The sequence below is a fragment of the Aptenodytes patagonicus genome, unplaced genomic scaffold (genome assembly GCF_965638725.1).
Source record: "Aptenodytes patagonicus unplaced genomic scaffold, bAptPat1.pri.cur scaffold_81, whole genome shotgun sequence".
Classification (NCBI taxonomy): domain Eukaryota; kingdom Metazoa; phylum Chordata; class Aves; order Sphenisciformes; family Spheniscidae; genus Aptenodytes; species Aptenodytes patagonicus.
Genome location: NW_027472029.1, coordinates 310473 through 454651, shown reverse-complemented (window position 1 = coordinate 454651; position 144179 = coordinate 310473). Strand labels below are relative to the sequence as shown.

General features: G+C 43.8%; 3 protein-coding genes across 5 annotated transcripts; 1 reads left to right on the top strand and 2 right to left on the bottom strand.

Moving 5' to 3' along the window:
* Window positions 1-1013: 1013 nt before the first annotated feature.
* LOC143173445 (protein ELYS-like) lies at window positions 1014-54916 on the bottom strand. The gene is made up of 31 exons (XM_076363707.1): window positions 54779-54916; window positions 53272-53525; window positions 50950-51130; window positions 49990-50197; window positions 48628-48744; window positions 47554-47638; window positions 44031-44181; window positions 41010-41142; window positions 40741-40922; window positions 40208-40269; window positions 39143-39271; window positions 36994-37084; window positions 36818-36907; window positions 36514-36654; window positions 35625-35729; window positions 34759-34852; window positions 33439-33562; window positions 33252-33308; window positions 31929-32075; window positions 30977-31164; window positions 30660-30804; window positions 30434-30565; window positions 29305-29452; window positions 29067-29217; window positions 22698-22878; window positions 21205-21402; window positions 8371-8800; window positions 6432-6534; window positions 5411-5517; window positions 4603-4787; window positions 1014-2492 (listed from the first exon to the last, which is right to left on the bottom strand). Exons 1-31 carry the CDS (start codon window positions 54897-54899, stop codon window positions 1014-1016), a joined length of 5919 nt encoding a protein of 1972 aa, XP_076219822.1. The 5' UTR covers window positions 54900-54916.
* On the top strand, window positions 11296-17959 carry LOC143173451 (saccharopine dehydrogenase-like oxidoreductase). Its single transcript, XM_076363714.1, has 8 exons — window positions 11296-11308; window positions 12221-12571; window positions 12827-12939; window positions 13856-13936; window positions 14410-14539; window positions 16067-16116; window positions 17221-17367; window positions 17873-17959. Exons 1-8 carry the CDS (start codon window positions 11296-11298, stop codon window positions 17942-17944), a joined length of 957 nt encoding a protein of 318 aa, XP_076219829.1. The 3' UTR covers window positions 17945-17959.
* Window positions 54917-73658: 18742 nt separating the features above from the next.
* Window positions 73659-121240, bottom strand: LOC143173452 (protein ELYS-like). 3 transcript variants are annotated; one of them, XM_076363716.1, is made up of 36 exons: window positions 121220-121240; window positions 114233-114359; window positions 112758-113011; window positions 110430-110610; window positions 109447-109654; window positions 108087-108203; window positions 107013-107097; window positions 103493-103643; window positions 101432-101564; window positions 101163-101344; window positions 100634-100695; window positions 99569-99697; window positions 97412-97502; window positions 97236-97325; window positions 96932-97072; window positions 96045-96149; window positions 95179-95272; window positions 93858-93981; window positions 93671-93727; window positions 92348-92494; window positions 91396-91583; window positions 91079-91223; window positions 90853-90984; window positions 89724-89871; window positions 89486-89636; window positions 88829-88936; window positions 88142-88322; window positions 86649-86846; window positions 84909-85338; window positions 82973-83075; window positions 81951-82057; window positions 81131-81309; window positions 77181-79020; window positions 76279-76412; window positions 75710-75816; window positions 73659-75041 (listed from the first exon to the last, which is right to left on the bottom strand). In XM_076363716.1, the coding sequence occupies exons 2-36, from the start codon at window positions 114351-114353 to the stop codon at window positions 74858-74860; spliced, it is 6807 nt and encodes a 2268-aa protein (XP_076219831.1). In that variant the 5' UTR covers window positions 114354-114359; window positions 121220-121240; the 3' UTR covers window positions 73659-74857. The 3 variants fall into 3 exon arrangements, with proteins under 3 accessions (XP_076219831.1, XP_076219830.1, XP_076219832.1); XM_076363715.1 differs by lacking the exon at window positions 121220-121240 and adding an exon at window positions 121030-121130; XM_076363717.1 differs by lacking the exons at window positions 81131-81309; window positions 81951-82057; window positions 82973-83075; window positions 84909-85338; window positions 121220-121240 and adding an exon at window positions 121030-121130.
* Between the last annotated feature and the right edge of the window lie 22939 nt (window positions 121241-144179).

Here is a 144179-nt window from a genome sequence, read left to right as displayed (position 1 = left end):
GCTTCTGCCTGCAGCTTGTTTCTTCCCCACCAGACATCAACAACTTAGTTGTTGATTAGTTACACGGGAACCGATGAAATTGCAGCAAATAAATTTGTTGCGCTGACAACCCTGAGAGTAGTCTTCCATGAGAGGAAGTTCTGACGGGGGATTAAACTACTTTGTTATCTGCGGCCTTGTTTGCACACTGGGCATGTTCTTGTAATATCATCTGTTAAAATTTTAAGCAAAGGACTGCCACCAGGTCCTTGGGGGAAGGCCTCCTCCCCGGTGCTCTCCTCAAATATCGATCGTCTCTTTCTGCCCCGACGTCCTGTCCTTACTGTAGTCCCGGCTGTGGCTGATTCCTCGTTTGGCTGCGCAGGTGTTGGCTCATGAGTACCCGTTTTTCCTGGTTTAGCGTGTGGAGCTCTTCTTGTTCTTCTCCCAGCAGTATCAAGGACTTCCACTTTGTCCTGGTTTCAGCAGGGATAGAGTTAATTTCCTTCCTAGTAGCTGGTACAGTGCTGTGTTTTGGATTTAGGGTGAGAACAATGTTGATAACACACCAATGTTTTAGTTGTTGCTAGGTAGTGTTTACACTAGTCAAGGACTTTTCAGCTTCCCATGCTCTACTGACTGAGAAGGCTGGGGGTGCACAAGAAGCTGGGAGGGGGCACAGCCAGGACAGCTGACCGAAACTGGCCAAAGGGATATTCCATACCATGTGACGTCATGCTCAGTATATAAAGCTGGGGGAAGAAGAAGGAAGGGGGGGACATTTGGAGTGATGGCGTTTGTCTTCCCAAGTAACCGTTACGCGTGATGGAGCCCTGCTTTCCTGGAGATGGCTGAACACCTGCCTGCCCATGGGAAGTAGTGAATGAATTCCTTGTTTTGCTTTGCTTGCATGTGTGGCTTTTGCTTTCCCTATTAAACTGCCTTTATCTCAACCCATGAGTTTTCTCACTTTTACCCTTCCGATTCTCTCCCCCATCCCACCGGGGGGGAGTGAGCGAGCGGCTGCGTGGTGCTTAGTTGCCAGCTGAGGTTAAACCACGACACACTTTCCCACCCGAATGTATGTCTTCCTGCGTAGCGACAGATTCTGCGTCTGCCAAGAGATTTTGTGCCCCCTTCCTCGCACTTCTTCTAGGAGTGACAGGAAGTTTAAATCCTGTTGGAGGAAGCGATGGTTTAGACAGATCAAGGCCAGAATTTTCTGAAACTTCTGAGGAACTCATCTTTCTCCTTCTGCCTCTTTTAGTTGGCACAGGTAAGAGGAGTTGGTCACTAGGCTGCACCTCTTGATCCTTGACCATATTTTCAGTAAATTGTAAATTAATGCCTTTCAGTTTTCTTGCACTTCTACTGGGACTGACTGCCGCTTTTACCTTATGATCAGTGCCAGTCTGGCCGGTTTCTCCGTCTCCTGCTGACCTTTTTCCTCCTCTAGTCCTTTTGGAAGTAGCAGAAGCAATAATGCTACCTTCAGCCAGAGGCGTTTCCTCATTAGCCCCTTCCAAGAGTTCAGATGCAGCTTCCTTTGCTCTCCTTAATCCTCTTCTTGGAGTAACGGCTATGGACTGCGCACTGACGGACAACGGTTGTCCATCAGAATGGCTGCTTTCTACTTTCTCTAAATTAGTCTGTTCAGGCTTCCTACCTCTCCTAGGAGTAACAGGCATCACAGGTATTTGCTCATCTTGAGCATTTTCTTCTGCCTGAAGACTAGAAGTCTCAGACGCTTCTTTTCTTCGCCTGGTACTTCTCCTAGGAGACACTCCTAACAAAACTGGTTTGTCTGTCTTCAGTAGTTGCTGATCGCCTGCCGAGGGAATACTTTGACTTCTGCTCAGCCGTCCCCTTGCGCGTGTTCTAGGAGTGATGACATACTCTACTTGATGCATGCTGGTTTCATCTTCCGCTCCTTCTGGCACAGCTGTTACGGGAGCTTTTGCCTTCTGGAATCTAGTTACCTTCTTACCTATGGTTTCATGAATAGATTGCTCTACAGCTTCAGATGTAAATTCTTTACTTCTTGTGCCTTTGATTACATCCAGTGAGTTCTCAGCAATAGCCACCTTAATGGGTTCAGGCACGTATGGGAGCGACTCTGCAGTACTTTGAGATTCCTGATCACTAGTTACAGTGGACACTGAGGTTGTAACATGTTCCTGGCTTTCAGTATTTCCCAAACTGTTCACAGGCTTTTCCTCTCCTGTTGTGCCAGCCAGATTAGAAGCATCGACTAACGGAGGGTCTCCCACTTCCGTTTCACCTTCTTCACCTTCCAAGACTAAAGTAAAATTACTCTGAGATGTAAAAAGCTCTCCATCTCCCTCAGCCGCATCACATTCACCATCTTCATTATCAGGCAAATCACATGCAAACTGTTGCTCGATAGTATCATAGCTGTATTGAAGAGCGCCCGATGGCTGCAGTTCACTATATGGTGATGGTTCAGGTGCCTCCTCTGAGGTTTGTGCCTTAACCGCACTATCTTCAATAACCTGAAGTTAAAAAGTGTCTGTTAATGCACTATTAATTACCAAACAGACTAACTTCAAACTGAGGACAGTGAAATGCTGCTTCTCCTTTCAGATCACCACTGCATGTGAAGTTAGAAACCTGCGATGGACTCTCTACTACAGATGAAAGTTAATGCGTTTAAGGGACAGAGAAGAGAGCATTCAGTGTATGCAATCCCATGCTCCATTTCTGATACTTCTGTTCACGACTAACGATTTGCCACCACCCGTGAGCAAAGGGAGCAGTTTTACAGTACAAGCTGTGTACACAACTGGCAGTAATCACCACACTGCAGTGCTTTCTGGACTGACTGCAGATCCACACAGAGTGACCGGCTCTGCATCTAACAGGCTAAAATACAGTTATGTCCCCAAAGTTTAACGTTTCAGTCACGACAGTTGTGACGGCAACAGGTAGTCAAAGTGGCCACGTATCACACGCGACAACTCAGCGCTGCACTTTAAGGAATCACTTGGATTGCATGAGACAGCACATACACTCTAAATACCTCCATCTCATGTTTTGTAGTTCCCTGTACCGAGCAATTATTCTTGCCTTCTAGATCCACATGAGATACTCAAGCTCTTACGCTGAGCACAAAAGCAGTATCTGTTACGTCTGCCAAGTGACTCAAACGGTCAAGCTAATTTAATCAATGCGTAAAGACCTTCGCCCAGCCCTCTAAGTTCTAGTGCTAGCCAACGATGGCAGAAGGAAGAAGCCACTCAACAGGAGTCTCCGTAGAATCTGCTCATTTTCTTGCCTCCTGCCTTGTCAAAAGTTGCTGAGCATCATAGTATAGCAACGTGTCATGCCTCAAAACTCAGTTCAAGAAATACTAGTCTCCATAAACTTTCCCTTTATGCTTACAAAGCTACGAACAAGAGAGCAGTAAGAAGTTTGTCCCAAATTCAGTGAAGGTAGACAAGCCAAAACCAGATGTTTACATACAAATCCGTAAGAACCAGTTACAACGAAAGCAGAAAAACCTTCACTGTACTGCTACCTGAATGACTGCAGAAGCTTTGTGACCGTCTCCTGTCCCTGCTCCCTTCTTCCCATCACAAATTTTCCACTTACTCCCTCCCATAAGTGATTTATGTATTCCCAAGTCTAGAAGCATCTTCTCTACAGCGTTGTCCTAAATCCCAAAGCTGAGACGAGCTAAAGAAGTGACTGCCTATTTAACTTCACTGGAAATCTGGAACGCTGAAAAGCGTTTTCTCTTCCTTAAGACCAACCAATTTGTGGTACGCCTACCTTTCACTTTGTGTTTCACTCCAACTACTGTTGATTCCTGTGAGTATAAGCCTACAGGAAATTGACAGTATGCTCTATATGGTACTTAGAGGACATCCACAAAGAATCCAGATAACTCACCAGCCCCAGTAGAAGAAAGAACAATGGGGGAAAACCTGGGACACCTGGAGAACCTCTAGTTCCAATTTTCAGTCCATGTCAACAAGCTTTTAACAGTCGTATTTTACAAAGTTTAGATGTTAAAAAAACATGGTCTTAGCAAAAAAAAAAAAAAAAAAAAAGTTTTAAGTACCTGGAAATATCTTGACACTGAAATTAACTCATTATTGGGAATTCTGTTTATGTTAATAAGGAACAAAGAGGAAAGGATCTAAGCACCTAAATCATTCTGAAAACAACTTTGGTTCCCACATCATTTTGTCATTTGGTAAATGGCCCCAGTATCGAAAGCTGCACTCCCCAACTTTTCTTACTGTCTTTAACATTAAAACTATTTCTTTTTTGAGTCAAATAAGAAACGTCTAAGTTCTAGTAAACCAAATGAATGCATGGTTATTTTAAAAAATAGGTTAGGCTTTTTTTTTTTTTTTTTGTGTGCTACTACAGCTCTCAAAGGCCGAAGTCTTGACAGGTTCTATTCTGTGTTATAGGTACAGAAAATGCATAGGAGAAAAACGTATCTGCCCGTACGTAATGAGGTTTTAACTTGTGTTAACCAGCTAAAGAAACCGAGACGTTTATGTGTGCCTTCTAATTGTCAGTAAGACAGGACTGTCCTCAATTTGCAAAGTGGTTTCTATTTTGTAGAACATGAGAAAATAGTTTACTTACATTAATTTCCTCAGTTTTGGGAAGATTGTTAGAAACAGTTATTTCTTCCTGCAGAAAAGGAACATTTTCTTCAACTTCAGCTGCTTCTAGGTTATGTTCTTTAGGTAAATCCACACACTTCCCCTCAAGGGGATTTTCTGAATGAGTATTGACCACATCCTCACTGTCAAGGATACTTATCACAGCTGGAAGAGAATTACACAATTTTAACTACTGTAGCAATGACACGGGCTTAAGCCACAGGAAGTAACAGAGGGAGCAGCAGCCAACAATAGAGTTCTCTATCCTGCCACATACATTGGGCTTTCTCCAAAACCCAGAAGCCAGAACTATCCATCTGGTAAAGGAGGCAGCCCCACAATAAAAAAAAAATTAAAAAAAAAAAAAAAAAAGGAGGAAGGGGAAAATCAGCTGGCAAGTCCATAGAGAAAAAGAACAACAGAGGAAAGGGTGGCTGCAAAGGCACACTGATAGCTAGTTATTCTTCACAGCCTGAATACTGAGAATGCATCATCTTTTAAAATAGTAACTCAAGCAGCAGATCCCATAGCACACAAATTAGTGGTGGTGTGCAACATTAAAATAAATACTCTCCTTCTAATTTCTCAATATCTTTACCAAGAACAGGAACACTCACCATGCATTTTCTACAAGGACTTCCTCTGAGGAGGGTATTCTCTCCACAGTTTAATGAAAGTTAGCAGTGACGTGCTAGTACTACTTTAATCTGAGACACCTGTAGTGGTACGGCAAACTACACATTTTAGTTCAGGAGTTCAGCTACCTTAACTCACATAACATCTCCAACGTTCACTGTCTGCCTCTGGGGATTCGGAAAGCTGTGGATTTGTTGCAGCTGGTATGGCTTTTCCTTCTGATGCAGAGGACGTTTTGGACTCCTGGTGGTTTGTTTCACTTCATGAACAGAAAGAGAGAAATTCATCATAAAGCTTCAAAACAAACCTTGAAGAGCTTTACAAATTACTTTCTCACTGTAAAATCTTCAAGTTTCAAACCAGAAAAAAATTAAGAAAAATTAGAAATTCCTTTACCAACTTACCTACATTCAATTTGTGACACTCATTTTATGCAATGAAACAAGTACGTCACTTCTTCCCAGCTATTTAACACTAGATATTAACATAACAACAGAGTTCTATTAAAGAATAATATACTCTTTGTCTTCTGTAGAAAGAGTGCAACTGCTGTACTGGAGGTTTAGAACAAACCGAACAAAAGTTGCTACCAGTGTATGTTACCACGTGAAATTAAGGGTTATTTCATTGCTAACATTCTGTCTTTATCACTAAGCAGTTGCAGCTTTTAAAGTACCTGGTGAGAAAACTGCTTCCCTTTCCATAAACCAACAGATGCTAGCTGAGCATACACAGAAAATAGAAATTAAGTGTATAAAATACTGCCAGAAAGTATTCAAACCCCAAAATAAACTCCCTGACTTTACAGGAATCTCAGGTGTAATTTTTAGCTACACAATTTTCAGACAAAAGCAGGGCTTATGTTCATAGTATCTGCTTAGTAACCCTCAAACGGTAAAGAGGTTTATATAGCCTGTTGAATGAAGTCTTTATCACCATACCTTGGGGTCTGCAATGATTTGAGGAAAAAAGACTCAAATTGGCAGCTAGTCCATTTGACTTACATTCATGCCAAGTTAGTTCTGTTCACAGACAGAAAGGAATAGAAAAGCCGTTAGATAGAAGAACACAGGAAAGAACGAACACCAGGTCAAAATCATAGTTTCCAAACACAGGAAAGCCAGCAGTTACATGTTGCGTGAACCCCAAGATCTATCTATTCCATAAACTTACCCTTCACTTGCAGTCCCAAACGTAGCAGCCTCAGCAGCTTTAAACACCAATTTACCATCCTTGGGAAGGGTAAGACATTCAGCATTTGATTCTGCCACAAATCCTACAAAAACAGACAGATGGACAACTTCTCTATTGCACTTAACATCGTTTCTTTTAAAACGCTCCTATGATTTTAAAGTGAGCCTTTATGCATTTCATCTAGGATAGCGATCTAACAAAATAATGCTACCAAGGCTTCTAATGCACAGAAGGTCTGAATTCTTCTTTCCAGTAAAACAAGAAGTCTGATGCATAGTTTCAGACCACAAAAGAAAATGGCCATAGATACTCTGTTTACAAACTAAACTTGATGTTACTGACCTAATACATAAAAACTTCAGGAAACATCCCTCCTTCTTAAAATCGGGCAGTAAGTTTTCTTATTTCTCATTCCAGCAATGCTTCTTTCCTTTCTTGACTCCATTGCCCCTCTGCTGCAAGAGCGCATCTAGGGTCTTTTCTTGTTCTTTTCTCTAGTGATTGACTGGTGGTGTTGAAACCCAACTGCTTGCTAACCTGTGTTTATCTCAACAGCTTCAATTTTAGAAACATCCTTCTTTTCTTCTTTGTTTCTACTGCCTGCTTCCTCCAGATCCAGCAATTACCTTTGCAGACAGGATGCAGGACTGGGATAATTTTGCTAGCTCAGGCCAAACAAGAGCTATACTGCCTGCCCTCTAATGTTTCCAGAGTACTGAAATTGTATGGAGCGGCTTGTATCATAGTCCAGCAAGAACAAAGTTTCTTTATAAGGTTATTCTTTAGTGATTAGTACCTTATCATTGTTTTTAATGAAAAGCACCTTTGATTTCTTCTCCAAATACAAGACATCTAAAATAGGACGGGCAAATGTTTTGACCTGCCTTACTAGAAGCACTCAGATCTGGAGAATCCCTTTTACCCATGTACACGGAGTCTGTATCTGGGCACTCCTGTTATTTAAAAAGGCGCTAAGGAACTCCAATAGCAACAATCACTCTCTAGGATCCCCCAGAATCATCTCAGACTTAGGACTGAACCAGGACGCATATGATGCACTGATACTGGAGCACACACTCACTGCTACGAACTGTTTCAAGACCTCAGGCACAGACCTCTGACACTTGCATGCATGTCCCAGGAATAGCAAACTTTTTTTCTAGAGAGTTGAACAGACTGAGCTCTGTTTGTCAAACACTGATTGTAGCTGTGTTGGCACATCTTCTCCCTGTTCCTGCACTACTTTCATTCCCAGCTCTTCATCACTGCTCACCAGCTAGCGAGCTACACCTCTTCTAATCTGCCAGCAGACCTGTTCATATGAACACATCCTCGGCAGCTGGACTGGCTTGAAGCAGTTGAATTGAGCTGAATTACCAAAGACCAACTGAAATAGGTTTGGAAAAGGCTGCATAAGCTGTTGAGCCAGAAAAATGAGCAGGCATAGCTGTAATGAGAAGCAGATACACAAGCAGACTCACTTCCAGAAGAACACTATTTAACTGAGCACTAATGAGGCTGTCGGATTTTTTTTTTTCCTTTCTTTTTTTCCTATCTAGTCAAAGCACGCCATACACTAAGCTTGCTGTAAAATCCTGCAGCCTACAGAAGTACCCCTAAAACATAACCAGAAGCCTAAGTTTTCGACTTGAATCCCTCTCAAAACTCCCACAAGTCACTGCTGCCTCCCAGCTGCAATTACACACAAGAAATGCCAGCCAAAAGCAGTATACGTACTAATGTCCAGGATACCTAAAAAAGGACTCGAAACAGAGTGGCAATTTTAAAAGCCTAGGACAAGGAAGTGCCTGGGACACTTGTGAACGCTCATTGTTAACTGTTGCACTCATCAGTACTTTAACTTTTTGAAAACATTTGAAAAACTCAGAAACTTAAGTTATCATAGGATGAAACACACCAACTTCTTTTCTTAGGTCTGATGAATCTGGTTGTTCCATCTGGAAAGGTTTATCTTCAACAATTTCACTGTCTTCTCCGTTCTCCGATTCTTGAAAATCAGCAGTTTCTTCAGTGGAAGAATTAGCTGGTTTAGCAGCTATAAAGATAACATCATCTTCAAAATCGCCAGGTGATTTTGCATCATGATACTCCAAAGTAGTTTGGTCTGACCTGGCAGAGAAGTTACTGTTTTCTCTGCTGACATCCATTTTCTCCAAACTCTCCCCAGGTATGCTTTCTGAAGACTCTTCCATTTCAGCACAATCATCCACAGGATTGCCCAGACTAAACAGAGTGGGTTTAGCTCTACTTTCAGACCAAGCATCCTCCCCCACTCCATGATGATGCTCAGACGAAGCTCCAGAGAGTGATTTATCATCTCCTGTTACCTTTTTCTTTTTTAAACAAAAAAAAATTCACGATCAATAACATGCATATGCTTTTTGTCAAACCAAGACAAAAAAAGAAGAAACATATACCTGTATTTGTAAGTCTTACAAGTGTCACCTTAAGCAAGGCACTACAAAATTAGTTCTCATTCTAGCACTATCTTAGCTTTTAAAGCTGAGTGTAAAAATTAACCACACTTCTGACTGCGTATTGAGTTTCCACGACTTGGAGAATTCAGATGAAGTGGGTCTTTTAAGTGCCTGCTTATACTGTCATCTCAAGGCTGTTCACTGGGTTCACTACTGTGTTTTCAAGAAGAGGGAGCTTTGCATACCTAAAATCATAACTCAAGCATTCTCTTTGTTATGCTTGCCTTTTCAACTTGTATGCACTACTAAAGTCTTTTAGTGTTCACGATGCCTGTAGCAGAAGCGTTCAGGTCTGCTTACCTCAGCTCAAGAAAGATTTTACAGTATTGACAGGGTTTAAAAGGAGGAGGATGAAACTAGCTTAATGATACGGACAGTATTTGATAAGAAGAAAGAGGTTACGACTCAGAGAGATCACAACTATGTTGTTCAGGTAGGCAACGGCAAAAAGGTCGGCACCAAGAAGATGATAGGCCCAACGTTACTTCCTTGCATGATAAGAGTTTGATGGCAGTGAATGGAAATACAGTTTAACACAAACAATCAGTAACTAAAATTACTGCAAAAAGCCATCACGGAATTTGACAGAGACTGATGCCACTTAGCTGACATCACTTAGTTGTCATTCACTTAACTGGATGAAGAAACTGAAGCATACACGTTCTTGCTTGTAGGTATGCAAGTCAAACTATAGAGAGGGATTGAGCACTTAAACAATGAGATGGTTAAGCTGCAAATCGCATCTTTACGTACCTAAGCATATTGAAAAGTCCAATTTTAACTGACTTTGTTCCGTGCAATAAACACAAGTGTATTTCACAAAGCTATGGGACAACGTGCGTCCTGCAATTAACTTAGAACTAAACTTGCCCTCTTCAAGACTGTTCCCGACGTACTGCTTCCAAACGGACACTGTATACAAGAACCACACGCAGGCTGAAAACATTCCACAATTCGCATCCAACGCTGCTTGTGTTAACTACTTGGGTGGTTTCATTTTCAACGACGTTTACAGGCTTTTGGTTTGGTTGGTTCTTAACTGATTCTTAAAAATACAAACCTTAACCACAAGAGGAGTCTCCAGTAAATTCAGCTCCGATGCTCTTGCAAAAGTCGTTTGTGAGACGGAACCATGCGTATTTGATTTCAGTGGGCTGGATGCCGTGAATGAAGTAGAAGCTCTGCATGGTGACTGCGCTGCAGAACATGAAGGAACCGGGTGAACCACCAAATCCAGCGACCTGTTAAGACACACAATTTAAAATATGAACATAAATAAAGAAATGAAAAAAAAAAAAAAAATCATGCTGCGTTCAAGAAATCTGAGGCAGAACAAAAACATTCCATGAACAAGAAATACAGGGGAACCCTCACTGGTGGGGTGATGTATCAGGCCCATGAACAAGTTGCAGGCATTTTCTTTTTTTTCATGATTTCTTCACATTTCCTACTTAGTTTCCTAAATCGCTGCCTCGGAGGCAAGAGTAATCCAATTTTAAGTTGCACTAGTGATGTAATTCTCACGGCAGAAGAACATTTGTCTACGTTTCAATGCTGGGACCACTTCAAGTTCTCCACTTAGTTGTGTCCCTAAGTTGACCTTGTCTTTAACAGATACAAAACTAAATGCAAACAGAACACTTTGCAAACACAGAAAGGATACACACACAAACACACATGTGAGAAGCAACACCTTTGTGCAGTACTCATTCTGTAGGTCGACTATACCTGGAACGTTTCTGTGAAAATTTTGTAACTGGTGGCCCAACAAATGCATCGCGCAACTCTGCTAGCTTGATGGTAATCACAGTTTTGGTTTCAGCTATCTTAAATTCTGTAAACACGTTGACCGTAACGTAAACACGTGTATTTGCATGAATAACATTATCACAGCAGAAAAACTCTCTCTCCAAATACTACTTACGATGTATGGATCCTTAAATGTTATCTACTGCGTGCGCAAAAAAGCCAAACAAGGCTTTATTCAGGTGCACCTTCCCTCCAAAACACTGTCATAAGTCAAACGGATTTCTCTCTCTCTCTCTTGCCAAACATGCAGCTCAACACTAAGCTTTGTTAAAAGGCTGCTTACCTATCATATTGTGAGACACTCGTTTTCTGCTCGTTTGCTACCCGTACTTCTCCAATTGTGGACAACACGTTCCTGATGAAAGTTGCTCTTGTATGCACATTTCCTGCATTAGCTTGTTTTGTTACTGTTGATAATGGCTTTGGTCTTGCGACTGTAAAGCAAGAGGGAAAGCATATCAGCCTTGTGTAACCAAAGTGATGGTTAGCTGTCCATTACATTTCTCCCCCCTAAAAATTACCTTCTCTTAAGACCGATGAAGGCAAATGGTAAGGCTTGGCTCTCTCTACAGCCAGCGTCCTTTGAACTCTAGGAAGGATCTTGCCGTATTGGTCTAATCCAGAATTTCTGGCAACTGCTCTCTCTCTCAAGCGAGGATCACGGTCATTCTGAGGAATGAAAAGCGTAAAGCAAAGCGTTAACTCCTTTCAAGAAGTTCACTGCACAGAACTGTCTGTGCCGTTTCTAATTAGTGACTAAATTTCCTCTACAGACACAGGAAAAACCATCCACTGCACAGAGCAGCAGCAAGTTCTACCCATCAGCACACGCCAATTTCACCCGGTATTTTTAGCAAAGCGGAAGGAAGACTAGAATAACAACAGAACCTACACCTTGGAGGTAGAACAATTCTGGCACCCTGCAGAACCTCATTCTGATGTGCTTGTTGCCACCTGCAATTTCCAAATGGCTTACAAAATAGCAGGCCTTCCCTTGTTTTTCCTGAAACACCAGTGTCCGAGATGACTGAATATACAGGGCAACTGCAAATTACGTTGGACAAAAGGATGCCAATTTTAATACGAGTAAGCAGCAGCTACCTACACACGCCTTCTGGCTGCATGAAAGCTTTCAAATGCAGGCTCTAAAACTTCCCAAACCACCTGATAAGTTTGATTCACTGGAAAACTGTGGTCCCGGAAAAGAGCAAATGCATCACAGATTCATAACAGAAGTCCACATAAGACAAAATTTAGGCTGGCTATTTTGAGAAACGGAAGTTGGAGAAGAATTTCTGCCATGAAAGTGGGAAAATGAAAGCTGTGGAATACATCCGCATGTGAATAACTGAATGATAAGCTTGGCTGAGGGAAAAGATATCTATTTATTGCTCAGATGCAAACAAAGTATTTTAAGTGGAGTCAACAATGGCCTGTAACATTTGATTTACAACTTCACAGAGTACCTTTGGAGTAGTGCTCGGCCCCGCCGAGCAGGCCTCGCGCACCGCCCCCGCCGGCGAGGGGCGGGGTGGCATGGTACCGGCCGCTGCCTGGCGCTGACCGGCAGTGCGGCGGTTCGGGCGGCTCCTCTCCTCGTGGCGGGCGACGGTGGCGGCGGGGCCGGGGCGCCCGAGCGGCCCTACGAGCTGGTGGTGTTCGGGGCCTCGGGCTTCACCGGCCAGTTCGTGGTGGAGGAGGTGGCGCGGGCGGCGGCCGGCGGGGAGCTGCGCGGCGCCCTGCGCTGGGCCGTGGCCGGGCGGAGCCGGGAGAAGTTGCAGGCGGTGCTGGAGCGGGCGGCCGAGAGGCTGGGTAACGGGCCGCGGCTGGGGGTCGTGTGGCGCGGTGCCGTTGTCCGGGGACGGCGGGGCCCGCGGGGTCCCGATGTCCCGACCCCGTCCCCGCCCGTTGGGAGCCGCCCACGGGCGGGGGTGAGGGGAAGGGCTGAGGGGCAAGCCTTTCGGCCTTGGGGCCGCGCCGCGGAGGTGGCGGCTCGGCCCGGGGGGGGAGGAGGCGCGCCCGTCGGCGCGGCGGGCGGTGTCGGTGACGGCGGTCTCGGGTGCGCAGGGAAGGCGGCGCTCGGGGCGGAGGTCGGCGTGCTGCTGTGCGATGTGGGCGACGCGGCGTCGCTGGCCGCCATGGCGAGGCAGACCCGGCTGGGGCTCAACTGCGTGGGCCCGGTGAGTGCGGTGGTCCGGGCGGTGCTCCCACGGCGTCCGCCCGCCGGGCGCGGCTCCCGGCAGAGCCCGGGGCGGCGTCTGCCCCTCTGCCGCCGCTCCTCGGCTGCGTGCGGCTGGGCTCGCCGCTCCTCGGGGCCGGGAGAGCTGCGACGGCTACCGGCAAACCTGCCGCTGGGCTCCGGCATTTCAGGAGCCGTCCAGGCGAAATGTATCTTTCTGAAATTGAACCAGAAGTACAACCGTGTACTGTAATCGCCTAAAGATTTCCCACCGCGTTTTCTGGTGGTGTAATTCACGGACAGTTCTCACTGAAATGCAGCAGGGTGCTGGGTTTTTTTGAAGTCTTTCACAGGCAGAAGCTCATTGTAAAGCGGGGAGGAGTTTTGGGTTGGGCCAAAATGTTTTAAGTGGTGCTGGGGTTGAAAATAGAGCTGGAAAAGAAGCCCGTAGACTTGCCGTTTTCAGTTCTTGGCCCCTTTAAACCTTTCAGTGGCAGCATTTCCAGCGCATTCAGAGGGGATCAAAGTACGAGAGCTGGAAGTTGGGTCATGACAATGTCTTTGAAGTTAAAAGTATTTAAGTAGAGAATATGCTGATAGTACGAGTGTAAAAAGCGTAAATTGAGATCAGATATATTAAATTGGCCTTGGTGATCTTACCTTATGAGAGAAAGACAGTGGAGTAGTCTGTGCAGCAAACTCCGTTATCAGTGATGAAGTTTGTTATGCTATGCTGTTCCTTCTCCCAACCCCCCCAAAAAATACAAGTACTATTACATTTTTGCCCCCGCTTAGCAAAATCAGTAGCCATCAAGTGTTTACTTTTATTGTAGGTACATAGGTTAGATGAAGCACGTTGGGTGAGTTGTGCTGTGTGGGTTTTGTTTTGTTATGTGTGGTATTCTTTCCTTCTGTAGTATAGATTCTTCGGAGAGCCTGTGGTAGAAGCTTGTGTTGAAAATGGTGCAAGCTGCATTGACATCAGTGGAGAGCCCCAGGTACGTGACAGTAGAAAAAATGCTACCTTATATCAAGGATCTATTAAAGGAGCATTTGTTTAGTGTGTTTCATGTTTCTGCCAATGTTTTTGAACGTGAAGACAAATTCTGCCTCCTGATCTACAATTTAAGATGCATTAATTATTTTAAAGTACATTAATGTCTGTTGTATAGTTTTCTTAGGTTTAGACAAGAGCCTCTCAGGTTCTCTCTGGAAAGCCAAAATCTTTGAATTCTGCTTTAAGTCTCGGTTGTGATTCTACATGGGACTTTTGTATAGATCACATTTCTTTGCACTGCTGTGAGACTTTCATACCATAAAACGGGAATAGTATGCATCGGTCTTAAAGATGCTTGTAAGCGGTTTGAAGTATGTAGGGTGCTACGATGTGACAGTAAAGCGCTGACAGCTAATACTGGGCATGGCCAAATACGGAGTGGTGCTTAAAATGTTTGTTCTGACTGTGTTTTAGTTTCTGGAAGGAATGTACCTGAAATACAACGAAAAAGCTGCGGAAAAGGGAGTATATGTCATTGGAAGCTGTGGCTTTGACTCTGTACCAGCCGATATGGGAGTACTGTACACCAGAGACAAGCTGAAAGGTGACTTAGTCAAGTGTGACCTTAATGCTGAAAAAGAAACGTGGATGATGCTTTCATCTGGTTTCCTGAAGCAGCAGCGCTTGTGTGGAAACTCGTTTGGTCTCTCTTTTTGCTTGCCTTTACCAGCTGACCAGTTTCAACCAAATCTGGTAGATAAACGTTTAAAAGTAAATCCTGTTCCCATTAGATTGGAGAGAATGGATCGTTGGGTAGAGGAGGGATTCAAGGTAATGTTGCTCACTGAGAGAACAGAGCCTTCAGCTGCCAGCAGCGGGTTGCTCAGCCAGCGTGTGGACGTCCCTAGGCAAGCCTCAGCGCACTGCCTCTTGTGCAGTGGGAATCTTGTAGGCAAGAGACAGTGGGGACCGGAAAGCTGCGGGAGAGGGATTGCAAATTAGTGGGTAATCGGGTTTTGTAAGTTTCCTTTTTCTACCGCAAGCGCTGTATGAGTGTAAGTAGATGGACAGTGCCATAGAATGCCTTTTTCTTTAAGAGCAGCTAGACCGTAACTGAAAGAGGATAAATGTATTTGAGAAAAGATGCAAGCTGTTTTAATTCTATGCAAGTAGTATTTGATCCTAATCTCAAAGGAGGGTACTTTGTTCATTAGGTCTGACTTTCAGTTGGAAGGGCCGATAAGAGTATCCAAATGTTTTGCTTCTACGTACTATTAAAACTGCTATTAAGTGGGATTGCTTTACACTGGAGTGTATCATCAACTTTCAGGTTAAGAAAACCCAATCTGGATCTGATTGGAGGGAGAGGAGAGGCGTGGAAATGAGTATCTGGTTGCTCCTGGGATTATAACTTGATGTCTGATACTTGTTTTGAATAAAGATGTCTTTTTATCTCTTCCTATATTGACTTTATGGTATTATCACTCGTCTGTCCAGTTGCTTGCTATATTGAAATTTCCCCACGCAAGTACAGTTTTACAATCTCAGAAGGAACTGAGCAAAGCAAAACAAAGCAGAATTTGGAGGAGTTGTTTTGTTCTGCTGTTTATCACAACTAAGTGTTCTTTGCAAAACACAAGCTATGCTAAAATTAGATGGTTTAGGATATCTTGTGTCTTTTGGGTTTTTTGCGGGTTTGTGGGTATTTTTTTTTTTTTGTAGTTATGGTCTACCAAAGTCTGTAAGTCCATCTTGGTTTTCACAGCCTACGTCATCCTTTATTTTGAAACTTGGAGGAGAACTAAATATGGCTCTTAATACGCCTTTCCTTTTTTTTTTCATTGATTATTTGTATTATCTCATTAACTAGATAAGACAAATGAAAAATTTAACGAGTAAAGATAATATTAGTGACCCTTATTGAAGTACTTGACATAAGAAATTTGACACTTGCTAACTAAAATAGCTGTGGAACTTAATCTTAGTTTCTTTTACTTTGAGATAAAGATGTGACTCTGCCTTTTCAACTAAAAATGTCAGTGGCTTGCTATTTGAGTCTACCAGAGTGTGTATTCTGGCTTTGTGACCTGATGACTGTATATGCCAAGTAATGTTTTCTCCTCCCTTAAAGGTACCTTAACTGCTGTTGAAAGTTTCCTGACAGTGAAATCTGGACCTGAGGTTAGTTGGTTTATACCTTCTTGGAAACTCAAAGGTATTTGTGATAACATCACCGTAGCCCATTAGAATAACTGTTGTTACATTAATTCAGACCAAGGAACAAGCTGGCAGTTCCTTGATGATGAGTCTAAGAAGTTTATTCTTTAGGAGCTAATAAAAGTATCCCAAGCAAACACCCTTTTGTTTGCATAGGCTGTCTACCTAAGTTTGTTGTGTTAAGCTGTTTCAAGAAAGACTTAGTTTTTGCAGAGATGTGGGAAGGGTTCATACACAAGTAAACTGTAACAGAGACACAGTATGTTGCCAGTAATCCTAGTGTTTGGCTGTTTGGTTTTTTGTTTGTGGGGAGTTGTTTCGTGTATTGGGTCTGGCTGAGACGGAGTTAATTTTCTGCATAGCAGCCCTCGTAGTGCTGTGCTTTGTAGGGGTAGCTAGAAAGGTGTTGGTAATGCACCAGTGTTTTGGCTACTGCTGAGCTGTGCTGGCACAGCATCCAGGCTGTCTCTCCCAACATTCCCCCGCCCCTCGTGCAGGAGGCTGGGGGTGGGCAAGATCCTGGGCGGGGACATAGCCACGACAGCTGACCCAAACTGACCAAAGGGATATTCCATACCACGTGATGTCTGCTCAGCAATGAAAGCTAAGAGAAAGGAGGAGGGACGGGGGGCATTCGTTACGACGACGTTTGTCTTCCGGAGCAACCACTATGCGTACTGAAGCCCTGCTTCCTGGGAAGTGGCTGGACATCACCTGCTGATGGGAAGTAGAGAATAAATCTTTTGCTTTCCTTTGCTTCTGCATGCAGCCTTTGCTTTTGCTTTATTAAACTGCCTTTATCTTGACCCATGAGGCTTTTTTCCATTGTACTTTCTCCCCTCCCTGCCCTACTGAGGAGGGGAGTGACAGAGCAGCTTGGTGGGCACCTGGCATTCAGCCAAGGTCAACCCACCGCAATTCAAGATACTTTAATGCATGTAATCATAATACATATATGTAATAATTGTAGTAATGTGCAATATATGTAATAAAGCTAAGGTCGTTATTAAAATAATACATGAAACCTTTAGATCCTGAATTAATTACTGTTTCATGGTATGTCACCAGGGTTCTTGTGTACGTGATGGGACCTGGAAGTCAGCTGTTTATGGCCTTGCGGATCAAGACAACCTGAGGAAGCTTCGAAAGAAGATAGGATATGCCCCTGTTCCAGTAGTTGGTGCAAAACTTAAAAGAAGGTATACGAAGCATAAGGTGTGAAACACGCTGTCTTCTAACAGTGCCAGTATTTATTATCTAGATTGTTAACATACTATTTAAATACTAAAAAGATGCATTTAGGACTTTAGGATAATATGAACACATAGATGCTCGTCTAGTAGAATTGAAGATAAGTTCAGTTTTACAGAAAAAAGAACATGTCCCAGCATTTACTGGGTCTCAAAGTTAACTTGTTCTAAAAGACTTTTAGTGACGTGGCAAACACTTGAGTTTGATTTCAGAAGTGATCAGTAGAATGGGAAAAAGAAATGTGAGGAGAATGTTATTTTGATTATCAAATTAATCCTTCCTATAGTGCATGGAATTTTCAGCTGAGCCAAGGAGAAATTTGGAATGGTTTGCTTTCAGTGAAAGAGATAATGTTGTAAAAATGCTTGAGAAAAAGCCAGTATTGGTAGGGCCGTTATGATCAGTTTCTTTCAGTTTGTGTGAACATTTGAACATTTTTTCTGACTTCTTTTTATTTCCATTTGCAAAGGACTTGTGTTTCACTGTCAGGAATTCAAGGAGTACTCTGTTCCATTCATGGGATCTGATATTTCCGTTGTGAAACGGCCTCAGTGTTATTTGCACACAGAGTTGCAGGAAACACCTGTAAGTTACTGTTATTAGCATACTAGGTCTTTATTACCATTTTCAACGCCTCTTTCCTTATGTAATAACTGTTCTCAGTGCAGATCTGTGTAGCAGGGTTTCTGTAGTTAGCTAAATAGTAATGAACTGGGATGTGCTTTTACTTCTGTAAAGAAGGAGGCTTGTTCTGTTGCATCGCCTCTGGAAGCAGCTTGACCTGATGTGGTGCAGGTGGTACTGGGTGCACTGGCCTGTTTCATACTACTCTGCCTGATGAGCTTGCCTATTGCTGCTAGCATAATGGTTACGAGAGTCTCTTGTAGGGTTCTCATGCTCTCTGATTTCTGGGTATGTATTTGTAGGGAATGCAAGCCTTGAGTCACAGAAATATTTGAAAGGTAGGCTTCATGATTTTCGGGAATGATGAATACCTTCAATTCTGTTCCTGTGCAGGGGCTTTTTTTGTTGCATCAATAGAGATTCTAAAACCTCTGAAAATTACTCTCAGATGTAAAAAGCTCTCCATCATCTCCCTCAGCCGCATCACATTCACCATCTTTATTATCAGGCAAATCACATGCAAACTGTTGCTCGATAGTATCATAGCTGTATTGAAGATTGCCTTATTGATGTAGTTCACTATATGGTGATGGTTCAGGTGCCTCCTCTGAGGTTTGTGCCTTAACCGCACTATCTTCAATAACCTGAAGTTAAAAAGTGTCTGTTAATGCACTATTAATTACCAAACAGACTAACTTCAAACTGAGGACAGTGAAATGCTGCTTCTCCTTTCAGATCACCACTGCATGTGAAGTTAGAAACCTACGATGGACTCCCTACTACAGATGAAAGTTAATGCGTTTAAGGGACAGAGAACAGAGCATTCAGTGTATGCAATCCCATGCTCCATTTCTGATACTTCTGTTCACGACTAACGATTTGCCACCACCCGTGAGCAAAGGGAGCAGTTTTACAGTACAAGCTGTGTACACAACTGGCAGTAATCACCACACTGCAGTGCTTTCTGGACTGACTGCAGATCCACACAGAGTGACCGGCTCTGCATCTAACAGGCTAAAATACAGTTATGTCCCCAAAGTTTAACGTTTCAGTCACGACAGTTGTGACGGCAACAGGTAGTCAAAGTGGCCACGTATCACACGCGACAACTCAGCGCTGCACTTTAAGGAATCACTTGGATTGCATGAGACAGCACATACACTCTAAATACCTCCATCTCATGTTTTGTAGTTCCCTGTACCGAGCAATTATTCTTGCCTTCTAGATCCACATGAGATACTCAAGCTCTTACGTTGAGCACAAAAGCAGTATCTGTTACGTCTGCCAAGTGACTCAAACGGTCAAGCTAATTTAATCAATGCGTAAAGACCTTCGCCCAGCCCTCTAAGTTCTAGTGCTAGCCAACGATGGCAGAAGGAAGAAGCCACTCAACAGGAGTCTCCGTAGAATCTGCTCATTTTCTTGCCTCCTGCCTTGTCAAAAGTTGCTGAGCATCACAGTATAGCAACGTGTCATGCCTCAAAACTCAGTTCAAGAAATACTAGTCTCCATAAACTTTCCCTTTATGCTTACAAAGCTACGAACAAGAGAGCAGTAAGAAGTTTGTCCCAAATTCAGTGAAGGTAGACAAGCCAAAACCAGATGTTTACATACAAATCCGTAAGAACCAGTTACAACGAAAGCAGAAAAACCTTCACTGTACTGCTACCTGAATGACTGCAGAAGCTTTGTGACCGTCTCCTGTCCCTGCTCCCTTCTTCCCATCACAAATTTTCCACTTACTCCCTCCCATAAGTGATTTATGTATTCCCAAGTCTAGAAGCATCTTCTCTACAGCGTTGTCCTAAATCCCAAAGCTGAGACGAGCTAAAGAAGTGACTGCCTATTTAACTTCACTGGAAATCTGGAACGCTGAAAAGCGTTTTCTCTTCCTTAAGACCAACCAATTTGTGGTACGCCTACCTTTCACTTTGTGTTTCACTCCAACTACTGTTGATTCCTGTGAGTATAAGCCTACAGGAAATTGACAGTATGCTCTATATGGTACTTAGAGGACATCCACAAAGAATCCAGATAACTCACCAGCCCCAGTAGAAGAAAGAACAATGGGGGAAAACCTGGGACACCTGGAGAACCTCTAGTTCCAATTTTCAGTCCATGTCAACAAGCTTTTAACATTCGTATTTTGCAGAGTTTAGATGTTAAAAGAACGTGGTTTTACAAAAAAAAAAAAAAAAAAAAAGAACAAAAGACAAGAGTTTGAAGAAGCTGGAAATATCCCTTCCAACTTGTATGCACTACTAAAGTCTTTTAGTGTTCACGATGCCTGTAGCAGGGAACACGTAAATTAACCTGGCCACACTGCATTGTTGGCAAGAACTTCAGACAGGAGAGCAAGCCTCTTGTTACAATTGAGCAGCTCTTTGTATCAGGCAATAAAAGGTATAATAAAAACAGAGTATGGCAATTTGTTAGTACACGTACGGAAAGCTCATACGTGTAGATACTAGCACATGCCCCTGTTCTGCCCCTGATTTTGGAACGTCACGTCGGCAACTGCACCATGAGCTGAGTCAGGGAATCCAACTGACAGAGCAAAAGGAGGAGTAGAAGGGGGCAACTTTCAGAGGGACCAAATTCATTTGACAACTCGGCGAACACTGTCCCTGGTGCAAGGCAAGAAACAAAACCGAGAACTTTAGGGCTAGAGTACAGACAACAGTACAGCTCTCTTCATCAGGAGTCTCTTTTTACCATAATTCAAGTAAACCCAGCCTGGCAAAAAGAGAGACTGAAAGTAAATGCAGCTCATGACTTCTGTTGCTTTCAAAGATGTTGAATTCACAAAGCTTAACAAACCCAAGCAACTGGCTCAATCTATATTCCTTACCTTCCTGCCATACCACCGTTTGAAAAGGTATAGCGGGAAGCTCAACTACCAATTTGGAACAATCACAGCTCCTAACACCGCTTGAGGAAAAAACGCCAAGGTCACTGGCATTTATTATGAGCGGGTTCCTGCAGGCACCTGATGTTACAGAAGGTCTAACACAACCGTTTTTGACCAAATTCAAGTCCCCCGTTCTGATTTGCAATTCCAATTCTCAATAGAAGGAGGTTTTGGCAAGCTTAAAAACAAAACAAAACAAAACCTTAGTCAAATCACAGTCTATAAAGCCGTTAACGGTAAAAATCACTAACTACAGCCCAGCTTACCCCAGCAGTCCATTCTGCATTCGAGTTCTCTTCCCTGAAAGATACTCCACGTTCCTTTGCTCGTAGAGGAGGAGTAACTGATCGTCCCGGAGATGCAGAGGGAGTCGCTAGGGGTGTGGTGCGAAGGCTGGATCTGAGAATAGACCGAGGAGTAAACCCAGGAAAACCAGAAGCAGATGTGGCCAAAACTTTCGCTCTCTATGAAAAGAAATAAAAACATTTAATTTAAAACCAGTTAAATCTGCAAAACAGACGACTTCCCGTGTCAGAAGTGTTAGCTTAAATTACTAACTGAGTTTGGACCAGCAGGGAGGACAAAGTTTAGCCTCCGCACTGCTCTTTTTCCAAAGGTACGGAAATCTACATGAGAAAACCTCACGCTTTTCATGTGTCTTTTGGCTTCTGGGGCTTTTTTTAATGCCAGCATCAAATGGTATTTTTCAAATTAATTTCCCGAAGAAACAAGGATAGGGCATCTTGTTGTCTGCAATGTCATCTCCCACCCCAGGAAATTTTGCAGTTTCTACTCCCCTCTTCTAAAAGGCGTACAACTTCAAATGTTACCCCAGATACAGCGACTGAAACCCTGCCATGCGAAATGGCGATCAGCAAAGCAACAGCGATATAGCTTATTTTTTCACTAATTAATCAATCCACGCACTAGACTGAATTAAGTGACGCTGCTGTAAAAACACCTACACATCTTCACCTAGAAGCGTTCAGGTCTGCTTACCTCAGCTCAAGAAAGATTTTACAGTATTGACAGGGTTTAAAAGGAGGAGGATGAAACTAGCTTAATGATACGGACAGTATTTGATAAGAAGAAAGAGGTTACGACTCAGAGAGATCACAACTGTGTTGTTCAGGTAGGCAACGGCAAAAAGGTCGGCACCAAGAAGATGATAGGCCCAACGTTACTTCCTTGCATGATAAGAGTTTGATGGCAGTGAATGGAAATACAGTTTAACACAAACAATCAGTAACTAAAATTACTGCAAAAAGCCATCACGGAATTTGACAGAGACTGATGCCACTTAGCTGACATCACTTAGTTGTCATTCACTTAACTGGATGAAGAAACTGAAGCATACACGTTCTTGCTTGTAGGTATGCAAGTCAAACTATAGAGAGGGATTGAGCACTTAAACAATGAGATGGTTAAGCTGCAAATCGCATCTTTAAGTACCTAAGCGTATTGAAAAGTCCAATTTTAACTGACTTTGTTCCGTGCAATAAACACAAGTGTATTTCACAAAGCTATGGGACAACGTGCGTCCTGCAATTAACTTAGAACTAAACTTGCCCTCTTCAAGACTGTTCCCGACGTACTGCTTCCAAACGGACACTGTATACAAGAACCACACGCAGGCTGAAAACATTCCACAATTCGCATCCAACGCTGCTTGTGTTAACTACTTGGGTGGTTTCATTTTCAACGACGTTTACAGGCTTTTGGTTTGGTTGGTTCTTAACTGATTCTTAAAAATACAAACCTTAACCACAAGAGGAGTCTCCAGTAAATTCAGCTCCGATGCTCTTGCAAAAGTCGTTTGTGAGACGGAACCATGCGTATTTGATTTCAGTGGGCTGGATGCCGTGAATGAAGTAGAAGCTCTGCATGGTGACTGCGCTGCAGAACATGAAGGAACCGGGTGAACCACCAAATCCAGCGATCTGTTAAGACACACAATTTAAAATATGAACATAAATAAAGAAATGAAAAAAAAAATCACACTGCGTTCAAGAAATCTGAGGCAGAACAAAAACATTCCATGAACAAGAAATACAGGGGAACCCTCACTGGTGGGGTGATGTATCAGGCCCATGAACAAGTTGCAGGCATTTTCTTTTTTTTCATGATTTCTTCACGTTTCCTACTTAGTTTCCTAAATCGCTGCCTCGGAGGCAAGAGTAATCCAATTTTAAGTTGCACTAGTGATGTAATTCTCACGGCAGAAGAACATTTGTCTACGTTTCAATGCTGGGACCACTTCAAGTTCTCCACTTAGTTGTGTCCCTAAGTTGACCTTGTCTTTAACAGATTGTCCTGGTTTCGGCAGGGATAGAGTTAATTTCCTTTCTAGTAGCTGGTATGGTGTTTTGGATTTAAGATGAGAACAAAGTTGATAACGCACCGATGTTTTAGTTGTTGCTAGGTAGTGCTTACACTAGCCAAGGACTTTTCAGCTTCCCATGCTCTACTGACTGAGAAGGCTGGAGGTGCACAAGAAGCTGGGAGGGGGCACAGCCAAACTGGCCAAAGGGACATTCCATATGTCCTGGTTTCAGCAGGGATAGAGTTAATTTCCTTCCTTGTAGCTGGTACAGTGCTTTGTTTTGGATTTAGGGTGAGAACAATGTTGATAACACACCAATGTTTTAGTTGTTGCTAGGTAGTGTTTACACTAGTCAAGGACTTTTCAGCTTCCCATGTTCTACTGACTGAGAAGGCTGGAGGTGCACAAGAAGCTGGGAGGGGGCACGACCAGGACAGCATACCCAAACTGGCCAAAGGGATATTCCATACCATGTGACGTCATGCTCAGTATATAAAGCTGGGGGAAGAAGAAGGAAGGGGGGGACGTTTGGAGTGATGGCGTTTGTCTTCCCAAGTAACCGTTACGCGTGATGGAGCCCTGCTTTCCTGGAGATGGCTGAACACCTGCCTGCCCATGGGAAGTAGTGAATGAATTCCTTGTTTTGCTTTGCTTGCATGTGTGGCTTTTGCTTTCCCTATTAAACTGCCTTTATCTCAACCCATGAGTTTTCTCACTTTTACCCTTCCGATTCTCTCCCCCATCCCACCGGGGGGGAGTGAGCGAGCGGCTGCGTGGTGCTTAGTTGCCGGCTGAGGTTAAACCACGACAGTCCTTTTTGGCACCCAACGTGGGGCTCGAAGGGTTCGAGATAATGACAGGTTTGATTGGAATGTGCTAGATCGAATTTATAGCTGTTATTGCTGTTTAGATATTAATTGGCAGGCTCCTGTGCTTGCTTTGGGGCTTGCTTACCTTACTGTATATTAGAGTCCAATGCTCGTTAGTGGCTGTTTTTTGCTTTCACTGCTTGCTGTACCGCTGTACTGCTTATCATCGTATTCTGCTGTGCCTGGGAACATTTTGATAACGCAATGGCGATGTGCCTGGGCTGGCAGATGGCCAGGGCATCGCTGCTGTTTCTGTGCTGCTGTACTGGACAGGCTGGAACTCCAGTGTGAACTCGAGTCGAAAGGGCTGTGACCTGTGGATGAGTCCATGCAGGAGCAGGACACCCCAAAGCGTCTGTGGCCGTGGATAAGCCCATGCCAGAGCAGGTACATCTCGAAGCGTCTGTGGCCGCGGTTATGTTTGTGCTACAGCAGGTTTACTTCTGAAGGGACTGTGGCTGCGAGTAAGGCCACGCTGGAGCAGGTATATCTCTGAAGACATTGTGGCCCATGGAGAAGGCCGTGCTGGAACAGGTGCATCTCAAAGTGACTGTGGATAAGTCTATGCCGCAGCAGGCGTACCCCTGGAGAGACTGTGGCTCATAGATAAGGCTCCACTTGGAGCAGGTACTACCCTAAGGGACTGCAGTCTGTGGATAAGTCCAAGCCGGAGCAGGGGCAAGGGGAGGAGTTCATTGCAATGTTAAACCCTATGGTTTGATCCGAAGGGACCAGGGGTGGAGATTGTAATGGAAACACCTTTAAATTGTTGTAACCCATGATTTGAGTTGCATGTTATAGGAATTACTATAGCAGAAACCCCTTGTTGCTAGCCAGGCTAGGAGCAAGGGGAGGAGTTCATTGCAATGTTAAACCCTATAACCTGGCCCAAAGGGACCAGGGGTGGAGATTGTAATGGAAATGCCTTTAAATCGTTGTAACCCATGATTTGAGTTGCGTGTTATAGGAATTACTATAGCAGGAACCACCCGAACAAGTGGAGGACAAGCCTTACAAGAAGCAGTGCAAGTGCAGCAGTGACCTGACCTGAGCTGGCTTTGGTACCCAGTAATTCCACGCAACACACCACCTCTCCTGGCCTGAGTGACCACCATCACAGATGGAGCCCAAAGTCACAGACTAAATGAACTCAATGGATATTTCATGGACATTTCTGGACATTTTACAGACATTCCACAAGGGTGGTCGATAGACTAAGGGAATGATATCTGTGTGTTATATCAAAGGACGGAAAGCGGGGTGGTTGGTTAATGAGGTTGCACTGGAAAATATGGGCCTTGAGCATGACATAGATGGTATAGAATAAGGGGTGGATACTGTCCTGGTTTCAGCAGGGATAGAGTTAATTTCCTTCCTTGTAGCTGGTACAGTGCTTTGTTTTGGATTTAGGGTGAGAACAATGTTGATAACACACCAATGTTTTAGTTGTTGCTAGGTAGTGTTTACACTAGTCAAGGACTTTTCAGCTTCCCATGTTCTACTGACTGAGAAGGCTGGAGGTGCACAAGAAGCTGGGAGGGGGCACAGCCAAACTGGCCAAAGGGACATTCCATACCATGTGACGTCACGCTCAGTACATAAACTGGGGAAAGCTGGCCGGGGGGGGGGGCGCTGCTCGGGGACTGGCTGGGCATCAGTCGGCGGGTGGTGAGCAATTGTACTGTGCATCACTTGTTTTGTGTATTGTTATTATTATCATGTTATTATTATCATCATTTTATTTCAATTATTAAACTGTTTTTATCTCAACCCACGAGTTTTTCTAACTTGTGCTCTTCCAATTCTCTCCCCCATCCCACCGGGTGGGGGGGAGTGAGCGAGCGGCTGCGTGGTGCTCAGTTGCCGACTGAGATTAAACCACGACAGTCCTTTTTGGCGCCCAACGTGGGGCACGAAGGGTTTGAGATAATAACAGATTAACCGGAGTGTATTAAGGAACTTATATCTGTTAGTAGTTGTGGGTCACAATGTTGGTTTCTCTGTTCTCGATTTTAATTTGTATAATCTGCATCGCGCTCTTTTTCCTGCTGTACATGTTAAAGATTGGTGTTGGGTTTTGCAGTTTGCTGTGGTCTGCAGTGAATAGTAATGTTTCGCTTGTGAGGTTTGTTTTTAGAACATTGACCTTGACGTTAGTGTGGTATGTAAACTTCGCAATGAAGCCGTTACTGTACCATGGATACCATTTCGTGGAGACAACTAGCAATTGCAGTAACTTTTCTGAGAGTTTCTTTTCGGAGGAAATACAGAATGGCAGTGTCACTACCTTCTTCTATGATGTTTCCTCCTTCATTACAGTAACTTTTCAGTATTTTGAGCATCCTTGGGCAGTTAAGATACTTCTATTAATACTTCTTGGGAATATTGTTTCGGTTTTGTCTAAAGTTGGTAAGCAATTTAAGAATATCATCCAGAGATCTGCCCCAAGGCTGAATAATTATGAGTGGCAGGGTGTGTGGGACAAGATGGGCAAGTACCTAGGCCAATGGGCACCCCCAGTGTTTTGGAACTTCACCCCTGAGCAAATGCAGAATCCTGAAAAGTTAGTAGAATATTTGGAAAAAGTATGCTGTCACCCTGGCAACTCCAGAGAGATGCAGCTCATTGCAACGTGCTGGGGCCTGGCCCATGCCTACCGAGCCCTGTTCACTGATGGGTCCTGTCGTCTTGTGGGAAAGCATCGGAGGTGGAAAGCTGCTGTATGGAGTCCTATGCGACAAGTTGTAGAAACGGCTGAAGGAGAAGGTGAATCAAGCCAATTTGCAGAAGTAAAGGCCACCCAGCTGGCTTTAGACATTGCTGACCGAGAAAAGTGGCCAGTGCTCTCTCTCTACACTGACTCATGGATGGTGGCAAATGCCCTGTGGGGGTGGTTGCAGCAATGGAAGCAGAGCAACTGGCAGCGCAGAGGCAAACCCATCTGGGCTGCCGCATTGTGGCAAGATATTGCTGCCCGGGTGGAGAACCTGGTTGTAAAAGTCCGTCACGTAGATGCTCACGTACCCAAGAGTCGGGCCACTGAAGAACATCAAAACAACCAGCAGGTGGATCAGGCTGCTAAGATTGAAGTGGCTCAGGTGGATCTGGACTGGCAACATAAGGGTGAATTATTTCTAGCTCGGTGGGCCCATGACACCTCAGGTCACCAAGGAAGAGATGCAACATACAGATGGGCTCGTGATCGAGGGGTGGACTTGACCATGGACACTATAGCCCAGGTTATCCATGAATGTGAAACATGTGCTGCAATCAAGCAAGCCAAGCGGTTAAAGCCTCTGGTATGGAGGACGATGGTTGAAATATAAATATGGGGAGGCCTGGCAGATCGATTATTTCACACTCCCACAAACCCGCCAAGGCAAGCGCCACGTGCTTACAATGGTGGAGGCAACCACCGGATGGCTGGAAACATATCCCGTGCCCCATGCTACTGCCCGGAACACTATCCTGGGCCTTGAAAAGCAAGTCCTATGGCGACATGGCACCCCAGAAAGAATTGAGTCAGACAAGGGGACTCATTTCCGAAACAACCTCATAGGCACCTGGGCCAAAGAGCACGGCATTGAGTGGGTGTATCACATCCCCTATCATGCACCAGCTTCTGGGAAAATTGAACGATACAATGGACTGTTAAAGACTACGCTGAGAGCAATGGGTGGTGGGACGTTCAAACATTGGGATACGCATTTAGCAAAGGCCACCTGGTTAGTCAACACTCGGGGATCTGCCAATCGAGCAGGCCCTGCCCAGTCAGAACTTTTACGTACTGTAGATGGGAATAAAGTCCCTGTAGTGCACATAAAAAATATGCTGGGGAAGACAGTCTGGGTTATTCCTGCCTCGGGCAGAGGTAGACCCATCCGTGGGATTGCTTTTGCTCAAGGACCTGGGTGCACTTGGTGGATAATGCGGAAGGATGGGGAAGCCCGATGTGTGCCTCAAGGGGATTTGATTTTGGGTGAGAATAGCCAATGATCTGAATTATGTGATGTTAAGTACTAATTATAGTTATAATAGTTATAATACACAGATATACTAATAATACTAATAATATTATATGCCATACTAATGTTATTACAATAAGAACCACCCAGATTAATGAAGAATAACTTCAGTGAAACCAAGCAAAGCACAGTGATGATGGTACCAGAACTGACTTCAACATGGAACAATCCAACACCACATACCATCTCCATTTTTCCTGCCCTGAAAGATTATTATGACAGATGGAGCCTGAAGTCATGGACTAAATGAACTCACCGAACATTTTAGAGGGATGGCCCACAGGTGAAGGGAATGATATCTGTGTGTGTGTGTGTGTGTGTATATATATATATATATATATATATATATATAAATAAAAGGGGGTGGTGATTAATGAAAATGTACTGGAAAATATGAGACTTGAGCATGACGCAGATGGTATAGAATAAGGGGTGGATATTGTCCTGGTTTCGGCAGGGATAGAGTTAATTTCCTTTCTAGTAGCTGGTATGGTGTTTTGGATTTAGGATGAGAACAAAGTTGATAACGCACCCATGTTTTAGTTGTGGCCAGAACGTTTCTGTGAAAATTTTGTAACTGGTGGCCCAACAAATGCATCGCGCAACTCTGCTAGCTTGATGGTAATCACAGTTTTGGTTTCAGCTATCTTAAATTCTGTAAACACGTTGACCGTAACGTAAACACGTGTATTTGCATGAATAACATTATCACAGCAGAAAAACTCTCTCTCCAAATACTACTTACGATGTATGGATCCTTAAATGTTATCTACTGCGTGCGCAAAAAAGCCAAACAAGGCTTTATTCAGGTGCACCTTCCCTCCAAAACACTGTCATAAGTCAAACGGATCTCTCTCTCTCTCTCGCCAAACATGCAGCTCAACACTAAGCTTTGTCAAAAGGCTGCTTACCTATCATATTGTGAGAGACTCGTCTTCTGCTCGTTTGCTACCCGTACTTCTTCAATTTTGGACAACACGTTCCTGATGAAAGTTGCTCTTGTATGCACATTTCCTGTATTAGCTTGTTTTGTTACTGTTGATAATGGCTTTGGTCTTGCGACTGTAAAGCAAGAGGGAAAGCATATCAGCCTTGTGTAACCAAAGTGATCGTTAGCTGTCCATTACATTTCTCCCCCCTAAAAATTACCTTCTCTTAAGACCGATGAAGGCAAATGGTAAGGCTTGGCTCTCTCTACAGCCAGCGTCCTTTGAACTCTAGGAAGGATCTTGCCGTATTGGTCTAATCCAGAATTTCTGGCAACTGCTCTCTCTCTCAAGCGAGGATCACGGTCATTCTGAGGAATGAAAAGCGTAAAGCAAAGCGTTAACTCCTTTCAAGAAGTTCACTGCACAGAACTGTCTGTGCCGTTTCTAATTAGTGACTAAATTTCCTCTACAGACACAGGAAAAACCATCCACTGCACAGAGCAGCAGCAAGTTCTACCCATCAGCACACGCCAATTTCACCCGGTATTTTTAGCAAAGCGGAAGGAAGACTAGAATAACAACAGAACCTACACCTTGGAGGTAGAACAATTCTGGCACCCTGCAGAACCTCATTCTGATGTGCTTGTTGCCACCTGCAATTTCCAAATGGCTTACAAAATAGCAGGCCTTCCCTTGTTTTTCCTGAAACACCAGTGTCCGAGATGACTGAATATACAGGGCAACTGCAAATTACGTTGGACAAAAGGATGCCAATTTTAATACGAGTAAGCAGCAGCTACCTACACACGCCTTCTGGCTGCATGAAAGCTTTCAAATGCAGGCTCTAAAACTTCCCAAACCACCTGATAAGTTTGATTCACTGGAAAACTGTGGTCCCGGAAAAGAGCAAATGCATCACAGATTCATAACAGAAGTCCACATAAGACAAAATTTAGGCTGGCTATTTTGAGAAACGGAAGTTGGATAAGAATTTCTGCCATAAAAGTGGGAAAATGAAAGCTGTGGAATACATCCGCGTGTGAATAACTGAATGATAAGCTTGGCTGAGGGAAAAGATATCTATTTATTGCTCAGATGCAAACAAAGTATTTTAAGTGGAGTCAACAATGGCCTGTAACATTTGATTTACAACTTCACAGAGTACCTTTGGAGTAGTGAAATAGTTTGTTCAACTTTTAGGTTCAGCTGCGACTTAAGGTGTAGGAACTTATTCCTAGTATTTCAAAGAGTGGAACAAAAAAGAAAGCAGGGGTTTTATTGAGTACTATCAAAAGCGGTTGGTAACACCTAACAGAAACTTGCACACTTGGCAGAACTTCTACGCTTACCGTAAGATTAACCTTCATCGACCGATTCAGCTGTAGGGCTGGGATATAGCTGGCACGCTGCAGGTGGTGGACTAAAAGAAATTCATGATTCTGAACACCCGCATTGGTCTGTAAAAACTTCTCCAAACACTCCTATGAGAAATAACACATTTCAAAAATCTATTATGATTCTGCCTCTTCTCTTTTCAAAGGGACGATTAAGATTTTTCTTCTCGTCCACACTTACTTGTTCAGTGTCTGTGAAAGGCAGCTTCAGTAAGTCTTCCATTAGTCCCATCTCCTGACAGATTTCATACATGTGCTTTAGCAGCTCTTCTATATTTGACCTAGTGGTATGTCGCTGCAACAGACCCCAAGCCTCCACCACGCACCTGCAATTAGTTTTTTTGAGATGTGAAGGAATAGTAATAGTATAACCAAAAAGATGCCCCAAAAGTATTGCATTCAAAGTTGAAAGGGAATTTAGGGAATCGTGATTTATATTATTTGTTCTCCACCTTTCACAACATTTGAATGCCAAAATGGTGGCATATCTTCCTTTACCTATTGGACAGCAACACAGTGAGGAAAAGCCGCACTTCACTACTGCTTGACGTGGATGGCTTCATCACCTGTATGTATCTGAGGGCTCGCCTATGCTCTCCTTGGCACATGAGGGACTGAAGAATTCTCCGATGTTGCCATGACACAGTTTTGACTGTAGCTGGATGAAAGAGCAGGGCCAGTGAACTCTGTGGGAGGTAGAGATCGGGTTTATTAAGCTACATACATACATACATACACGCAGGCAACAAAAATATTCAAAAGCTTCTTAAGTAAGGGTGAATGTGTGTTAAATACGCTTAGATGACTAACTAATGAAACGCTTGATACAGGACATGTAAATAACAACGCTTAAGTATTTGCAGGAAAAAAAATTCAGTTAGCCATACCGAACAAAGCGAGTGCTTTAAAAGGAGTAATTCACACTTTCCTAGGTTAACCAAGTCGCTGTATACAAACACCACTTTTTATAAACACATTACTAAATCATAAGCTACTCTCCCAGACAAACAGATAACATCAACATCGTGACAGGCAAAGAGCAACCTTCAGCATCCAAAAGAACGTGAATTGGGCTGAACAGTCACTTTTGCGGTCTTCTGTCTCAAATCCTGCTGCTATGATCATAGTTTTAATATTTAAAGTACCTAAACCACTGTTTTTGAGAAAGCGCTCGACTGGTCTGCTGAAAACAACCTAAACGGATGGCTTTGAAAGTTCAAATATCAAGCATTCTTAAAGTTGATGTCTTCTTTTTTAATCAAATTCCTGTCAAAGTAATTAAACCAACATTTCAAATCTTAATTTATTGCTGAAGATGTCGTAGCAGTATTACAAAGAAGCTTCTAGTGTTTTATCACCTGTTATTAGCCAAGCACCAAATTTTAAAATCCTTTTCTAGATTATAGCTTTGTACTGCAATGTATGTCTAACTAAGCGGTAACTTACGTACTTCATAATCATTGTGATCGAGAAGCCAAAAACCTTGAATAAGCCTAACAAGACCCCAAGGGATAGCAAAGGCAGTTGGGAAGGAGCCGACTGAAGTTTCCGTTTTCTTCGGAAAGGAATGCATGATATCCAGCAGCAAGTAAATTGTCTGATATCAAGTACCGAATTAAGGCTAATAGATTTCTAAGACCAAAAATTTATCACACCGCATTTAGAAAAACATAATGAAGCAAGACTATAAAAGCGGTAGGAAGCAGAAGAGACTAATGCGTTAGTTTTACCATTTTAAGCTATTATAACCTGAAGATAGTCAGGTCCTAACCACAGAACTGCACTCCGAATAAATAACCCAAAAGAAAGACTCTTTGGTTTCTGTAAGGCATTCAGAAAGGTTAACTTTAGGTATGTAAATACTTCAGTTATAACCTCGGGCTCCCTCTTTAGTCAGTGGAGCTACCTGTCGGACATTCAAAGCATTTGAACATCCAATGCGTAGTTATTAAAGCAAAGAAATGCTACAGTTGGTTTTTTCCAGAGGATATAAAACGATGTAAATTATGGCGTCCTTACAATACAACTTCGCTCTGAATGACTAAAACTGGATTTAAAGCAGTATGTGGATCACCCATCGGTAGTGTCATTTTCTCTTTCCGACATCCGTTCTCAGGGACACGTTCTAAGAAGGCAGCTCTGGGGTACAACAGCTAGCAAACCCCTTGCCCTCTAGGCTCCCCTCTCAGGTTAGGCAACAAACAGCAAAAGCAGTTCTGTCCGTTTCAGCAGCTTAAAAATTAAGTTTCTGCCCAGTGACTTTTCTCTTCTCTCTGCTTATTATTCTGTGTGCCTGCACTTTTAAGAGAACAAAAGCAAGCACTGCTGGAAAACGGATGATTGTGGCAAAAATCAGGTCCTGGTAAACCACCGTTAGAAACCCTTTTGCTCTGAAGCAGCACGTTTTAGCGCATCATGCTAGTAAGTAGCCATTTGCTACGGGTACGGGTGCTTTAAAAAATTAAAACCTGTGTTTAAGCTTTGAGAAAAACTACAGAGGCTTTTTATCTTTAACGTTTCTTAGTAAACCTGCTTTCTCACATCAGAAGAGACTTTGCAACAAAACATTAAAAAAAAACCAACGTAAAAAATCCGCAGTCCAAAGAAATAAAACAATGCTTCTGCCTACGACTTAATTCTAAACTAACTGTTTTCGCTTGCATTGTGTTTGAAGCATAAATTCAAAAGTGTCATTAAACACGTAGGCGACAAACATTTAAGAACATTTATGTGCATATACTGAAGGTGTAGTAAAAACAACTGGAAAGGATACAATTGCATGTTTGTAGCTTTCTTCAATGTTTTCTAGCAAATAGAGATCCAGCAGTGCCTGAAATAAAAAATTAGGTGGTCTTTAAAAACCCCTGTCTTGCATAAATCACTGGCTCTTGGGTGGGGTTGGGGGGGGGGGCGTTGTTGTTGTTGTTGTTGTTGTTGTTTTCAGTGAACACCACACTCACATGTAAAGTAGCAGGTGGATATTTCCCAGTTCCTCCTTCATCTCTCCGCCACAACTTCTCAACTTGGTCTCCTAACTGGGAAACCATTCCATCAATCATCAAGCAGTCAGAATCCCATTTTCCTCTGGAACAAAAGGTAGCAAGGGTTTGGACAGAGTAAAACACTAATTCCAGCCTCTCCGTGTAACAAATTTCCTCCAGTCAAAACAAAAAATGAGCCAGTCAAAGAAAGGAACAAACATACAAAGGCGTGATTACGACTCGAAATGCACATGGAAAAAATTTCTGAGTCAGATGGAAGACAGAGGTCCCTTCCAACCCAAACTATTCTATGATTCCATGATTCAACGACCGTTAGGAGACATTCAGCTATTAAAGGAGTTCAAAATAGAACTACAATTACGGATGGCTGAACTTTTAAGAATTACGCTCTTCAAAAGCCCTTCACAGTCTTCTGCCGACTGCGACGCTACCCTTTACTTTCCCGCCGATAAAAAGCAGAAAAAGCACGCTAGAGGCTGTATGCTTCTAAGGAACACATGAGCCTGTAGGTAAGTTACTTGCGACGTAAGCTAAGTCAGAGGAACTTTCAAGTCAATACCTAATCCACTGCAGCTTCCACCTTAACTCACCTGGCAGCATCTTGTTCACAGTGCCATAGCCTAAGCTTGTTTAGGTCTTTATTTAGCTCTCAGTACAACTGCCAAAGAAAAATCTATTATCATCTAATCCAAGGCATATCACCTATATGCCAGCAAGCTAGTCCAGGAAAGAGAGTTTACAGTAGGAAGCGACTTCTAGCCAATAGCCAGTAGAGTGCTAGGTGTGCCAACGACGTGTAACTCTGACTATCTTATTAAATCACACAAAGGTACTTGTGAGTAGGGGATTTAGGCCAATACAATTTTTACCATCCATTACTAGTCAAGAAGAGAGAGGATTTTTTTTCACAACACGCTTTCTTCTGTGCCCAGAACAACTGTTCTGTGAACGCCGTGCTTTGCTGAGCTGGAGATGACTGAGCCTCTCCTAATCACACGATCTTCTTCAGGAGTAACAAATTATACAGATTAGCCAATGAGTTAAGTACGCCACAAAAAACTGATGATACCAGCAAATGGTACTAAGCAGAGGTGTGTGTAAACATTTTAACACAGGAGAGTAAGCTCTGCGTTCAACAGAACACACGCATCACCGCAGTCAAGAGTATTGCCGGCAAAGGCATTAAGCGTGGCAAATACAACCGTCGATACAAAAGCCATTCACTTCCACTTCCGAATTGGCAGTGGAAGCGTTCTAGAGTTTTCCAGTAAGTCCTACCTCGATAAACGCTCAAGTTTCTGCCGATGACCAGTATAGTAGCTCTGAATCAGAGGATAATTGTAGAAAGGTCTAGCCAAACGCGTCTCGTCATCTACAGGCAATAAAGTAAAAGCAAGTTAAAGAAGCAATATCACATTTTTAATCTAAAATTTTTGACTAAAAAGACAGACGATCGTACAAGCTAAGCATCAAGAAGCCTCCAACTCTGAAAGCAGCCAGTCCTGTTTCTGCCTTTGCTAAAGGAGACGTAAGACACGAGACTCAATTCCTTCCTGTCTCAAGTGCCATTTCAAGTTTACAGTTGACGCCGCATTCAGAACATGTGGTGTAAGCTGGAGTTCACTATAAGAAAAAACAGTTCTCCGAGGGAATGGTTTTTTCAACGTGTCACGTGAGCGTTTGTAAGACAGTTAAGGCTGGCAACAGAATTTATAATCCATCCAAGGAAAGAAGTATTTCCGAGGTGTAGATTTCCCTCAAGCAATAAAGACAAAGTTCAAAACATGCAGGTAATGCTTTTACTGTAAAAACAAGCACTCCAGTATTGGTTGTTCCACAGTTATTTGTTTCAAATCCCAAGTATTTCAAGCTGTGGACATAAGCAACTCCTTGAATAGCAACAGAGGCTTGTTGCTATTTCCAAAACACATCCCGGAAAGAAACCGCTTGCATTACGCTACACTAGGTGCCTGAAAAACCTGTAAAATCTCCGTTTCACCAACGGAACGTCAGCACACGCTGTCGCTGGACCGACACGACGTGTTACGGACAAAACATTTACCAAAGCATGGCTAAGCATGTGTTCGTAGGAATCACTTCCTGGAGAGTCTCCTCGTTACAAACGTGTTACAGTTTATGCTTACCTAAACCCTCTGGAAGGAGGCTGGATCGACAGAACCAGGTGACCACTTGTGCATACAAAGAAATGAGGCTAGTTACCACCTGCTTGTTTGTCAAGTCTGCAAAACCTGAAAAAAGGCATAGAAGATGATTCTTGTGATGCAATTCCTCCCATTTTTACAAAACTCCCTTCATCATACTGAACAGAAAGTATAAAAATAACACGGTAGAAATCTTTGCCTTTGCAGTTTTCACTCTCTGTCACTTCCTCCTTTGAAGAAAAACCCCACACAATCGCCACCAAAACAAAAAGCAACCCCTACAAAGAAGCACATTCACTAAAGGTTAGAGTAACAAAAATAAAGCCTGAACTAATAAATGCACTCACGAACAAGACCTCTGGTTTTCACGTAGCAGAGATTTGTACTACAGCAAAGGGATACGCCTCTTTTTTCTCAACATGCCAAGGACAGTTTATAATATAAAAAGCTACAGAAACCCAAGTAACTTACAACTTACTCATTTCTGCTTCCTTCATACGTTTCAGTCATTTGCAATACCAGACTTGCATGCAATTACAAATTGCTAGCTAAGAATTAAAGAGAATACTTTTCGGCATTAGCACATTCAGTTGCTGTAATGTCGACCCAGTTGCTTACATCGCTTCTTGCTGAATGTAGCCTCCCCTAGCCACTTGCATGAACTCCACAACAAACTGTTTCCCTGAACTCAGGGCATGTTAAGTGGTCCTCCCAGCTTCTCAGATTTAAGCCCCTTCTCCCAGCTAAATTTGGCTTTGGCTGTCTTCCAACCATCAAAAACAACAAAAGCTCATGCTTCCACAACTGCAACCCAAGCATAATTCCAAACCTTAATAAAACGTGCCAAAGGCTTAGTAATACTCTTACACACCTTTTTCAGTAAGCTCCTGTGCTTCCGTTAGAAAACAGTTTAAGACTGTGCTAAGGTTGCTCAGGAGCAACTGGCAGTGCTGAAGAGACTGTAATGTCTGTGGGTCAATGAAGTTGCAAGAGCCATCAAACAGCGGAACACCTTTTTAAAGAACAAATATTAAAGCGTTAGCCGGCAGAGCAATTTCAGAGTTTCAAAGTACACTTAAAGAACCGCGTGCAATATCCTATACCAGCAGATTACTGAACAAGCTCAGTTAGAAAGAATGGTTTTATGTTTGCAGAATGACTACACTAGGACTCACATGTTTGGTCCAGTTCGTCTTTTGTATAGATCACTTTGTTCCACGTCCACTCAAGAACAAACCGTAAATTAGCAGCAGAACTTGGCTGCTCTTTAAAAAAAGAGAACAAAAAAGAACTGAATCAACAATTTCAAACCAAAAAATACGTAACATCAAAACAACATAAGAAGCGTTACCTTCAGATGTCCAATGCTTAATGCATCCAGTCAGAAGTTCTAAAGAACCTGCCTGGACAGCAGCTGACAATACCGCTTCTAACTGCTCCTCCTAAACGTAACAGACAAACTAAAATGAGCATCTCACATGCTGTCAATACCTGAACCATCAACAGGACGTGTTTGCTTCTAACCGTATACTCATTCAGACGTCACAAAGGCAGTGAGTACACATGCAACTAATTCCACATTCTTTTTCTTAATTCTAGCCACGGGCTGGACTGCTGCTTGGTCTGAGGAACACATTAAACTTTTCCTCTGCCAGTTCAACTTACTGAAGGCTGATTCTAACCTTTATTTGCATGCCTCTGCATTGTAGTCTCAGTTTACTGAGTTCCAACTCAGGTAACATCCTCTGCTAGACCCACTACGCGTTTTGTGCGTGAAGCTTGCCATCAGGAATGCATGAAGGGGACAGACCAAATACACTCTTTGCGTGGAAACAGTGAAGCTAAGGGCAAGCAGCTTTCTAGACTATGAAGGCGTCAAGCAGTTCTGACGCCCAAAACGTTAAGTTACAGTTTTCTAAAATGACAGGAAAGAAGTGAGACATTTAAAGTCTAATAGGTTTACATTTTAGGCCGTTCCAACACTGTATTACAGCGTAGCGGTAATCCTTTAGAAGGATAATGCACAGGTGTGCACAGACATGCGATGTTAAGTAGCAGCTTATTTCAGCTGGTGTTCTGATACTTCTTTCAGGTGAAACGATCCTTCATAAAATTTTACTTGCTTGCTTGTTTGCTTGTTTGGTTTTTTTAAACACATTCAAAACTATCTTTCCCTTCTAGGTAAAATCATTCCAGTCAAAGCCATTTCTACACATTGGAATACACATGTGATAGTTCCACCTTTGTCTGAAAAGTGGTTGCAGACAAGGAAACACACCAAATGCTACTTACGGTGGCAAACAAAACTCCAAAGCAAGCTTCTTGACCCGAACCCTGAAATTTGTCTTACTGACATGCAAACGAAATCCCTGCTCAAATGCCTAACAAGTCTCTGAACGAGATAGTCCCAGTTCAGCACAGGTTATTAGAAAAACTTCTTGATTTCCCAAGTTATTTCCAAACTGGAGTTGACGCCAGAACATCTAATCTGAATGCAAGAGTCTACATCAGGCTTGCAAAATAAACAGTCTATGGGCTAGGCCAACTTGCCAAGAAATTTACTTTAGCTACCGCACTGTGCAGAAGCGTTACTTGCCCTAACACGCTTCCACAAATCCGGTGAAGAATCCAGTAGACAGGAAGATGAGGGCAGTGGGAAGACTGCTCTCCCCTCCCCACTAACCGCTCCACTGTGGGATGACTAGCTAGCTGATCCCTTAGCTTAGATCCTGCCTGGGTGAAGACGCTCCATCTCTCACAAAACTCTTTGCATGAGAGAGAGAGGTTGGTGCACTGCAAACGGGAAACCTACGAAAGAGGCGGGTGAAGTCACTATGGTGGGATAAAGCAGGTAGAAGGTAGTGGGTGTCATGAGATAAAGGCGATTAAGGTGTTGCAGCAACAAGAGGGCACTCTAAGAGGAGTAAATTGGGCTACTGTAGCACAAGGCAAAGGCTACAGAGGTGAAGATCTGCTTTGAGAGGATGCAGAAGCGCCTACTGATGAAGGGAAAATGAGCGGAAGCGGTGATGAAAGTCTCAGGTAGAGCTGACCACAGTAATTGTTTACCACAGCCCACTTCCTTGGAAGCAAATGGTCACGTATCGTGCAGCAAGCTGATGTCTGCAATAGCTTGCATCCGAGCGAGACACCCCCTTCGTCAGCTACTGCACTGAACCTCGTGCTTTGAGAAGCTGACGGGGATGAAGGTTGTTCTGAGGGAAGGGTGCTTTCTGCTGCGCATGACCAGCACTGACTGCACGCGTCCTTGTGCGTATCTGGGGCACAGAATGAAGAGAGGGGTCTCTAAAGACTGTTCCCAGTCAACCTCAGTAGTTTGGATCGAAGACTACTACTACTTCTGCTAACTAAAGTCAAGCCCTGCATTTCAGTGCAGCTTGCAAATAACAGGAAAATCAGATCATCATGTCCTGTAGCCTCTACAGCCCCGTCAGACAAGAGGGATGTATTTCCCCCTTGATTCCCTGATACGCACTCACCTGGCTCAAACTGGATGGCTGGGCATCAACTAGTCTTGGAGACAGCAAGCCAGCTACAAGACACCTATTGTAGCTGTCATGAATGGCTTCGCTTATCGAAGGACCAGATTTCTTTAAAAAATTCAAGGTCTGAAACACCAATCAAAAACTACAGGTTAAGACAGCATTATTAGGCAGTCGCTAAGGTTCTGGATAACCACTAAGAGAACTAATACAAACGTTCACTTAAACTGTCAGAAAGCTTGCATCAATAATGTGCTTTAGGTTGGCAATCTGAGCAAGCGTTACTAGGGAGAGTCTTAAAGACGGCAGCCAAACTAACAGTTACAGTTTCTAAACCAAATCCTGTAAAACACAATAGCAGCCCTTGCAATGCTTAAGTATTTTCGAGCTGCTCTGTCACGACACAGGCCTTTCTCTTTCCCTGAACACTGACGCAAAATACATTCTCTACAAGCTAGAACTAACGCACAACTTCAAATCACACTTCGGAAGACCCTTTCTGTGCTTCTTTGTGCAGAAGCTGGTTTATGTTGGAAATATTTGGCGAGCTGAAACTTACTTCAAAATTATTTGTTACAATCCGTGCAGTGGCTCGGAAGTTACAATTTGGCCAAGTTTGGGAGAAAAAACAAATTCATTTCTTCTTAAACAGTTAAGTAATTTCTCATTTTCTCCACTCTGTCCTCCTTTTTCAAGTTAATCAGGGGTCAAAACCCTAAAACTCGGGACTATGCAGGCAGTTCGACTGATGGGTAATAAAGCAGTAACAGCTTTCCCCGACTTCCACAACATTTTTGTTCTTGCCCTAGAGCAACGTTCTACTCCTTTCTAGACATTCAATCCCTGATCGTGCTTCAACAGGAGACAATGGTAGTTTTACAGTCCCGAGAGTGGACCTGAAACATGACCGTTTGCATAAAACTGGCAGGATACGATTGCAATTATGCGTGCGGATGGGCAGGATGAGCGTAAAACGGTCTCTGACACCGAAAGCAGTGCCACAGAAAACTTAGAAGAGGTACATCTCTTGACAGTCTCAATAAAGACACAGTAAAAGATCACCTCCTTCTGGAAGCCGGTGCAAGTCATGCGAACGACTCCGGAGTTCAGCAAGCACGTACCATCTGCAGAAACAATGAACGTTTGACAGCACTCCGTACTCTCACAGTTATGTTATGACCAGTTCACATTTTCGAAATAGCCGTATCGGGAAAGATATAACTGAGTACCCATTTTCTTCATCACATCACTTACAAACTTGTTAAAAAAAATTACTGCGTGTAGGAATTTTCTCTCTAGCGCTGCCGAGGTGCTGTGCTTTCAGCTTCAGTTCAAAGTCGTTTCATTTTATAACCATCGCCACTTCACAGGCTACGTTACAAAAGCACCCAAACCCAAAACGCAGCAGACTGTCAGATATGTTTCACAACACTAAATGCTTTCTTAGTACAACGTAATCAGAGTTGGGTTTGTGGGGGGTTGGGGTGTTTTGGCTTGGTTTGGGTTTTGAGTGACAAACAACGAACAAGAGAACCAATAAATGGCATTTGACCTCCGTTTAAGCTTATCGCTATTAAAAGCGGTGAAATACCTACCAAAATTATAGGTGCTTGGATGAAAAAACTGCTCAGGTGGTGGATAAGAAGGAGGAACTCCCCGGCTTAGACTCCGCTCACGTACCAGAATATCCAAAATGAGGTTTGGAGAAGTCACGCTTACCACGGTATCCAGCGACCACAATGCGAAATAGGGGCAATCGTGAAGGAATTCTTCTGGCCTTAAAGAAAACAAGCGCATAAGCTGAACGCCCACTTTCAAATGAATTGTTTGTAGGGATATTGAAAACAACTTAACAAAAATCTACCTTAGCGAATCTGGCATTTGAGCATGGTACCAGCGATTAATGTCAAATACACCCAAATAAGTAGATGGTCTTCCCTGACCATGTGTATTCACTTGCCAACTGAAGATTGATACGCTGGTCTCAGGAGACACTACTGTAAAAGACAAGACGTGGTTTCTTATTTGTAGAAAAGACGATAAACCTGATAGTTTTAAAACACCGCTTTCTGTTTTGGCTTGATTCTGTTCCATCACTCATGAAACACAGCACTTACTAAGAATAATAAAAAAAAAAAAGTACAGAATAGCAAACAGCTCCGTGATAGCTTTCAGTCATACTGCCCCTTTTTCTTGATCCAATTGTATCAGTTCCAAGCCAAACCAAACACACAGTTACCAGCTAATTAAGTTTTCCATCCATCAAGAGCGGATCAAGACGTTTAGCTAGATGAATAGTTTAGCAAAAAAACTATGCTAGGGACACGTACATTGCTACTTTTAGAAAGCATACCAGTCATTATCGTATACACTTGTATCACTCAGCTGGCATTATTAATTTCCAGATTTGACGCAATTACAAGTCTTAAGAATAGCTCCTTTCCAGCACATTCAGAGGGAAAGAACACAATTAGCACACAAAATACGTAATAAAAACCCCAAAACCAACAAAGAGGAAATTGGAATGAAGTCTTTAACATAAGACGTTCACAATGGTATACTCCGGTTCTCTCAACGAGTGGCATGGTCTGTCTTCTCTGGGGAGAGTGCCTTCTCCAGGTGGAAGCAAAGAATGTGGTATACCATTTGCCCTAACAGAGTAAGGAAGAAGGAGACAGCTTGTTTGGCAAAATGTTTCTCTGTTCTCTGTTGAATTCATCATTACCGTTTAGGGATCCTCACACACTTTACTATGTTTCATTGTGAGCTCCTGTGCCATTTCACTTTTGTTAGCCGCTGAATCTGCCTTTGAAGATATCCATGATTTTCACAATTCAGAAGACAGCTTCATTGCCAGCCTCAACCCACATCCAACAGAAGCTCACGTATGCCTAGAACTTAACTTGAACAGAACCTGAAGAAAAGCTAATTAGAAACCATGCGAAAAATCACAGGTATTTCTCCATGCCTCATACTTGGTAAAAAGGAGACAGAAAGGCATTTTTGTTGTTGTTGTTGTTGTTTTGGGTTTGGGTTTTTTTTTCTTTGGGGGTGGGGGGTGTTGCTTGTTTGTTTTTAACAAGTTTTTAGAAGGCACTCTCCTCAGAAACATGACACAAGTGGAGAAAATCCAAAGGCGTTTTTGTTAGATTTTGACACACGGTTGATAGAGGATGGCATCACAGAAGAGGTGGAAGTTGCCACTTCAGGACTAAATCAAAGACAATAAACAGAAATAGCCTAGAATGATCATGCAAGTGTCTTCCTTCCAACATCAGACATACGTTAAGGCCAGAGAGGGAAGGTGAATAACGCAGTCAAAACAAAAGGCTATGAAAGTTCTCGCTGCAGCAGGCTCAAAGATATGGTCAGAGCATAACTGAATTTGTAAACCCAGAGATGTATGTTGACTTATTGCAAGGTAAGGAAAGACGTCGTAAGAGTTTTAACTGTGTATATGGACAAGGAAAGCTGCTGCTTTAAGAACTCGTGTACTCCTAATAGGTGCAGGAACCTATTAGGTTTAGAGAGGACAAACTGGACAGGCAGATCATAGAACTATACAACGATTCAGGTTGGAAAAGACCCTTAAGATCATCAAGCCCAACCGTAAACCTAACGCTGCCAAGTCCACCACTAAACCATGTCCCTAAGTGCCACGTCTCCACGTCTTTTAAATACCTCCAGGGGTGGTGACTCCACCACTTCCCTGGGCAGCCTGTTCCAATGTTTAACCACTCTTTCAGTAAAGAATTTTTTCCTCATGTCCAATCTAAACCTCCCCTGGCGCAACTTCAGGCCATTTCCTCTCGTCCTATCGCTTGTTACCTGGGAGAAGGGACTGACACCCACCTCGCCACAACCTCCTTTCGGGTAGTTGTAGAGAGCGACAAGGTCTCCCCTCAGCCTCCTTTTCTCCAGGCTAAACAACCCCAGGTCCCTCAGCCGCTCCTCATAAGACTTGTTCTCCAGACCCTTCACCAGCTTCATTGCTCTTCTCTGGACACGCTCCAGCACCTCGACGTCCTCCTTGTAGTGAGGGGCCCAAAACTGAACACAGTATTCGAGGTGCGGCCTCACCAGTGCCGAGTACAGGGGCACGATCACTTCCCCACTCCTGCTGGCCCCACTGTTTCTGATACAAGCATACTGATGCCATTGGCCTTCTTGGCCACCCGGGCACACTGCCGGCTCACATTCAGCCGGCTGTTGACCAACACCCCCAGGTCCTTTTCCACCAGGCAGCTTTCCAGCCACTCTTCCCCAAGCCTCTAGCGTTGCATGGGGTTCTTGTGACCCAAGTGCAGGACCCGGCACTTCGCCTTGCTGACCCTCATGCAGTTGGCCTCGGCCCATCGATCCAGCCTCTCCAGATCCCTCTGCAGAGCCTTCCTACCCTCGAGCAGATCAACACTCCCGCCCAACTTGGTGTCGTCTGCAAACTTACTGAGGGTGCACTCGATCCCCTCATCCAGATCACCGATAATTATTTCAAACAGAAACTGACCGGCCACCAACTGGATGCAGATGCAGACATAGGTTTGCACAGGAAAAAAAACATTCAGGTAACATTCCTAAGCAATGGAGAGGATGATCTTATTGCTCAAAGAAGACAGCTGGAGGAATAAAACGACTGACAAGCATTACACAGATGACCCCACCATACGTCGCTGTAGCGTGTCAGCAAGCATAAAATAAAACCTATTTTGTCCTTTAAAGCAGCCCCACGTAACTTAAGCACCCAATTTGCCTTTTTCAAGAAGCCCAACAAGCTAGTCTATACAGATATTTAAGACTTTCACACTGCGGGTACAGAACAGCGTTCATTGCTTGGATTCTAAAACCGTTTCTTTTAGAATAGCCAAACACGGACATCAGAACAAACCTTCATTAACGCTATCCTCTCTGTCAACGTGGTTGCGAAATTTTTCTACAGTCTGGCAGCTGAGTAATTTGGCATTGCTGGTCTGCCCTCTCAAGGGAAAGACTCCACCCGTGAGATCTAAACTGTACCTTTCATCACAGTATTCCAAACCCTGCAGAAAAAATAAAAGGAGAGAGAAAAGGTCATTTGGGGCTAAAAACATACGTTATACCGAAACATGAAAGAACGTATACCTCTAGTAGAATATGCACAGTACAGCGTGTATTTCCCATGAGCTTATTTCTGATGGCCAATAGAAACGACATCTGACGTGCAAGAGAACTAAGTGTCAAATCGTAACGGGCAAGTTTGGCTGTAAAGGCTTTGCACATTTTCAAAATCTAGCATTTCCCTAACGTTATTCAGTTCTAAACATGTTTTGCAGAATTCCTTGCAACATCAAGGTTCCTTTACAAACCTAAACATATGTCTACAAAGAGATATCTGAAATAGCGTAACACATAAGCACGCAAAGCTCTTTGCTCCGTGTCTTGATTACAGAACTGATGAAGTTAGAGAAGTCATGGCATTACAGCAGCTAAAGCTCTGTCGAGAGGTATTATTATCCGTAGGCACACCACTAGAGCGAAAATGCATCTCTCTGTAGTAGCTATGAGAACTTCTTCCTGGTTAACGATCTTCTTTCAAACCGCGTAAGCTCTTACCAGCTCCTCCTCTAATCTTGCCAGAGACTAATGGGTGAAATATCCCTCAGCTCCTCCACCAAGCACAGCCAACAGCAAAAGCAGAACACAGAGGGGACGTGGGATGCACATGGGCAACGCGTTTAGGATCACAAATTACTACTGAGTCAGCAAACTACTTTGAGATATATAGAAACTCCAGCAGGGTTGTGTTGAACCTCCGATACCACCATTTTCTAAGTAAGCATTAACTGAAATACTGTCTTTCCAAATACAGCATACATTCAAACTGTCTACAATGCAACACATGAATTGTGTGTGTTGTGGACAAATAGCAGCTCTACAATTAAAAAAACCCAACAAGCAAACCACCAAACAAAATCAAAAACCAACAAAAAAACACCACCAAACAAAAACCAACCAAAAATCCATCGTACCGCATTCGACCCAAGTTTCCCAAACTTTCAGAGCTCTAAAATGAACTGGCACGACACAACGCATTCTCATATGATTTGATGTGATACCTCCAATTCACCTAATCTGAGAAGAGACAAGCTTTCTCTCAACCGTTCTAGGAAATGCTACCTATAAATATCGAGACTGGCTTTAAAAAAAAAAAAAAAAAAATTCTGACATGACTAAAAAGAAAAATGCTAAATTTTGCTCTGAAGCATGCACAGTTCATTCTATTTTATCAAGTACCTTTGGACATAACAGACACGTGCAGAGTAGATAAGAAAAATCTAAACCGCCTCTTTGAAAAACTAGCATGAAGCCCAAGCAAAGAACCTCATTTTTATTGTAGAAGGAATAATCACTAAAGCCAATTTTAATAAAAGTTGTCCTGAACAAGTCCACCATTCGAAAGACCGCTTCATCAGATGAAGTACTAAAACTCCATAAACCTGTTAGAGGTGAATTTTCACTGCTAGAAATTTCAACTTTTATTCACATAGAAATGTTGGGGGGGAGCCAGTCCCCCCAAGAGCTGGGGCGGAGGGGAAGGGGGAAATAATATCAAACAAGTCCTGCCTAAGACAGCTTCTAAAGCAAACCAGTATAGTTTACATTTTCCACGCTGGGGCAAGCAAATCTCAGTTAAGGAACCCCACTGTATGGAAGATGTTCAGTAACGATTTTATTGACCAGTAAAATACGAAGACACTTCGCAAATGAGGTGCACCGGTCAGACTCTGATACGAAAGTAGGGGCTGTACACTCTGTCCATCCGCAAGCATTGTGTAGGACAAAGGTAAAGATGTGCTCCGTGACCATGACTGGATGCACGAGATTTAGCAGCTGCCGAGGTGGTATAAAAAAGATCTTTGAAAGCACAACTTAAACACACCCTTAGGTTGATTTCTTGAGCACAGACTTAAACCAGCCTTGAAGGCAATGGAGACAGAAGTTTGAGGCTCATTTACAAAAAGACAGTGCCACATGTTCCAAAAGTCCTATTTGTGAGCTTTTACCACGACACAAAGTCAAAGATGCGCTGTTTCATAGCCTCAAGTCTGATTCCTGGAAAGTAAAGCACTGCTGTAGTAGAAAAGTCTTTCAAGCTCCCATGAACTCTATTCAATGAACGAGGGTCAACAGTAGTCCTCCTTGTTTACTCAGACTTGGCCTGGCAATTGGGAACACCTCTTAAATTTTCTGCCACGGAAGACAGACAAGAAACTTGACTCAGCCAGTCATGCAGGCAGACAGCCACGTAGTACTGAGCAATCTGTGACTACAAGCAAGTATTCTGAGACCAAAAGTGTCCGCTGTGGAGCACAGATCCTGTCCTAATGCATCTTTTGGGGGTTTGGGGGGGCTGGGAGTTAGTTTTGGGGGTTTTTGGCAGTAGGTGTTATCAGGTCTTGGCATGAAGCTACATGTGTAAGTGGCTCATCCGGAAGCGAGCTGAAGAGCCCGTCTTTTTGCCCCAGAGGGTCCAGCTGTTTAGTTCTCTCTTCAACTACCTCGTAAGATTGGTTCCTGTTTCAGTCTTCCACAACACTCATCACAGGGAAGCAGAAACAGCAGGGGAGTGAAATATCTCAAATCCAGAGACTGGTGCCTGACACCTCTTATAAGCCTGTGAATGCATTACTGGTTGCATAGTCTGTAGAGGGTTAAAAGCCTCACATTAACTACACCACAGCTTTCTCAGGTCACAAACACAACAACAACAACAGTATTTAATCACTTTGTGTGCTTTTTTAAAAGAGTGGCAACGGGAATTTCTAGGAGACGCATGTTTAGAAGCTGCTTTTAAACATTTCAGCCTTCTGAGGTGGAAGCTGACACTCGTCACGTCTTACTCAGGAAAATAAGATGACCAAGAATTGCTGCATAGTAAAAGGTCCCCCATTTTAACATTAAAGTGTTGAGACAGAACAAAGCAGCCACGAGAGAAACGGCTATAGACCAATGGGGTTTTTTCCAAAGAAGCACACAGTACAAGGTACGGTCTTTGCCACTGCTAAGGCTGTAGCTACAAGTAACTTTAAAAGAGGATAGCCCCGTCTTCTCTTCCTACGTGCCATTAATTTGGTGTTTAAATGAAGAATAATTTTATTTGTAAAAGCTGCTTCCTCTTCAGGAATTGAATTCAGTTGGGCTCTTTGCAGGTGAATCCAGTTGGAACACTCAACACTGCAGTATGAAATTGTACGACTTGTTTTCAAAACCTATGGACAAAGGCCATGCCCAAGAAGACTCAGCAAGAGATTACTTCCTTTTCATTCATCTGTGAATTTTGATGGTAAATATTACCCCTGCCAGCTTAACTGATACTCACTTCGAGAAAATTTAGTACTAGTTTCATCCTTCCACACACATGCACGTCTTACCTCGTACATGACTTGTCCTGATGCCAAGCGTTTTCTGTCACCAAATGCTAACTGCAACAGATGTAAACTCACAACATCACCTTCACTGAAAAAGGTATAAATTATGACATTTGATTACAAAGCTGCTTTATAGTCCTCATTACCATTTTATTAGATCGAGACTGAAGTTTTCCTAATAGCATGCTCTTGCTGAAAAGAAAAACAGCACTTCCCAAAACATGGCAGTCGGTCACATTTGGACGCTAAAACATAGAGGAGGAAATTTTGACACTAACAGCTTCAGGGGCAAATGCTAACCATACAGTTTGAAAGCTTTTAGATGTTGTATGGACTAAACCTTGTTGGAAAGAGCTCTGCACAGTGAAGAGTTCTCGATCAAAGCTGCTTTAAGGTCAAACCTAAAAAGATTGCCACGCTGTGAACAGCTGAGCTGATGAAATAGCTTGCTGATGCTGAAGGAGGGAGATCTTTCTCCCCTTCCCTTACCACCAAAGTCCCAGTCCCTCTCTTGCATACGCTGCACCCTTCCACACGCTCATGTGATTCATCAGCCCAGCAGGAAACCATTGACTTTTCTGCTGAACAGCGATCGTGCTCTGCCACGTGAGCTGAACTGGCTCATGAAGGCTCCAAAGACTGCTAAAGTTGGCACAAGGTAATCGGCAATACCCTCACCTCCCTCCTTTAGGGGCAGGTTGGCAGGCTGTCACATTGGCACGTCTAGTATGTCTAGATCTGCAGCCTCAACTACTTTTAATGGTATTTTAATACCATGGTACGAACAGCAAACAAATCGTGAAGCAGTCATCAAGAAACAAGAAGTCATTTAAGAAGGCAAGCACAAAACTACAGCCACTGTTGCTTTGCCTTCTGTCAGAAGGTAGGAACTAGGAGGTCCCTCTTCACGTCTGTTAAATCCTGTAAAAAACGGCATCGTAGGCTTAACACCTTCCGTACCCGAGAGAATCTCCTGCACAGCTAAATAAACAAAACAAATACACATGTATTAACTGTATGGGAACAAGTATATATAAAAAAGAAGAATTCAGTGGCTTATACAAAGTTTTTATTCACCTTTCTTGCGTAGACTGGACAGCCCACAAGTAGCAACAATTGCGAGGATCATTCTCAGGCTCTTGAAAAGTAACAGCATAGACAGGAACCCGTCCTCCTTCAAGCTGAGAGTGGTGCCTACGGGTTTAAAAAAGAAAAAGAAAAAAGGTGAGCCTACTGGCCCTAACTGTTTGTAGACGGGTAGAAGCATCTTCTGAGAAAAGAGCACCTTACATGCTTATCCTCAAAGTACAGAAGGTCATACTTGCATCTCAAACAAGTGAGTCAAGGAAGCGACTACTTCTTACGCAACAGTCAAGAGGTGAGGAAATTACTGACCGTCAAATGCAATAACCTGGGCTTATGCCCTCCTCTGCCGGAGGAGGAGGAGGAGAAACATAAACGATCACTTCAGCTGCCAGGCAAAAGATTGTCCAAACTGTTGTAGCCTACTCCAATATCGAACTTAAAATGCAGCATATCTTCTGTGCACAAAGTTAAACCAGCGCCAAACAGAAGTAGTTTCTCGTTGCTTTACTTGGACTATGTAAAGCATTTTTCTTCCAGACTTCTGAACCTTATTTGTACCTTCACAATCTATTCTTGCCACCTAATTACTGCTCCACTCTCTCTCTTTATGCATCCAATAGTTTCTGGAGAGTCACTGCAGATTTGCTCAAGTGAATCCCTATCTCAATTTGGTCAAATATTTCAAGTGAGATTGCTCTTTGGCAGATTTAAAATCGTCTCTTAGTTTTTCTGCTGCTTATAAATTCACATGTCCCTTGTGCTCATCTCCAAGTGTCCCAAGCAAACTTTCATTCACATGCATCGTTGCCTGAAACGTAGGAAAGAATATATTTTCCGGCACACATCAGCTATTGATTTTTCATGTCTCACTAGTTTCATCCTGGACACTTTAGAGAATATTGTCACCAAAATCACGTTATTGGCATACTTAAGCCTTCCAATGTATGCCCTAATTGCAGGAACTGGTCCTGAAAAATAGTTTTTAAAACCGGTTTCATCGAAATACGCACATTGCCTGCTTTCACTGAATACCACGGGTAGAACAAACGGTCTCATACAAATCAGCTCTGTCACATCCTCGCTGCTTGACACAACCCAAAGCAGCATGCTTTCCACAATTCCTCAATCCACAGGCACACTAAGGAAAACAGTCCTAGTCCACTGGGGAGAAGGCGGTCCACTTAATCCATGTGTGACTTAATAGTTGTTCCAGAAGAGGATTTCTAAACATTCCAAGATTATACTCAAAATTCCAGTCCCTGAAAAAGTTCTCTTGACATTAACATGCTTCCTTAGGCAAAAAATTGAGACGCCGGCACCTCCAGGCATGGCCAAGTGTAAAGGCCTACTTACTCCCTCTCCAAAGTTTTCATATCCCATAGTGACAGGTAGCCGTCCGAAAAACCCACAACGAGCTGATTGCTTCTGCTTATGTAGCACAGGGTTGATATCGCTGTTCCTGAAGGATTTTGTAATTGAAAACAGAGATGTCTCCCTTCTCTGGTCACCGTTTCTCTTCTTTGTGGAACTTCAGCAGGAATTCTGGTGACAACTTCTAGACCTACACACACAAAACCACGCAATAAATGAACGTGTTATGCCATTTAGGTTGCATTTTAAACGTGATAACACGCATAAATTTATGCAACACTTTTTTTCCTATCTCCATTCTGTATGTATTCAAAGAACATAAGAACTCTCCGACTGGACAGGTATTCTCACTCGTCTTTCAAAACCAGGTAAAAGTGTAACCTTCACAGGCAAATTCTTCTTGGACTCTGTAAGTCAGGACTTTGGGCCTCATGACGAAGCTCTCTGAAGTGGCATCAGCTCCTGAAGCCACTGTTGTAATGGCCAAAACAGCGTATGCAAGCTGAATACACAAATTAGAGATCTCATTCACCCGAATGCATGACTTTTGGTAAGTCGGATTTATTTCAAAAAACAAGACTAAAATTTGCCCCGAGCCAATTAACAGAAGCAGAAGAACATTCCCAAGAAATAGGGCACCTCTGACACAACTTCCTATCAGGCAGCTGCACGGACTCAGACGGTAAAATTCCCACACCTCACTGGCAAGAATCAGAGTGACACAGGGATCTTGGTGGCAGGGGGGCATTTCCAGCATTAGAAGGAGTATTAAGCCACTCCCATTTTTAGTCAGTTCAGGACTGTAAGGTGTCAAACCACCACCTGCAATCAGGGGTCATAAATGTCTGCACACTCGTATCTTCAAGGTGGGGGGCATATTGTTTATTTACAAGGCACAAGTTTTCTTACTTCTAAATTCAAGTTGAAAAACTGCAGGCTTACCCGATGCTTCTGTTTCATTCTGACTGCAAGCTAAATCATCCAAACAAAGGTCAACCAGAAGTAGGTGACCAACATCTGTAGCCACTGCTGCCACTCCAAAGAGCCATCGCAGACTCTGATGTAGGTGCTGAGTGCTCACACTGGGTCCTCCGTGATTAGTTATGGGTTCTATAGCAGTTACCTACAGGAAAACTACAAGTTACTGTTTAAGCTGCTTGACAAGCTAAACAGAAATCACTCAAGAGTGGAGCCAGAATTAGCACATCGGAAACAAGAAAGTACATACAGGATCATAAGACATAAAAACAAAGCATTGTTCCCAATTGTATCGAGGCGGGGGCGGGAGGGAAGCCCTGCACAAAAATCTGTTACTGCCTTCCATTTACTAGATTTCCTACAGTTATTTAACTGAACTAACTTCAACTTCAATGGTGCATTCTAGTATTACAGCTTACCAATTTCCATTTCCTACCTAGAAACAATTAGCTCTAAGAAACTTAGAAAACCAGTTATATGCCAGAAACTTTACCATATTTAAGGGACTTAAGTTTAAGAAAGACAAAACTACATCTAGTTCTCCCACTGCTCACAGCCCACCAGCACTGTGATGCAGTCTATGCCTTCTTTGCCAAACAGGTATTAGGATGCGTGGTGGCGGTAAGTCAGGCGGGACAGCGGCCAAGTCGCACGGTAGACACACCCCTTCCACGGGGACGAAACATTTTCAGAAAGTGTTGAAGGGACACGCTGCCCTAGTGAAATTTACACTCGTCCTCATTTAGAAGAAAAATAACCACCAGAGAAAGTAAAAAAGGTTTTAAATGCGCACCAGCACTTTTATGAATGTGAACAAAAATTTAAAAAGCCAGCCTAAAACAACCTGTGTCCTGTCTATGCTGATCTAACTAATCTAATAGGAAAAAGATAGGAAGCAAAATGAAAGCAACAGACCAAACGTGCTTGGAATCAAGAGCATTCAGGGCAGAAGAGCAGAAATTCAGGTAAGCTTTGGCTTTATTCCAATATTCATAACCTTTACCACACAACAGCCAACTTCCCCCCCACACCCCCAAGGCTTCTTCATATTTTCTCTTGAACCATCTTTTTGTGGCGTAGACAAACTCCCCAACACAAGTGATAGTTATAACCACGTTCTATTCCAAATCACTGCTGCAGACACAGATCCAATATGTGACGTGATCCTTCTTAACCTTTCCTTTTCCTATTCCCAGCTTACTTAGATTTAAGAAAGAAAACCTAACAAAGCTATGTCATTTTTCACAGCCACAATTTACTTACTGATTATAGGCTTATGTCAGCACACAGCTTGCCTCTCCGTCTGAAACGCCCAGATTTACCCAGATGATAGGCAAACTAACACAGAGGAGCACCAACCCGGCTCCTATCTTCAGAAATTACCACCGTACAAATGCTTACTACTGGTAACCGCACTGTAGCATTACAAACAAACAAAACTCCACCTGTATGCTAGCAAGTCAAACCAAATCACGTTAGGGAAAGCTGAGTAATAAGTAAGTATTTATTTGTTGCCGATGCTGAGAGGATAAAGATGGAGTGAATCTTGATGTTCTATTAACTTACGCTGGTTCTTGTTTACATGAAGATAATGAGACTAGGGGACATTACATCATTGGAGTTTACGGGTTATAGAAGACAGAAAAAATTAGTAACGTCACACCAGTGTATCCCACCTACACAAACACAGTCGTCAATAAGCAGAGATTCAAGGACTGCAGACTGAAAGTCGATCTTTCAACAGTCTGTCGGATAACTCTCTAAAGGCTCTTTTTTCCTACCCGAACTCAACAGAAAAATGTGTTCTGCTCTCAAGTCACCTGCTTGCTAGCCTGAGATTCATGGGAATGTGTCTAAGTCACGCACAGCTCAGCTACGGAGGTTTGAGATATTTTAAAGAAAGACGGTATTTCTGACAGAAATTAACCGTTTAGGAAAAGTATGTTACAGGCTCTTTAAAGAGTGGGGTCTTCCTCTTTTCACTCTGGCCCAAAAAAGGTATCTTTCAATGCCTTTTTGTGGAAGTGGAGAATTAGGTAACTACGTGCTCTACCACAAAACCAGAAAACTTCTTTTACGATCAGTAAGCTCAAAAGACAATGGTGCCGTTAAGGCCGAGATTTTACATCAAGGCTCTCTTGACTGGATCCTCTGAAGTGGCAGTATGTTAGTGCAACATAGAAAAAATACCTCCTACAAAGAGACGCTCCAAAGCTTTTCCCGAAACAGGATTATGCAGCGCCTAACAACATAAAGGCTTCGTTTCTCCAATTAAAAAGGACGTACCCTTCCTGGAAGAACAACTGCTTTAGCCACTCTTGATATTCCAAGGTCGTACAGACAGAGAACACTTCCCTCTGCTTCTTCCAACCCAACCAGCAGTCCAGTTCTCTTCTGCCAGGAAAACTCCTTTACCACACGAACAGTGGGAGGCTGTTCATTTACTCCACTGAAACGATATGCAGAGCGCCGCTCTCCTGTCACAGAGTTCACTACCTCGAGTTGAGGACCACGCGCCAGCCATGCTAGGCCATTTCTCCCTGTAAGAGAAAAGAAAGCTGACTAAAGCAAATTTCCAACAGAAGATGGAAACAACTGAAAAAATCACAGTCACCGCCCCTTCCCTTCAATAAAAGTACCTAACAGAGGAAGACCGACTTACCTAATTCTGGTCCATTATTTAAAATCACCCATTGAAATCCTCAAGCAATACATCTTAAAATTAACAACCTTATTACTTTGCATCTCTACTTGTCATTCCTGCACTGAAGAACTGTGGTGGTTTGGGATAAAGATTACAATACCTTGATCTCTACTCTTATACCGTTATACTCTTATACTCTTATACCGTTTTCGGCTTGTTTTTGCTGGAAATCCTCTCAATCCCTACGGGAATACAAGCATATTTCAAAGCATACTTCAGATATAACCAATCTAAGCCAATTCATTTCTAGTGTATTAATTTTACTTGACACATGCCGACTTTGGGCAGGGATTTGGACTTCAACAGGAAATTATCTTAAAATGGGCACCGTGTTAGTAAATTTAAACTCTTACACGTGCTGATTACAGAAAGAAATTAACACATTTTGTTCCACTGACCTACTTCAAACTCAAAGGAAGTATTAACTCGATCACTGCCCTTACAGTCAGGCAGAGAGACTCTACCTGGTCTCAACAGAAGCCTAGACATCCCGGTAGGCACCCAGCTCTACTTTCAGGTCACCCAGAAAGTCAACTCCCTAACCTGCTTAGCCACCTTCAGCAACTCTCACTGGGTACTCATCTGCATCCTGTCAAATACTTTGGAAATATGGCTGCAGCGCTTAACAGTGCTATCCTCTTCCTTCTGTTTTTAGTCAGACTCAAAAGGAAAAACCAGGGGGGGTTGCCTCTGTAACACTGTAGAAGAACTATTCCTGCGTGCGATGGCATGACGGTCACAGAGCTTGAGCTGGTGCAAATAAATAGGGCCCAAAGCAACGCTTTTACCTTTTTGAAAACTGCCTTTTGTTTCTTTAGAAATTGAGGAGGGCTCACTGACTCAGCATGTTTAAGTAAACTATTTTCATAGCACAAGATTGGTGCGGGTGGTTGTAATGTCAAAGTTTAACTCTACTAACGTTTTAATTTTAGCATTTTTAATAGTTAAAACATCCTTTTTGTTCTCTCGATACCTGATGCATCTTAACAGCACCACCCGGACACAGCTGATACTATGACCCTATGCTTCAGGTAACCTCCGGGCAATAACAACTTCATACCAAGACCGAAGTTAAAGGAAAATGCTCACCTCCAGAAAACTTCCCGCGCAGCACAGAGTCGAGGCTTATCTCATCTTCCCCAAGTGCCTGAATAGTCCCCTCTGGAAACCGCAGCAGACTGCTCGTTACCTGAGCCGTTAGGTCTCGCATTCTTCACTGTAAATAAGGAAACAAATGCAAAAATAGACTCCTGCCAGCCACAACTATTTCTGAGATTGACAGACGTTCCATCAGTCTGCAGTGAATAATCTCCTATCCATCTCCTGTAGCTCTTTTCCTTAAAAAAGTGGCACTCAGGACGGTTTTTGATCTCACAGCAGAGCAAAAGGAGAATCCTTGGCTTTTCTGATGCCTATGAGATCACCAACAAGAAGTGATGCAGAGGTATCGACAAGACAAATAACAGGGGAAAAAAAAACCAATAGACTGGGTTCAAGTCGACTCACATAGGTTAGTAAGAGGCGATCTGAGAAAAACCGTATTTTAAAAAGCTTCTCGGCAACAGGTATAAGTCTCCATTTGTGCTTTCCCTTGATTTTATACTTCATTATTTATTGTCAATTGTCTTCTAGCAGATTTCACGCATCATTTACGTCTTGTCCGCTTTTTGCGTGTTTATTTTTCACATTAAGGAATACCGAGTTCTTAACTACCTGCATTCTCAAATTCTTCCAGAAAATGTACTCTTGAGATGTTCACGTTACAAGCGATACAGACTTTCACAGCTCATCAAGCAGAGAGTAGTTTTCCATACACTTATGACGTAAACACCACACAAGCACTTTAAAACACTGATTTTCTTCTATACTTAAACCCTCCTATTCCTTACTCCAGTCCTTTCCTTCCTATTGCCTGTCCTTATCACATCTCTGCAGTCTTCTGCAAAAATTTCTAGGCCTTTCAGCCAGTTTCCACACTTCTGTAGGTGCTCCACAAAGAGGTCACCTTTCAGCATGTCAAGAGAGATGCTTTTTGTGGAAAAACTTAAAAGCTGAAGTGATTTGCAAGACTAAAGAGGTGGCTAAATAAGAGATATTCCATACGCATGGAAATACAAACCACTTTAAGTAGCAGTGTTTTGCAAGTTCTGTGGGTTATTGAAAAAGCCTCTGGAAGACAAGACAGATTTAATTATCTTGTTCAAACAGCACCGCTTTCGTCATGAAGCCTCAAAAGGAAGAGAGTAGACGTAGTTCGCTGTTCCTGGGTGTTAGGCATGCTGACCAACTCAGGCATCAAACAGAACCCTTACCCTGTGCTACAAACCAGTACAGCCAGCCACTTCAATGTGCACACAAAGCCTACTGCATTAACTGTACCATACATGTTCTCCTGCAAAGAAAGTTTTATGATTGTTTCTTCCAGCGTGCACTAATTGGAATTGGCATTGGGATCTGCTGTACTTCAAGTCACAAGCACTCCATTTGAGACTCTGTTCAGTAACTTCTGCCAGCACGGAAACAACGAGCGCGTGAAACGCAGGAAGAGTAAGTCAGGGTCCGCGCTAAGCACAAGTCAACATTTGGAAAAAACTGTTGCCGATGGCAAAGCCAGTATTGCAGGACGCGGCTGCAGCCGGCCAGCCTGACCACTGCCAGCAGCCACAGCTGGCACAGGTCAAGTTCCAAGCGGGACAACTTCTTTGCAGTAGTTTTGCTGGGTTTGCTTTTTGGTACTTGTCATCATTTCAAAGCGACAGCGGGACGAACTTTTGCACTGCCTCTAGGGGCTCCAGAGAGTAAAAAGCCCCACAATTTGACCAGCATGCTGGCTTAGCTTAGTTGGAATGCTTTAATGAATATGTTTTACGAGTAACCCTTAGTACCAAATACTAATACAGATCTATCGGGTTGGTGAAGAGCGTCTTTTAAATGTTTCCGCTTGTGCCCATTGCCTCTGGTCCTGTCACTGGGCACCCCTGGAAAGTACTTGGCTCCGTCTTCTTTACCCCCTCCCTTCGGGTATTTAGATGCATTGATGAGATCCGCCCTGAGCCTCCTCTTCTCCAGGCTGAATAGTCCCAGCTCTCCCAGCCTTTCATCACAGGAGAGATGCTCCAGTCCCCTCTAACCATCTTTGTAGCCCTTCGCTGGGCCCTCTCCAGGACCTCCATCTCTCTCTTGTGAGACTGGGGAGCCCAGGCCTGGACACAGCACTTCAGGTGTGGCCTCACCAGTGCTGACGGGAGGAAGGGTCACCTCCCTCCACCTGCTGGCAACGCTCCTCCTCAGGCAGCCCGGGATACCGTCAGCCGCCTTTGCCGCAAGGGCACGTTGCTGCCTCACGGTCAACTTGGTGTCCACCAGGACGCCCAGGGGCTTTTCTGCCAAGCTGCTTTCCAGCTGGGCAGCCCCCGGCATATACTGGTGCATGGGCTTGTTCTTCCCCAGGTGCAGGACTTTGCACTTCCCCTTGTTGAACTGCACGAGGCTCCCGTCAGCCCGTTTCTCCAGCCTGCCGAAGCCCCTCTGGATGGCAGCACGACCCACTGGTGTACCGCCACTCTTCCCGGTTTCCTATCATCAGCCAGCTTGCTGCGGGTACACTCTGCCCCATCATCCAGATCGTCAATGAAAACACTGAACAATTAACGCCCCCTCCCCGCCCCCGCCAAAGTAGCCTACTTTCAAATATTCGGTTCGTCAGTCCGGCTTTAAGGGAGAACACTGACTATGACAACGTACATGAAGGAATTTTAGGCAACAGCACAAAATTCCACAAAGAGCACCTATGATTGCAGTGAATTAAAAACAAATGAACCTTTTTTGTAAATAAGCACGGAGATGTCTGAAAAACAAGTCTGTGTGGTAAGTACTTCATGAGTGCTACTGTAATATATTACAGTAGAAGCAAGAGAGTTTTAAGAAAAAGAGTGAACAAGTATCTTCCCGTAGGGCAGGTCATAGCATTCCCGGAAACTTCTCATCCGCATGCTCCCCAGGAGTCACCCCGAGTCACCCTGCCTTTGCCACTGCCTACCTCAACAGGCCAGGAGCACAGAACTTTGTGTGGCCAAATTGGAAATCAAACTCTACTGGGGAGATTTGAGTTTAAAACCAAACCACTCACCACCCCAAACTCCCCACCAAAGCAGAAAGAATTCTTCTCTGGCGGATTCTGGTTTACTCCTGAACACAGCTCGCACCTTGACACAGCGTAGTCCCGTCTACAGTGCACGTCGAATGTGCTTATCAGTCCAATACCACCGCTAAGAACCATCAAATAAGTAACACTCCAACACCTGGACCATTCACGTCACTTTACATTTAATCATGCTGCAGTTATTAACTGCGTATAAAAGCGTGTGAAAGTATAAAAGCTGGAGCATCAGGCACGCCCAGGCTTCCGAAGCTAGTAAGCCAACGGGCGTTTTAAACATTTTTTCTCTGGACACCTGGCTTGGCAATAGGGAGCCGGGAAGGTAAAATCCATGACAAATTATGAACAATAGAGATATACATATAGCAATCTGGTTCTTAGGATGTCTGACTTGCATCATTCTGCTAAGTTAAACCAAGGATGAGTGGGAAATCAAAACAGTGGGAAAATAGTTAGATGGCGATAGGTTAAAGGCATGAAGCCTCTCCTTTAAGAGATCTATCCAACACTAACGGCTTTTCTGCTCTCTTTGAAAACAATGACTGCAACCACATTCCTATTCCTGTCTCTTAGACATCAGATTAGTCTAAAGCGCCACAGGCTTACTCCATGTTGAGGGGTAAACCAGAATCCAACCTCCCAGCTGTATCCTATACCAAAGTGGTCTGTGTACAACTTGCCAAAATGACCATTCTTCTTTACCCTAGGTGCTTATGACTTCCAAACATCGTGAACCATTTCCAAAGAAAGGAACATGCCACCACTCGTAGACTGATGATTGACTTTTGGATTAAAAAGCTCCAGGGAAAAAAAAAAATTGAGAAATTACACATTCAAGCAGAATCACGTACAGCCATGACGGTAGTACACGAAAATCAGTTTCAAAGGCCAACAGTGTCATAGGCTCACTGAAGGAAAAGCTAGAAATGTGGTCAGTCGCAGCTGAAGGTATGATTTCACAAAACACGTTGACTTCCCTGCCACCAAAAGAGAGGCCTTGCTGCCGCCTCCCATCTCTCCCTCTGCTCCTTTGTTCTACTACTGTATTCCTGTGGCTTACCTTGCACCGACTTGAACGCTTTTTAGAGCACTTCATGAGCCAAGTTAGCTCCCTAAGCAGGCAGGAAACTAACCCGGAAAAGTAGATCGTTTTCCACCAGCTTAGAGAGTTAAACTGGCTCGCAGAGAGAACTAGCAAGCATAAAAGTTGGCACAAGGAAGGAGGCAGGACAATGCCTTGGGAAGAAGGAGAGGGAATTCGTCCGTCTCCGTTTTGTGGCAGTAAGCCGTTATGCTAGCTCATACACCTGTGAAACTACACACTCGCTTTGCAAGGAGAGCTAAAGCCCCTTTGCTTTTAGAAAGGACGCTGCCCAAGACACGGTCAGTCAACTTTGAACGCCCTCTTGCACGTAGAGACTCACTAAGCTGCAGCTGACAGGCGTCATTCTTTCATTCAGCCAGATGTGGAAGCTAAAGTGATTTCAGGGAAGTGTTACTTGGTGATCAGAGGACAGACAACATTGCGTGACACTCTTCAGATCACACTTTCTAAGGAAACAGGACAAAGAGCGGGAAGAAGCCAAAGAAGAAGCAGCAGAAATGGAAGAAAAGCTAAGTTCTTTTGAGGAAAACGGCATCCCCTTTGTTGAATAACAGGTGAAGATGACAGTTACAGGGTGTTTTGAATTATTATAAATGACTGGTTCAATGACATCTTCCCCAGAAACACAGGAAGCAACTCACAAGCACTGGAGGAGCAGTAGGTGGAAAAGACACTTTCTGCACCTTAGTAGTCAGGTTCAGTGAATTAGCACTTTGCCATAGTTTACTCCTGCAGAAGGAGGATGTAGCGAGCGAGTTAGCAGGTGATTGCGTGAGTACCCCTGGGTCCTTCCTTTCTTTCCCGCTTCGGCAGAAAACCTCCCCCCGATGCTTTAGGCAAAAACCCTACATTTAATCCAAAACCTAAGCTGGAGTCTAAAAAGCCACTGGCACAACAGAGACGGTCTGTCTCAGAATTCTACAACCAGGCTTTTCTCACTCAAGTGCAGCCTACAGATTGTCTTGCAGAGTTTGCGCGGGTGCTCCACAAGCTCTCCGAGAAGCACGAACCTACAGCAGAAGGTGAGAAGAAGAAAGAATTTCAGCTCTCTATCCCAACAGCCCCCAACAGCTGAGATCCTGTATCTGATGCAGACCATAGATTTGATTTCCCTTTCAATGGAAACACAAACAGACCCAACACAGATCAGAACTTGACGCTAGAGCCAGTTTCCCCAGCTACCTCCTACGGCCATTCTCTAACACGACTATACTTTCAGTCAAGACTTGCGGTCCCGGTCTAACGTGGTGGCTAAGCTAGCAAAAGTTCCTACAGTCAGTTCTGAAATTATGCTCTTTTTTACATTGCTTGGCGTACCTGGACAGGCAGACGTAGGTGCTAAGTGTCCCAGTACAGAACGCACACGCAGCCTCCCTAATAGAGGGAGACGGGAGTTAGCAAGACATTTCCAGCATACCACACCGGTCTGCCATCACACCGCTTGCCACTGCCAGCACAAATTCCAGAATCACGGAATCACAATGAAGAGAAAGGCCTTCCAGAATCACTGGAGGTCATCTGGTCCAACCCCCCTGCTCAAGCAGGGTCACCTCGAGCAGGCTGCCCAGGACCATGTCCCGACGGCTTTTGGGTATCTAATTCTGAAACATGCTTTTACAAACAGCAGCCTGACAAGCTGAACTGCAAAAGCGCTTGCAACACAGGCGACAGGCCCAGGTTTTTGGCGACTCTCTCCTACCAATTTAAGCATTCTCTCCACCACACAAGTAAAACAATACCACACCAGCAAAGGCTTCTCACCATTGTTTCTCTAAAGCTATATCCGACAGCTCGCTAGGTAGAAGACACAAAATTAATAGAAGCCTGATTAAGCTCATCTCACTGTCTTAAAAAAGCAAACCCTAGGCAAATCAACGCAGGAGAACGAGTTGATGCGGTAAGTGAATGAGGAGCTGTCCTCAGCAGAACAGGATACAGTACTGTGTGCCCAAGCGCATGTGACAGCTGCCAGCCAAGGCTGATACGATCGTCCAGACCGATGCGCCTAAGGCGGCACTTGAACTACCACCTTTAGCCATACACCCCAAACGGGGTTCAGCATTCCCGACAGAATTAAGTCCCTAAATATCCCAGCATTTTACCAAACGTGATCAGGAAGCAATTATTAGACCCGGAAGACCGACACCACGCTGCTTTCTCTTGGCAGAAGCTCCAGACCTGGAGTCACGGATCATTAAGGAAGAAATCAAGCACTTTTGGTTAAGTCAGCAACTTTGCTGCGTGATGCATGCTTCATGCAGACATCAAGAGACCCCCACAAAACGCGCTGGATTCCTCTAAAGCTGTGCTCTCCCCGTTAAGCCCAGCCCTCTTCCCGCGGTCGCCGCTCTACGCAGGTAGCGAATTTCCCGCCTCCTCCGTCTGGCAGTTACCCGTGTTGAAGCAAGGAAATGGTTTGCGAAGAGCAGCTGGGAGGGGAGCAGCGTATGGCCTTTCAGTGAAGGTGTGCCTTGAATGGTTTACTAATCAAGTCGCCATCAGACCCCTCCTTTCCCAGAGCAGCCCGTCATGCGCTCCTTGGCTCTTACACGCCACAGCCTCCTCCTGAAATGCTTCTGTCTGGCTAAGTAAGTCCTGTTTAACATTGGTTACTTCCAGCAACGTGCCCAAAATTAAAAGCAGGTTTGTTTGGTTTTGGGGTTTTTTTTTTAAAAAGAAGAAAGAACACGCCTGCCCCAAGATCTGGGGTGTTTATCTCATGGCTGGTTTTAGAGTGAAAATCTTTGGTTCTCCCTGTCAAGGACTTTGAAACGACACAAGTCTGAGCTGCTTTGACGTGGCTCGGTGCCTTCACTGGCATCTTTTATTTCTGTAAGAACTTCTTATAAAAACAAAGTGAAAACAAGAAACTCTAATGTAGTTAGAAGTAGACAGGATATTCTGTCATCTGAACCCATGAGAGCTTTGATATTCTATTGTGGACCCTTAACCAAGGGCTACGTTATTGCCAGTTTACCCAAGCTTAAAAGCCCCTGGCGGGTCTTGTCGGGGCATTGCTGGCAGAGAGGTGTGTGAGTAACGAGTCTTAAAGATGACAAGAAGGGGAAAACATCAGATGCAGAAGGCCAGAGGTTAAGGTGTCTGGCCGCGACGCCCGTTACTGGGAAACTCGCCTGAGCCGCGGCGCCGTACTGCTGCTCCCACTCCTTCCGGGCTTCCTCCAGCCGGGACTCCCACGTCGCCTGCGGACTCCGCATCAGCCAGCAAAAACCGCACCTCTTGTGAACAGAGAGACAGCTTTAACCAGGGTATCGACGTGTAAAAGAGCAAACGCCATGAGAGACGAGGACCAGCAGCGAGGGAGCCGCGCGCTGGGAGGTGGTCTGGCCTCTTGCAGAGCAAGCCCTTCCTAGCTGAACCTCCTAGGGACCGTGTGGCACGCGGGGACATAAACCCACCCTGCTGCCAAACAGCCGAGATGTTTGCTGCTGCTGCTGTCAGCATCCCGAACTGGAAATGAAAGCCGCGCTCTTCCTTGTCCTCTTCTAACCAGAAGGTGATCAATAAAATACTGTGGCCAGAGCGTGCACAGGAACCAACCCAGGTCAATCCTCTTTAAAGGGATTTGCAAATACTTGCCAACTGCAACCGCTTCCACCTCTTTCTTCAGCTCTGATGTTTGCCCGCTCTTGTCCTGTTAGAGCATTCCTTACTTTTAAAGTTGAAACATTTTTCACTCCTGCCTGCAATATCCTTGCTTACACTTGTTTGGGGCTTTTGCCTTGAGCAAACCATCAACACTTGACAAGGGAACTGACTTTGAGCAACTGGATGTGCCCATGCCAGTGCTGCAAACGAGTATAGGGACCATTTCTCAAAGGCAGAGGTTTGGGGTTTTTTTCTTTTTAAGTTTTTAAAAGCAATGTGTCTGGGGAGAAAAAAAAGCCTGTGGAAAAAATCCCAAGTCACAGACTAGTAAGTACTACTCCCATATCGACAGGCAGAAACACAGCAGTGCTGTTAGGCTGCCTTAATAAAGCAGAGCACGAGCTGGCCAGCGGGCGGTAAGGGGAGAGCATCCACCTTCGGGGAGTGCCCCCCCGGGACAAGGCTCCTGGAGGCCTTGGTTCTCACGTGCCTCCTCTCAGGGTCAGATGGAGTCCTAATCCAGACAGGGGTGGGGTGGCACAACAAGGCGTGTGCTCCTGCACGTGTGTCAGGGCTGAGCAGGAGCAATGCAGGTCTCCTCTCTCCCTCCCAAGTATTCTGAAATACTTGAAATGGGCATACCGGCGTTAATATTTTGTAAAACGCCTCTGATACGAGAGGCTGCATGAGAAATGGAAATGGAAATCTTACGTTCCCGTGCGTATCGCCGTACACAAACAGGGTAACTACAAGGTTTAACTCAGAGATTGTTCAAAATGGTCTCTGCCACCCACTTTGTCAGAAATTCACCTGCGGACCTACCTCAGCTGCATTCCCACCATACTTCTTCAACGTTACAGATTACCAAAAATGCCTCCTGACAACGTTTTGGGAAGTCAAAATCTACTTGCTCTTTGTAGCTATATTCATGCTGAAATACGTACGTGTTTCATCGGCTATTGGTCGCCCCGTGCTCCCGAGCCCAGCCAGTCTGGGCAACACTGTTATTTTCAGCCTTCAAGTTCGCTTATAAGCTGCTCACTGGGACTTGCGTTTGCCACTGCTTTGTTCCTGACCTTTTTTGTCCTTTTCAATATGAAAATACACAAAAGACAAAAAAGAAGCTGTTACCCAGACAATCCCAGCAAACAGCAAGATTTCCTGTCGAACATGACTTTCCCCCCGACCCCCCCGACCCCTCCTTCTTTTGTTCTTTTCCCTGTTCAGAAATATCCCATGTAGCTCCGGAACTTCACAAGTGAAAAAGTCTCGCGGCCACTTTGCTCCTCGGGTGGAAGCATCCGATGCCCTCTCTTGTACTGCTACCAGCAACCACAGCAATCACAGCCTGGTTTGGTTTTACCCCCTGCCAGCCCAGGAACATCCTCCTCTTCTCCAGCTAAGCCTAACTTGCAGCAATGTAGCCATAGCTGTTGGGCCTCTGGTATGTGGGGCCTTAAAACCAGAGCTCATCCACTGTAACTGCGGGTACGCCAGGTAGGCAGACAAATCCACTGAAGAGACAACTCCAGCCGCCCCTGCATGGAGCTGGCTCAGGCGTGGGGAGTTTGTTGGTCTGCGTTCGTCGGCACGTGAAAGCAACTCCGCTCTTTGCGGGACTGAACTGGGGCCGGAAACATTAGATCTTCCGCTCCTGACACCCGCTAACAGCCAGGCTGCTGCGGCTACAAGGTCACTGAGCCATGACCCGCTTTGCCATAACTGACGTGTGAGCGCCTGACCTCTTTTTACGGGAGCTGGAATAAGGAGGAATTAGTGCTGGAGTCCCAGCGAAAGCCTCCCTGAACGGACTGCAAAGAGAGCGGTCTTCAGTCCTGAGCCCCAGAAAGGGCAGGAGGAGAGCAAAGGGAAGGAGGGAGGGAACCTTCTCCTCCAGAAGGAGCCGACGGACTGGGAAAGTGGCCGGGAAGCAAGCTGCTCCTGGGCAGGAAGGAATAGCTCTGTGTGGCACTATGGCTGGGATCTGGGACTGGGAAGCAGAGACGACAAACGCCTGGCAGCAGGGATCACCTGTACGCTCTACGTTTCAACCACGTTTGGTCCGGGGGACCCCAAACTACAGCTTAGTTTTAGAGGTGCTGCATTACTGGGAGAGAAAGGGAAGGAAAGAAGCTGAATTAAGTAAGTCACACGTATGAGAGCGAGCCAGAATTCTCAGGAAGAATCGTTACCTCTGTCATACAATTTAGTTGGAAAAATATATGCCGTTTGCTAACAAGAATAAAGAATAAGCTCTCGATATGCGTGCTGCCCTTGCTCATTGACAGATTCACTCTGTCTTCATCCCGAGCCGTCAGTCACTTTGAACTGGTATCTTTTGTCACTTTGCCCAGCACCTGACTGCAATTTGCACCAAGACCGGAGAGGGACAAATTATGAAAGTGTACCTGTCAGCGTAGCCTAAGGTTGACAAAGTTTCTTCATAGCAGGTGTCTGCTGGACTCACGGCCGCAATCTGTAAGCCTATGAAAAGTATTAACTGACATTAGATTTTGAAGGAGGTTTTTCCAAACACTTTTAAACGCTACCAAAAATCAGATAAGGATTAACACGGAAAAATAGGCCATTAAGTCCTTAAACATAAAGGGAGAACCCTAGTGTCTTAGCAATCTGGCTCTTTTTAACACTTTTGCAAGAAACAAGAAAGAAAAAAAGACAGAAAGAAAGATGAGAAGATACAGGTAGTTGTTGCAAAAATTAATACTGAAGGCGCTTGAATCCTGGTAACGCTGGCTTACGCTAGCATCAACGCAAAAAAACCTCCCAAAGACGCTTTGATGGTATTTGTACGAGTAACAGTTGAAGAGTCTGTCCTTAAATTCGTTCAAAACCTCCTCGATGAATTACGGAAGTCAGCACGTGAAGAAACCCAGGTAAGCTGTTTTAAGAATACCGGCATTTCCAGTCGACATTTCCACGTGGGCACATTTTCTACTCATATTCTTCCATCTTTCACTTAATTGCACTGTCTTTGAAAAAATACCTCTTCAGAGATGCTGGAGTATACCGCTAATTCAGCTGAGACAAAGAAGAACCTATGGGAGTTTCATCTTCTTGAGGAATGCAACATCTGGTGCACAGCACAAACAATACTCTCAGAATGCAGGAAAAACAATAGTTGTTTCGTAATACTGCCTAGTTTCATGTAAAGAACATGGCTTTTATATAAAACAGGTGCTTATGAGTTTCAGAGCTACATTTACCTATATCTAGATAAATTTTTACAAATACGCAGAAAACTCTTTCAGAAGAAATGGGGTTTCTATCTCTAATGGGGGGGGAGAGAGAGAGATTTTGTGCCAGCCACCTGTCTGTTCCGAAAAGAGAAGTGCCCTCCATTTGAGTAACGCGTTTAATAGGGGCAAGAAACTTTTGGCCAGCAGAAGGGTTCTCACCTTTATGTTGCATAGAAAGCAATCTTCACTTTTAAACTACACCCACTTCCACCCATGTCAGAGCCATGCAATTCTATTTCAACAGGTAAACTGGGTTATAAATTCAAGAACCCATTGACCATGATGGTCCTGCTCTTTCCCCCCAGAGCAGACCGCAGGAGTTTCGTCAGGACCGAGCCCCTGTGTGGGATATGCAGCACTTTCTTTCCTGTAGCAACCTCAGCCAGAGCACTAAGGGAAAATAAAGTGAACCGATGTGAACGATATAAGCGTAACTATCAAAATCAAATTTACATTCATTTCTAAATAAATCTAAATCGAAAAAAAAGCTACCGGATTAGATACTTCAGTATATTCGTGCGTATGTACACGCTTCAGTATATTCGTGCCTACGTACATCCCAGGCTTCATTCATTTAAGTAATTTCATTAACCACACAGCAAGGAATCCTGAATGGAGGAAAGGTGGGTGGGTTTTTATATAGATAAAATATATATATAAAAAATATATTTTTATATATATGTATTTTTTTGATATATATATATAAAAAAATGTATTTTTTACTTCACAGGAAAGGATTTTAAAAACAATACCTGATGACACTGCCTAATGTGGTTAGACTTAGATTTACACGCGTTCCTTCCTTCAGTCTGTCTCTTTCAGATCCTGAGGATTTTTGCCTTTCGCTTCCTGCCAAGTCCACCAGATTGGTAACTGACTGACTGGTGATCGCTTCATCGAGAAAAATCCATTAACATACGGTATCAACAGCAGGAAAGATTGCCAAATCAATAGCTCAGACATTATCAAGTAAGACAGAGAAAACGACGCTCTGCAGAAACGCAGAGGAAATAGGTTGTGAGAGTTACCAGTATTGGTAACGCCAATCCTGGTCTCACAACTTCCTTCCCGGTGGGATTCGGGCGCACGTGGCCCTCTGGCCTCATGTCTTTGCAGCTGCCCCACTGCAGCGCTCCCTGACGCGGGTCGGGGATAAGTCTGTGCCACAGGCTGCCCCACACTTGCGCCGCGCTGTATGAGCTTGCTCGCTATAGGGCCGCTTGTTATACCCAGCCCAGGAGTTCTGCATAGCGCTAACGGGCAAGCAGCAGCTACCAGAGACAAACGGTGACCGTAGGTTGTTTCTGGACACCAGTGAGAGATTTTCAAAGACCACTTGTAATATTTGGGACATGGAGAATCATAGAATCATAGATCATAGAATCATTAAGGTTGGAAAAGACCTCTAAGATCATCGAGTCCAACCGTCAACCCAACACCACCAGGCCCACTAAACCATGTCCCTAAGCGCCTCATCTACACGTCTTTGAAATACGGCCAGGGATGGTGACTCCACCACTTCCCTGGGCAGCCTGTTCCAATGTTTCACCACTCTTTCAGTAAAGAAATTTGCGGAAAGTGAAGGATCTTACACACGGAGTCAACCTGCAAGCAGGCAGTGGTTTAGGACACCTCTGCCTCTGGCGAGCCTCACTCCGAGAGCAGCAGTGGTGGACAGGGCGCGAGCGCCAAAAATGTGGGCTGGCAAGGCTGACCCTGCAGCCCAGGGTGAGGAAACCCAACTTGCTCTCATCCGCTCGCTGTCACGGAGGTGGCAATAAACAACGATGGGTCTAGGTAAATCAGAGCCACCCTGGATTTTGTGCCTGCATAAACTTCCACGAGTTCGTTTTATGCTGCACCTAACGGGACTAAATTCATTAAGAGCGCTAAACAGCTATACTGAACAGTGGAAACAGTGCCTGCGCGCTACACCTGTTTGAATTGGATGGTGATGACCGTGTGAGACCGACTGCTCACCACTGGTGGCATTGATGGCAGTCGTAGCTGTTGTTCTCGTCTTCTTCCCTTGTTCCACCAACCTCTCGATCTGTGCGTAATTATCTACAAGGCACCAGCTTCAAACCGTCCACATAAAAACCTTGCTGCTGGTCTTCTCTAATCTTGAGCCCGCCAGGCTTCCTGGTTTTAGAGAGTGAGTCTGTTACCTGGGGAGAGACATCTGTAGTCAAATTTTTTTACTAAAGTAAGAAAAAAATTGCGACACTTAGTAAGGATAGAACAAAAATTAAGATAGACTGCGGCTGAGCACGGGGTAGTTACTCTGGCTTCACCGTGTTCAGAAACTCATTCCCAGAGAGTTCCACTTTCCAGGTAAACTTAATCTACATGGAGAGCTCACATGTGTAGACTTAAGACGCTTGCACAATTCAGGATACAGGCGCTATTTCCCTCTGCTTCTGTTACCGTCATTGGATGAGGAGTTTAACAAAGCTTATTCCGTGAGCTGCTAAAACTAATGAAGTTTGTTCTCCTGAGTATTCATTTTTTTCCTATCATCTCTCCCGCCCATTTGTCACGCCCCACCTGTGGGAAGGGGAGAGTGACTAAGATCCGCAAATCCCCTCGGTGTGGATTAAGGTGAAATAACACTCAAGGTCCAAAAAACGAACTCCAACTTTAATGGCACAAACACTTCTATAAGCATCAACCCTCTATGTCTTAATATATAACACAAGCTAAGCGGCTTTGTGGTGAGTTGAGGTAGGCCTTGTATTACTTAACAACATCAAAAACGGAGAGCAAGAAGGAGAAGGAAAAGGAAAAAGAGAAAGAGAGAGCTGAGCAGCAGGAAAGAAGGGGAGAGAGAGAGAGACAAAGAAATCACCAGTCCTGGATCCAGCGTTGGACCTGCCAACGGGGGGGTCGGTGCAGAGAGAGAGTGCCCCCGGGGGCTCACGTGTGCCCCTATTTATTGGCTCCAGCCCAAGGTTTCTAGAGTCTTCTCTCACCCCAGCTCCAGGAGTGGTTGAGACATTAGTCAGTCAAGGAGAGTGACACCGGGCCCCTCCCCGTGGCTGGCTTCCGGAGCTTTTCCTGGGGCATTGTCTGTGCTTACAGCACAGACACGTGGGCCTCGTCCCTTACACCATTGCATCAAATTTGTCTGAAACTGGCCACATGGCTCAAAACCAGCGAGGAGCAAGGTACAGGGGAAAGGAGTTCGCAAACAAGTGGCAAACTGTATAAACCTTAGAAGGAAAGCTAAAAACTCCACCCTCTGAGACACAGACCACCTTCAAAATCCCCTCCCAGCTTAAGAGAAACAGATTCCCCGTTTTCAATTAGTAATGAGTCCTGTGTCTGCCGACACAGGAGACAAACAAGAAGAGGAACACGGGGGCGGGGGCGGGGGGGGGAAGTGAATAAACCCGCTAACTTTCTTCTTCACCCCTTTTTTCTTCAAAAAGGAGCAAAACACAGAAAGGAGAAAGAGGAAAAGTACTACAAGGGATGAAACAACTTAGCCAGCGGTACGGCAGAGCAGCCGGGTAGCTCAAGCAGCAAAAAGATGCTGTTAGGTCCAGATAGCACCCACACACTTCAGCCAACGTGCCCAGAAGGATCACGTGAAGACAGCATAAAGGATGATTTTCAAATTACAGTAAGCAAAAAAGAAATAAATGTACACAGAAAACTACGATTTATTAATACTGAAACAAAGCGAGTTCGTTACCTGCTTGTTATAAATTTCCAGCATACTGCAAGCAATCTGTAAAGACAAGAAGTAACTCAAAGGTAAAACGCCTTTGAAAAAACCCCACAAACTTAATGGACTGTCATCCCACTGCAAAAATAACGCAGGTTGCACGGATCAAAACTTCCCTTCCTCCCAAGCCACTACATAAGCTTAATGCATGCAGGTATTTATCAGATCCATCCTGTTTCATCACAACTCTGTTTCTTCTCCAGCATTTCGTCAGCCTACCCTTACGTGCATAATCCTTACTGCTGCCTAGGTACACTCCATTAGAAGGTTAGACTCCTAAAAACTAACATTTTCGGTTCTCGTGTTAGGGATCCATTAACTACACCTGCGACAAATTATCATTTTAGGGTTTATCTGTAAATCGAGCTGTACTACATCAACTTTTTATTCAACGCTGTTTTATAGGATCCACTACGGCTCGTACTGTAAGTTGCTCCATATAGCCACAGTTTCTGGTTCCGCTGATTTGAAATTAACTGAGTCTTTTCAAGTACAACCTGGAAAGATCTTGGAAGTAAATGACACTTTGTGCCAATCCCACCTGGTACTGCTTGTTCTTGGCCCGATTCCGGGTGGCTTTGAAGAGCTCTTCGCACACAACGGGCACCAGGCCTCTGTTTGCACCATACCCGATCATCGAATAGCTCTTCCCTCAGCCGGTCTGACCGTACGCCAGCAGAGTAGCATTATAACCTTGCCAGGCGTTCTCCAGCACTCCTTGACCAAGATCACGAGGGACCTCTCTCTCAAAAACGATCAAGTGCACCCTCTTCATAGATGAGCAAGCAAATGCATACGCAAGCACCGCTGTCCGGTAGGAGCGCCCCCACTAATAGTTTAAATTAGGAATCAAGATTTGCAAGCACGCTTGCAAGTAATACTGACTTCCAGGATGACAGAAACGTAGAAAAAATCCAGGTAACGCTTCAAACCCGTAAACTGATAAATGCCAGTCATTGGCATTACACTACACTGACATGACTGCTAATAATGGGAGACAAACAAACTGACCAGTCTACAACTGTGTATTAGCTAAGACTGCTTTTAGCTGGTTCTTTGAATAAAATCTTACCTGGCCTGCGTAACTGTTGGATGCGGCTGAGACGAGCATACCATTCTCGTCCTTTAGGAAGCTACTGTGAGACCAGTAGGCTAGATCAAAAGTAAAGGTTTTCCTGTGCCCTGGGTTCCTAGGGACATATACGCTTGTGCTGTTGGTGTTCATAGAAATCACACACCTGCTTCCTGCATCCTTCTCTCTCTCTCTCCCTGTATCAAAATTACAGTTGGTGTACCAAAATACAAGCAGTCAGTCATTCGCTAATAATTCATGCTTTAGTCTGGATTTAAACCAAGTTCAACAGCAATGCACACCACACCAATGACTGCTGCGGGATAAGCCCCCTCTTGAACCATGCCAGGTGATACACAGCCAAGGAGTAAGTGACCTGAACGAACGGACACATCAGTGACTGTAACTTGCGTTGTTCCCTCTATGTCACACCTTGGTCATCCGCACAGCACAGTGCATTGGAAAATGCATTTTATTTTAGGAACAGCTTTAATGCAAAAGGAACCACAGTACCTTTGGTACCAAGCATACCAAAGAGACTCATTGTCTTGACTGCTTTGGTGAAAAAAGCATTCCTGGAATGGAAAGCTGGAAGTTTTGCACAGAAGACAAAAGCACAAACAAAATAAGAAACAAATGCTATCTTATTACTGGAAATTCTGTTATTTCATAGTATTTTCAGATTGGCCTAGACTAATAGGTTACAAGCATTGCCGAACAACTCACGAGAAACTATGGATTGGCTTCTGCCTGCAGCTTGTTTCTTCCCCACCAGACATCAACAACTTAGTTGTTGATTAGTTACACGGGAACCGATGAAATTGCAGCAAATAAATTTGTTGCGCTGACAACCCTGAGAGTAGTCTTCCATGAGAGGAAGTTCTGACGGGGGATTAAACTACTTCGTTATCTGCGGCCTTGTTTGTACACTGGGCACGTACCAATATTAAGGTAAATAAACTAAGTCAACTTGAATCAGTTAACATTTTAAGCACCAAGTGGCTACCCAAAGTCAAATGGATTTGCTTTAATTCTCCGTCATTTTATTACCTGGAATGAATACTTCATCAGCCTTGGCTTCTAAGCGTTTTAAGAAAAAGATTCTTACGAATATTTGTATTTTTGTTAACTTTCTGAAGTAGCTCAGGGAACCATGTCTACTGAAACATTTCTTTTCTTGACAAATTTCCTTCTAACAACAGGCCTTAATCTTATTAATATTCATTCTCGCTTCCATGTGTTTCCTGGAAATAAAATCTGCCATTACACCTGTGTTTATTCTTTCTGAAAGGTGAGTCTGCTATCCCAAGGCAGTCAACCTTCCAGTGTAATTTCTTCTCTGGGGTTACAGCCCCAAAGATACAGATGTGCAATTTATCTTCAGCTTTTAGGCATCTGACAGGAGATCAAAGCAGATGCATCAAAACACTCTTTGAGAAATACCAGCTCTTCCTTAGGGGGAGAAAAACAACCAACCAACCAACCCTCAAGCAATAAAATTTCCTATGGACAAACTTCAGAATCACTCTATTTAGGGATGAAACGTACTGAGTAACTCCTGGGAAATTCTCATCTTGCTCTCACGAGAATTGCTGCTTTATGCCCCCAGAGCTTTCTGCATGCATCCACCACAACGATGCATCACCCCTTTTTCTTACACAGGCCCCTCATGCCCTTCTCCGGCACCATGATTATCTTCCTCTCAGATACATGTGCAAACACCTGCAATTCTGTATTAAGACTCCAAGGCTGCTCAGCCACTCGCCCCCAAACCGTTTTAATTTTTTTATAAGGCAGCCTCCTTCCCATTTCATCCTCACTGTTAAGAAGCACTGCTCATGCACTGGATCCCTCTCACCCTTGTTGAAATGATCTTTTCCACTCTATCCTTCACATACTTGTAGCAAGCCTACACAAAAAAAACCTCAAGTAAAATATATTTTCTCCATTTCATTATAAACCCATCCTTGACGCTGTTAGCTAGCTCCTTGTCCTTTTCTCAGGCTCTAAATAAAAATTCCCAGTGCCTGTGTTTGCTTCCATTTCCTTCTATGTCCTTCAACTTTCTGAAATCCCATTCCTTGTTACGCATTATGCTTACGCTCCTATTCTTTTTGAACTGCTCCCTGGGGAAACTGGTCAGCACCCAAGAACTATGCACTGAACCTAAGTAACTGAAAAAAAATGGAGAAAAACATTTTAACATATAATTGGATTAAAACACCTTTAACCTAAAAAAATTACTAGACTATTACAAACTTTTAAGAAGTTATTAAATCTCATGCCGATTTTCCCATTATTACTATTGCTTTTTTTTTCCTCCAAAGCACTGCCAAATGAGGATAATTCAGCTGAGCTGGTTATAAAATTAAGAGGCTAAAAATTACTACAAATTATCAATAAAATTAGCTAGTAGCATCTTTTCATTTCTTCTGATTTTCATACCAAAAAATATACTGTAAGTATAAATGACAGAAACGTGTCAAAGTCCAATTAAGCAATCTTCACTAGCTTTTCATCAGTCAATTCTATTTGATCAGGAATCGGAGCATTTTATAAATACTCTTGTGCACTACACAAAACGCCTATTCAGATTTGACGTCCATTTTCTTTTCTGGTTTTGAAAATTTGGTCTTTTACCCCATTTTCTGAGCTATTCACTGCATTTCCGTATAATGTGAATTTAAAAAGATATTGCTACAACTTCCCCCCCTTTCCTCTTTGACCAAATTTATGGTCAAGTACAAAACATTCAGAGCAAATAATTACTGACCTGACTGAAAGGTCTCACTCAAACTGCCACTTTCACACTGTCAACATCTGGCATTTTTTTAAGCTTTCATTCAGTCATGAACACTCCCAAGGAGAAAAATATCCAAGTGCATGCAAGTGCTTCTCTAGAATGACCTGTTCTGAGACAGAAAAATCATGGCCCCAGAAGAAACCTCTTTTACAAGCTTAGACTGTTATTAATACATTCATCCATTATGTACAAGGCATTAGTTAACCAATAAATTATTTCTTAGAGTAACTGTAGTAGTTTTTACTAACTGAAAAGTTTAATGTCAGGTTCCACCATTCTGTAGTCTGCAAAGTTGCATCCATATATAAATTATCATACATAAAAATAATCCGTTGTCTAAAAGACTGCACATCAAAATACTACTTCCATGTCTGCTTTTAAAAGAATAGGTTTTTGAATTTATTTTTACAAATTGAAGCTTTATAGGGACATTTACTCCATAACCCAAGACTATTAATGAAATAATTATTCAAAAATATGTTTTGTAACTCAGAATTCTGTACATTTTTGTACCTTTTTCAGACCATTATGTTAGCTTTACCATCAGGTTTTCAGTGCTGTGATAGGCAGGCTTCAAATATTGCAAAATATGTTTACAGACAATAATTATTTCAATTACAGTAGCACTCCTATTAACCTTATGAAAATAATTTTGGCTCAAATTTCTAAGTATGTGGGTAACATCCCTTTAAATTTGATATGCTATTGTAACCATCACACCCTCTATACAGTTAATTTTTTGCTGACAAATTATAAAAAATAGTGAAACATCTGAGGTGTGACCTAGTTTTATGAACTAAAGAGCAGCTTTGCCAAAGTTTAAGACAAATACAAAAAAATATTGCACAGCTTAAAATACAATTGTTTACATTCTGACTTCAATACAGTACAACTTAACCGTGAATGTAAGGAATTCCAGTTTGTATTGTGAGCCCAATTATTTGTGCCAGAAAGTCAAACATCATTTACCAAATTTAAACTAGTATGTTTTAAATGTTTACTTGTTATAGGAGTTCTAAGCAAACTCTTAAAAAGCTTAAAAAGCTTTTGGCCTCACTTTTCAGGGTCAGCAACTCTTGCAAACCAACGTTAAAATTTCTGAGCAATACAGGCCATTCAACCCACTATTCCCTCAAAAAGCTATCAGACAGTAAGCATATCGTGAAGTATACATTTTTATTTAACATTCCTAAAATAAGCTGTATTTACATATTATATAAACGTATGAAGTCTTAATATAAAATAGAAAACTGCATTGACTGAGGAAATCACACTCCATATGGAGTTACTTATTGAAGACCATTTGTTTATGAAATTTTACAATAATTTATATAAATTATCTCTTCCAAATTAGATTATTTTTTCTTTTTACTAGTCCACACAATTTTGATGACTTTACAAACAGTGGTGTACATTACAAACTTAAAAAACAGTTACAGCATCTTCCGGCGCAAAACTGGCTTTGGAAAATTAGACAGTCTTTTTTTGTTCTTTCGTAGAGTCTTCTCTGCCACGTCTGCAGTTTCTTTCTGTTTGCTTTTTGTTCCATCCACTGGACTTCCAAAAGGAGAGATGAATTTTATTTCCACTGGTGGAGGTGACCAAGAACCTTCTTTTCTTGTGGTTCCAAAGAGAAAGAGAAGTATCAAATTGATTTTTTTGGGTTTTTTTACTACCAACAGTATTTAGTAGAGGGAAAAAACCCCATGAAATTACAAAATCAGTGCCAAAGAATTATTTATGGGCTTCTTTCTAGATAGGATCAAGGCAGAAAAGGTACATAAATAAGCTTCCTTTTGCTTCCATTCCTTACCTTACTGTCCCAAGCATTCTCAGTCACTACTCTCATGAGCTTTTAGAGCCCCCCACCCCAGCTTTACAGAGGCAAATGTCCGCAGACAGTTTTCCAGGAAGAACCAGAAAACATGTCCAGAAACAAGAAGTTCTCTTTACTCATTGTCTGAGACCCTCCTGCCTTGTATGGGGAACGAAAGACCATAAGAGTGTGGTTTCGTAAGGAATAAGACGACAATATTAAGAGCACGCCATCGTTGCAAAGAGTAGTATCCACTTGCCCTTTTCTATCCTCTCCCTCTTCTGTTTCCATTAGAAAACTGAACCGTTAAGTGGGGAAAAAGGTGCCTATTAGACGAGCAAGCTGGACAAGCTCGTAAAGTCAGAGCAGAACTGCACAGCCAAGTGAGGAAGAGGAAGTTAGGTGGCTAACAGATGAATCACTACCACAATAAAGGAACGGGAATAAGTGTTCAAAAATAATTTCATACTTGCTTGCTTTCTTCGTTTTTGATTTTGCAGTTCTCCCTCTCTTCAATTTTTGCTTTCCCACAGACTCTATGGATTTGGTATCCTCATCCTCTTTAGTTGGAAGCTCCTATGTTAAGGAAACAAAAACGTTACTCATGCACAGGTTCTTACACTTCTGCAGAATACCTATGAATGTTTCTTTCATAAAGAAGTCACGACAAAGTTATTTCCAAAAGCATTACAGTTTCTCTCCACAAAAACAAACCTTCCATCTCAAATTATTGTACCATCCTAATGGTTAAAATTCTGAAATTGACAGGTAACACACCAAGTAAGTTTAAAAAAGGCCACTGTGCCTTTTGTTAAAGGCAAAGCAATATTTATTAATTCTTGACTTACATAGATTCAAATTTGATTTTTGTAGCTAGTTTTCATGAAGGAAAAAAGAACATCATTTAGCCGATTAATTTAAAGCTCTCTTTTTAGATATGCTTTCAAGGAGAAAGGCAAGACATTGCAAAGTATGATGTGAAAAAGCAATACAGAAAAAAAAAATCAGGAACGTCAGACAACTGGAGTTTCTACTTACTGGTTCTTTCACTATTCGGAAAATGCTAGATACATTTTTTCTCCTTGACCTCAAAAGAGGGGGTGAAAAGACAAATTGAGAAGACAAGTCCGGGTCTAAATCCTTAAGCTGCACAGGATGGTCTGCTTTTCCAGCTAAAATGACAATGTACTGTTAACATGCATGTACATTACACATAAAGGACAATGACGTTAAATTACAGCTGATAATCAAAACCACAATAGCTTCCTGAAATAAAAAGTCCAATCAGGTTTATAAACACTCAGTGTGGAGGTATTTTTCCCCTAGTAACTGCCTCTTGGGATCCGTTCTTTAACAGTAAATTGTGAAACAAAAATAAGCCAGTGTAGTGATTTTACTTGCACTTATATAATCAAAGATATTATGCTCAAGAGGCATCAACTGTCCTTACACATCTTATAACATAGTCTAATAAAAAGAACCTAAGTGCAGTAACTTCACTAACAAAGTATATGCCCATAAAAAGCAATCACATAATTAAACAGCTGTATGGTTTGTTGCAACATGCAGCTCATCTTAAGTTAAAAACTGAACAGAATTTGGAAGCATGTCTCCTTTATTTCTCCACTGGGGGGAGGGGATGGCAATCACATATTAACAGATACCCTCCAGTTTTCGGAATTGATAGAAATTAAGCTCATGACAAAAAATCAGATTACATTTCACTTCACTTTACTCGGCTCAGCCTCTTCATCTGTTTCCACCACAACTAGTCAGCGAGTCATATAGACTACAGAAAAAAGACAAATTGCCTCTTTCCAAATTTTCTATTTTGCATGGTTACATTCTTCACAATACTTAAAGCCATCCTTGCAGTCTGTTTTACGTAGTTTACAAGACAGCAGTATGCCCTATTTTGTGTATGAACACAATGCACCTACCTTTAAATTTCTTCGTCAGCTTTGTGAGAGGAGGAGAGAAAAGGAAGGACTCGTTTTCCTCAACAGACAGTTTCTGATGCATGGCAGTTTTGCGGGATCTGGTTCTTGTAACACGATCTGTTAAAGTTCTTGATGTTTCATCACGTCCTGACGGGTTTATGTCTTCAAGCAGCAAAGGACTGCCACCAGGTCCTTGGGGGAAGGCCTCCTCCCCGGTGCTCTCCTCAAATATCGATCGTCTCTTTCTGCCCCGACGTCCTGTCCTTACTGTAGTCCCGGCTGTGGCTGATTCCTCATTTGGCTGCGCAGGTGTTGGCTCATGAGTACCCGTTTTTCCTGGTTTAGCGTGTGCAGCTCTTCTTGTTCTTCTCCCAGCAGTATCAAGGACTTCCACTTTCCCACCCGAATGTATGTCTTCCTGAGTAGCGACAGATTCTGCGTCTGCCAAGAGATTTTGTGCCCCCTTCCTCGCACTTCTTCTAGGAGTGACAGGAAGTTTAAATCCTGTTGGAGGAAGCGATGGTTTAGACAGATCAAGGCCAGAATTTTCTGAAACTTCTGAGGAACTCATCTTTCTCCTTCTGCCTCTTTTAGTTGGCACAGGTAAGAGGAGTTGGTCACTAGGCTGCACCTCTTGATCCTTGACCATATTTTCAGTAAATTGTAAATTAATGCCTTTCAGTTTTCTTGCACTTCTACTGGGACTGACTGCCGCTTTTACCTTATGATCAGTGCCAGTCTGGCCGGTTTCTCCGTCTCCTGCTGACCTTTTTCCTCCTCTAGTCCTTTTGGAAGTAGCAGAAGCAATAATGCTACCTTCAGCCAGAGGCGTTTCCTCATTAGCCCCTTCCAAGAGTTCAGATGCAGCTTCCTTTGCTCTCCTTAATCCTCTTCTTGGAGTAACGGCTATGGACTGCGCACTGACGGACAACGGTTGTCCATCAGAATGGCTGCTTTCTACTTTCTCTAAATTAGTCTGTTCAGGCTTCCTACCTCTCCTAGGAGTAACAGGCATCACAGGTATTTGCTCATCTTGAGCATTTTCTTCTGCCTGAAGACTAGAAGTCTCAGACGCTTCTTTTCTTCGCCTGGTACTTCTCCTAGGAGACACTCCTAACAAAACTGGTTTGTCTGTCTTCAGTAGTTGCTGATCGCCTGCCGAGGGAATACTTTGACTTCTGCTCAGCCGTCCCCTTGCGCGTGTTCTAGGAGTGATGACATACTCTACTTGATGCATGCTGGTTTCATCTTCCGCTCCTTCTGGCACAGCTGTTAAGGGAGCTTTTGCCTTCTGGAATCTAGTTACCTTCTTACCTATGGTTTCATGAATAGATTGCTCTACAGCTTCAGATGTAAATTCTTTACTTCTTGTGTCTTTGATTACATCCAGTAAGTTCTCAGCAATAGCCACCTTAATGGGTTCAGGCACATACGGGAGCGACTCTGCAGTATTTTGAGATTCCTGATCACTAGTTACAGTGGACACTGAGGTTGTAACATGTTCCTGGCTTTCAGTATTTCCCAAACTGTTCACAGGCTTTTCCTCTCCTGTTGTGCCAGCCAGTTTAGAAGCATCGACTAACGGAGGGTCTCCCACTTCCGTTTCACCTTCTTCACCTTCCCAGACTAAAGTAAAATTACTCTGAGATGTAAAAAGCTCTCCATCTCCCTCAGCCGCATCACATTCACCATCTTCATTATCAGGCAAATCACATGCAAACTGTTGCTCGATAGTATCATAGCTGTATTGAAGAGCGCCCGATGGCTGCAGTTCACTATATGGTGATGGTTCAGGTGCCTCCTCTGAGGTTTGTGCCTTAACCGCACTATCTTCAATAACCTGAAGTTAAAAAGTGTCTGTTAATGCACTATTAATTACCAAACAGACTAACTTCAAACTGAGGACAGTGAAATGCTGCTTCTCCTTTCAGATCACCACTGCATGTGAAGTTAGAAACCTGCGATGGACTCTCTACTACAGATGAAAGTTAATGCGTTTAAGGGACAGAGAAGAGAGCATTCAGTGTATGCAATCCCATGCTCCATTTCTGATACTTCTGTTCACGACTAACGATTTGCCACCACCCGTGAGCAAAGGGAGCAGTTTTACAGTACAAGCTGTGTACACAACTGGCAGTAATCACCACACTGCAGTGCTTTCTGGACTGACTGCAGATCCACACAGAGTGACCGGCTCTGCATCTAACAGGCTAAAATACAGTTATGTCCCCAAAGTTTAACGTTTCAGTCACGACAGTTGTGACGGCAACAGGTAGTCAAAGTGGCCACGTATCACACGCGACAACTCAGCGCTGCACTTTAAGGAATCACTTGGATTGCATGAGACAGCACATACACTCTAAATACCTCCATCTCATGTTTTGTAGTTCCCTGTACCGAGCAATTATTCTTGCCTTCTAGATCCACATGAGATACTCAAGCTCTTACGCTGAGCACAAAAGCAGTATCTGTTACGTCTGCCAAGTGACTCAAACGGTCAAGCTAATTTAATCAATGCGTAAAGACCTTCGCCCAGCCCTCTAAGTTCTAGTGCTAGCCAACGATGGCAGAAGGAAGAAGCCACTCAACAGGAGTCTCCGTAGAATCTGCTCATTTTCTTGCCTCCTGCCTTGTCAAAAGTTGCTGAGCATCACAGTATAGCAACGTGTCATGCCTCAAAACTCAGTTCAAGAAATACTAGTCTCCATAAACTTTCCCTTTATGCTTACAAAGCTACGAACAAGAGAGCAGTAAGAAGTTTGTCCCAAATTCAGTGAAGGTAGACAAGCCAAAACCAGATGTTTACATACAAATCCGTAAGAACCAGTTACAACGAAAGCAGAAAAACCTTCACTGTACTGCTACCTGAATGACTGCAGAAGCTTTGTGACCGTCTCCTGTCCCTGCTCCCTTCTTCCCATCACAAATTTTCCACTTACTCCCTCCCATAAGTGATTTATGTATTCCCAAGTCTAGAAGCATCTTCTCTACAGCGTTGTCCTAAATCCCAAAGCTGAGACGAGCTAAAGAAGTGACTGCCTATTTAACTTCACTGGAAACCTGGAACGCTGAAAAGCGTTTTCTCTTCCTTAAGACCAACCAATTTGTGGTACGCCTACCTTTCACTTTGTGTTTCACTCCAACTACTGTTGATTCCTGTGAGTATAAGCCTACAGGAAATTGACAGTATGCTCTATATGGTACTTAGAGGACATCCACAAAGAATCCAGATAACTCACCAGCCCCAGTAGAAGAAAGAACAATGGGGGAAAACCTGGGACACCTGGAGAACCTCTAGTTCCAATTTTCAGTCCATGTCAACAAGCTTTTAACAGTCGTATTTTACAAAGTTTAGATGTTAAAAAAACATGGTCTTAGCAAAAAAAAAAAAAAAAAAAAAGTTTTAAGTACCTGGAAATATCTTGACACTGAAATTAACTCATTATTGGGAATTCTGTTTATGTTAATAAGGAACAAAGAGGAAAGGATCTAAGCACCTAAATCATTCTGAAAACAACTTTGGTTCCCACATCATTTTGTCATTTGGTAAATGGCCCCAGTATCGAAAGCTGCACTCCCCAACTTTTCTTACTGTCTTTAACATTAAAACTATTTCTTTTTTGAGTCAAATAAGAAACGTCTAAGTTCTAGTAAACCAAATGAATGCATGGTTATTTTAAAAAATAGGTTAGGCTTTTTTTTTTTTTTTTTGTGTGCTACTACAGCTCTCAAAGGCCGAAGTCTTGACAGGTTCTATTCTGTGTTATAGGTACAGAAAATGCATAGGAGAAAAACGTATCTGCCCGTACGTAATGAGGTTTTAACTTGTGTTAACCAGCTAAAGAAACCGAGACGTTTATGTGTGCCTTCTAATTGTCAGTAAGACAGGACTGTCCTCAATTTGCAAAGTGGTTTCTATTTTGTAGAACATGAGAAAATAGTTTACTTACATTAATTTCCTCAGTTTGGGGAAGATTATTAGAAACAGTTATTTCTTCCTGCAGAAAAGGAACATTTTCTTCAGCTGCTTCTAGGTTATGTTCTTTAGGTAAATCCACACACTTCCCCTCAAGGGGATTTTCTGAATGAGTATTGACCACATCCTCACTGTCAAGGATACTTATCACAGCTGGAAGAGAATTACACAATTTTAACTTAACTACTGTAGCAATGACACGGGCTTAAGCCACAGGAAGTAACAGAGGGAGCAGCAGCCAACAATACAGTTCTCTATCCTGCCACATACATTGGGCTTTCTCCAAAACCCAGAAGCCAGAACTATCCATCTGGTAAAGGAGGCAGCCCCACAATAAAAAAAAATTTAAAAAAAAAAAAAAAAAAGGAGGAAGGGGAAAATCAGCTGGCAAGTCCATAGAGAAAAAGAACAACAGAGGAAAGGGTGGCTGCAAAGGCACACTGATAGCTAGTTATTCTTCACAGCCTGAATACTGAGAATGCATCATCTTTTAAAATAGTAACTCAAGCAGCAGATCCCATAGCACACAAATTAGTGGTGGTGTGCAACATTAAAATAAATACTCTCCTTCTAATTTCTCAATATCTTTACCAAGAACAGGAACACTCACCATGCATTTTCTACAAGGACTTCCTTTGAGGAGGGTATTCTCTCCACAGTTTAATGAAAGTTAGCAGTGACGTGCTAGTACTACTTTAATCTGAGACACCTGTAGTGGTACGGCAAACTACACATTTTACTTCAGGAGTTCAGCTACCTTAACTCACATAACATCTCCAACGTACTGTACATACATTCACCGTCTGCCTCCGGGGATTCGGAAAGCTGTGGATTTGTTGCAGCTGGTATGGCTTTTCCTTCTGATGCAGAGGACGTTTTGGACTCCTGGTGGTTTGTTTCACTTCATGAACAGAAAGAGAGAAATTCATCATAAAGCTTCAAAACAAACCTTGAAGAGCTTTACAAATTACTTTCTCACTGTAAAATCTTCAAGTTTCAAACCAGAAAAAAATTAAGAAAAATTAGAAATTCCTTTACCAACTTACCTACATTCAATTTGTGACACTCATTTTATGCAATGAAACAAGTACGTCACGTTCTTCCCAGCTATTTAACACTAGATATTAACATAACAACAGAGTTCTATTAAAGAATAATATACTCTTTGTCTTCTGTAGAAAGAGTGCAACTGCTGTACTGGAGGTTTAGAACAAACCGAACAAAAGTTGCTACCAGTGTATGTTACCACGTGAAATTAAGGGTTATTTCATTGCTAACATTCTGTCTTTATCACTAAGCAGTTGCAGCTTTTAAAGTACCTGGTGAGAAAACTGCTTCCCTTTCCATAAACCAACAGATGCTAGCTGAGCATACACAGAAAATAGAAATTAAGTGTATAAAATACTGCCAGAAAGTATTCAAACCCCAAAATAAACTCCCTGACTTTACAGGAATCTCAGGTGTAATTTTTAGCTACACAATTTTCAGACAAAAGCAGGGCTTATGTTCATAGTATCTGCTTAGTAACCCTCAAACGGTAAAGAGGTTTATATAGCCTGTTGAATGAAGTCTTTATCACCATACCTTGGGGTCTGCAACGATTTGAGGAAAAAAGACTCAAATTGGCAGCTAGTCAATTTGACTTACATTCATGCCAAGTTAGTTCTGTTCACAGACAGAAAGGAATAGAAAAGCCGTTAGATAGAAGAACACAGGAAAGAACGAACACCAGGTCAAAATCATAGTTTCCAAACACAGGAAAGCCAGCAGTTACATGTTGCGTGAACCCCAAGATCTATCTATTCCATAAACTTACCCTTCACTTGCAGTCCCAAACGTAGCAGCCTCAGCAGCTTTAAACACCAATTTACCATCCTCGGGAAGGGTAAGACATTCAGCATTTGATTCTGCCACAAATCCTACAAAAACAGACAGATGGACAACTTCTCTATTGCACTTAACATCGTTTCTTTTAAAACGCTCCTATGATTTTAAAGTGAGCCTTTATGCATTTCATCTAGGATAGCGATCTAACAAAATAATGCTACCAAGGCTTCTAATGCACAGAAGGTCTGAATTCTTCTTTCCAGTAAAACAAGAAGTCTGATGCATAGTTTCAGACAACAAAAGAAAATGGCCATAGATACTCTGTTTACAAACTAAACTTGATGTTACTGACCTAATACATAAAAACTTCAGGAAACATCCCTCCTTAAAATCGGGCAGTAAGTTTTCTTATTTCTCATTCCAGCAATGCTTCTTTCCTTTCTTGACTCCATTGCCCCTCTGCTGCAAGAGCGCATCTAGGGTCTTTTCTTGTTCTTTTCTCTAGTGATTGACTGGTGGTGTTGAAACCCAACTGCTTGCTAACCTGTGTTTATCTCAACAGCTTCAATTTTAGAAACATCCTTCTTTTCTTCTTTGTTTCTACTGCCTGCTTCCTCCAGATCCAGCAATTACCTTTGCAGACAGGATGCAGGACTGGGATAATTTTGCTAGCTCAGGCCAAACAAGAGCTATACTGCCTGCCCTCTAATGTTTCCAGAGTACTGAAATTGTATGGAGCGGCTTGTATCATAGTCCAGCAAGAACAAAGTTTCTTTATAAGGTTATTCTTTAGTGATTAGTACCTTATCATTGTTTTTAATGAAAAGCACCTTTGATTTCTTCTCCAAATACAAGACATCTAAAATAGGACGGGCAAATGTTTTGACCTGCCTTACTAGAAGCACTCAGATCTGGAGAATCCCTTTTACCCATGTACACGGAGTCTGTATCTGGGCACTCCTGTTATTTAAAAAGGCGCTAAGGAACTCCAATAGCAACAATCACTCTCTAGGATCCCCCAGAATCATCTCAGACTTAGGACTGAACCAGGACGCATATGATGCACTGATACTGGAGCACACACTCACTGCTACGAACTGTTTCAAGACCTCAGGCACAGACCTCTGACACTTGCATGCATGTCCCAGGAATAGCAAACTTTTTTTCTAGAGAGTTGAACAGACTGAGCTCTGTTTGTCAAACACTGATTGTAGCTGTGTTGGCACATCTTCTCCCTGTTCCTGCACTACTTTCATTCCCAGCTCTTCATCACTGCTCACCAGCTAGCGAGCTACACCTCTTCTAATCTGCCAGCAGACCTGTTCATATGAACACATCCTCGGCAGCTGGACTGGCTTGAAGCAGTTGAATTGAGCTGAATTACCAAAGACCAACTGAAATAGGTTTGGAAAAGGCTGCATAAGCTGTTGAGCCAGAAAAATGAGCAGGCATAGCTGTAATGAGAAGCAGATACACAAGCAGACTCACTTCCAGAAGAACACTATTTAACTGAGCACTAATGAGGCTGTCGGATTTTTTTTTTTCCTTTCTTTTTTTCCTATCTAGTCAAAGCACGCCATACACTAAGCTTGCTGTAAAATCCTGCAGCCTACAGAAGTACCCCTAAAACATAACCAGAAGCCTAAGTTTTCGACTTGAATCCCTCTCAAAACTCCCACAAGTCACTGCTGCCTCCCAGCTGCAATTACACACAAGAAATGCCAGCCAAAAGCAGTATACGTACTAATGTCCAGGATACCTAAAAAAGGACTCGAAACAGAGTGGCAATTTTAAAAGCCTAGGACAAGGAAGTGCCTGGGACACTTGTGAACGCTCATTGTTAACTGTTGCACTCATCAGTACTTTAACTTTTTGAAAACATTTGAAAAACTCAGAAACTTAAGTTATCATAGGATGAAACACACCAACTTCTTTTCTTAGGTCTGATGAATCTGGTTGTTCCATCTGGAAAGGTTTATCTTCAACAATTTCACTGTCTTCTCCGTTCTCCGATTCTTGAAAATCAGCAGTTTCTTCAGTGGAAGAATTAGCTGGTTTAGCAGCTATAAAGATAACATCATCTTCAAAATCGCCAGGTGATTTTGCATCATGATACTCCAAAGTAGTTTGGTCTGACCTGGCAGAGAAGTTACTGTTTTCTCTGCTGACATCCATTTTCTCCAAACTCTCCCCAGGTATGCTTTCTGAAGACTCTTCCATTTCAGCACAATCATCCACAGGATTGCCCAGACTAAACAGAGTGGGTTTAGCTCTACTTTCAGACCAAGCATCCTCCCCCACTCCATGATGATGCTCAGATGAAGCTCCAGAGAGTGATTTATCATCTCCTGTTACCTTTTTTTTTATAAACAAAAAAAAAATTCACGATCAATAACATGCATATGCTTTTTGTCAAACCAAGACAAAAAAAGAAGAAACATATACCTGTATTTGTAAGTCTTACAAGTGTCACCTTAAGCAAGGCACTACAAAATTAGTTCTCATTCTAGCACTATCTTAGCTTTTAAAGCTGAGTGTAAAAATTAACCACACTTCTGACTGCGTATTGAGTTTCCACGACTTGGAGAATTCAGATGAAGTGGGTCTTTTAAGTGCCTGCTTATACTGTCATCTCAAGGCTGTTCACTGGGTTCACTACTGTGTTTTCAAGAAGAGGGAGCTTTGCATACCTAAAATCATAACTCAAGCATTCTCTTTGTTATGCTTGCCTTTTCAACTTGTATGCACTACTAAAGTCTTTTAGCGTTCACGATGCCTGTAGTAGGGAACACGTAAATTAACCTGGCCACACTGCATTGTTGGCAAGAACTTCAGACAGGAGAGCAAGCCTCTTGTTACAATTGAGCAGCTCTTTGTATCAGGCAATAAAAGGTATAATAAAAACAGAGTATGGCAATTTGTTAGTACACGTACGGAAAGCTCATACGTGTAGATACTAGCACATGCCCCTGTTCTGCCCCTGATTTTGGAACGTCACGTCGGCAACTGCACCATGAGCTGAGTCAGGGAATCCAACTGACAGAGCAAAAGGAGGAGTAGAAGGGGGCAACTTTCAGAGGGACCAAATTCATTTGACAACTCGGCGAACACTGTCCCTGGTGCAAGGCAAGAAACAAAACCGAGAACTTTAGGGCTAGAGAACAGACAACAGTACAGCTCTCTTCATCAGGAGTCTCTTTTTACCATAATTCAAGTAAACCCAGCCTGGCAAAAAGAGAGACTGAAAGTAAATGCAGCTCATGACTTCTGTTGCTTTCAAAGATGTTGAATTCACAAAGCTTAACAAACCCAAGCAACTGGCTCAATCTATATTCCTTACCTTCCTGCCATACCACCGTTTGAAAAGGTATAGCGGGAAGCTCAACTACCAATTTGGAACAATCACAGCTCCTAACACCGCTTGAGGAAAAAACGCCAAGGTCACTGGCATTTATTATGAGCGGGTTCCTGCAGGCACCTGATGTTACAGAAGGTCTAACACAACCGTTTTTGACCAAATTCAAGTCCCCCATTCTGATTTGCAATTCCAATTCTCAATAGAAGGAGGTTTTGGCAAGCTTAAAAAAAAAAAAACCAAAACCTTAGTCAAATCACAGTCTATAAAGCCGTTAACGGTAAAAATCACTAACTACAGCCCAGCTTACCCCAGCAGTCCATTCTGCATTCGAGTTCTCTTCCCTGAAAGATACTCCACGTTCCTTTGCTCGTAGAGGAGGAGTAACTGATCGTCCCGGAGATGCAGAGGGAGTCGCTAGGGGTGTGGTGCGAAGGCTGGATCTGAGAATAGACTGAGGAGTAAACCCAGGAAAACCAGAAGCAGATGTGGCCAAAACTTTCGCTCTCTATGAAAAGAAATAAAAACATTTAATTTAAAACCAGTTAAATCTGCAAAACAGACGACTTCCCGTGTCAGCAGTATTAGCTTAAATTACTAACTGAGTTTGGACCAGCAGGGAGGACAAAGTTTAGCCTCCGCACTGCTCTTTTTCCAAAGGTACGGAAATCTACATGAGAAAACCTCACGCTTTTCATGTGTCTTTTGGCTTCTGGGGCTTTTTTTAATGCCAGCATCAAATGGTATTTTTCAAATTAATTTCCCGAAGAAACAAGGATAGGGCATCTTGTTGTCTGCAATGTCATCTCCCACCCCAGGAAATTTTGCAGCTTCTACTCCGCTCTTCTAAAAGGCGTACAACTTCAAATGTTACCCCAGATACAGCGACTGAAACCCTGCCATGCGAAATGGCGATCAGCAAAGCAACAGCGATATAGCTTATTTTTTCACTAATTAATCAATCCGCGCACTAGACTGAATTAAGTGACACTGCTGTAAAAATACCTACACATCTTCACCTAGAAGCGTTCAGGTCTGCTTACCTCAGCTCAAGAAAGATTTTACAGTATTGACAGGGTTTAAAAGGAGGAGGATGAAACTAGCTTAATGATACGGACAGTATTTGATAAGAAGAAAGAGGTTACGACTCAGAGAGATCACAACTGTGTTGTTCAGGTAGGCAACGGCAAAAAGGTCAGCACCAAGAAGATGATAGGCCCAACGTTACTTCCTTGCATGATAAGAGTTTGATGGCAGTGAATGGAAATACAGTTTAACACAAACAATCAGTAACTAAAATTACTGCAAAAAGCCATCACAGAATCTGACAGAGACTGACGCCACTTAGCTGACATCACTTAGTTGTCATTCACTTAACTGGATGAAGAAACTGAAGCATACACGTTCTTGCTTGTAGGTATGCAAGTCAAACTATAGAGAGGGATTGAGCACTTAAACAAGGAGATGGTTAAGCTGCAAATCGCATCTTTAAGTACCTAAGCGTATTGAAAAGTCCAATTTTAACTGACTTTGTTCCGTGCAATAAACACAAGTGTATTTCACAAAGCTATGGGACAACGTGCGTCCTGCAATTAACTTAGAACTAAACTTGCCCTCTTCAAGACTGTTCCCGACGTACTGCTTCCAAACGGACACTGTATACAAGAACCACACGCAGGCTGAAAACATTCCACAATTCGCATCCAACGCTGCTTGTGTTAACTACTTGGGTGGTTTCATTTTCAACGACGTTTACAGGCTTTTGGTTTGGTTGGTTCTTAACTGATTCTTAAAAATACAAACCTTAACCACAAGAGGAGTCTCCAGTAAATTCAGCTCCGATGCTCTTGCAAAAGTCGTTTGTGAGACGGAACCATGCGTATTTGATTTCAGTGGGCTGGATGCCGTGAATGAAGTAGAAGCTCTGCATGGTGACTGCGTTGCAGAACATGAAGGAACCGGGTGAACCACCAAATCCAGCAATCTGTTAAGACACACAATTTAAAATATGAACATAAATAAAGAAATGAAAAAAAAAAAAAAAAAAAAAAAATCACGCTGCGTTCAAGAAATCTGAGGCAGAACAAAAACATTCCATGAACAAGAAATACAGGGGAACCCTCACTGGTGGGGTGATATATCAGGCCCATGAACAAGTTGCAGGCATTTTCTTTTTTTTTCATGATTTCTTCACGTTTCCTACTTAGTTTCCTAAATCGCTGCCTCGGAGGCAAGAGTAATCCAATTTTAAGTTGCACTAGTGATGTAATTCTCACGGCAGAAGAAAATTTGTCTACGTTTCAATGCTGGGACCACTTCAAGTTCTCCACTTAGTTGTGTCCCTAAGTTGACCTTGTCTTTAACAGATACAAAACTAAATGCAAACAGAACACTTTGCAAACACAGAAAGGATACACACACAAACACACGTATACACACATGTGAGAAGCAACACCTTTGTGGAGTACTCATTCTGTAGGTCTACTATACCTGGAACATTTTTGTGAAAATTTTGCAACTGGTGTCCCAACAAATGCATCGGGCAACTCTGCATCAGGGAGAGGACGCATTGTGCCTGGAGGTTCTGTAACTCTAGGACTAGAATTAAAAGAAAAATGTAACTGACTTTCATTCCCCTAAAGTCCAAACATACCAGAATTCAAGTTTATTTCACCATACCACCTGTAGGAAAATCATCTGACAACTACTAGCCTCTTTGCTGCTCTTTTTAATTCTGCCTGTTTTTAAGTAAAGAGGGAAGGAGCAAATCAGAAACTGGGCAGGAAGTGGAAAAAGATTACTATTTGATCACACAACCAAGTCTATGAAAATCTGTACACCAATAGCTTGATGGTAATCACAGTTTTGGTTTCAGCTATCTTAAATTCTGTAAACACGTTGACCGTAACGTAAACACGTGTATTTGCATGAATAACATTATCACAGCAGAAAAACTCTCTCTCCAAATACTACTTACGATGTATGGATCCTTAAATGTTATCTACTGCGTGCGCAAAAAAGCCAAACAAGGCTTTATTCAGGTGCACCTTCCCTCCAAAACACTGTCATAAGTCAAACGGATCTCTCTCTCTCTCTCTCTCGCCAAACATGCAGCTCAACACTAAGCTTTGTTAAAAGGCTGCTTACCTATCATATTGTGAGAGACTCGTCTTCTGCTCATGTCCTACCCGTACTTCTCCAATTTTGGACAACACGTTACTGATGAAAGTTGCTCTTGTATGCACATTTCCTGCATTAGCTTGTTTTGTTACTGTTGATAATGGCTTTGGTCTTGCGACTGTAAAGCAAGAGGGAAAACATATCAGCCTTGTGTAACCAAAGTGATGGTTAGCTGTCCATTACATTTCTCCCCCCTAAAAATTACCTTCTCTTAAGACCGATGAAGGCAAACGGTAAGGCTTGGCTCTCTCTACAGCCAGCGTCCTTTGAACTCTAGGAAGGATCTTGCCGTATTGGTCTAATATAGAATTTCTGGCAACTGCTCTCTCTCTCAAGCGAGGATCACGGTCATTCTGAGGAATGAAAAGCGTAAAGCAAAGCGTTAACTCCTTTCAAGAAGTTCACTGCACAGAACTGTCTGCGCCGTTTCTAATTAGTGACTAAATTTCCTCTACAGACACAGGAAAAACCATCCACTGCACAGAGCAGCAGCAAGTTCCACCCATCAGCACACGCCAATTTCACCCGGTATTTTTAGCAAAGCGGAAGGAAGACTAGAATAACAACAGAACCTACACCTTGGAGGTAGAACAATTCTGGCACCCTGCAGAACCTCATTCTGATGTGCTTGTTGCCACCTGCAATTTCCAAATGGCTTACAAAATAGCAGGCCTTCCCTTGTTTTTCCTGAAACACCAGTGTCCGAGATGACTGAATATACAGGGCAACTGCAAATTACGTTGGACAAAAGGATGCCAATTTTAATACGAGTAAGCAGCAGCTACCTACACACGCCTTCTGGCTGCATGAAAGCTTTCAAATGCAGGCTCTAAAACTTCCCAAACCACCTGATAAGTTTGATTCACTGGAAAACTGTGGTCCCGGAAAAGAGCAAATGCATCACAGATTCATAACAGAAGTCCACATAAGACAAAATTTAGGCTGGCTATTTTGAGAAACGGAAGTTGGAGAAGAATTTCTGCCATGAAAGTGGGAAAATGAAAGCTGTGGAATACATCCGCGTGTGAATAACTGAATGATAAGCTTGGCTGAGGGAAAAGATATCTTTTTATTGCTCAGATGCAAACAAAGTATTTTAAGTGGAGTCAACAATGGCCTGTAACATTTGATTTACAACTTCACAGAGTACCTTTGGAGTAGTGAAATAGTTTGTTCAACCTTTAGGTTCAGCTGCGACTTAAGGTGTAGGAACTTATTCCTAGTATTTCAAAGAGTGGAACAAAAAAGAAAGCAGGGGTTTTATTGAGTACTATCAAAAGCGGTTGGTAACACCTAACAGAAACTTGCACACTTGGCAGAACTTCTACGCTTACCGTAAGATTAACCTTCATCGACCGATTCAGCTGTAGGGCTGGGATATAGCTGGCACGCTGCAGGTGGTGGACTAAAAGAAATTCATGATTCTGAACACCCGCATTGGTCTGTAAAAACTTCTCCAAACACTCCTATGAGAAATAACACATTTCAAAAATCTATTATGATTCTGCCTCTTCTCTTTTCAAAGGGACGATTAAGATTTTTCTTCTCGTCCACACTTACTTGTTCAGTGTCTGTGAAAGGCAGCTTCAGTAAGTCTTCCATTAGTCCCATCTCCTGACAGATTTCATACATGTGCTTTAGCAGCTCTTCTATATTTGACCTAGTGGTATGTCGCTGCAACAGACCCCAAGCCTCCACCACGCACCTGCAATTAGTTTTTTTGAGATGTGAAGGAATAGTAATAGTATAACCAAAAAGATGCCCCAAAAGTATTGCATTCAAAGTTGAAAGGGAATTTAGGGAATCGTGATTTATATTATTTGTTCTCCACCTTTCACAACATTTGAATGCCAAAATGGTGGCATATCTTCCTTTACCTATTGGACAGCAACACAGTGAGGAAAAGCCGCACTTCACTACTGCTTGACGTGGATGGCTTCATCACCTGTATGTATCTGAGGGCTCGCCTATGCTCTCCTTGGCACATGAGGGACTGAAGAATTCTCCGATGTTGCCATGACACAGTTTTGACTGTAGCTGGATGAAAGAGCAGGGCCAGTGAACTCTGTGGGAGGTAGAGATCGGGTTTATTAAGCTACATACATACATACATACACGCAGGCAACAAAAATATTCAAAAGCTTCTTAAGTAAGGGTGAATGTGTGTTAAATACGCTTAGATGACTAACTAATGAAACGCTTGATACAGGACATGTAAATAACAACGCTTAAGTATTTGCAGGAAAAAAAATTCAGTTAGCCATACCGAACAAAGCGAGTGCTTTAAAAGGAGTAATTCACACTTTCCTAGGTTAACCAAGTCGCTGTATACAAACACCACTTTTTATAAACACATTACTAAATCATAAGCTACTCTCCCAGACAAACAGATAACATCAACATCGTGACAGGCAAAGAGCAACCTTCAGCATCCAAAAGAACGTGAATTGGGCTGAACAGTCACTTTTGCGGTCTTCTGTCTCAAATCCTGCTGCTATGATCATAGTTTTAATATTTAAAGTACCTAAACCACTGTTTTTGAGAAAGCGCTCGACTGGTCTGCTGAAAACAACCTAAACGGATGGCTTTGAAAGTTCAAATATCAAGCATTCTTAAAGTTGATGTCTTCTTTTTTAATCAAATTCCTGTCAAAGTAATTAAACCAACATTTCAAATCTTAATTTATTGCTGAAGATGTCGTAGCAGTATTACAAAGAAGCTTCTAGTGTTTTATCACCTGTTATTAGCCAAGCACCAAATTTTAAAATCCTTTTCTAGATTATAGCTTTGTACTGCAATGTATGTCTAACTAAGCGGTAACTTACGTACTTCATAATCATTGTGATCGAGAAGCCAAAAACCTTGAATAAGCCTAACAAGACCCCAAGGGATAGCAAAGGCAGTTGGGAAGGAGCCGACTGAAGTTTCCGTTTTCTTCGGAAAGGAATGCATGATATCCAGCAGCAAGTAAATTGTCTGATATCAAGTACCGAATTAAGGCTAATAGATTTCTAAGACCAAAAATTTATCACACCGCATTTAGAAAAACATAATGAAGCAAGACTATAAAAGCGGTAGGAAGCAGAAGAGACTAATGCGTTAGTTTTACCATTTTAAGCTATTATAACCTGAAGATAGTCAGGTCCTAACCACAGAACTGCACTCCGAATAAATAACCCAAAAGAAAGACTCTTTGGTTTCTGTAAGGCATTCAGAAAGGTTAACTTTAGGTATGTAAATACTTCAGTTATAACCTCGGGCTCCCTCTTTAGTCAGTGGAGCTACCTGTCGGACATTCAAAGCATTTGAACATCCAATGCGTAGTTATTAAAGCAAAGAAATGCTACAGTTGGTTTTTTCCAGAGGATATAAAACGATGTAAATTATGGCGTCCTTACAATACAACTTCGCTCTGAATGACTAAAACTGGATTTAAAGCAGTATGTGGATCACCCATCGGTAGTGTCATTTTCTCTTTCCGACATCCGTTCTCAGGGACACGTTCTAAGAAGGCAGCTCTGGGGTACAACAGCTAGCAAACCCCTTGCCCTCTAGGCTCCCCTCTCAGGTTAGGCAACAAACAGCAAAAGCAGTTCTGTCCGTTTCAGCAGCTTAAAAATTAAGTTTCTGCCCAGTGACTTTTCTCTTCTCTCTGCTTATTATTCTGTGTGCCTGCACTTTTAAGAGAACAAAAGCAAGCACTGCTGGAAAACGGATGATTGTGGCAAAAATCAGGTCCTGGTAAACCACCGTTAGAAACCCTTTTGCTCTGAAGCAGCACGTTTTAGCGCATCATGCTAGTAAGTAGCCATTTGCTACGGGTACGGGTGCTTTAAAAAATTAAAACCTGTGTTTAAGCTTTGAGAAAAACTACAGAGGCTTTTTATCTTTAACGTTTCTTAGTAAACCTGCTTTCTCACATCAGAAGAGACTTTGCAACAAAACATTAAAAAAAAACCAACGTAAAAAATCCGCAGTCCAAAGAAATAAAACAATGCTTCTGCCTACGACTTAATTCTAAACTAACTGTTTTCGCTTGCATTGTGTTTGAAGCATAAATTCAAAAGTGTCATTAAACACGTAGGCGACAAACATTTAAGAACATTTATGTGCATATACTGAAGGTGTAGTAAAAACAACTGGAAAGGATACAATTGCATGTTTGTAGCTTTCTTCAATGTTTTCTAGCAAATAGAGATCCAGCAGTGCCTGAAATAAAAAATTAGGTGGTCTTTAAAAACCCCTGTCTTGCATAAATCACTGGCTCTTGGGTGGGGTTGGGGGGGGGGGCGTTGTTGTTGTTGTTGTTGTTGTTGTTTTCAGTGAACACCACACTCACATGTAAAGTAGCAGGTGGATATTTCCCAGTTCCTCCTTCATCTCTCCGCCACAACTTCTCAACTTGGTCTCCTAACTGGGAAACCATTCCATCAATCATCAAGCAGTCAGAATCCCATTTTCCTCTGGAACAAAAGGTAGCAAGGGTTTGGACAGAGTAAAACACTAATTCCAGCCTCTCCGTGTAACAAATTTCCTCCAGTCAAAACAAAAAATGAGCCAGTCAAAGAAAGGAACAAACATACAAAGGCGTGATTACGACTCGAAATGCACATGGAAAAAATTTCTGAGTCAGATGGAAGACAGAGGTCCCTTCCAACCCAAACTATTCTATGATTCCATGATTCAACGACCGTTAGGAGACATTCAGCTATTAAAGGAGTTCAAAATAGAACTACAATTACGGATGGCTGAACTTTTAAGAATTACGCTCTTCAAAAGCCCTTCACAGTCTTCTGCCGACTGCGACGCTACCCTTTACTTTCCTGCCGATAAAAAGCAGAAAAAGCACGCTAGAGGCTGTATGCTTCTAAGGAACACATGAGCCTGTAGGTAAGTTACTTGCGACGTAAGCTAAGTCAGAGGAACTTTCAAGTCAATACCTAATCCACTGCAGCTTCCACCTTAACTCACCTGGCAGCATCTTGTTCACAGTGCCATAGCCTAAGCTTCTTTAGGTCTTTATTTAGCTCTCAGTACAACTGCCAAAGAAAAATCTATTATCATCTAATCCAAGGCATATCACCTATATGCCAGTAAGCTAGTCCAGGAAAGAGAGTTTACAGTAGGAAGCGACTTCTAGCCAATAGCCAGTAGAGTGCTAGGTGTGCCAACGACGTGTAACTCTGACTATCTTATTAAATCACACAAAGGTACTTGTGAGTAGGGGATTTAGGCCAATACAATTTTTACCATCCATTACTAGTCAAGAAGAGAGAGGATTTTTTTTTCACAACACGCTTTCTTCTGTGCCCAGAACAACTGTTCTGTGAACGCCGTGCTTTGCTGAGCTGGAGATGACTGAGCCTCTCCTAATCACACGATCTTCTTCAGGAGTAACAAATTATACAGATTAGCCAATGAGTTAAGTACGCCACAAAAAACTGATGATACCAGCAAATGGTACTAAGCAGAGGTGTGTGTAAACATTTTAACACAGGAGAGTAAGCTCTGCGTTCAACAGAACACACGCATCACCGCAGTCAAGAGTATTGCCGGCAAAGGCATTAAGCGTGGCAAATACAACCGTCGATACAAAAGCCATTCACTTCCACTTCCGAATTGGCAGTGGAAGCGTTCTAGAGTTTTCCAGTAAGTCCTACCTCGATAAACGCTCAAGTTTCTGCCGATGACCAGTATAGTAGCTCTGAATCAGAGGATAATTGTAGAAAGGTCTAGACAAACGCGTCTCGTCATCTACAGGCAATAAAGTAAAAGCAAGTTAAAGAAGCAATATCACATTTTTAATCTAAAATTTTTGACTAAAAAGACAGACGATCGTACAAGCTAAGCATCAAGAAGCCTCCAACTCTGAAAGCAGCCAGTCCTGTTTCTGCCTTTGCTAAAGGAGACGTAAGACACGAGACTCAATTCCTTCCTGTCTCAAGTGCCATTTCAAGTTTACAGTTGACGCCGCATTCAGAACATGTGGTGTAAGCTGGAGTTCACTATAAGAAAAAACAGTTCTCCAAGGGAATGGTTTTTTCAACGTGTCACGTGAGCATTTGTAAGACAGTTAAGGCTGGCGACAGAATTTATAATCCATCCAAGGAAAGAAGTATTTCCGAGGTGTAGATTTCCCTCAAGCAATAAAGACAAAGTTCAAAACATGCAGGTAATGCTTTTACTGTAAAAACAAGCACTCCAGTATTGGTTGTTCCACAGTTATTTGTTTCAAATCCCAAGTATTTCAAGCTGTGGACATAAGCAACTCCTTGAATAGCAACAGAGGCTTGTTGCTATTTCCAAAACACATCCCGGAAAGAAACCGCTTGCATTACGCTACACTAGGTACCTGAAAAACCTGTAAAATCTCCGTTTCACCAACGGAACGTCAGCACACGCTGTCGCTGGACCGACACGACGTGTTACGGACAAAACATTTACCAAAGCATGGCTAAGCATGTGTTCGTAGGAATCACTTCCTGGAGAGTCTCCTCGTTACAAACGTGTTACAGTTTATGCTTACCTAAACCCTCTGGAAGGAGGCTGGATCGACAGAACCAGGTGACCACTTGTGCATACAAAGAAATGAGGCTAGTTACCACCTGCTTGTTTGTCAAGTCTGCAAAACCTGAAAAAAGGCATAGAAGATGATTCTTGTGATGCAATTCCTCCCATTTTTACAAAACTCCCTTCATCATACTGAACAGAAAGTACAAAAATAACACGGTAGAAATCTTTGCCTTTGCAGTTTTCACTCTCTGTCACTTCCTCCTTTGAAGAAAAACCCCACAATCGCCACCAAAACAAAAAGCAACCCCTACAAAGAAGCACATTCACTAAAGGTTAGAGTAACAAAAATAAAGCCTGAACTAATAAATGCACTCACGAACAAGACCTCTGGTTTTCACGTAGCAGAGATTTGTACTACAGCAAAGGGATACGCCTCTTTTTTCTCAACATGCCAAGGACAGTTTATAATATAAAAAGCTACAGAAACCCAAGTAACTTACAACTTACTCATTTCTGCTTCCTTCATACGTTTCAGTCATTTGCAATACCAGACTTGCATGCAATTACAAATTGCTAGCTAAGAATTAAAGAGAATACTTTTCGGCATTAGCACATTCAGTTGCTGTAATGTCGACCCAGTTGCTTACATCGCTTCTTGCTGAATGTAGCCTCCCCTAGCCACTTGCATGAACTCCACAACAAACTGTTTCCCTGAACTCAGGGCATGTTAAGTGGTCCTCCCAGCTTCTCAGATTTAAGCCCCTTCTCCCAGCTAAATTTGGCTTTGGCTGTCTTCCAACCATCAAAAACAACAAAAGCTCATGCTTCCACAACTGCAACCCAAGCATAATTCCAAACCTTAATAAAACGTGCCAAAGGCTTAGTAATACTCTTACACACCTTTTTCAGTAAGCTCCTGTGCTTCCGTTAGAAAACAGTTTAAGACTGTGCTAAGGTTGCTCAGGAGCAACTGGCAGTGCTGAAGAGACTGTAATGTCTGTGGGTCAATGAAGTTGCAAGAGCCATCAAACAGCGGAACACCTTTTTAAAGAACAAATATTAAAGCGTTAGCCGGCAGAGCAATTTCAGAGTTTCAAAGTACACTTAAAGAACCGCGTGCAATATCCTATACCAGCAGATTACTGAACAAGCTCAGTTAGAAAGAATGGTTTTATGTTTGCAGAATGACTACACTAGGACTCACATGTTTGGTCCAGTTCGTCTTTTGTATAGATCACTTTGTTCCACGTCCACTCAAGAACAAACCGTAAATTAGCAGCAGAACTTGGCTGCTCTTTAAAAAAAGAGAACAAAAAAGAACTGAATCAACAATTTCAAACCAAAAAATACGTAACATCAAAACAACATAAGAAGCGTTACCTTCAGATGTCCAATGCTTAATGCATCCAGTCAGAAGTTCTAAAGAACCTGCCTGGACAGCAGCTGACAATACCGCTTCTAACTGCTCCTCCTAAACGTAACAGACAAACTAAAATGAGCATCTCACATGCTGTCAATACCTGAACCATCAACAGGACGTGTTTGCTTCTAACCGTATACTCATTCAGACGTCACAAAGGCAGTGAGTACACATGCAACTAATTCCACATTCTTTTTCTTAATTCTAGCCACGGGCTGGACTGCTGCTTGGTCTGAGGAACACATTAAACTTTTCCTCTGCCAGTTCAACTTACTGAAGGCTGATTCTAACCTTTATTTGCATGCCTCTGCATTGTAGTCTCAGTTTACTGAGTTCCAACTAACTGTTGTCGGTAACATCCTCTGCTAGACCCACTACGCGTTTTGTGCGTGAAGCTTGCCATCAGGAATGCATGAAGGGGACAGACCAAATACACTCTTTGCGTGGAAACAGTGAAGCTAAGGGCAAGCAGCTTTCTAGACTATGAAGGCGTCAAGCAGTTCTGACGCCCAAAACGTTAAGTTACAGTTTTCTAAAATGACAGGAAAGAAGTGAGACATTTAAAGTCTAATAGGTTTACATTTTAGGCCGTTCCAACACTGTATTACAGCGTAGCGGTAATCCTTTAGAAGGATAATGCACAGGTGTGCACAGACATGCGATGTTAAGTAGCAGCTTATTTCAGCTGGTGTTCTGATACTTCTTTCAGGTGAAACGATCCTTCATAAAATTTTACTTGCTTGCTTGTTTGCTTGTTTGGTTTTTTTAAACACATTCAAAACTATCTTTCCCTTCTAGGTAAAATCATTCCAGTCAAAGCCATTTCTACACATTGGAATACACATGTGATAGTTCCACCTTTGTCTGAAAAGTGGTTGCAGACAAGGAAACACACCAAATGCTACTTACGGTGGCAAACAAAACTCCAAAGCAAGCTTCTTGACCCGAACCCTGAAATTTGTCTTACTGACATGCAAACGAAATCCCTGCTCAAATGCCTAACAAGTCTCTGAACGAGATAGTCCCAGTTCAGCAAAGGTTATTAGAAAAACTTCTTGATTTCCCAAGTTATTTCCAAACTGGAGTTGACGCCAGAACATCTAATCTGAATGCAAGAGTCTACATCAGGCTTGCAAAATAAACAGTCTATGGGCTAGGCCAACTTGCCAAGAAATTTACTTTAGCTACCGCACTGTGCAGAAGCGTTACTTGCCCTAACACGCTTCCACAAATCCGGTGAAGAATCCAGTAGACAGGAAGATGAGGGCAGTGGGAAGACTGCTCTCCCCTCCCCACTAACCGCTCCACTGTGGGATGACTAGCTAGCTGATCCCTTAGCTTAGATCCTGCCTGGGTGAAGACGCTCCATCTCTCACGAAACTCTTTGCATGAGAGAGAGAGGTTGGTGCACTGCAAACGGGAAACCTACGAAAGAGGCGGGTGAAGTCACTATGGTGGGATAAAGCAGGTAGAAGGTAGTGGGTGTCATGAGATAAAGGCGATTAAGGTGTTGCAGCAACAAGAGGGCACTCTAAGAGGAGTAAATTGGGCTACTGTAGCACAAGGCAAAGGCTACAGAGGTGAAGATCTGCTTTGAGAGGATGCAGAAGCGCCTACTGATGAAGGGAAAATGAGCGGAAGCGGTGATGAAAGTCTCAGGTAGAGCTGACCACAGTAATTGTTTACCACAGCCCACTTCCTTGGAAGCAAATGGTCACGTATCGTGCAGCAAGCTGATGTCTGCAATAGCTCGCATCCGAGCGAGACACCCCCTTCGTCAGCTACTGCACTGAACCTCGTGCTTTGAGAAGCTGACGGGGATGAAGGTTGTTCTGAGGGAAGGGTGCTTTCTGCTGCGCATGACCAGCACTGACTGCACGCGTCCTTGTGCGTATCTGGGGCACAGAATGAAGAGAGGGGTCTCTAAAGACTGTTCCCAGTCAACCTCAGTAGTTTGGATCGAAGACTACTACTACTTCTGCTAACTAAAGTCAAGCCCTGCATTTCAGTGCAGCTTGCAAATAACAGGAAAATCAGATCATCATGTCCTGTAGCCTCTACAGCCCCGTCAGACAAGAGGGATGTATTTCCCCCTTGATTCCCTGATACGCACTCACCTGGCTCAAACTGGATGGCTGGGCATCAACTAGTCTTGGAGACAGCAAGCCAGCTACAAGACACCTATTGTAGCTGTCATGAATGGCTTCGCTTATCGAAGGACCAGATTTCTTTAAAAAATTCAAGGTCTGAAACATCAATCAAAAACTACAGGTTAAGACAGCATTATTAGGCAGTCGCTAAGGTTCTGGATAACCACTAAGAGAACTAATACAAACGTTCACTTAAACTGTCAGAAAGCTTGCATCAATAATGTGCTTTAGGTTGGCAATCTGAGCAAGCGTTACTAGGGAGAGTCTTAAAGACGGCAGCCAAACTAACAGTTACAGTTTCTAAACCAAATCCTGTAAAACACAATAGCAGCCCTTGCAATGCTTAAGTATTTTCGAGCTGCTCTGTCACGACACAGGCCTTTCTCTTTCCCTGAACACTGACGCAAAATACATTCTCTACAAGCTAGAACTAACGCACAACTTCAAATCACACTTCGGAAGACCCTTTCTGTGCTTCTTTGTGCAGAAGCTGGTTTATGTTGGAAATATTTGGCGAGCTGAAACTTACTTCAAAATTATTTGTTACAATCCGTGCAGTGGCTCGGAAGTTACAATTTGGCCAAGTTTGGGAGAAAAAACAAATTCATTTCTTCTTAAACAGTTAAGTAATTTCTCATTTTCTCCACTCTGTCCTCCTTTTTCAAGTTAATCAGGGGTCAAAACCCTAAAACTCGGGACTATGCAGGCAGTTCGACTGATGGGTAATAAAGCAGTAACAGCTTTCCCCGACTTCCACAACATTTTTGTTCTTGCCCTAGAGCAACGTTCTACTCCTTTCTAGACATTCAATCCCTGATCGTGCTTCAACAGGAGACAATGGTAGTTTTACAGTCCCGAGAGTGGACCTGAAACATGACCGTTTGCATAAAACTGGCAGGATACGATTGCAATTATGCGTGCGGATGGGCAGGATGAGCGTAAAACGGTCTCTGACACCGAAAGCAGTGCCACAGAAAACTTAGAAGAGGTACATCTCTTGACAGTCTCAATAAAGACACAGTAAAAGATCACCTCCTTCTGGAAGCCGGTGCAAGTCATGTGAACGACTCCGGAGTTCAGCAAGCACGTACCATCTGCAGAAACAACGAACGTTTGACAGCACTCCGTACTCTCACAGTTATGTTATGACCAGTTCACATTTTCGAAATAGCAGTATCGGGAAAGATATAACTGAGTACCCGTTTTCTTCATCACATCACAAACTTGTTAAAAAAAATTACTGCGTGTAGGAATTTTCTCTCTAGCGCTGCCGAGGTGCTGTGCTTTCAGCTTCAGTTCAAAGTCGTTTCATTTTATAACCATCGCCACTTCACAGGCTACGTTACAAAAGCACCCAAACCCAAAACACAGCAGACCGTCAGATATGTTTCACAACACTAAATGCTTTCTTAGTACAATGTAATCACAGTTGGGTTTGTGGGGGGTTGGGGTGTTTTGGCTTGGTTTGGGTTTTGAGTGACAAACAACGAACAAGAGAACCAATAAATGGCATTTGACCTCCGTTTAAGCTTATCGCTATTAAAAGCGGTGAAATACCTACCAAAATTATAGGTGCTTGGATGAAAAAACTGCTCAGGTGGTGGATAAGAAGGAGGAACTCCCCGGCTTAGACTCCGCTCACATACCAGAATATCCAAAATGAGGTTTGGAGAAGTCACGCTTACCACAGTATCCAGCGACCACAATGCGAAATAGGGGCAATCGTGAAGGAATTCTTCTGGCCTTAAAGAAAACAAGCGCATAAGCTGAACGCCCACTTTCAAATGAATTGTTTGTAGGGATATTGAAAACAACTTAACAAAAATCTACCTTAGCGAATCTGGCATTTGAGCATGGTACCAGCGATTAATGTCAAATACACCCAAATAAGTAGATGGTCTTCCCTGACCATATGTATTCACTTGCCAACTGAAGATTGATACGCTGGTCTCAGGAGACACTACTGTAAAAGACAAGACGTGGTTTCTTATTTGTAGAAAAGACGATACACCTGATAGTTTTAAAACACCACTTTCTGTTTTGACTTAATTCTGTTCCATCACTCATGAAACACAGCACTTTTCACAAGTTTTTAGAAGGCACTCTCCTCAGAAACATGACACAAGTGGAGAAAATCCAAAGACGTTTTTATTAGATTGTGACACACGGTTGATAGAGGATGGCATCACAGAAGAGGTGGAAGTTGCCACTTCAGGACTAAATCAAAGACAATAAACAGAAATAGCCTAGAATGATCATGCAAGTGTCTTCCTTCCAACATCAGACATACGTTAAGGCCAGAGAGGGAAGGTGAATAACGCAGTCAAAACAAAAGGCTATGAAAGTTCTCGCTGCAGCAGGCTCAAAGATATGGTCAGAGCATAACTGAATTTGTAAACCCAGAGATGTATGTTGACTTATTGCAAGGTAAGGAAAGACATCGTAAGAGTTTTAACTGTGTATATGGACAAGGAAAGCTGCTGCTTTAAGAACTCGTGTACTCCTAATAGGTGCAGGAACCTATTAGGTTTAGAGAGGACAAACTGGACAGGCAGATCATAGAACTATACAACGATTCAGGTTGGAAAAGACCCTTAAGATCATCAAGCCCAACCGTAAACCTAACGCTGCCAAGTCCACCACTAAACCATGTCCCTAAGCGCCACGTCTCCACGTCTTTGAAATACCTCCAGGGGTGGTGACTCCACCACTTCCCTGGGCAGCCTGTTCCAATGTTTAACCACTCTTTCAGAGAAGAATTTTTTCCTCATGTCCAATCTAAACCTCCCCTGGCGCAACTTCAGGCCATCTCCTCTCGTCCTATCGCTTGTTACCTGGGAGAAGGGACTGACACCCACCTCGCCACAACCTCCTTTCGGGTAGTTGTAGAGAGCGACAAGGTCTCCCCTCAGCCTCCTTTTCTCCAGGCTAAACAACCCCAGGTCCCTCAGCCGCTCCTCATAAGACTTGTTCTCCAGACCCTTCACCAGCTTCATTGCTCTTCTCTGGACACGCTCCAGCACCTCGACGTCCTCCTTGTAGTGAGGGGCCCAAAACTGAACACAGTATTCGAGGTGCGGCCTCACCAGTGCCGAGTACAGGGGCACGATCACTTCCCTCCTCCTGCTGGCCCCACTGTTTCTGATACAAGCATACTGATGCCATTGGCCTTCTTGGCCACCCGGGCACACTGCCGGCTCACATTCAGCCGGCTGTTGACCAACACCCCCAGGTCCTTTTCCACCAGGCAGCTTTCCAGCCACTCTTCCCCAAGCCTCTAGCGTTGCATGGGGTTCTTGTGACCCAAGTGCAGGACCCGGCACTTCGCCTTGCTGAACCTCATGCAGTTGGCCTCGGCCCATCGATCCAGCCTCTCCAGATCCCTCTGCAGAGGCTTCCTACCCTCGAGCAGATCAACACCCCCGCCCAACTTGGTGTCGTCTGCAAACTTACTGAGGGTGCACTCGATCCCCTCATCCAGATCACCGATAATTATTTCAAACAGAAACTGACCGGCCACCAACTGGATGCAGATGCAGACATAGGTTTGCACAGGAAAAAAAACATTCAGGTAACATTCCTAAGCAATGGAGAGGATGATCTTATTGCTCAAAGACGACAGCTGGAGGAATAAAACGACTGACAAGCATTACACAGATGACCCCACCATACGTCGCTGTAGCGTGTCAGCAAGCATAAAATAAAACCTATTTTGTCCTTTAAAGCAGCCCCACGTAACTTAAGCACCCAATTTGCCTTTTTCAAGAAGCCCAACAAGCTAGTCTATACAGATATTTAAGACTTTCACACTGCGGGTACAGAACAGCGTTCATTGCTTGGATTCTAAAACCGTTTCTTTTAGAATAGCCAAACACGGACATCAGAACAAACCTTCATTAACGCTATCCTCTCTGTCAACGTGGTTGCGAAATTTTTCTACAGTCTGGCAGCTGAGTAATTTGGCATTGCTGGTCTGCCCTCTCAAGGGAAAGACTCCACCCGTGAGATCTAAACTGTACCTTTCATCACAGTATTCCAAACCCTGCAGAAAAAATAAAAGGAGAGAGAAAAGGTCATTTGGGGCTAAAAACATATGTTATACCGAAACATGAAAGAACGTATACCTCTAGTAGAATATGCACAGTACAGCGTGTATTTCCCATGAGCTTATTTCTGATGGCCAATAGAAACGACATCTGACGTGCAAGAGAACTAAGTGTCAAATCATAACGGGCAAGTTTGGCTGTAAAGGCTTTGCACATTTTCAAAATCTAGCATTTCCCTAACGTTATTCAGTTCTAAACATGTTTTGCAGAATTCCTTGCAACATCAAGGTTCCTTTACAAACCTAAACATATGTCTACAAAGAGATATCTGAAATAGTGTAACACATATGCACGCAAAGCTCTTTGCTCCGTGTCTTGATTACAGAACTGATGAAGTTAGAGAAGTCATGGCATTACAGCAGCTAAAGCTCTGTCGAGAGGTATTATTATCCGTAGGCACACCACTAGAGCGAAAATGCATCTCTCTGTAGTAGCTATGAGAACTTCTTCCTGGTTAACGATCTTCTTTCAAACCGCGTAAGCTCTTACCAGCTCCTCCTCTAATCTTGCCAGAGACTAATGGGTGAAATATCCCTCAGCTCCTCCACCAAGCACAGCCAACAGCAAAAGCAGAACACAGAGGGGACGTGGGATGCACATGGGCAACGCGTTTAGGATCACAAATTACTACAGAGTCAGCAAACTACTTTGAGATATACAGAAACTCCAGCAGGGTTGTGTTGAACCTCCGATACCACCATTTTCTAAGTAAGCATTAACTGAAATACTGTCTTTCCAAATACAGCATACATTCAAACTGTCTACAATGCAACACATGAATTGTGTGTGTTGTGGACAAATAGCAGCTCTACAATTAAAAAAACCCAACAAGCAAACCACCAAACAAAAAACAAAAACCAACAAAAAAACACCACCAAACAAAAACCAACCAAAAATCCATCGTACCGCATTCGACCCAAGTTTCCTAAACTTTCAGAGCTCTAAAATGAACTGGCACGACACAACGCATTCTCATATGATTTGATGTGATACCTCCAATTCACCTAATCTGAGAAGAGACAAGCTTTCTCTCAACCGTTCTAGGAAATGCTACCTATAAATATCGAGACTGGCTTTAAAAAAAAAAAAAAAATCTGACATGACTAAAAAGAAAAATGCTAAATTTTGCTCTGAAGCATGCACAGTTCATTCTATTTTATCAAGTACCTTTGGACATAACAGAGACGTGCAGAGTAGATAAGAAAAATCTAAACCGCCTCTTTGAAAAACTAGCATGAAGCCCAAGCAAAGAACCTCATTTTTATTGTAGAAGGAATAATCACTAAAGCCAATTTTAATAAAAGTTGTCCTGAACAAGTCCACCATTCGAAAGACCGCTTCATCAGATGAAGTACTAAAACTCCATAAACCTGTTAGAGGTGAATTTTCACTGAAAGAAATTTCAACTTTTATTCACATAGAAATGTTGGGGGGGAGCCAGTCCCCCCCAGAGTTGGGGCGGAGGGGAAGGGGGAAATAATATCAAACAAGTCCTGCCTAAGACAGCTTCTAAAGCAAACCAGTATAGTTCACATTTTCCACGCGGGGGCAAGCAAATCTCAGTTAAGGAACCCCACTGTATGGAAGATGTTCAGTAACGACTTTATTGACCAGTAAAATACGAAGACACTTCGCAAATGAGGTGCACTGGTCAGACTCTGATACGAAAGTAGGGGCTGTACACTCTGTCCATCCGCAAGCATTGTGTAGGACAAAGGTAAAGATGTGCTCCGTGACCATGACTGGATGCACGAGATTTAGCAGCTGCCGAGGTGGTATAAAAAAGATCTTTGAAAGCACAACTTAAACACACCCTTAGGTTGATTTCTTGAGCACAGACTTAAACCAGCCTTGAAGGCAATGGAGACAGAAGTTTGAGGCTCATTTACAAAAAGACAGTGCCACATGTTCCAAAAGTCCTATTTGTGACCTTTTACCACGACACAAAGTCAAAGATGCGCTGCTTCATAGCCTCAAGACTGATTCCTGGAAAGTAAAGCACTGCTGTAGTAGAAAAGTCTTTCAAGCTCCCATGAACTCTATTCAATGAACGAGGGTCAACAGTAGTCCTCCTTGTTTACTCAGACTTGGCCTGGCAATTGGGAACACCTCTTAAATTTTCTGCCACGGAAGACAGACAAGAAACTTGACTCAGCCAGTCATGCAGGCAGACAGCCACGTAGTACTGAGCAATCTGTGACTACAAGCAAGTATTCTGAGACCAAAAGTGTCCGCTGTGGAGCACAGATCCTGTCCTAATGCATCTTTTGGGGTTTTGGGGGGGCTGGGAGTTAGTTTTGGGGGTTTTTGGCAGTAGGTGTTATCAGGTCTTGGTATGAAGCTACATGTGTAAGTGGCTCATCCGGAAGCGAGCTGAAGAGCCCGTCTTTTTGCCCCAGAGGGTCCAGCTGTTTAGTTCTCTCTTCAACTACCTCGTAAGATTGGTTCCTGTTTCAGTCTTCCACAACACTCATCACAGGGAAGCAGAAACAGCAGGGGAGTGAAATATCTCAAATCCAGAGACTGGTGCCTGACACCTCTTATAAGCCTGTGAATGCATTACTGGTTGCATAGTCTGTAGAGGGTTAAAAGCCTCACATTAACTACACCACAGCTTTCTCAGGTCACAAACACAACAACAACAACAGTATTTAATCACTTTGTGTGCTTTTTTAAAAGAGTGGCAACGGGAATTTCTAGGAGACGCATGTTTAGAAGCTGCTTTTAAACATTTCAGCCTTCTGAGGTGGAAGCTGACACTCGTCACGTCTTACTCAGGAAAATAAGATGACCAAGAATTGCTGCATAGTAAAAGGTCCCACATTTTAACATTAAAGTGTTGAGACAGAACAAAGCAGCCACGAGAGAAACGGCTATAGACCAATGGGGTTTTTTCCAAAGAAGCACACAGTACAAGGTACGGTCTTTGCCGCTGCTAAGGCTGTAGCTACAAGTAACTTTAAAAGAGGATAGCCCCGTCTTCTCTTCCTACATGCCATTAATTTGGTGTTTAAATGAAGAATAATTTTATTTGTAAAAGCTGCTTCCTCTTCAGGAATTGAATTCAGTTGGGCTCTTTGCAGGTGAATCCAGTTGGAACACTCAACACAGCAGTATGAAATTGTACGACTTGTTTTCAAAACCTATGGACAAAGGCCATGCCCAAGAAGACTCAGCAAGAGATTACTTCCTTTTTATTCATCTGTGAATTTTGATGGTAAATATTACCCCTGCCAGCTTAACTGATACTCACTTCGAGAAAATTTAGTACTAGTTTCATCCTTCCACACACATGCACGTCTTACCTCGTACATGACTTGTCCTGATGCCAAGCGTTTTCTGTCACCAAATGCTAACTGCAACAGATGTAAACTCACAACATCACCTTCACTGAAAAAGGTATAAATTATGACATTTGATTACAAAGCTGCTTTATAGTCCTCATTACCATTTTATTAGATCAAGACTGAAGTTTTCCTAATAGCATGCTCTTGCTGAAAAGAAAAACAGCACTTCCCAAAACATGGCAGTCGGTCACATTTGGACGCTAAAACATAGAGGAGGAAATTTTGACACTAACAGCTTCAGGGGCAAATGCTAACCATACAGTTTGAAAGCTTTTAGATGTTGTATGGACTAAACCTTGTTGGAAAGAGCTCTGCACAGTGAAGAGTTCTCGATCAAAGCTGCTTTAAGGTCAAACCTAAAAAGATTGCCACGCTGTGAACAGCTGAGCTGATGAAATAGCTTGCTGATGCTGAAGGAGGGAGATCTTTCTCCCCTTCCCTTACCACCAAAGTCCCAGTCCCTCTCTTGCATACGCTGCACCCTTCCACACGCTCATGTGATTCATTAGCCCAGCAGGAAACCATTGACTTTTCTGCTGAACAGCGATCGTGCTCTGCCACGTGAGCTGAACTGGCTCATGAAGGCTCCAAAGACTGCTAAAGTTGGCACAAGGTAATCGGCAATACCCTCACCTCCCTCCTTTAGGGGCAGGTTGGCAGGCTGTCACATTGGCACGTCTAGTGTGTCTAGATCTGCAGCCTCAACTACTTTTAATGGTATTTTAATACCATGGTACGAACAGCAAACAAATCGTGAAGCAGTCATCAAGAAACAAGAAGTCATTTAAGAAGGCAAGCACAAAACTACAGCCACTGTTGCTTTGCCTTCTGTCAGAAGGTAGGAACTAGGAGGTCCCTCTTCACATCTGTTAAATCCTGTAAAAAATGGCATCGTAGGCTTAACACCTTCCGTACCCGAGAGAATCTCCTGCACAGCTAAATAAACAAAACAAATACACATGTATTAACTGTATGGGAACAAGTATATATAAAAAAGAAGAATTCAGTGGCTTATACGAAGTTTTTATTCACCTTTCTTGCGTAGACTGGACAGCCCACAAGTAGCAACAATTGCGAGGATCATTCTCAGGCTCTTGAAAAGTAACAGCATAGACAGGAATCCGTCCTCCTTCAAGCTGAGAGTGGTGCCTACGGGTTTAAAAAAGAAAAAGAAAAAAGGTGAGCCTACTGGCCCTAACTGTTTGTAGACGGGTAGAAGCATCTTCTGAGAAAAGAGCACCTTACATGCTTATCCTCAAAGTACAGAAGGTCATACTTGCATCTCAAACAAGTGAGTCAAGGAAGCGACTACTTCTTACGCAACAGTCAAGAGGTGAGGAAATTACTGACCGTCAAATGCAATAACCTGGGCTTATGCCCTCCTCTGCCGGAGGAGGAGGAGGAGAAACATAAACGATCACTTCAGCTGCCAGGCAAAAGATTGTCCAAACTGTTGTAGCCTACTCCAATATCAAACTTAAAATGCAGCATATCTTCTGTGCACAAAGTTAAACCAGCGCCAAACAGAAGTAGTTTCTCGTTGCTTTACTTGGACTATGTAAAGCATTTTTCTTCCAGACTTCTGAACCTTATTTGTACCTTCACAATCTATTCTTGCCACCTAATTACTGCTCCACTCTCTATTTATGCATCCAATAGTTTCTGGAGAGTCACTGCAGATTTGCTCAAGTGAATCCCTATCTCAATTTGGTCAAATATTTCAAGTGAGATTGCTCTTTGGCAGATTTAAAATCGTCTCTTAGTTTTTCTGCTGCTTACAAATTCACATGTCCCTTGTGCTCATCTCCAAGTGTCCCAAGCAAACTTTCATTCACATGCATCGTTGCCTGAAACGTAGGAAAGAATATATTTTCCGGCACACATCAGCTATTGATTTTTCATGTCTCACTAGTTTCATCCTGGACACTTTAGAGAATATTGTCACCAAAATCACATTATTGACATACTTAAGCCTTCCAATGTATGCCCTAATTGCAGGAACTGGTCCTGAAAAATAGTTTTTAAAACCGGTTTCATCGAAATACACACATTGCCTGCTTTCACTGAATACCACGGGTAGAACAAACGGTCTCATACAAATCAGCTCTGTCACATCCTCGCTGCTTGACACAACCCAAAGCAGCATGCTTTCCACAATTCCTCAATCCACAGGCACACTAAGGAAAACAGTCCTAGTCCACTGGGGAGAAGGCGGTCCACTTAATCCATGTGTGACTTAATAGTTGTTCCACAAGAGGATTTCTAAACATTCCAAGATTATACTCAAAATTCCAGTCCCTGAAAAAGTTCTCTTGACATTAACATGCTTCCTTAAGCAAAAAATTGAGACGCCGGCACCTCCAGGCATGGCCAAGTGTAAAGGCCTACTTACTCCCTCTCCAAAGTTTTCATATCCCATAGTGACAGGTAGCCGTCCGAAAAACCCACAACGAGCTGATTGCTTCTGCTTATGTAGCACAGGGTTGATATCGCTGTTCCTGAAGGATTTTGTAATTGAAAACAGAGATGTCTCCCTTCTCTGGTCACCGTTTCTCTTCTTTGTGGAACTTCAGCAGGAATTCTGGTGACAACTTCTAGATCTACACACACAAAACCACGCAATAAATGAACGTGTTATGCCATTTAGGTTGCATTTTAAACGTGACATAATCTAATTCTACCGTCCCAGGCAGAATACCCACTTATGCAACACTTTTTTTCCTATCTCCATTTTGTATGTATTCAAAGACCATAAGAACTCTCCGACTGGACAGGTATTCTCACTCGTCTTTCAAAACCAGGTAAAAGTGTAACCTTCACAGGCAAATTCTTCTTGGACTCTGTAAGTCAGGACTTTGGGCCTCATGACGAAGCTCTCTGAAGTGGCATCAGCTCCTGAAGCCACTGTTGTAATGGCCAAAACAGCGTATGCAAGCTGAATACACAAATTAGAGATCTCATTCACCCGAATGCATGACTTTTGGTAAGTCGGATTTATTTCAAAAAACAAGACTAAAATTTGCCCCGAGCCAATTAACAGAAGCAGAAGAACATTCCCAAGAAACAGGGCACCTCTGACACAACTTCCTATCAGGCAGCTGCACGGACTCAGACGGTAAAATTCCCACACCTCACTGGCAAGAATCAGAGTGACACAGAGATCTTGGTGGCAGGGGGGCATTTCCAGCATTAGAAGGAGTATTAAGCCACTCCCATTTTTAGTCAGTTCAGGACTGTAAGGTGTCAAACCACCACCTGCAATCAGGGGTCATAAATGTCTGCACACTCGTATCTTCAAGGTGGGGGGCATATTGTTTACTTACAAGACACAAGTTTTCTTACTTCTAAATTCAAGTTGAAAAACTGCAAGCTTACCCGATGCTTCTGTTTCATTCTGACTGCAAGCTAAATCATCCAAACAAAGGTCAACCAGAAGTAAGTGACCAACATCTGTAGCCACTGCTGCCACTCCAAAGAGCCATCGCAGACTCTGATGTAGGTGCTGAGTGCTCACACTGGCTCCTCCGTGATTAGTTATGGGTTCTATAGCAGTTACCTACAGGAAAACTACAGGTTACTGTTTAAGCTGCTTGACAAGCCAAAGAGAAATCACTCAAGAGTGGAGCCAGAATTAGCACATCGGAAACAAGAAAGTACATACAGGATCATAAGACATAAAAACAAAGCATTGTTCCCAATTGTATCGAGGCGGGGGCGGGGGCGGGAGGGAAGCCCTGCACAAAAATCTGTTACTGCCTTCCATTTACTAGATTTCCTACAGTTATTTAACTGAACTAACTTCAACTTCAATGGTGCATTCTAGTATTACAGCTTACCAATTTCCATTTCCTACCTAGAAACAATTAGCTCTAAGAAACTTAGAAAACCAGTTATATGCCAGAAACTTTACCATATTTAAGGGACTTAAGTTTAAGAAAGACAAAACTACATCTAGTTCTCCCACTGCTCACAGCCCACCAGCACTGTGATGCAGTCTATGCCTTCTTTGCCAAACAGGTATTAGGATGCGTGGTGGCGGTAAGTCAGGCGGGACAGCGGCCAAGTCGCACGGTAGACACACCACTTCCACGGGGACGAAACATTTTCAGAAAGTGTTGAAGGGACACGCTGCCCTAGTGAAATTTACACTCGTCCTCATTTAGAAGAAAAATAACCACCAGAGAAAGTAAAAAAGGTTTTAAATGCGCACCAGCACTTTTATGAATGTGAACAAAAATTTAAAAAGCCAGCCTAAAACAACCTGTGTCCTGTCTATGCTGATCTAACTAATCTAATAGGAAAAAGATAGGAAGCAAAACGAAAGCAACAGACCAAACGTGCTTGGAATCAAGAGCATTCAGGGCAGAAGAGCAGAAATTCAGGTAAGCTTTGGCTTTATTCCAATATTCATAACCTTTACCACACAACAGCCAACTTCCCCCACCCACCCCCAAGGCTTCTTCATATTTTCTCCTGAACCATCTTTTTGTGGTGTAGACAAACTCCCCAACACAAGTGATAGTTATAACCACGTTCTATTCCAAATCACTGCTGTAGACACAGATCCAATATGTGACGTGATCCTTCTTAACCTTTCCTTTTCCTATTCCCAGCTTACTTAGATTTAAGAAAGAAAACCTAACAAAGCTATGTCATTTTTCACAGCCACAATTTACTTACTGATTATAGGCTTATGTCAGCACACAGCTTGCCTCTCCGTCTGAAACGCCCAGATTTACCCAGATGATAGGCAAACTAACACAGAGGAGCACCAACCCGGCTCCTATCTTCAGAAATTACCACCGTACAAATGCTTACTACTGGTAACCGCACTGTAGCATTACAAACAAACAAAACTCCACCTGTATGCTAGCAAGTCAAACCAAATCACGTTAGGGAAAGCTGAGTAATAAGTAAGTATTTATTTGTTGCCGATGCTGAGAGGATAAGGATGGAGTGAATCTTGATGTTCTATTAACTTACGCTGGTTCTTGTTTACATGAAGATAATGAGACTAGGGGACATTACATCATTGGAGTTTACGGGTTATAGAAGACAGAAAAAATTAGTAACGTCACACCAGTGTATCCCACCTACACAAACACAGTCGTCAATAAGCAGAGATTCAAGGACTGCAGACTGAAAGTCGATCTTTCAACAGTCTGTCGGATAACTCTCTAAAGGCTCTTTTTTCCTTCCCGAACTCAACAGAAAAATGTGTTCTGCTCTCAAGTCACCTGCTTGCTAGCCTGAGATTCATGGGAATGTGTCTAAGTCACGCACAGCTCAGCTACGGAGGTTTGAGATATTTTAAAGAAAGACGGTATTTCTGACAGAAATTAACCGTTTAGGAAAAGTATGTTACAGGCTCTTTAAAGAGTGGGGTCTTCTTCTTTTCACTCTGGCCCAAAAAAGGTATCTTTCAATGCCTTTTTGTGGAAGGGGAGAATTAGGTAACTACGTGCTCTACCACAAAACCAGAAAACTTCTTTTACGATCAGTAAGCTCAAAAGACAATGGTGCCGTTAAGGCCGAGATTTTACATCAAGGCTCTCTTGACTGGATCCTCTGAAGTGGCAGTATGTTAGTGCAATATAGAAAAAATACCTCCTACAAAGAGACGCTCCAAAGCTTTTCCCGAAACAGGATTATGCAGCGCCTAACAACATAAAGGCTTCGTTTCTCCAATTAAAAAGGACGTACCCTTCCTGGAAGAACAACTGCTTTAGCCACTCTTGATATTCCAAGGTCGTACAGACAGAGAACACTTCCCTCTGCTTCTTCCAACCCAACCAGCAGTCCAGTTCTCTTCTGCCAGGAAAACTCCTTTACCACACGAACAGTGGGAGGCTGTTCATTTACTCCACTGAAACGATATGCAGAGAGCCGCTCTCCTGTCACAGAGTTCACTACCTCGAGTTGAGGACCACACGCCAGCCATGCTAGGCCATTTCTCCCTGTAAGAGAAAAGAAAGCTGACTAAAGCAAATTTCCAACAGAAGATGGAAACAACTGAAAAAATCACAGTCACCGCCCCTTCCCTTCAATAAAAGTACCTAACAGAGGAAGACCGACTTACCTAATTCTGGTCCATTATTTAAAACCACCCATTGAAATCCTCAAGCAATACATCTTAAAATTAACAACCTTATTACTTTGCATCTCTACTTGTCATTCCTGCACTGAAGAACTGTGGTGGTTTGGGATAAAGATTACAATACCTTGATCTATACTCTTTATACCGTTTTCAGCTTGGTTTTGCTGGAAATCCTCTCAATCCCTACGGGAATACAAGTCTTCAAGCATACTTCAGATATAACCAATCTAAGCCAATTCATTTCTAGTGTATTAATTTTACTTGACACATGCCGACTTTGGCATTTGGACTTCAACAGGAAATTATCTTAAAATGGGCACCATGTTAGTAAATTTAAACTCTTACACGTGCTGATTACAGAAAGAAATTAACACATTTTGTTCCACTGACCTACTTCAAACTCAAAGGAAGTATTAACTCGATCACTGCCCTTACAGTCAGGCAGAGAGACTCTACCTGGTCTCAACAGAAGCCTAGACATCCCGGTAGGCACCCAGCTCTACTTTCAGGTCACCCAGAAAGTCAACTCCCTAACCTGCTTAGCCACCTTCAGCAACTCTCACTGGGTACTCATCTGCATCCTGTCAAATACTTTGGAAATATGGCTGCAGCGCTTAACAGTGCTATCCTCTTCCTTCTGTTTTTAGTCAGACTCAAAAGGAAAAACCAGGGGGGGTTGCCTCTGTAACACTGTAGAAGAACTATTCCTGCGTGCGATGGCATGACGGTCACAGAGCTTGAGCTGGTGCAAATAAATAGGGCCCAAAGCAACGCTTTTACCTTTTTGAAAACTGCCTTTTGTTTCTTTAGAAATTGAGGAGGGCTCACTGACTCAGCATGTTTAAGTAAACTATTTTCATAGCACAAGATTGGTGCGGGTGGTTGTAATGTCAAAGTTTAACTCTACTAACGTTTTAATATTAGCATTTTTAATAGTTAAAACATCCTTTTTGTTCTCTCGATACCTGATGCATCTTAACAGCACCAACCAGACACAGCTGATACTATGACCCTATGCTTCAGGTAACCTCCGGGCAATAACAACTTCATACCAAGACCGAAGTTAAAGGAAAATGCTCACCTCCAGAAAACTTCCCGCGCAGCACAGAGTCGAGGCTTATCTCATCTTCCCCAAGTGCCTGAATAGTCCCCTCTGGAAACCGCAGCAGACTGCTCGTTACCTGAGCCGTTAGGTCTCGCATTCTTCACTGTAAATAAGGAAACAAATGCAAAAATAGACTCCTGCCAGCCACAACTATTTCTGAGATTGACAGACGTTCCATCAGTCTGCAGTGAATAATCTCCTATCCATCTCCTGTAGCTCTTTTCCTTAAAAAAGTGGCACTCAGGACGGTTTTTGATCTCACAGCAGAGCAAAAGGAGAATCCTTGGCTTTTCTGATGCCTATGAGATCACCAACAAGAAGTGATGCAGAGGTATCGACAAGACAAATAACAGGGGAAAATAACCCCAATAGACTGGGTTCAAGTCGACTCACATAGGTTAGTAAGAGGCGATCTGAGAAAAACCGTATTTTAAAAAGCTTCTCGGCAACAGGTATAAGTCTCCATTTGTGCTTTCCCTTGATTTTATACTTCATTATTTATTGTCAATTGTCTTCTAGCAGATTTCACGCATCATTTACGTCTTGTCCGCTTTTTGCGTGTTTATTTTGCACATTAAGGAATACCGAGTTCTTAACTACCTGCATTCTCAAATTCTTCCAGAAAATGTACTCTTGAGATGTTCACGTTACAAGCGATACAGACTTTCACAGCTCATCAAGCAGAGAGTAGTTTTCCATACACTTATGACGTAAACACCACACAAGCACTTTAAAACACTGATTTTCTTCTATACTTAAACCCTCCTATTCCTTACTCCAGTCCTTTCCTTCCTATTGCCTGTCCTTATCACATCTCTGCAGTCTTCTGCAAAAATTTCTAGGCCTTTCAGCCAGTTTCCACACTTCTGTAGGTGCTCCACAAAGAGGTCACCTTTCAGCATGTCAAGAGAGATGCTTTTTGTGGAAAAACTTAAAAGCTGAAGTGATTTGCAAGACTAAAGAGGTGGCTAAATAAGAGATATTCCATACGCATGGAAATACAAACCACTTTAAGTAGCAGTGTTTTGCAAGTTCTGTGGGTTATTGAAAAAGCCTCTGGAAGACAAGACAGATTTAATTATCTTGTTCAAACAGCACCGCTTTCGTCATGAAGCCTCAAAAGGAAGAGAGTAGACGTAGTTCGCTGTTCCTGGGTGTTAGGCATGCCGACCAGCTCAGGCATCAAACAGAACCCTTACCCTGTGCTACAAACCAGTACAGCCAGCCACTTCAATGTGCACACAAAGCCTACTGCATTAACTGTACCATACATGTTCTCCTGCAAAGAAAGTTTTATGATTGTTTCTTCCAGCGTGCACTAATTGGAATTGGCATTGGGATCTGCTGTACTTCAAGTCACAAGCACTCCATTTGAGACTCTGTTCAGTAACTTCTGCCAGCACGGAAACAACGAGCGCGTGAAACGCAGGAAGAGTAAGTCAGGGTCCGCGCTAAGCACAAGTCAACATTTGGAAAAAACTGTTGCCGATGGCAAAGCCAGTATTGCAGGACGCGGCTGCAGCCGGCCAGCCTGACCACTGCCAGCAGCCACAGCTGGCACAGGTCAAGCTCCAAGCGGGACAACTTCTTTGCAGTAGTTTTGCTGGGTTTGCTTTTTGGTACTTGTCATCATTTCAAAGCGACAGCGGGACGAACTTTTGCACTGCCTCTAGGGGCTCCAGAGAGTAAAAAGCCCCACAATTTGACCAGCACGCTGGCTTAGCTTAGTTGGAATGCTTTAATGAATATGTTTTACGAGTAACCCTTAGTACCAAATACTAATACAGATCTATCGGGTTGGTGAAGAGCGTCTTTTAAATGTTTCCGCTTGTGCCCATTGCCTCTGGTCCTGTCACTGGGCACCCCTGGAAAGTACTTGGCTCCGTCTTCTTTACCCCCTCCCTTCGGGTATTTAGATGCATTGATGAGATCCGCCCTGAGCCTCCTCTTCTCCAGGCTGAATAGTCCCAGCTCTCCCAGCCTTTCATCACAGGAGAGATGCTCCAGTCCCCTCTAACCATCTTTGTAGCCCTTCGCTGGGCCCTCTCCAGGACCTCCATCTCTCTCTTGTGAGACTGGGGAGCCCAGGCCTGGACACAGCACTTCAGGTGTGGCCTCACCAGTGCTGACGGGAGGAAGGGTCACCTCCCTCCACCTGCTGGCAACGCTCCTCCTCAGGCAGCCCGGGATACCGTCAGCCGCCTTTGCCACAAGGGCACGTTGCTGCCTCACGGTCAACTTGGTGTCCACCAGGACGCCCAGGGGCTTTTCTGCCAAGCTGCTTTCCAGCTGGGCAGCCCCCGGCATATACTGGTGCATGGGCTTGTTCTTCCCCAGGTGCAGGACTTTGCACTTCCCCTTGTTGAACTGCACGAGGCTCCCGTCAGCCCGTTTCTCCAGCCTGCCGAAGCCCCTCTGGATGGCAGCACGACCCACTGGTGTACCGCCACTCTTCCCGGTTTCCTATCATCAGCCAGCTTGCTGCGGGTACACTCTGCCCCATCATCCAGATCGTCAATGAAAACACTGAACAATTAACGCCCCCTCCCCGCCCCCGCCAAAGTAGCCTACTTTCAAATATTCGGTTCGTCAGTCCAGCTTTAAGGGAGAACACTGACTATGACAACGTACATGAAGGAATTTTAGGCAACAGCACAAAATTCCACAAAGAGCACCTATGATTGCAGTGAATTAAAAACAAATGAACCTTTTTTGTAAATAAGCACGGAGATGTCTGAAAAACAAGTCTGTGTGGTAAGTACTTCATGAGTGCTACTGTAACATATTACAGTAGAAGCAAGAGAGTTTTAAGAAAAAGAGTGAACAAGTATCTTCCCATAGGGCAGGTCATAGCATTCCCGGAAACTTCTCATCCGCATGCTCCCCAGGAGTCACCCCGAGTCACCCTGCCTTTGCCACTGCCTACCTCAACAGGCCAGGAGCACAGAACTTTGTGTGGCCAAATTGGAAATCAAATTTTAAGACACTCTACTGGGGAGATTTGAGTTTAAAACCAAACCACTCACCACCCCAAACTCCCCACCAAAGCAGAAAGAATTCTTCTCTGGCGGATTCTGGTTTACAGAATCATACAGAACAAGAGAAATATACACATAGCGATCTGGTTCTTAGGATGTCTGACTTGCATCATTCTGCTAAGTTAAACCAAGGATGAGTGGGAAATCAAAACAGTGGGAAAATAGTTAGATGGCGATAGGTTAAAGGCATGAAGCCTCTCCTTTAAGAGATCTATCCAACACTAACGGCTTTTCTGCTCTCTTTGAAAACAATGACTGCAACCACATTCCTATTCCTGTCTCTTAGACATCAGATTAGTCTAAAGCGCCACAGGCTTACTCCATGTTGAGGGGTAAACCAGAATCCAACCTCCCAGCTGTATCCTATACCAAAGTGGTCTGTGTACAACTTGCCAAAATGACCATTCTTCTTTACCCTAGGTGCTTATGACTTCCAAACATCGTGAACCATTTCCAAAGAAAGGAACATGCCACCACTCGTAGACTGATGATTGACTTTTGGATTAAAAAGCTCCAGGGAAAAAAAAAAATTGAGAAATTACACATTCAAGCAGAATCACGTACAGCCATGACGGTAGTACACGAAAATCAGTTTCAAAGGCCAACAGTGTCATAGGCTCACTGAAGGAAAAGCTAGAAATGTGGTCAGTCGCAGCTGAAGGTATGATTTCACAAAACACGTTGACTTCCCTGCCACCAAAAGAGAGGCCTTGCTGCCGCCTCCCATCTCTCCCTCTGCTCCTTTGTTCTACTACTGTATTCCTGTGGCTTACCTTGCACCGACTTGAACGCTTTTTAGAGCACTTCATGAGCCAAGTTAGCTCCCTAAGCAGGCAGGAAACTAACCCGGAAAAGTAGATCGTTTTCCACCAGCTGAGAGAGTTAAACTGGCTCGCAGAGAGAACTAGCAAGCATAAAAGTTGGCACAAGGAAGGAGGCAGGACAATGCCTTGGGAAGAAGGAGAGGGAATTCGTCCGTCTCCGTTTTGTGGCAGTAAGCCGTTATGCTAGCTCATACACCTGTGAAACTACACACTCGCTTTGCAAGGAGAGCTAAAGCCCCTTTGCTTTTAGAAAGGACGCTGCCCAAGACACGGTCAGTCAACTTTGAACGCCCTCTTGCACGTAGAGACTCACTAAGCTGCAGCTGACAGGCGTCATTCTTTCATTCAGCCAGATGTGGAAGCTAAAGTGATTTCAGGGAAGTGTTACTTGGTGATCAGAGGACAGACAACATTGCGTGACACTCTTCAGATCACACTTTCTAAGGAAACAGGACAAAGAGCGGGAAGAAGCCAAAGAAGAAGCAGCAGAAATGGAAGAAAAGCTAAGTTCTTTTGAGGAAAACGGCATCCCCTTTGTTGAATAACAGGTGAAGATGACAGTTACAGGGTGTTTTGAATTATTATAAATGACTGGTTCAATGACATCTTCCCCAGAAACACAGGAAGCAACTCACAAGCACTGGAGGAGCAGTAGGTGGAAAAGACACTTTCTGCACCTTAGTAGTCAGGTTCAGTGAATTAGCACTTTGCCATAGTTTACTCCTGCAGAAGGAGGATGTAGCGAGCGAGTTAGCAGGTGATTGCGTGAGTACCCCTGGGTCCTTCCTTTCTTTCCCGCTTCGGCAGAAAACCTCCCCCCGATGCTTTAGGCAAAAACCCTACATTTAATCCAAAACCTAAGCTGGAGTCTAAAAAGCCACTGGCACAACAGAGACGGTCTGTCTCAGAATTCTACAACCAGGCTTTTCTCACTCAAGTGCAGCCTACAGATTGTCTTGCAGAGTTTGCGCGGGTGCTCCACAAGCTCTCCGAGAAGCACGAACCTACAGCAGAAGGTGAGAAGAAGAAAGAATTTCAGCTCTCTATCCCAACAGCCCCCAACAGCTGAGATCCTGTATCTGATGCAGACCATAGATTTGATTTCCCTTTCAATGGAAACACAAACAGACCCAACACAGATCAGAACTTGACGCTAGAGCCAGTTTCCCCAGCTACCTCCTACGGCCATTCTCTAACACGACTATACTTTCAGTCAAGACTTGCGGTCCCGGTCTAACGTGGTGGCTAAGCTAGCAAAAGTTCCTACAGTCAGTTCTGAAATTATGCTCTTTTTTACATTGCTTGGCGTACCTGGACAGGCAGACGTAGGTGCTAAGTGTCCCAGTACAGAACGCACACGCAGCCTCCCTAATAGAGGGAGACGGGAGTTAGCAAGACATTTCCAGCATACCACACCGGTCTGCCATCACACCGCTTGCCGCTGCCAGCACAAATTCCAGAATCACGGAATCACAATGAAGAGAAAGGCCTTCCAGAATCACTGGAGGTCATCTGGTCCAACCCCCCTGCTCAAGCAGGGTCACCTCGAGCAGGCTGCCCAGGACCATGTCCCGACGGCTTTTGGGTATCTAATTCTGAAACATGCTTTTACAAACAGCAGCCTGACAAGCTGAACTGCAAAAGCGCTTGCAACGCAGGCGACAGGCCCAGGTTTTTGGCGACTCTCTCCTACCAATTTAAGCATTCTCTCCACCACACAAGTAAAACAATACCACACCAGCAAAGGCTTCTCACCATTGTTTCTCTAAAGCTATATCCGACAGCTCACTAGGTAGAAGACACAAAATTAATAGAAGCCTGATTAAGCTCATCTCACTGTCTTAAAAAAGCAAACCCCAGGCAAATCAACGCAGGAGAACGAGTTGATGCGGTAAGTGAATGAGGAGCTGTCCTCAGCAGAACAGGATACAGTACTGTGTGCCCAAGCGCATGTGACAGCTGCCAGCCAAGGCTGATACGATCGTCCAGACCGATGCGCCTAAGGCGGCACTTGAACTACCACCTTTAGCCATACACCCCAAACGGGGTTCAGCATTCCCGACAGAATTAAGTCCCTAAATATCCCAGCATTTTACCAAACGTGATCAGGAAGCAATTATTAGACCCGGAAGACCGACACCACGCTGCTTTCTCTTGGCAGAAGCTCCAGACCTGGAGTCACGGATCATTAAGGAAGAAATCAAGCACTTTTGGTTAAGTCAGCAACTTTGCTGCGTGATGCATGCTTCATGCAGACATCAAGAGACCCCCACAAAACGCGCTGGATTCCTCTAAAGCTGTGCTCTCCCCGTTAAGCCCAGCCCTCTTCCCGCGGTCGCCGCTCTACGCAGGTAGCGAATTTCCCGCCTCCTCCTGGAAAACTACACCGAAAGGGGGAAGAGGGGGAGGGGGAAAAACAACAAAATTCGAAGAATTAAAAGAAAAAGCCTCCAGAAAGTGACCGAAGGAGCGAGGGCGTGCGCCGGCCGGGCGGCGGGTGGCCGGGCAGGAGGGAAAGTTCCCGGCGGCAGCCGCCACATCTCCCACGCCCCCCAGCCTCTGACGGCCGCCTCTCGGCTGCGGAGCTCCGCACGCCGCCGCCGCCGCCTCCCATGTGCGCTGCCCAGGCCGCGCCGCCGGCCGGGCCACGTGTGGCGGGGCACGGTGCCGCAGCCCAGGGGGTCACTTACATAAGGGGCCGGGCGACGGCAGCCGGGCCCGCCCAGGGCCCCCGCCGGGCCCGCGCTGCGCCAGCGGCGGCGGTGCCGGCCTAGCCGCCTCAGGAGCACCCGGTACGTGCTGGTACGGGGGAAGGAAGGCGGGCAGGCACCGCCACCGCCGCCGCCTTCTCCCTGCGCCGCTGCCTCCTGCCCGTCCCCCGTCCCCTCCCCCGTTTTTCCCCCGTACGTGCCGATGAGGGCGGCGGCATCTCCCGCAGCGGTTACAGCGGCCTCCGCCAGCCCCGGGCCTCCCCGGCTGCGCCACACGCGGTTCCTGCGCAACCGAGTGCGCCCCGTTCTGCGCTCGTTTCCTGCGCTACCGCGCGCGCCCCGTTCCGTTCCGCGCCGCGCCGCTCCCCTCCCCCCGCTCGCGGCACCCACCTCGCTCGCTCACCCGCCGCGCGGGGGGCGGGGCGGGGGGCGGAGTTCTCGCGAGAGCTGTCGCGGCCACCGCGGGAATTTTCAAATTCGCGGGACACGGCCCTGGGCGGTGGCCGCCTCCGGACTACGTGTCCCAGCATGCCGTGCCGCCTGCCGCTTCCGCTCCGCGCCCCAGCTTCCTGCCGGTTCGGGCCGGCTTCGCGCGGGGCGCGCCGGGAACTGTAGTTCCTGGCCTCCTACAGCGCGTATCTTCTCGGTGGGTTATAGGGGAGGCACCATTTTGCCTGGGGCCCCAGCGGCCGCCTCAGCCGCCGGGGAGTCTGGAAGGGGGGCCGTCCCAGAGCCCACGGGGAGCACTCCCACCCACGGCAAAACCACATGCCCTGTAGAGCCCACTCTTGGCCCACAGCATCTCACCATGTGGCACCCGGCCTGCCCCCCTGTCTTGCCAAGAGGGAACCTGCCACGGTGGGGAGACGGGCTGGTTGGGCCAGTCCTGCCTACACGTGTCCCTCTCATCGCAGGGGCCACCTGTCCTCCTTGGGGCACTTGGTTGCTGCTGAAAATGGATTTCGGAGGAGCTCGGCCCTCCCCAGGCACGAGGCCCCACTGGCGGGGGCAGCATCCCTTACCACTGGGCTCTGCTCCTGGCAAGCTTAGCCTGGAAATCAAGCTCCTCGCTAGTAGTTTGCAGGCTTGGTTTGTGTGGTTTTATACCTCATTACAGACTCACCAGCACAGCTGTTTCAGCAACAACTACAATCTTGGCAATGTCGGTGAAAACCCAGGAGAAGATGCAACAGTATTTCAGTGAAGCTTAAGCCTGGTACCAGTGTGTGAGGTGTCTGTAAAGGCGGTGGTTCTGTATTAACATCCTTCAGCAGTCCGAATGGGGTTTATGCCAAGAGTATTTGCTCATAAAATATGCTAAGTGCCAATGAGACTTTGTACATTTTGTAAATAAACAGGTTTCCAGGCATGCTTGATTCCTGGTCTCTATTGCAGTTGTTCCTACTTGACTGCAAAGGTCTAAACAGCAAGGAAGCAGAAACGTAGCTAGACTTTAATGAAATAATACTGGCAATTAAAAATACTTAAAATAGATTAGCTCTAGATGTTAGATAAAATTTTAGACCAAAGAAAATACCCATATGGCAGCATAAATAAGTACTTCTTTACAAATAGAAACCATAACTACCACATGCATTCACCACTGAAGAGGGCAGCTGGAGGTACTTACCTGTACAAAACTATTCTTTACAACCATCATGATAATAGTTCTTTGTGTCAATTTGCCAAGCTGAGTTGTGACCTTCTTTCCATTTACTTTATAACACAAGGTACATGTCACCATCACCTTGGCAAGATACTTACCCTTTCAGGTTTTGCCTGTTGGAGACAGAACATCAGCAATGTTAGGAGACAGAAGTATCACTGTACTTGTGAATTACTGTTCATTGAATCCTAGTTCATGACTTTTGATGTTCTGGATGTTGTTTCAGTTAGGATGAGACGGTGATAACAGACTGATGTATCTCTTGTGCAACACTGTTTATGTACAAAGAATCAGCAAAGTCCCACTTCCTTGTACTGAGCAATAATTAGATGACAGAACATATTTCCAGCCCTCTTTCCACCTAACAATTGCTGCTAGGACCCCACCTTTTTCTCCAGGTAGCCAAGACCTAGACATTCTGTTCTTTTTTATCATGTGTATTCAAATCTCCATCAACGTGCAGAAGACAGTTTTTAATCAATCTGCACATGCCTGTTCAGAATATGGTACCCCTTTTATTTCGGCTACCAAATAAACTCAATTTCTTTTATACTTATCTTAAATAAAAGAAATCCATTAGCCCTCCCAGCTTCAACAGAGCGTAATGCAGTCTAACACACTTAAATGGCAGCCACCTAATTTCTTTTGTGTGGGTGTTTTGCTGTTGTCACAAGTTAAGCAAAGCTCACCGAACTTACAGTAGTGCCTGCAGCATAATTTCTTTTCATCCCTCAGTTTAAACTAAGGGACTAAGTCTTCTGTTTTCAACTTTAAAAACAAAAGGAGAGAATTTTGGTCTTTGGCATTTTAACAGAATTTTTACTTTCATGCTATTTTTTCTCCAACCCACATAGTATCCTTCACAAAGAGATTCATTGCACATTGCATTCAAGAAAATTTTCATTACAATTTACATATTGTCCAGAAAATACCAGAGCTATTAAGTGTCACTCCAGCAGTTTAATACCTACCTTTTCTCTCACACTCCCACATGTATGTCCTAAAATACCCTACAAACAGTAAGAGTGAAAATCAGAATACAAACCAGTTCTTGCATTCCAGATCTCTTCAGCACATCCATGATGAGTTTAATTGATTTTGGAGCAAAGCAGGTAACGTTTGAGATGAATGTTCAAACCCACAACACAGTAATACATGCTCAAAAAAGTCCACTGATAAAAAAAACGAACCAGGTAATAACACGAAATGATCCTACTTGAGATTCCTGTATACTCTTTCAGAACAATAGCTTCTTGTAAGTAAGGACTAATCTGTTTCCAATCACAGCAAGGACTCCCTGTTAGACTCAGAGTTTCTTTAAGGGCACGAATTTATTCAACACAAAATTCAGAAGAAATAGCCCTCAATATAAAACATTTCCACTGAACACTCTAGAATATAGTCTACACAAACCATCTAAGGCGCATGATTCAAAGATAACTAGCAGACGCCCACCTCTTTCTTCACCTCCTCTTTCCTAGGAGAGGAAGCCCCTACCAATATCCCAAACTTGTCTGATAACTGCTTGCCCCCGCCCGCCAGTCCCTCTGGATTTTAAAGGGGTAGGCTATTTAGCTGCAGTTTTCATCTTATTTTTAATAAGGAAGCATATGTAAAAAAACAACACAGTTAACATAAAATTAAAGTTACACCGTTAGTCACTGAAAGGAGAGAAAGTAAGCATGACGTGAAAAGTGCAAGTCTAATGCTACCCCTTTAAGTGTATGTATTATATAACATGGTCAAAACACTCTTTGACTTTAAAACAGACATTTTCAGATATTAATAAACAAATCTGCAATGCTTCTAAGAAGCGGCAGGATCATTAAAGGAGTGACAAATACGTTCAATTTCTCCCAGCACTATTAACAGCATACATTCTCTCTAAATAACAGCTGTGCCTCTTAAGGTTAAGTTACCATTCTTTATATTATTATGCAAATACTGGTCGTGACTCGGTGGCTGCTGTTGCCATTTTAGATCTATTAATTTGTAGCATATAAAAGCGACCGTCATGGACAAGGAGCCCACCGTGCCAGGCAATGAAGTCGCATGGACAGCCCGGCTCCTGACCTAACGGGAGGTTGTGCACACAGTCACGAGGCATCGGTGAGGCAGCATTTGCCTGCACAAAAGGAAGCCTAACCCTTGTGAAGTGTTTCTTGTGAAGAAAAGGGGAATTTTGAAGATGCATTAGTTTTGCAGCTGTGTGCAGGCAGCTCCTCCCAGACAAGCTGGGCGGCGTGACACCCGTGGGGCTGTGTACGAGAACATACTGAGTGGGTGATACCACCAGCTGATGGGTGATGGCGGGGCTGACTCTGTTACGCGTGAGAGGCGGTGCCTGAGACAGGCAGAGCTGGGGTGGACTACGGAAGGTCTTGAAAGTGAGGACAAGTGTCTCTCATCTGATATGACAGAGAGTAGGGAGCAAGGGGAGAAATGCAAAGATAGGCATGGCAGCACCGGAGGACCAGCTAGAGCCATATCCTTTGCCAAGGCATTTAGAATGATTACATGCAGGACAGAGCTGCATTTATTAAGGGCAGGACAAGTGCTTCGGCAGTAAGCACAATTCAAAGTGGCAACAGCTTGGATGAGAGCCTTAGCTGTATGGATGGAGACAGAAAGGCTTCGTGTCAGGAATTATTTGTAGAACAAAACTTGCAAGGCTCAGACATGGCCTGAATAAGGACACAGGGAGAGGTCTGGACCAAAGATGTCCCCCCAGTTGTAGGCATTCGTGAACATTGGCCTAAACAGCAACTGAGGAGCAGCATGATGAAGTGGTCTGGTTTAGCTGAGCTTGAACTGACAGCAAGGCTTATCTGAGCAGGCATCAGAGAGGCGGGCAAGGCTGTGTTTGGAAGGAGGGTCTGCGATTCATCTTGCCCAGTTTTAAGTGTCTACAGTGCAGTCATCAGCATCAGAGCCACTCAGCTGGGCTCCCTTTTTAGATAGGGGAGGGAAACAGGTTTTTCCTGGGTACCATTCATCTGACCCGCTTTAGATAACTCCTATAGGATTAGCTGTAAAGGGAGTCTAGATGGTGTTGCAGGGGGAGACACCTACCCTGTACCCTTTTATTTTTGGTCAGGTTGATCTTACCTTGAGAGACTGATCTGAATAGAGCACTGGATCTTTAAGTTGCTCAGTAGCTGAATTTATGTTTGCAGTTGGGATTACCCAGAGATAAGGCATAGAAGAGAAGGAGGACAAGGACACAGCTTTATACCATCCATGCTGGAGTCTGGTGAGTGAGATAAAGAGGAACCTCCAAAAGCCATGCTCATTGAGTGAGGGAAGGGAAAGGGGAGGGTAGAGCTGCAAAAGACCGAGGGAATAACGTTTCAGGGAGAGAAGCTCAGTTGACTTGTGGCAAGTGCCTGACAGGTGAACGGAGATGTAGGGGAGCTGCCTAAGAGGAGGTCATTCAAGGCTCCCACAAAAGCAGTGCTGACTGAATGCAGGGGCAGAGGCCAGGGGAGGGAGAAGGAGCAGCAGCAGGAGGACTCCAGGCTTTCACTGAGTTTACAAAGCAAAGAGAACTAAGGTGCATGTTTGTATTGGGTTTGCATGGCAAGGTTTTGGTAGTGGAGGGGCTACACAGGTGGCTTCTGTGAGAAGCTGCTAGAAGCTTCCCCTGTGTCCAACAGAGCCAATGCCAGCCGGCTCCAAGACGGACCCGCCACTGGCCAAGGCTGAGCCCCATCAGTGACGGTGGTAGCGCCTCTGTGATAACATATTTAAGAAGCGGGGGGGGGGGGGGAGGGGGGGGGGCGGAACTGCACAATTGCAGCCAGAGAGAGGAGTGAGAATATGTGAGAGAAACAACTCTGCAGACACCAAGGTCAGTGAAGAGGGAGGGAGAGGAGGTGCTCCAGGCGCCAGAGCAGAGATTCCCCTGCAGCCCATGGTGAAGACCATGGTGAGGCAGGCTGTCCTCCTGCAGCCCATGGAGGTTAGTGGTGGAGCAGATATCCACCTGCAGCCCGTGGAGGACCCCACGATGGAGCAGGTGGATGCGCCCAAAGGAGGCTGTGACCCCATTGGAAGCCCGCGCTGGACCAGGCTCCTGGCAGGACCTGTGGACCCATGAAGAGAGGAGCCCACACTGGAGCAGGTTTGCTGGCAGGACTTGTGACCCTGTGGGGGACCCACGCTGGAGCAATCTGTTCCTGAAGGACTGCACCCCGTGGAAAGGACCCACACTGGAGCATTTTCTGAAGAGCTGCAGCCCGTGGGAAGGGCTCACGTTGGAGAAGTTCGTGGAGAACTGTCTCCCGTGGGAGGGACCCCACACTGGAGCAGGGGAACAGTGTGAGGAGTCTTCCCCCTGCGGAGGAAGGAGCAGCAGATACAACGTGATAAACTGACCGCAGCCCCCATTCCCCATCCCCCGGCACCGCTTGGGGGGAGGAGGTAGAGCAAATCGGGAGTGAAGTTAAGCCCGGGAAGAAGGGAGGAGTGGGGGGAAGGTGTTTTAAGATTTAGTTTTTATTTCTCATCATCCTACTCTGATCTGATTGGTAATAAATTAAATTAATTTTCCCCGAGTCGAGCCTGTTTTGCCCATGACGGTAATTGGTGAATGATCTCTCCCTGTCTTTATCTCAACCCATGAGCCTTTCATTGTATTTTCTCTCCCCTGTCCAGCTGAGGGGGGGAGTGATAGAGCAGCTTTGGTGGGCACCTGGCGTCCAGCCAGGGTTAACCCACCACAATGTTGTTTAAAAGAAAGAGAAATGTATAAAAAGTAGTTATCGGGGGCAGGGGAGGTCGGTTCTTTGTAAACAATAGGAGGATTAACAGATGCATTTATTGAAATGATAAAGAGCCAGAGAAGGGTGAGCAATTAAAGAGATAAACTGAGAGTGAGGCAATTAAGGAGACAAGAGAAGGTGGAACCAGGAGCAAGCAGAGGAGGGGACAAAAACAAGGGAGGGAGCTGTGTGTCTGGCACCAGCAAAGAATTGGAGAGAGATAAGTAGAAGTAGATGTGAGACACTGTGGGGGTGTCCAAAGTCAAAACACTGGAAGAAAGCAGTGAGATCCTGTGCAAATAGAGAAGAAGGAAGGAAGGAAGATGCAGTGAAGAGGGGAGATGCTGCAACTGGAATTGTACACAAATTGTATGCAAATTGAAAGTGTTCAGCTAAGCTGGAAAAATCAGGCTGCTTGGCATACAAGATGTCATCAGGTTTCATGCACTTAAGATTGTTGAAAACCTAGCGGACAAGCTAAATTTGAAAGTTAATGATTGCCAAATCTAACTGTTAGGTCTGGGTAAGGAGCAAGTGGACTCACAGCTGCAGCAGCACAGCAGCTCTGAAATGAGGCCTGAGACCTAGGCACTAACTCAGCCGGTCACCGCCTGCTGCTGTACAGCTGCGGGTGCCTGGGCGCCGGGTGCTGATGCGCCCCATGGGGGTACCTGGCCCTGGCGATACCCCCTCCTCAGAGGACTGGGCAGGCTGGAGCACAGCGCTGGGTGCGGAGAAGGGCTCCAGCACCACTGTCTTCCCCACTGAGGCAGACCCTCTCCTCTGGGATAGCTGGGGGAAGAGCCCAAAAGCAGTTTTTGAATTACAGGGAGCCAGAGGTGAGGCTCAGGCTCCCCAGTGGCGTCCTGGGCAGCACAACCTTCCTTCCAAGTCAATAAGTCAATACCTAATTATAGTGAGACTCACTAGCCCAGCCTGCTGCTTTGTGCTGCCCTGGCACTGCAGTGCACCTGTCGCTTCAGTGTAACCAGTCGGCATCCACTTTTGCCTTTGTGTTGCATTCGAGCATCTGTGAATCGCCTCAAAAAGCTGAAATGGAAAGTGATGCATGTTTGATAATTTTTTTTTTAAAATACAGTAGCATCCTCTACAAGCACTTCTTAGTTGGTGCTTACAGTCTGAAATTTTCGGTAAGCTGTACCAAAATTAAGCAAATCCTCAGATGAAGAAAGCCCTGTGTTAAAATGAAGTTCAGACTGTAAGCATATATCAGGGACGTAAAGGTGAAACAAAAAAGAGAATGCTGCAGTGGTGTAATAATTATTTTTAAGCACAGGATTTTTTATAAACACAGGATGCTCAGAGATGTGGTTATAGGTATCCAAATATGTATACATACATACAACAAGGATACAAGTTTAAAAACAAGAATTAAATACTGCCTTTCAGTAATTACATAGGAGGAATCTACTCAGAAAACATATCCCGTGTCTTTAAAGCCAAATATTAAAAATCCTCAGTCACAACAAACAGGAGCTTGGACTGTTTGAGATGTTTTATTGTGAATTGTTTCAACTGAGAATTTTTTTATTTAGTCTGTTTTGTGGTTTTTACAAGGCTAATTTTCATTCAATTTTCTGGATTCAGAATGCGTGGTTATGAGATACTAGCAATTAGTTTTATACATTTTTTACTCTTAAGTAATTTATAAATATTCTCACCTTTTTATTCTACTATATATTTCATTGGGAATAAATATTTTCTATTTTTCCTTTTAAATGTTATTAATTCAATTGTAGGGCATTACTAATATTACACATTAAAAGCATTAATTAGTGCTTTTCAATATCAAAACCAAAGTAATTAGAAAATTAATGAACCAAAAATAGTATAATGGTATCTCTTCTATTCTCCACTAGAGCAGCTATAATTTAATATAAAGGGAGGCACTCCAGAATTTCCCTGAGAAAGAGAAAATTAAATGGTGGTTGGAACTGCAGTTGCTAGAGAGTCATGCAGCCATTAAAAAAGAGAGAGAGAGATAAAGTGTCTGCATTTCAGTTCAAGCAGAAAAAGGGACCTTAGAAGACCTTGAAAACTGCTTTCTTCAGCAGCGCACTGTGTATTGGTTGCATCTTGGTCTCATCTGTCAAAAATGTTACAGCTTGATTGTCAGAGCTACTCCCAGCTGCATTTTATGCATTACAAAGTTATATATTACGAAGTTTTGACTTTGGGGTGGTTTTTTTTTTCCATTGGGGGCAATTGTTTGAAGCCTAGACATCTTCCTCTTGCTGATTTAAAATGTGTCTTTTCTGTCCTTAAATCAGGTTGGGACAGGAAGGTGCTTTCTGGATCTGATCCTCTGTCACCCCTCTGCTGTGCATGGCAATTGAGGAAGTACTGTAGTTAGCAGGTTTGGTGTGAGCTGTGGCACTGAAAAGACCTGTCTTTGCTCTAACACTTAGTTTGCATACATGTGTTCCTAACTGAGCAGCAGAAAGAAGACAAACGCTGTAAGGTCTGGCTTCAGCGAGGTGAGAACCTCTCAGTAATATTAGTAGCTTGACTAATGCCATTCAGGCTTTTAGTTTCATAATTTAGGGACACCATATCATCTACTTAAAATCTACAAAAAGCAGTCACTTAGAAGTGAGGAAATGAAGGATTTCAAATATTTTACGTTGCCCACATAAGCAGTTTTTTGCTCCTCAAGTACATGCATTTCTTCACAATGCAATAACCTTCATGTTAACCCAAAATTAATATTGTTCTGTCAATAGCAAGGCTGAGAAGGAATGCGGATGTACCTTCAAGGGAGATGATTGCTTCTAGAAACAAACTGGTCATAATGACAGGATTTGTCTCACCTAACTTCAGCCATATGAAAGATGAGTATCTAGTGTGCCCAAAAGACTGTTTTTCTTCAGCTATGCTGACTGATCCATAAGTCAGATTTCCCTTGCTTTTCAACCCTGCAGTGCCCTGGACCTTACACCCTCCTGCCTACAGCACCACTGCCAATAAATTAAAGAAGTCATCTGGGCTCCCTCAGTAGCTGGAGGAAAGAGTATGCAGTTCAGGAGACCTTGTTTGTCCCATCGCAGGAGAGGCACCTGGGTGGGTCAGCACGAATGTCCCTCTGGGGTGCCTGGTTATCCCTCTAACATTAGAGGGAACCTAGACAAATTGCAGGGAAGGGTGCTTCATTTTTAGATAGCTACCGATGGCTGGGAGGAATCGCTCTGTTCATCAAGGGTTGGGAAGCTGCTGCTGCTACACCTTGTTTAGTGCTTGGCCAATTAAATCTTAAAGCGAGCTTCTCCCATATGTTGCGCTTGTTAGATGGCTCTAAGACCGTCCAATTATCCATACTGATCATGAAATGAAAGGCAAAATAACTCCCCAGGCACAGGAGTCTCTAATTATGTATTGCCCTTCTTTATAGGGAAATTCACGGCCCACATTTGTTTACCCTTCCTTTTATGTTTCTTTTTAGGTTTTTGCAGGTGAAGGTAGGTGGTTGCTTCAATGTGTCTAAAATGACCAACATATCAAAACAAACTAAGGGTAATCTGTGCTAATGTGAACATACCTTACACCAGTTAATTAAGAGCAGGCAGTTTCTTTCTTTTCAGTTTTTTGTTAGCTGATCACACAAGAAATTCCCAAGTTCTCCAGCAGCGTTTCATTTGCCCACCCTTTTTGGTAACTGATGTCCCTCATTGTGCAACATGAAGGTCACACGATGAAAGTGCCCACCAGTCAACAAAGTGGGATGTTCACATTCCAGTAGTAGCACTTGGTCTGCATTGCACATCTTGAGAAAACTGGGGTTGTACTTGATGGTGTAAACAACAGATACTCCTTTACATAGGAAAGGAATAGAAGTTCCTGCGTAGCATGTGTGCAATGTGGCTGAATTGTACTGTTCGAGCGCAGTGGGTTTTATGCCTACAGTTTTGTTGATACATCTCAATGGTCATTAGTCCAAAATCAAGCTTTTCCCATGAAATAAAAAGGAGAATTTATTCAGACCTGAAGTTGCATTTCTGGTCTCTTACGGCTCTGACAAACCCCCATCTCTTTTCATATTGAAACAAAGGAATAATGAGTTTGTACATTTGGAATAAAAGAAATTAATCCTAAAGAGTAAGGTCTTAAAATCTAACTTTGAAGTACAGTTTCCCCATGATTTCTGGTGCAGAGGGATTTTTTTAACTCCGTTTATGCAGCGCAATAGCAACAGGCAGTGCACTGGAACTGAGAAGTGGGTTGCTATGCTGAGGTGCTGCAAACTAGTCTGTAGATGCTTTCTGAGGTCTAAAATAAAAACACTCCAATAATTAAAAGGCAGGTTGTTTCATTGGCACCAAAATCACTCTGCTGACTACAGTTCATTATCACAGTGCAAATACTGCATGTGTAAGGTGGTTTATACCATGCTCAAATTTGGAGTGCCCTAATTTAACACAACTTGAGCTGGGAAGGGATCAATTTGGCATTGTTGGCATTAGGCATTTTCTTTAGTGGTTATAGTCTCCGCATGTGACCTTAGGTCAAAAGACCAAAAGGTGTAAACTAGAAAACTTGGAGGCAATCAAATCCAAACTTATGTAGCAAAAACCCGAATGCTGGAAAATAAAACCTGAAAAAGGAAAATAAATCAGACTGGCTTCTTTTCATAGGGAATGTGGTCATATATGTTGAAACAACTGTCACATACAGATTTTTAAAAAGCTTGCAGTATCTGGCAGTTCCTCTCTAAGCAGACAAAGCAAATTACAGAAGTTCCTCATGGCCGTGTGCAGGGGAGCGCAGGATATCCGTGTTTCCTCAAACCATCTGCAACAGACTGGCTCTTGAAAATATTTGAGGGAAAGTAATTTCCCTGTGCAGGCAAGGTTTAATGTCAGTATGCCAGTTGTGTGAGAAGCACCGCTGAGTGTGAGCGACTAATACATTTGCCAGCACAGCAACAGCAATGTCTAATTTATGGCTGTGTGAGCCGTCTGAGTAGCTCAGCCCTGCAGCCTTTTATTCTGCCAGATGCTGATCACCTCCTGAGAGGTGCTAAGACACTTCATTTGTCAATGGGTGCTTGGCACCTTGCAGGAAGTGATCAGCACCTTGTTGGGTTTGACCCACGAGTACTGAAGAATAAAGGTTATCCATCCTCTTGCGTACAGAGACAGCTAACACAAAGCCGGTGCCCTTGAAAGAGCCACTGTGACCTCTGGTGTGAGCAATTTAGAGGAGGAGATATCACTCAGTCTGCTGAATCTGCTCATTAGCTGCTGGAACAAAGATTCACTGTGAATAAATAGTCCTTTTAGCTTCTCCTACTCCGCCATTTCAAAGCTAGAAAGTATTTTTCTGGAAGTGGCATAATGGAAATTAACTGAGTGCCACCAGCTTGAGGGTCTCCCTGGGCAGTCTCAGGCATGGGGCAATGCCCAGCTGGGCTCTGAGGGAGGCTGTGGAGGTTAGCCCCCATGCTTCACCCTCCTGCCTGGCTGCCCCCACCTGCATGCATGGGTTGGTTTGTGCTGGGATCATGTCCCTGGCATGGCTGGGGCAGCTCCCAGCACTGGCACTACCTGACCTGCATCAGACTTTGCTTCTTTGCCTGGGGCTCCCAGGAGCTTTCTGGGGACAGGTCTTTTCCCTGCCAGAGAGCCCCAGCTTGTCTGTAGCACCAACTCTGTTGAAACACATCACCTGAGGCGGGGATCAGCTGGATTGTCTCCCCATCTCCACTAGAAATGACACCAGCAGCTTGTACCACACTAATTAAACAAGTCATGCAGCTTTCAGGAACAAAATGGGTGCTGATGTCCTACAAGAAGCATTTAAAATGAGTTTGTTTGCTGACTTGTGTTGCTATTCCTTTGCTGATTATAAGAAAATATTTCTTTTAAGTGAGGAAACAAACAGTTATATTTACTATTTTCTCCCTTATGCTAGCAAACATTTCTGCTGCAGGTTGTATGGCTTTCAGCATCAGCCAGTGGGAAAAACATGGGGTTCCCTGAAAAAATGCTGACAAAGTAATTTATTTTCTTGTTTCTTTGCCCTCTCCCTGCACTCTAAGCCTCAAACAGTGGATGAATCTAGGAATTATTTCAACAGCTCAATAGGGATGCAGGGCAGGGTGCTGCCTCCCTGCCACCAGTGCCTCCAGCAGAGCCAGCTCCTCCTTCTGGGTGCCACCGCATGCAGCACAACTGCATGGGACCAGCCATGCTGCAGCACCGTGGCTGGCACCCTGGTGCCAGGTAACTGCATGGTATTTAACTTCTTCCCGTGGAGGGTTATTTCCATTCAGAATTTCATAGGATTCAGAAAAGGACTGAACATGTAAAGGCTAGCAGGGATTTCCAGAGCAAGGAAAAAAGCCAGTACTTGTGTCCTGTTAGACACATCACCAGTTACGTGATCCCCAACTGGTTGTGAGCAAGTTGTATGATTTCACTTACAATCATTTATATTACAGTATTGTCTAAACCAGCACCAGTCAGTGAGAGGACTCTGGTTGGGGATCTCACTGAAAGCAAGTTTTGCCTGGTTTCACTGTGTGACTTGTCCTGCAGTCCTAGAGGAGATCCCAGATTTCTCTGCAGTCTCCCAGTCACTTCAGTGTGCCCCTGGCTCTGCTGCTGCTGACAAACAGGCTGCTGAGCCCTTCATTTTTTTTGGATGTACCTAGCTAAAAAAACTAAGTTCAACAAGTTTGGTCTAGATGCAGTGGCCGAGATCAGAGTCCTGTTTTATTAGCCTTCATATAAAGACAGGATTATACTCAGCCTGTCTCACAAAGTGCTTGCAACTTGACAAACTGGAAGGGAAACAGCTATAATGAGAAATGCCTTGCCAAAATTCATGCAACAGATCAAATGCTGAGCCAGAAACATTAGCCAGGTATCCCAGTTCCTGCCATCACTTGTTTGAGTAGACCTGCTTCGAACTGGGTAGCAGGTGGATCTGTGTATTTATTCATACCACTGCCTGCTGCCTCTTAAGAAATATGCTCAAAAAATTACACTGCTAAATTGAATATACTTTGGAGGAATTGCTGGCCCCTGGCTGAGCAGCACTTCAGCCAAGGAACAGCTCCAGCAGCAGCTGCTCATTCTGGATGATTAACATCACCTTCCTTGAATTTTGCAAAGCTAACAGCATATGAGGACCTACCGAAGGGCCAGATGGCACCATTGACTTCTAGTCCACATTCACCCTTGATTTCAACAGAGAATTCTACCTAAAAATAATCGCTGTGACTTGGCCCTGGCTTTGGAGAATAAAGATGCATAGATTTTTCAAGCTATAAGAGGCTAATTCAGTATTCTAATCCCTCTTTCTGCATGAGAACAAATCACTGGATTTTACCTAGGCATTTCCGCATCAAGATCGTGACTTTTGGTTGAATGACAAATTATACTGCTATGGTATGCATGCTAGCTGAGCATGAGCACCTCTCACTTCAGCTGGAATTAAACTGTGGGAGTCCTCCTCACCAGCCCCCTGCCCTTCTGAGTGAATGTGGTTTGTCCCAAAGTATCACAAATTATTTTAGCTCCTTGCATATGTGATAGATTCTAGCTGCTCTGCACCTTCCACTTTATTAATCAAAATCAGCTCCCTGTGAAGGAGGATTAGGTCTAGAATTTGCTTTTGACTGTATTGCCCATTAGGTCTGCCAGAAAAAATGTACCGCTGTAACTCAAGAAACATAACCCTGGAAACTGATACACTGGATCCCTGGCATGCACTTAGAATTATGTACTTAAGAGTTCTGTTGTGGTTAACCCGCTGCATTTTTAATAAGGGAATTCAAAGTCCTTAATACTAGTCTATCTCTTTTAAGACTATTTTGCAGTGAGCTGATCCAAATTGTGTCACCTCAGCCTGAAGCCTTTTTGGACAGTACCAGGATGTAGTGCAATGTACCGGTGAGAGACAGAGGGACAAAAGTAAGATCCTCAGAATCAAAAGGAGAGAAACAAAGAACCGAACTGTGGAGGTTACATACGTTGTTAAAACCCCACAGCCAACTGAGGGAAATCAGGGGTGATGCTGAAGATGGTAAGTGAGCAGCTTGGCTGCAAAAAAAGAAGAAAAATCAGAACTCAGGGGTTGCCTGTACTGAGAAGGTGATTTTTTTTCTGTGATACATAGTAATAGGGATTGGGTTTGCTCAGCAAAGGTTTAGCTGCCCTGTAGGGCTGGCGCTATATGGGTTGCTGGTTGCTGTACTACCCAGGCTGCCTTGACAGAGCTTCCCCTGAGAAAACTGTTCTTGTGGCCACAACACTGAACAATTATAAGAAAAAGCTGTGTGCACCACCAAAATGATGGTGTTTCCATCTACTTCATCAGCTCAGGTAAGGAGATGTCATATTTCTGAACCAGGCAGAGCTTGCAAGTGTCTGCCAGCAGCAGAGAGCAGAGCAGGTGAGCAGCCACGCGCAGGGGAGCCCCACTGTGCCAATTAATTGTCACAAGGCAGGCATTTTCTCATGGCTCAATGTAGGACAAATAAATAAAGTTTCTATCAAGAAAGCGACTTGCTGCCAAGAGGGAGAAGCAGTGCAGTTGTTGATACAGCAACAGAAAAGGACTTGTAGGAAATCTGAGGCAGCATCCCGACGAGTGACAAGCGGTGATAATTTCTTCTGCTGCTGCCCTTCTTCCCAGGTTAATGAAAGGGATAGGTGTGGTTTCAAGGCCATTACATCTTCATGTGGCCAGATTATTCTTTTTACTTATTTGGGTGCCAACCATGGGAAACAAGTTCAATTCATTGCACAACTTTTACCATTTTGGGGGTTTTTCTGTTTGGTCTGTTATAAAATTCTGTATGGGATGAGCATCAATAGGGCAAAAATTAAACTTGTCAGAGGCAACAGCTGTTATACTTGTGCTTGAAGAGGAAGAAAGAAAGTCTTTTTGTGATGACTGCCAACAACTTCTTCATGCTTTTTGGATAAGAGTGAAACAACAGCTGGTACAGACATGTGTTCCTCTCCCTCCCCACCTTGCATTATTAGCAACTGTTAGTGCAAGTCAAAATAATAGTCATTTACTGGTAATAAGTAATTTTATCCGAAAATGGTTAATTCCCTACATGTGTGAACAGGTTTTCACATGGAAAGATACAAATTAGTCATGGTAATTTTATTGAAGTAAATGGGGTTTTAGGCTGTTTGGACTGAAACTTGTGCAGCATCTGATGTTTATGGCTATAGCAATAAAACAATCATGGTATTTTCATCAAATCATTTGAATGAGAGGTTAGAAACTTGTAATGCTCTGTCTGAGAAATTAGTAACATGACAACACTCTGCATTAAGCCATTACAGCATTGCAGTTGGTAGGAAGTGAGACTGTCGACATATCCTCAGACTGAGGGACAAAAACATCACCAAAACACACTTTGCTGCGATTGAAAAATCCTTCTGGTGAAGAGAAATAAAAGACAATACCAAATGGTTTCAAACCCAGCATCAAGAGCAGGTCACACGCAGCGCTTGGCCCGACTCAGGCAACGTGCTATTGATGAGCTGCTCCTCCAGCCACCTGCCTTCTTCACTCCTTGCTCCTCAGAGAGGAACAGGCCCAAAACACCTTTGCTTTCGCCATTTCCACTCAGGGTGATCTATCATTGCTTCTGTTACCTTCCTCAACTCAAGGAAGAAGGGGGGGAAATAAATCCGTGTCCTATCTTGGGTGCATTTTTTTTTTTTCCAGGGGAAGGAGTCTGCTTTACTCTTTGAGCTCTTCTGAATATGTTTCTTAGCCCTTCCTGCCATTTCCCATGACAGCAGCCGGGCAACACGTTTTCATACAGAAGGACTGTCTCCAGCAGGATGGGGAGGGCATTGCATCCACTTCAGGAGAGTGAGCGTGCACCTGGCTCTCACAACAGCTTACCTGTGACAGCTCTGGCTGGAGCCTCGTACCAAGAGCTGCTTCTTGCAAGGATCAGCTGCTAAAGCTGAGCAGTTCTCCAGGCTAGACGAAGCCTCCACAGGAGGTCCTTCCAAGTCCCACAGAGATCCCTTGAGCAGGTGTCATGGGTGGTCACCATGGTGCATTAATGAACCACAGGACTATGATGAGTCCCCAGTGCGATACAGACATGAAACAAGGTAAAGATAGTTGTTGGATGTGTCAGGCCAGGCATTTGCAGTAGGCTTTGGTGCTTTTGCATAAAGGCAGAGGTTGGGCCCTTGCCTGCAATCCCGTGACTAAGCCTGGTCACTCGTGTTCAGGGAAGATTAAATCAGATGGAAGCAGGTGAATATTTGGGACATTTTTTGGCAGAGAATGTGCTAAAAGGTGCCAAGAAGAAGTCACTGCATCCTTTGCCGGGGTTGCTAGTGAGGAGGGAGCTGGAGCCTCTCCAGCACCACCACTGCCTGAGTCGACCACACCAGCCCTGTGATATAAGGCTGCAGCGGGCCTGTGAGCCAGCTCCACCTCTGAGTCATCGCCCGGTCTCCAGCATGGCCGTGAGTCATCCCTCCTTGGCTGTTCCTCCTCTCAGAGTTCCGTCATGGCAGAAAACCCCAAACAAAAGTGTGTTGGGTAGAGGAAGCGTGGTGCTCTCGTCAGAAACTGTCACACGCTCGCTACCCTCCTGGGGGATGACCAGGCAGACCCGCTGCTGTGGTTAAGATCTTTCCCTCTCTGTAACATACTAATTGCCCAGGGCATCTGGCATAATCAAAACCATCCCTTTAATTTACTCAAATTCCAGTTTACACAGTTCCCAGTCGCTGCTTCACCCAGGGGAGCAGGGATGGCTGGGGCTGGCGAAGAGCTCGTCATGTCCTCTGCGCAGCAGCAGCGACAGAGTCAGTAGACCTTAGACAAGATGTGCTCACAGCTAGAAAAACTGAGGAAACATGGTGCTATGGCACCGACTGCCCCAAAAAGCCAGGGCTTGGCCAGAAGGTGTGGATTGGTTTCACTGAATATTGGTTGCAAATTAATGATAACTATTAGTTAGATATAACCAGATGATGTCTGGATTACAAGAACAGAAGAAATTTAGCCAATGGGTAAGTTTGGGGCAGCATCAGAACCCACCTTATCTTATCAAGGAAGCCCAATTAGTAAACTTTTTCTTGGTAGCCTTTCTAGCCAGGAGTCAATCATCCAGTCTGGGATAAGTCAGAGAGAGACTGGGTCTAAACAGAGCCCTGGCCAACAGAGAGTCCCAGGGCAGCATCGACCACTAGCGTCATCCCACTTCAGGGAACATAACACCATGCTCAGAGCAAGGATGATGCCCTGAACACACAGAGCTGTCCACTGCTACCCATCCAAGCTGATGTTAAAGGTGCTCCTTCATCCTTAGCCTGAAGAGCTAATTCTGGGGGTGACTTCTCTGGGCAGGGAGCACTGGCCCTACCATTGCCTTCACGCCATCCTGAACTCCCTCCTCAAAGTCCCCAGTCACGCACATGTAGCTTTCCTGTTTCTTACTGTCATTGAACCTTATATGGAGCTCCTCGTCTGACCTGGGCTGACCTCCCAAGCAAGCCGATCCTGCCATGGACCCCCTGCCCTAGTCCAGGAGCTGACCCTTTTGTCCCTCCCAGGGGGTACAAGGAAGTTGCCCCTGTGTTTGCCTCCTCTATGACCTGCCGAAGGGTGGAAATTAAGCTCTCTTCTGGTCTCTTCCAACTTCATTTGCTTTTAGAGCAGGAAACTCCGTTAGTTTTCTTTCCTCCACGGGCTTATATTCGCATGCTGAGATTGTAGGCTGCACGCTGGATAGGTGCATAACAGAAGTATGCAGGGTACAGGCTTGCATCTCCCAGGGTGGCAAAATCCCAGCTTCAGCATCCCAGAGAGCCTGAAGCTCAAATCCTCCAAATGGAGGGCAAATGCTGAGATCCATTTTAAAGGCAGCAGAGGAAAAGCCCAAGAGGGGTGGCAAGAGATGGCAGGGCATCAACCCCACAGAGCCAAGCCACAGCTCAGGGACTGCCAGCTCAGGTGGGGTCTGAAGGGTGATGCTGGACTTGCTGACACAGACCCAAACAACACACCACACATTTCAGAAGACTTCAGAAACCTTGAAGGGGATTGAAGGAGAGGAAACTCTTCACGGAGGTTGTTCTTGGCACATGAACAAGAGAAAACCAATGCAAACCGTAAGTTAATCAAATGGGATCAAATGGCGCAAGGTTTTGCCATCATGGGATGCTGTGTGGATTGGCCTCCACCCTGCCAGAAGGGCAGATACTCTCAGCTGGGCTGCAGGAGTGGCAGTCTCTACTTGAGCTGGTGGCTAAACCAGATTGGAAAGCGTTACTCTGATAACAAAAAGAAGGGAAAGGCATAGGGGTACAAACTCAATCTATTCTACTCCCCCTTGTAGGTAATGCACTGAGAGCCCAAGACCTAGGCAGAGAAGAAATTCTGAAAATATCTGTGAAACAGCATCTCAGTCAGAAACGGGGGGAAATGGCAATATTGCTTTATGAAAAGAAACTTGCCTGAGTTGCTATGGCTAACACATGGCTGGATGCTGGGTAGGAACAGTGCTGAAAATCACTGGCTACAGGCCACTAATACATGTGAACAGAGAAAACGTGGGTGAAACCAGAGCCTTGCTGAAGTCAGGAAGAATTTCGCCATTTGACGTACTGCGAAGTGTCAGTTGCCAAGCCTGAGTTCAGCCAATGTTATTAGCACAGCTCCAGGACATCCATCTCAGTTTTGGGACAGTCACCACGTTTTGCTGTTTATGACTTTGTCTACAGATATACTAATAACCACTTGGGCTCGGGCTCTAGCTTGCTGGCTGTGAAGCCAAAGCTGTATCACATGTAAGAGGACTGCCTGACATAGCTCAGTTAACACCCCCAGAAACATTTCTCAGTGTGCAAGGCTGCCAGGACACGTGAGGGTAAGGTTTCACCCCGCTGCACAGAAGGCAGGATTACTACGTTCAGTGCTGAAATACACATTTTCCTATTTACTACCAGAGTGCCAGTTCTAAATTCTCAGCAGAGGGAAAAGGGGATTTAGACCAGGCGGCTCCATTGATGCAAACGTATTTTAATTCCTCCAGATCAGCTTTTTATCCCAAGAGTTATGTTTGCTGATATTTTAAAATTGTCTGTAGGCCTGCCGGAGCCAGCTTCCCACATCTCTAGAAATCCACCGTGAATGACATTTTCTTGGTTTCCTCCACTTGAATGCCTTCCAAGTTTGTGATTGGTGAAAGGACAGGTTTTCTGTTCCTGTGGAGAACTGAAACACAGATTTTCTGGTCAAATGGCAGAGATACTATTTTGGCAGAGGCAGATTTCCAAATCACTTGCAAGCTGCTCTCTTGCCGGGGAGATGGGAGTCATTTCAGGAGTTTCCATCACAGAAGACAGATTCACTCAGGGCTGCGCGTGTGTACCTGGCCATGCTGGGCGAGGAGGGCTTTGCTCTGGTGTAACATCTCAAGCTGTAGCAGTCCCCTATTAGGGAGGACGAGGATGAGGAAGATGAGGATGAGGATGTGGATGTGGATGAGGAGGAGTCAAGGTCAGGTTGGATGGGGCTCTGAGCAACCTGATCTAGTTGAAGATGTCCCTGCCCATAGCAGGGGCATTGGACTAGACGACCTTTAGAGGTCCCTTCCAACCCAAACTATTCTGTGATTCTATGATTCTATGACTCTCCCGGGGTTACCGGAGAGCTGAGTTCCCCTTCACAGGTGTGATACCCAGTGTCCTGTGGGCAGGGGGAGTCCGTGGCCAGCTCCCAAGGTGGGCACAGCATGGGGGCACAAAGGGCTCATGGAGCTGCTCCCCCTCTCATCACTTGGCTGGGCAGGGGAAACCCACTCCACCCAGACTCAGTTCAGGCCCAAGCAAGGCTGCTGTGAACCCATTAAAATGAACCCCTCAGCAGCCTCCTCATCTTTTACCACACAGCGTAAAAATGCAATACATCCCCATAGAGCGAAGGGCCTTTCCTCGTGGCAGCAACATGTCAGGGTGAAAAAAATTCAGCCCAAACAGACGTGATGTGTTTGGTATGGTAGGGAAGTGTGGCCGTGACAATAATATGTGTAATCTCACATGGCAGACTTGGGAAAAGTAGGCAAGTAGACTGGAAAGCAACCTGGCAGGCGCCTGTGATGCTGGAGCTGATATGAGAAGCGTTCAAATAGGATAACTCAGGTTCTGGGAATGACACTGCAGGTCAGAGGGCCCAAACACAGCTGTCTCCTGCCTGGCCATAAACAATGCATATGCCATTAATGGATGGATGTGGGCTCGCTGGGGTGTACTTTTAGCATCCCTGTCTCCTATGTGGTATTGTAGGCTTCCAGCTTGGGTGTTGTGAATCACTGCCTGGAGGAGCTAATGTCTCCACTGTCTCTGCTGGGGGGGTAGAAGCTGAAAGGCATGGTGGTGGGATTATTCCAAACATCGCATCAGTTAAGCTCAGTCTGTTCTCTTCTGAATATGCAAAGGAACTAACTTAATGAACTTCTGAAAACTGGGTCTTTTTCTTTTACCTTTTAGACTTATAGCACTAAAGACAGGTTCATTGGAAAGGCACTTGTAACTTGTGGTAACATAAACCAGAACCAGACCTGAATGTCTTCCTTTACTTTTCCAGGTGTTACTATTAGGCACTTTTTGATGTCTGCCCACTGACTTTGCTCCCACAGAGATCAAACTTGCTACCTCTGTTTGTAGTGAATAATGGCATATGCTTGAGCAGCTCAGTGGCCATCAATGCCTTTACTCACAGAGTGTGGTACTACTCATGAGGAACCGGCAGGCCCTGGCCCTGAATTAGTATCAGATGTTTGTGTTTCCTAGATCACATTACCCATGCAGGGACAGCAGTGCTTGGGTTTGAGAGGAGACGTCTTTAGAAAAGCCTGCTCTGAGAAATTAGATTGGTTCAGGAGGACCCCAGAGGTGGCAGAAGTGAGGATGTGAGGTTTCCAGGACTACGCTTGGATTTAAATGAGACCCTGTGGTGATTTGCATTAAAAAGGATTTTGTTAATTTGACGAGTGACTCAAATACAAGCAGGCAATCCCTCTGCTGACAGCAAATGATCCTAAGATTCAATGGGTAACATGTACTAGCCTTTTTCTGTGATGAAATGTCACAGAAATATCTTCTTAAGATGTATTTCAGTGCATTTGGATACCTTATATGTCTTTAGAATATTTTGCAATATTATAATAACTCCGTCTCCCAAGAATATGCAACAGGCTGTATCTTATTTGTGTTGTATCGGTATCTACAGGCCTCAGCTGAGTTTGGGACTGCTTTGCCAAGTACTATGAAAACAAATCCTGGCCTTCAAGACCATTTCCAGACACAAGCAACCCCAAAAGTGGTGATTAACTTGCTGAAGTTCATCAGTCAATCAGTGACACCATCAAGAGTACAAAACAGATATTCTTGAGCCCAAGCCATTAGAGCACTCTACCTACCTAGGGAGAGTTCCTCGGTATTTGTGGTTCCAGGACACACTGTGGTTTGGTATTTCTGCAGAAACATTCAGAGCTTCTGGCCAAGAATGAGAGGCTTCATGTTCCAGGAGAGTCCAGGAGCAGGACTGCAGCTCCCAGATGAGAGCTTTTCCTAAAGACAGTCACTCAAGGGCCAAAATTGGGGTTTTTTTTCCTTTTGTGTAAATATATTATGTAAATTATGTACTTTAAAACAATAGCTACAAATGCCCTACGTTGCCTGGAGCCGGTTTTCTATTGTCTTGAGTGACCTCTCATCTGAAGCATGGACTAAAGCCAGGCGAAGGCTGAAGTGTGTGTGGCACATAGAGATGGGAATGAGGGCTGGCAAGTGCCATTGTTCTCTTTGCCTCCCAGTGAACAGCGTTAAATTCTGTTTGTGGTTGTCAGAAGAGATTAGATATCTAAATTCTGGTATCAATAAGTGGTCTGTCTGATCACTTAAGTGCAGAAAAAGTGTTTCACAGAAGAAACTGTCAGATGCATGATTAAGCCGTTTGTGTATTACCACAGCAGTATAGTGCGTGTTTACGGAAAGTCAGCTTTTGAAAAAAACACTTGAACAATACAAAAATAATTAAATTAATAAGAGTCCTGGGGATAAAGGATTCATTTTCCCAGCAGGCTGCCAGCCAGGATGAAGGCTGGTTTATCAGCTCCACATAAGAGAGGTCTTTCTCTCAGAGCAGCAACACTCAGAGCTGTCCTGAGGACAGCCCTCTCCAGGGGAACAGCACCCAAACATAAATGTTTCTCAAAGATAAATGAAAACTAAAATGTGAATGATGGGAGGAAACCAAACAAAAAAACAGTATTGCAAAAGGGGGAGAAAAGGAATGAGCTATTATTGAGCTATTATTTTAAATGCTTGCCAGTGGAGGACACTTCTGTTAGCTTTTGGTGGAACAAAAGGACATTGCAAAAAAAGCCAGAAAAGTGCTGCTTTTCAAAGCGCTTTACAGTCAGCTCTGAAATCATATGTGTACATAGCCTCCAGAGGCTTGAGCAGAGGGATATGAAAATGTCCACTGTGTTTTTTCTCCCAGAGACAAGGGGAATATATATTTCCTTATAAAAATAAGGGATGATAAAAGAAATTTCTCAGGAGCATTGTGGCCCCAGGTGTGCTGCCCTGGGGCATTCCCGTGCACAGTGGGGCAGGCTGATGTCCCTGCAGGGAGGGCAGCAGCCACCAGCCCCATGGGGGAGCTTGACATGGGGGGAGCCTGTGTCTCCTTTCCATCACAATTAACTGCAGTCGTTGCTTGTAGGGGGTTTAAAGTGCACGTGTGTCACTCCTGCTCTCCAAAAATGCCATGGGAGGGCGCAAAAGGAAGATGAGCTCCTTTCCTGCCTGCAGCCCTTTTCCATGCCACATGTCCAAGGCCCATGACAGAGAGGATGGAGTTGCTCCTGCAAGGCATCCAGCACCTCGAGGCACCC

Coding starts and splice junctions, on each gene's coding strand:
- LOC143173451 (XM_076363714.1), top strand. Junction 12,572..12,826: donor GCGGGCGGCCGAGAGGCTGG/GTAACGGGCCGC, acceptor TCGGGTGCGCAG/GGAAGGCGGCGCTCGGGGCG. Junction 16,117..17,220: donor CAGTGAAATCTGGACCTGAG/GTTAGTTGGTTT, acceptor GTATGTCACCAG/GGTTCTTGTGTACGTGATGG.
- LOC143173445 (XM_076363707.1), bottom strand. CDS start 54,899: ATGCGAGACCTAACGGCTCAGGTAACGAGCAGTCTGCTGCGGTTTCCA. Junction 47,639..48,627: donor GTCCAGTCTACGCAAGAAAG/GTGAATAAAAAC, acceptor TACCTTTTTCAG/TGAAGGTGATGTTGTGAGTT. Junction 39,272..40,207: donor GCACCGGCTTCCAGAAGGAG/GTGATCTTTTAC, acceptor TTGGTGTTTCAG/ACCTTGAATTTTTTAAAGAA.
- LOC143173452 (XM_076363716.1), bottom strand. CDS start 114,353: ATGCGAGACCTAACGGCTCAGGTAACGAGCAGTCTGCTGCGGTTTCCA. Junction 93,982..95,178: donor AAACTTGAGCGTTTATCGAG/GTAGGACTTACT, acceptor CTTTTGTTCCAG/AGGAAAATGGGATTCTGACT. Junction 75,817..76,278: donor TCCGAATAGTGAAAGAACCA/GTAAGTAGAAAC, acceptor TCCTTAACATAG/GAGCTTCCAACTAAAGAGGA.